Source organism: Balaenoptera acutorostrata, chromosome 2 (assembly GCF_949987535.1).
Source record: "Balaenoptera acutorostrata chromosome 2, mBalAcu1.1, whole genome shotgun sequence".
Taxonomy (NCBI): domain Eukaryota; kingdom Metazoa; phylum Chordata; class Mammalia; order Artiodactyla; family Balaenopteridae; genus Balaenoptera; species Balaenoptera acutorostrata.
The window spans coordinates 59117318-59238207 of NC_080065.1; the positions used below are offsets into that span (position 1 = coordinate 59117318).

General features: G+C 37.2%; 1 protein-coding gene and 1 non-coding gene across 6 annotated transcripts; one reads left to right on the top strand and one right to left on the bottom strand.

Moving 5' to 3' along the window:
* Nucleotides 1-16588: 16588 nt before the first annotated feature.
* On the bottom strand, nt 16589-20175 carry LOC102998513 (uncharacterized). Its single transcript, XR_009007101.1, has 3 exons — nt 19965-20175; nt 19070-19178; nt 16589-16854 (listed from the first exon to the last, which is right to left on the bottom strand). It is a non-coding gene; the product is annotated as an uncharacterized LOC102998513 (transcript).
* A 4636-nt stretch (nt 20176-24811) lies between these two features.
* Nucleotides 24812-113159, top strand: BDP1 (B double prime 1, subunit of RNA polymerase III transcription initiation factor IIIB). 5 transcript variants are annotated; one of them, XM_007175951.2, is made up of 39 exons: nt 24812-25262; nt 27511-27787; nt 29749-29858; nt 31397-31456; nt 33604-33732; nt 35432-35565; nt 36551-36645; nt 45103-45157; nt 47854-47997; nt 50164-50445; nt 51324-51471; nt 55600-55758; nt 58615-58774; nt 60431-60522; nt 61415-61610; nt 62539-62672; nt 64775-65984; nt 66693-66880; nt 67333-67555; nt 69996-70174; nt 71257-71461; nt 72773-72909; nt 74718-74919; nt 75177-75367; nt 76205-76592; nt 81120-81245; nt 85803-85839; nt 86323-86415; nt 87718-87943; nt 88295-88449; nt 93596-93746; nt 93955-94135; nt 96292-96346; nt 96742-96919; nt 97672-97876; nt 103036-103075; nt 104864-105128; nt 106762-107008; nt 110429-113159. In XM_007175951.2, exons 1-39 carry the CDS (start codon nt 25051-25053, stop codon nt 110558-110560), a joined length of 7401 nt encoding a protein of 2466 aa, XP_007176013.2. In that variant the 5' UTR covers nt 24812-25050; the 3' UTR covers nt 110561-113159. The 5 variants fall into 5 exon arrangements, with proteins under 5 accessions (XP_007176013.2, XP_057396083.1, XP_007176014.2 ...); XM_057540100.1 differs by having other exon boundaries at nt 87721-87943; XM_007175952.2 differs by having other exon boundaries at nt 87781-87943.
* Nucleotides 113160-120890: the final 7731 nt, after the last annotated feature.

Consider the following 120890-nt stretch of genomic DNA (forward strand, 5'->3'; position numbering starts at 1 on the left):
TTAAAATCAATTTTCCCAGGCAAATGCTCCAATAAAAGGCTACCTGTGATCTTTTGATGTGTATTAGCTAATTAGGGCTATCTAAAAGGTTTTTGTTTGGATTTAAGGAGCAAAAGGAAAAGCGTGTAGTAGGTTTTAAATCTTTCTGGAATTTATAGGGAAGTGCATTTGAGCAACTTATAGTCATTCTTCTTTTCTCAGTGATATTTTCATGACTTGGCCATCTGTAAAGACAATATATTCCAATATGTGATTACTATATAGCAAGTAGTACTTCAGTAGGTAAAGTTGTAAGAAGCAGTTTAATAAGTGTTTTTACTCAATTTGATCTAATAGAAAACCATGATTGACAATTCCATAGAAATAATTCAATTCTTCAATTGAATTTTTTTTAATAGGTCCTCATCACCAAAGGCAATTAAGAATTTACCTAAAGAATCACGTTGAAGTTAAAAATTAAATGCTTTATCTGAATAATGAGTTCATTTAAGTAAGTGCCATAAAATTTAATCAAGAACATTGAATTTTGGATTTAATTTTTTTTTTTTTTGGCCACGCTGTGTGGCATGTGGGATCTTAGTTCCCTGACCACGGATCAAACCTGCACCCCCTGCAGTGGAAGGGCGGAGTCCTAACCACTGGACTGCCAGGGAAGTCCCCTGCATTTAAATTTTAATGATTAATTACAACCTAGAGATCTTCCTTACCCTAATACATATGTTCTTTCGGACACCATAGTTTTTCCTAGATTTTTAAGAATTAAAATTTTAAAAGCCCAAAGACATTCCACTACACAGGATATTTTAAACATGGAAATTATTCATTTTTAAAAAAAGGAAATAAAGGATATGGCTTAAAGCATAACAAGCTCTTTGTACTCAAGGCTTACCATTCTGTATAGAAATTCTGAAGACAGAATTACAGAAATCAGACCCATAAAGAATCTTTGTGATACAAGCAGACTTCTTCATTATACCTTTTTTTAAATATTTTATTTTTTTAATTTATTATTTTATTTATTAATTTTTGTCTGTACTTGGTCTTTGTCACTGCACAGGCTTCTCTAGTTGCGGCGAGCGGAGGCTACTCTTCCTTGCGGTGTGCGGGTGTCTAATTGCAGTGGCTTCTCCCTGTGGAGCACAGGCTCTAGGTGCGGGCTTCAGTAGCTGTGGCATGTGGGCTCAGTAGTTGTGGCTCATGGGCTCTAGAGCACAGGCTCAGTACTTGTGGTGCACAGGCTTAGTTGCTCCACAGCATGTGGGATCTTCCTGGACCAGGGCTCGAACCGTGTCCCCTGAATTGGCAGGCGGATTCTTAACCACTGAGCCACCAGGGAAGCCCTATTATATCTTTTATTAGAATGTAACTTAAGCTGTTGTAATCCTTTTGCCCTCGTGATCACCCAAAAAATAGAACAAAGCTTTACTTTAACTGAATATCTGTGTTAATAGGAAGATAACTCAGGCTAAAAAACTTCACGTTTGCCTCATTCGTATTAGGCACATGCAGGATTCCATCCTATTTAAGGGCGGTACCATTGGTACATGATCTATCACAAGATCACCAGAACCATCATTAACTCATTATTGACCAGGGGATTTTTGCAGAAACTAATGCCTGTGTCCAGTAATTTGTTATATGAATGAATATTGAAACATCTCCCGTGACTTCCCTGGTGGTGCAGTGGTTAAGAATCCGCCTGCCAATGCAGGGGACGTGGGTTTGAGCCCCTGTCCAGGAAGATCCCACATGCCGTAGACCAACTAAGCCCGTACACCACAACTACTAAGACTGCGCTCTAGAGCACGCGAGCCACAACTCCTGAAGCCCGCAAGCCTAGAGCCCATGCTCCGCAACAAGAGAAGCCAATGCAATGAGAAGCCTGTGTACCAGAACAAAGAACAGCCCCCACTCTCTGCAACCAGAGAAAGGCCCAACGCAGCCAAAAATAAGTAAATTAATAAAAAAATAAAAATTAAAAAAAGAATCTGCCTGCCAATGCAGGGGACACGGGTTCGATCCCTGGTCCGGGAAGATCCCACATGTCGCAGAGCAACTAAGCCTGTGCACAACTGCTGAGCCTGCGCTCTAGAGCCCATGAGCCACAACTATTGAGCCCGCATGCCACAACTACTGAAGCCCGTGCACCTAGAGCCCACGCTCCACAAGAGAAGCCACCGCAATGAGAAGCCCGCACACCTCAATGAAGAGTATCCCCCACTCGTTGCAACTAGAGAAAGCCCACGCAGCAACAAAGACCCAAAGCAGCCAAAAATAAATAAATAAATAAATAAATAAATTTATGAAAAAAAAAAAGAAAGAAAGAAACGTCTCCAGTCAATAACGTTAGGGTAACAAAAGACGTATTACTACGTCTCTGGTCAATAATGTGTTAAGATATTATGTAACTCTTGAAGATATGTCCATTCATGTAGTGGCAGACATAATAGATGATCAGTAAAAACCTGTTGAATTGCATGATGTGAAAAATGAAGTATCTGAATACTTTAAAGTTATTTATTACTTCAATGGTATTTTTATTCTTTTTGTAATAATTATGCATATTTACTTCAGACAGAACAAGGTCTCAAACCTCAGTTTCTCTAAGTTAATGTATTTCCAAATTTAAAATCCTCAAGTCATAAATTTTTTTTTTAATTTTATTTATTTATTTTTGGCTGTGTTGGGTCTTCATTTCTGTGCGAGGGCTTTCTCTAGTTGCGGCAAGCGGGGGCCACTCTTCATCGCGGTGCGCGGGCCTTTCACTGTCGCAACCTCTCGTTGCGGGGCACAGGCTCCAGACGCGCAGGCTCAGTAGTTGTAGCTCACGGGCCTAGTTGCTCCGTGGCATGTGGGATCTTCCCAGACCAGGGCTGGAACCCGTATCCCCTGCATTGGCAGGCAGATTCTCAACCACTGCGCCACCAGGGAAGCCCAAGTCATAAATTTTTGAAGAGTCTCAGAACAGACTAAAATTGGCAAGTATATATAGTAAAGGCAGTGGATCAGCCAGTAAAAGCTAGTATGAAGATTAAAAGACAACAGTGGCAAAATAAACTATAACTACAATTAGTAGTTAAGTAATACACAAAATAAAAAGATGTAAAATATGATGTCAAAAACATAAAGTGTAGGATGTGGAGATTTGTGCACTGTTGGTGGGTATGTAAATTGGCGTAGCCACTGTGTAAAACACCATGGAAGGTGCTAAAAAACTAAAAATAGAAGTACCACATGATCCAGCAATTCCACTCCTGGGTATTTGAAGAAAATGAAAACACTAATTTGAAAAGATGCATGCAGTCCAATGTTCACAGCACCACTATTTACAATAGCTAAGATATGGACACAATCTAAGTGTTTATCAACAGATAAATGGGTAAAGAAGATGTGGTCTGTGTGTGTGTATACACACACACAATTAAATACTCAGCCATAAAAAAGAATGAAATTTTGCCATTTGCACCAAGTATGGACTTAGAGGGTATTTTGCTGAGTGAAATAACTCAGACAGAGAACGACAAATACTTATGTTATCACTTATATGTGGAATCTAAAAAATAAAGTAAATTAGTGAATATAACAAAAGAGAAACAGACTCACAGATATAGAGAACAAACTAGTGGTTACCAGTAGGGAGTGGGAAGGAGGGAGGGGCAAGATTGAGGTAGGGGATTAAGAGGTACAAACTACTAGGTATAAAAGGAATAAGCTATAAGGATATATCACAGGGGATATAGCCGATAATTTATAGTAACCAGTTTTTTTTTTTGGCTGCACTGCGCAGCAGGCGGAACTTCCCTGACCAGGGATCGAACCCTTGCCCCCTGCATTGGAAGCGCAGTCTTAACCACTGGACCACCAGGGAAGTCCTATAATAACTATTAATGGAATATAATCTTTAAAAATTGTGAATCACTATGTTGTACACCTCAAATTTATATAATATTGTAAATAAACTATATCACAATTAAAAAATAAAAACATAAAATGTGGGAGGGGGAGAAAAAATGTAATGTTTTTAGAATGCGTTCGAACTTAACCACAAACCAAAAACTTAAAATAGATACACAAGCTATAACACTAAAGAAATATAGTTTATATATAGTTATATAGAACATATATAACTCTATACAAAATCATCAAACTACAAGGGAAGAGACAAAAGAGAAAATAGGGAACAGAGAAGAACTACAAAAACAACCAGAACAATTAACAAAATGGCAATAAGCATATAACTATCATTTATCACTTTAAATGTAAATGGACTAAAGACACAGGGTGGCTGAATTGATTTAAAAAAAAAAAGACCAATCTATATGCTGCCAACAGGAGATTCACTTCAGATTTAAAGACACACCGACTGAAAGTGAAGGGACGGGAAAGGATATGCCATGCAAATAGAAACAAAAAGAAAGCTGTGGTAGCAATACACATATAAAACAAAACAGACTGTAAATAAAGATTGTAATAAGAGACTAAGAAGGGCCTTTCATAATGATAAAGGGGTCAATCCAAGAAGAGGATATAACATTCATAAATACCTATGCACTCAACATAGGAGCACCTAAATACATAAAGCAAATATTGACATAAAGGGAGAAATTAATAGCAATACAATAATAGCAGGGGACTTTCATATCCCACGTATATCAAATGGATAGATTATCTGGACAGACAAATCAATAAGCAAACACTGGCTTTAAACAACACATTAAGCCAGATGTACTTAATACATATATACCGGACATTCCATACAAAAACTGGAGAGGGGGCAGAGTCAAGATGGCGTACTAGGAGGACACGGAATCCGCATCTCCACACAACTAGGGCACCTAGCAGGCAGCAGTGGGGGACCACGGACACCAAAGGGGACGGGAGGAACCCCCACGTGGGGCGTGGGGGGAGTGAAGGAGGAGGAGAAGTGGAGGCAGGACGGGACTGGTACCCCTGAGGGGCGGCTGGGGGAGGGGAAGGGATCCCACGCCTGAAGGGGTATATTGGGGAACCATTGGGAGGGCAGAGGATCAAAAGGGAGTGTGGTCAGGTTTCCCCTGCCCACTTGGACCCCCAGGAACCTGTTCAGATCCTGGGCCTGACCCTCTGCCCACCTAGGTCCCCTCCAGCCATGCGGGTCCTGAGGGAGTGGGAGGGAGGGAAGGGGGAGCAAAAGTAAAGGCTGGACCTCCAGGACTGGCACCCCTGAGGGGTGGCTGGGGAGGGAAGGAGTTCCTACAACCAGTGGGACCCACCCATGGTTAGGGGTCCAGCAGCAACGGGGGAGACGTTAGGGGAGATGGTGGGGGAGGGGCACTAAGGAAAGGAAGGGAACGTGGCCAGTGCTTTCCCTGTCCATTTAGGTACTGCGGAGCCTGTTGGGCTCCCAGGCCTAATCCTCTGTCCTCGGAGCCTCCCTCCTGCCGTGCAGAACCCAAGCCCCACCCCTACACGCCCACCCAGGGCCCTACTTCTACACTTGGAGACCCCCTCCAACAAGCTGGGCCTAAACCCCACCCACACACCCTCACTCAGGGCCCTACCTCCAAACTCCAGAACTCAACATTCCAGAGACCTTCCTTTAGACATGCTGCCTCTCCCCTTCCGTGCAGGTCCTACGCAGAGGCACCGCCCCATGCCTGAACATTGCCCCGCCTAGGCCCTGCCACATGCTCAAACGTCACCCCCTCCTCCTGCCTAGGTCTTGCCCCACCTTAAACCCCACCCCTGCCTAAGTTCCACCCCTCGCCTAAACTCCACCACCAGAGCCAAGGCTTTTTCTTTTTCTTTCTTCCTTTCTTAGATTGGGGTTCTGTTTTGCCTTGTTGATTCATTGTTGTTGATTCTTTCATATTTTTAATTTTCCTAATAAATCTTTTATTTTTCTAATTTTATTTTATTCTTTATACTTTGTTAGTGATTTCTCCTTTTTGCTTGTTTCCATCCCCCCTTTTTTTTTTCTTTTTTCTGTTGTGGTTTTATTTTACCTTGTTGCAGTTGTTTCAATTATAATTTTTCCTAATATACTTTTTATTTTTCTAATTTTATTTTATTTTTTATTCTTTGATATTGTACTTTTTTTTTTTTTTTTTTTTAACCCCACCACAAAGCTTGCGTAATCTTGGTTCCCAGGCCGGAGGTCGGGCCCAGGCTCCTTTGGTGGGAGCTCCAAGTCCAAACTGCTGGACTAACGAAGAACCTCAGACCCCAGGGAATATCAATCAGAGTGAGGCCTCCCAGAGGTCCTCATCTCAGCACCAAGACCCAGCTCTATCCAACTGCCTGCAAACTCCAGTGCTGGACATCTCAAGCCAAACAACCAGTGAGACAGCAATACAGCACCACCCATCAAAAAAAAAAAAAAAAAAGAAATGACAAAAAAATATGTTACAGATGAAAAAGCAAGGTAAAAACCTACAAGACCAAATAAATGAAGACGAAATAGGCAATCTACCTGAAAAAGAATTCAGAGTAATGATAGTAAAGATGATCCAAAATCTCGGAAACAGAATGGAGAAAATACAAGAAACATTTAACAAGGATCTAGAAGAACTAAAGAGCAAACAAACAGTGATGAACAACACAATTACTGAAATTAAAAATATTCTAGAAGGAATCAATAACAGAATAACTGAGGCAGAAGAATGGATAAGTGAGCTGGAAGATAAAATGGTGGAAATAACTGCCAGGGAGAAGAATAAAGAAAAAAGAATGAAAAGTATTGAGGACAGTCTCAGAGACCTCTGGGACAATATTAAACACACCAACATTTGAATTATAGGGGTTGCAGAAGAAGAAGAGAAAAAGAAAGTGTCTGAGAAAATATTTGAAGAGATTATAGTCAAAAACTTCCCTAACATGGGAAGGGAAATAGTCAGTCAAGTCCAGGAAGCACAGAGAGTACCATACAGAATAAACCCAAAGAGAAACACGCTGAGACACTTATTAATCAAACTATCAAAAATTAAATACAAAGAAAAAATATTAAAAACAGCAAGGGAAAGGCAACAAATAACATATAAGGGAATCCCCATAAGGTTAACAGCTGATTTTTCAGCAGAAACTCTGCAAGCCAGAAGGGAGTGGCAGGACATATTTAAAGTGATGAAAGGAAAAAACCTACAACCAAGATTACTCTACCCAGCAAGGATCTCATTCACATTCGATGGAGAATTAAAACCTTTACAGATAAGCAAAAGTTAATAGAATTCAGCACCACCAAACCAGCTTTACAACAAATGCTAACAGAAAGTCTCTAGGTAGGAAACACAAGAGAAAGAAATGACTTACAAAAACAAACCCAAAACAATTAAGAAAATGGTAATAGGAACATACATATCAATAATTACCTTAAATGTAAATGGATTAAATGCTCCAACCTAAAGACACAGACTGGCTGAATGGATACAAAAACAAGATCCGTACATATGCTGTCCACAAGAGACGCACTTCAGACCTAGGGACACATACAGACTGAAAGTGAGGGAATGGAAAAAGATATTCCATGCAAATAGAAACCAAAAGAAAGCTGGAGTAGCAATTCTCATATCAGACAAAATAGACTTTAAAATAAAGACTATTACAATAGACAAAGAAGGACACTATGTAATGATAAAGGGATCAATCCAAGAAGAAGATATAACAATTGTAAATACTTATGCACCCAACATAGGAGCACCTCAATACATAAGGCAAATACTAACAGCCATAAAAGGGGAAATCGACAGTAACACAGAGTAGGGGACTTTAACACCCCACTTTCACCAATGGACAGATCATCCAAAATGAAAATAAATAGGAAACACAAGCTTTAAATGATACATTAAACAAGATGGACTTAATTGATATTTATAGGACATTCCATCCAAAAACAACAGAACACACTTTCTTCTCAAGTGCTCATGGAACATTCTCCAGAATAGACCATATCTTGGGTCACAAATCAAGCCTTGGTCAATTTAAGAAAATTGAAATCATGTCAAGTATCTTTTCCGACCACAATGCTATGAGACTAGATACCAATTACAGAAAAAAATCTGTAAAAAATACAAACACAGGGAGGCTAAACAATACACTACTAAATAAACAAGAGATCACTGAAGAAATCAAAGAAGAAATTTAAAAATACATAGAAACAATAACAATGAAAACACAACAACCCAAAAGCTATGGGATGCAGCAAAAGCAGTTCTAAGAGGGAAGTTTATAGCAATTCAATCTCAACTCAAGAAACAAGAAAAATATCAAACAAACAATCCAACCTTACACTTAAAACAACTAGAGAAAAAATAACAAAGAAAACCCAAAGTCAGTAGAAGGAAAGAAATCATAAAGATCAGAGCAGAACTAAATGAAATAGAAACGAAGAAAACAATAGCAAAGATCAATAAAACTAAAAGCTGGTTCTTTGAGAAGATAAACAAAATTGATAAACCATTAGCCAGACTCATCAAGAAAAAAGGGAAAAGACTCAAATCAACAGAATTAGAAATGAAAAAGGAGAAGTAACAACTGACACTGCAGAAATACCAAGGATCATGAGAGATTTCCATAAGCAACTATATGCCAATAAAATGGACAACGTGGAAGAAATGGACACATTCTTAGAAAAGCACAACCTTCTGAGACTGAACCAGGAAGAAACAGAAAATATAAACAGACCAATCATAAGCACTGAAATTGAGACTGTGATTAAAAATCTTCCAACAAACAAAAGCCCAGGACCAGATGGCTTCACAGGCAAATTCTATCAAACATTTAGAGAAGAGCTAACACCTATCCTTCTCAAACTCTTCCAATATATTTCAGAGTGAAGAACACTCCCAAACCCATTCTATGAGGCCACCATCACCCTGATACCAAAACCAGACAAAGATGTCACAAAGAAAGAAAACTACAGGCCAATATCTCTGATGAACACAGATGCAAAAATCCTCAACAAAATACTAGCAAACAGAATCCAATGGCACATTAAAAGGATCATACACCATGATCAAGTGGGGTTTATCCCAGGAATGTAAGGATTCTTCAATATATGCAAATCAATCAATGTGATACACCATATTAACAAATTGAAGGAGAAAAACCATATGATCATCTCAATAGATGCAGAAAAAGCTTTTGACAAAATTCAATACCCATTTATGATAAAAACTCTCCAGAAAGTAGGCATAGAGGGAACCTACCTCAACAAAATAAAGGCCATATATGACAAACCCACAGCCAACATTGTTCTCAATGGTGAAAAACTGAAACCATTTCCTCTAAGATCAGAAACAAGACAAGGTTGCCCACTCTTACCACTATTATTCAACATAGTTTTGGAAGTTTTAGCCACAGCAATCAGAGAAGAAAAAGAAATAAAAGGAATCCAAATCGGAAAAGCAGAAGTAAAACTGTCACTGTTTGCAGATGACATGATACTATACATAGAGAACCCTAAAGATGCTACCTGAAAACTACTAGAGCTAATCAATGAATTTGGTAGAGTAGCAGGATACAAAATTAATGCACAGAAATCTCTTGCATTCCTATACACTAATGATGAAAAATCTGAAAGAGAAATTAAGGAAAAACTCCCATTTACTACTACAACAAAAAGAATAAAATACCTAGGAATAAACCTACCTAAGGAGACAAAAGACCTGTATGCAGAAAACTATAAGACACTGATGAAAGAAATTAAAGATGATACAAACAGATGAAGAGATATACTATGTTCTTGGAGAGGAAGAATCAACATTGTGAAAATGACTCTACTACCCAAAGCAATCTACAGATTCAGTGCAATCCCTATCAGACTACCAATGGTGTTTTTCACAGAACCAGAACAAAAAATTGCACAGGGCTTCCCTGGTGGCGCAGTGGTTGAGAATCTGCCTGCTAATGCAGGGGACACGGGTTCGAGCCCTGGTCTGGGAAGATCCCACATGCCGCGGAGCAACTAGGCCCGTGAGCCACAACTACTGAGCCTGCGCGTCTGGAGCCTGTGCTCCGCAGCAAGAGAGGCCGTGATAGTGAAGAGGCCTGCGCACCGCGATGAAGAGTGGCCCCCGCTAGCCGCAACTAGAGGAAGCCCTAGCACAGAAACGAAGACCCAACACAGCCAAAAATAAATATAAAAATAAATAAATAAATAAAAGAGCCTTCCCTAAATTAAAAAAAAAAAAATTGCACAATTTGTATGGAAACACAAAAGACCCCGAACAGCCAAAACAATCTTGAGAAAGAAAAATGGAGCGGGAGGAATCAGGCTCCTGGACTTCAGACTATACTACAAGGCTACAGTAATGAAGACAATACGGTACTGGCACAAAAACAGAAATATAGATCAATGGAACAGGATAGAAAGCCCAGAGATAAACCCACGCACCTATGGTCATCTTATCTTTGATAAAGGAGGCAAGAATATACAATGGAGAAAAGACAGCCTCTTCAATAAGTGGTGCTGGGAAAACTGGACAGCTACATGTAAAAGAATGAAATTAGAACACTCCCTAACAGCAAACCCAAAAATAAACTCAAAATGGATTACAGACCTAAATGTATGGCCAGATATTATAAAACTCTTAGAGGAAAACATAGGCAGAACACTCTATGACATAAATCACAGCAAGATCCTTTTTGACCCACCTCCTAGAGAAATGGAAATAAAAACGAAAATAAACAAATGGGACCTAATGAAACTTAAAAGCTTTTGCACAGCAAAGGAAACCATGAACAAGACGAAAAGACAACCCTCAGAATGGGAGAAAATATTTCCAAATGAAGCAACAGACAAAGGATTAATCTCCAAAATATACAAGCAGCTCATGCAGCTCAATATCAAAAAAACAAACAACCCAACCCAAAAATAGGCAGAAGACCTAAATAGACATTTCTTCAAAGAAGATACATAGATTGCCAAGAAACACATGAAAAGATGTTCAATATCACTAACATTAGAGAAATGCAAATCAAAACTACAATGAGGTATCACCTCACACCAGTCAGAGTAGCCACTGTCAAAAAATCTACAAACAACAAATGCTGGAGAGGGTGTGGAGAAAAGGGAACCCTGTTGCACTGTTGGTGGGAATGTAAATTGATACAGCCACTATGGAGAACAGTATGGAGGTTCCTTAAAAAACTAAAAGTAGAACTACCAGATGACCCAACAATCCCACTACTGGGCATATACGCTGAGAAAACCATAATTCAAAAGGAGTCATGTACCACAATGTTCATTGCAGCACTATTTACAATAGCCAGGACATGGAAGCAACCTAAGTGTCCATTGACAGATGAATGGATAAAGAAGATGTGGCACATATATACAATGGAATATTACTCGGCCATAAAAAGAAACGAAATTCAGTTATTTGTAGTGAGGTGGATGGACCTAGAGTCTGTCATACAGAGTGAAGTAAGTCAGAAAGAGAAAAACAAATACCGTATGCTAACACATATAGATAGAATATTAAAAAAAAAAATGGTTCTGATGAACCTAGGGGCAGGACGGAAATAAAGACACAGACCTAGAGAATGGACTTGAGGACACGGGGAGGGGGAAGGGTAAGCTGGGACGAAGTGAGAGAGTAGCATTGATATGTATACACTACCAACTGTAAAATAGCTAGCTAGTGGGAAGCAGCTGCATGGCACAGGGAGATCAGCTTGGTGCTTTGCGACCACCTAGAGGGGTGGGATAAGGAGGGTGGGAGGGAGATGCAAGAGGGAGGGGATATGGGGATATACGTATACATATAGCTGATTCATTTTGTTATACAGGAGAAACTAACACAACACTGTAAAGCAATTATTATACTCCAATAAAGATGTTAAGAAAAAAAACAACAAAAAAGAAAAAAAAACCCCAAAACTGCAGGGCATGCATTCTTTTCAAGTGCACATGAAACACTGTCTAGGAGAGATCACGTTAGTCCACAAAACAAGTCTCAATAAATATAAGGAGACTGAAATCATATCACGCATCTTTTCTAACCACAACAGTATGAAACCAGTAATCAGTTATAAGAAGAAAACTGGAAGACACATAACATGTGGCGACTAAACAACTTTTTACTAAACCACCAATGGTTTAATGAAGAAATGAAAAAGGAAATAAAAAAAATACCTTGAGACAAATGAAAATGGAAACACAATTTTCCAAAATCTATGGGACACAGCAATAGCAATTCTAATTGGGTAGTTCATAGCAATACAGGCCTGCCTCAAGAACAAGAAAAATCTCAAATAAACAATCTAACTTTACATATAAAGGAACTAGAAAAAGAAGAACAAAGCCCAAAGTTAGTAGAAGTCAGGAAATAATAAAGATTAGAGCAGAAATAAATGAAATAGAGGCTAAAAAAAATCATTTAAAAAGATCCGTGAAACTAAGAGCTGGTTCTTTGAAAAGATAAACAAAATTTATAAACCTTTAGCAAGACTCATCAAGAGAAAGAGGGGCCCCAAATAAAATCAGAAATGAAAGGGCAGAAGTTACAATTAATACCACAGAAATATAAAGAATCATGAGACTACCACAATTACACCAACAAACTGGACAACATAGAAGAAATGGATAAATTCCTAGAAACGTACAATTTTCCAAGAATGAATCAGGAAGAACAGAAAATCTGAACAGACTGTTTACTAGTAATGAAATTGAATCAGTAACCAAAAACTGCCAACAAATAGAAGTCCAGGATCAGACAGCTTCACAGGTAAATTCTACCAAACATTTAAGTAACAGTTAATTAATACCTACCCTTCTCAAACTGTTTCAAAACACGGAAGAATAAGGAATGCTTCCAAATTCATTCCATGAGTCCAGCATTAACCGATCCAAACCAGACAAAGACACTATAAAAAAAGAAAATTATAGGCCAATATCACTGATGAGCAAAGATGCAAGAATCCTCAACAAAATATTAGCAAACTGAATTCAAAAATACATTAAAAGGATCATACACTATAACCAAGTGGGATTTATCCCAGGGATGCAAGGGTGGTTCAATATCTACAAATCCATCAATGTTATATACCGTATTAACAAACTGAAGAATAAAAATCATATAAGTAGATGCAGAAAAAGCTGCTGACGAAAATTCAACATCCATGTATGATAAAAGCTCTCAACAAAGTGGTTACAGAGGGAACATACCTCAACATAATTAAGGCCATATATGACAAACCCATAGCTAACTTCATACACAATACTGGAAAGCTGAAAGCTTTTCCTCTAAAACTGAGAACAAGACAAGGACACTCTTGCCACTGTTATTCAACATAGTTAGACATCCCAGTCAGAGCAGTCAGACAAGAAAATAAATAAAAGTCATCCAGGGACCTCCCTGGTGGTCCAGTGGTTAAGACTCTGTGCTTCCACTGCAGGGGGTGTGGGTTTGATCCCTGGTCGGGGAACTAGGATCCCACATGCTGTGCAGCACGGACAAAAAACAAACAAAAAGTCAACCAAATTGGACAGGAAGAAATAAAACTGTCACTATTTGCAGACAACATTATACTATATATAGAAAACCTTAAAGATGCCAGCAAAAAGACTATTAGAACTAAAAAAAAATTAGTATAGTTTCAGGATACAAAATGAATATACAGAAACCTGTTGCATTTTTATACCTTAATAATGAATTAGCAGACAGAGAAATTAAGAAAACAATCCATTTAGAACTGCATCAAAAAGAATAAAATACCTAGGAATTAATTTGCTCAAGGAGGTGAAAGACCTGTGCTCTGAAAACTGTAAAACACTGATGAATGAAATTGTAGGCAACTCAAATAAATAGAAAGTTATTCTGTGTTCATGGATTGGAAGAATTGTTATTGTCAAAATGTCCATAACACCGAAAGCAATCTACAGATTCAATGCAATCTCTATCAAAATACCCATTGCATTTTTCACAGAAAAAGAACAAATCTTAACCTCAAATAGCCAAAGCAATCTTAAGAAAGAAAAGTTGAAGGTATCATGGTCCCTGATTTCAAACTATACTACTAAGTTACAGTCATCAAAACAGTATGGTACTGGCACAAAAACAGACATATAGATCAACTGAACAGATTACAGAGCCCAGAAATGAACACACACTTAAATGTACCATTAATCTACAACAAAGGTGGCAAGAATACAAAATAGGGGAAAGACAGAGTCTTCAATAAGTGGTGGTGGCAAAACTGTAGAGTTACATGTAAAAGAATGAAATGAGACAACTTTTTTACACCATGTATGAAAATAAACTCAAAACAGATTAAAGACTTAAATGTAAGACATGAAACCACAAAGCTGTTAGAAGAAAATATAGGCACTATGTATGATATTTCACATCAGCATTAGCAGTATTTTTTTGGATCCATCTCCTCAGACAAGGGCAACAAAAGCAAAAATAAACAGGGAATTCCCTGGCGGTCCAGTGATTAGGACTCTGTGCTTTCTGTGTAGGTTCAATCCCTGGTCGGGGAACTAAGATCCCACAAGCCACATAGCACAGCCAAAAAAACCCCCCAAAAAACAAAAAACAAAAATAAACAAATGGGACTACACCAAACTAAAAAGCTTTTGCATGGCAAAGGAAACCATCAACAAAATGAAAAGGCAACATCCTGAATGGCTGAATGGGAGAAGATATTTGCAAATGATATGTCCAATAAGGGGTTAATATAAAAAATACAGAGAGAACTTATACAACTCAATATAAAAAAAAAAAAAGAAACAATCTGATTAAAAAATGGTCAGAGGATCTGAACAGACATTTTTCCAAAGACATACAGATGGCCAACCAGTCCATGAAAAGATGCCCACCACCACTAATCATCAGGGAAATGAAAATCAAAACCATAATGAGATATCACCTCACACTTGTCAGAATGACTTTTATCAAAAAGAAATAACGAGCGTTGGTGAGGATGTGGAGAAAAGGGAACCCTTGTGTACTGTTGGTGGGAATGTAAATTGGTATAGTCACAATGCAAAACAGTATGGAGGTTCCTCAAAAAATTAAAAATATCTGAAGAAAACAAACACACTAATTTGAAAAGATTTATCTGCCCCTACGTTCATTGCAGCACTTACAATGGCCAAGATATGGAAGCAACCTAACTGTCCCTTGAGAGATGAATGGATAAAGGAGCTATGGTGTATATGTACACATATACAACGGAATATTACTCAGCAATAAAAAAGAATGAAATCTTACCATTTGTGACAACATGAATGGACACAGAGAGTATTATGCTAAGTGAAATAAGCCAGACAGAGAAAGACAAATACCATATGGTTTCACTTACATGTGCAATCTAAAAAACAAAACAAATGAACAAATGTAACAAAACAGCAATTCACTCACAGGTACAGAGAACAAACTGGTGTCACCAGAGCGGAGGAAGGTGGGAAAACGCACAGTATAAGGGAAAAAGATTGAGATACAAACTTAGCTATAAAATAAAAAAGTCACAGGGACAATGTACAGCGTAGGGAATATAGTCAATAATATTATAGTAACTTTTTGTGGTGATGGTGACTAGACATTGTGGTGATCACTTTGTAATGTATAAAAACATTGAATCACTATGTTGCACACCTGAAACTAATATTCTAAGTCAATTATACTTCAACTAAAAACAATAAACATTAACATATCCACACACACAAAAAAGGCACTCTTAGAACGCAAAGAGTGAATCCTAATGTAAACTATGTACTCTGGGTGATAATGATGTGTCAATGTAGGTTCATCAGTTACAGCAAGGGTACCACTCTGGTAGGGGATGTTCATAACGGGGAGGCTATGTATGAGTAGGGCCAGGGGGTAGATGAGAAATCTAAATTTTTTTGCATCCCTAATTTTGCTCTGCAAAATAAACTCTATTAAGAAAAAAAAAAGGCAGGGGCTTCCCTGGTGGCGCAGTGGTTAAGAATCCACCTGCCAACTCAGGGGACATGGATTCGAGCCCTGGTCTGGGAAGATCCCACATGCTGTGGAGCAACTAAGCCTGTGTGCCACAACTACTGAGCCTGTGCTCTAGGGCCCGTGAGCCATAACTGCTGAGCCCGCATGCCACAACTACTGAAGCCGCATGCCTAGAGCTCATGCTCTGCAACAAGAGAAGCCACTGCAACAAGAAGCCGGCGCACCGCAACGAAGAGCAGCCCCCATTCGCCGCAACTAGAGAAAGCCCACATGCAGCAACGAAGACCCAACACAGCCAAAAATAAAATAAATTTCTTTAAAAAAAAAAAGAAAAAGAAATTCTTTAAAAAAAAAAAAGCACTTATTCCAGAAAATTTTAAAGCTGTAAGTAGAACTCTTACTGAGACCTCATTTAGTTTATGTTCATTTAGTTGCTATTCCAGGTGGTTTGTACTATTTTTTGTAAAATTTTCAAGCAAACTAGTTGATTACAAAGCAAAATTAGATAAATGTATCTCAAATTCTATTATACAATAAAGTTGACTTTAAAGATATACTTTAACAAAGTTTATGACAAAGTTTCTAGATTTATATATAATATCCTGTTACCTGATCATATTACCTCTTTAATAAATTGTACAAATGCTCACTGGTGATAAAAAACAATGTTCACCAATATGTCACATGCATGGTTAGTGCTTTATTCTTTGAAGAATGGTTCTGAAACATCACACTAAGTCAGGCTGAAAGGTAACGTGTAAAATAGTTGTATAAGGATATAACATATGTACTGACTGTTCACGCTACAAAATCTTGATCATAGAGCTTATGATACACTTAGTTAGCGGCAGCACCCAGGTTTTCCAATAGTCATCATTTTTCTCTTGTCTGCATAGACTTCTTCTCATTGGCTGCCTTCTGCTTTTGTTGCATGATCTCAGAGTCCCTATATAGGGGAAAAAGGCTGTAAGTTGTTACAGAAAAACTGATTTTATGTTCTCATTTGTTTTCTATAATAATCCATTCAGTATATTAGAAAACAATTTAAAAGAAGATATAAACTTTCATGTCTTTCCATTTGCATGGACGGAGATAAAATGGGAAGGTGAAGAATGGAAAGGCTTTGAAGTCAGATCTTATTTTGAATACAGTCTGTACTGTTGTCATGACCTTGGATAAATAACCTCCAAGTCTTTTCAAAATTAGAGTAATACATACCAAGTTGTTTTGAGGAACACATACACACACACACAAGCACACCATCTGACATGAGGCAGCTATATGTAGAAATAATGGCAATTAATCTTGGTTGTCAACAAAGTTAATTCACTATAAATTTTTTCGTGAATGAAGGGGCATTTCAGAAATCTTCTAGATATCCTAAGTGGTACCTAGGATTAGGACATAGATGTTATGAATCAATTCAGTTTCTTACAAGCCAAAAAGCAGGATATTCAGGGCATTTTCTTAACCCTTTGTGTCTCTGGCTGAACCTTCACATACTGTGAACTAAAACCAGATTACTTGGGCTGGATGGTCCATGAGCCCATATTAAAAAATATATTAAATGTCTATGTATTCAACACCTACTATGTGCTAGGCACTTTGCTGGCTCTGGATTAAGTCCCACAACAACCCTGAGTTATTGTCACTATGTTTCAGATTAAAAAAAAAAAGTTAAAGGCTTAGAGCTAAATAATTTGCCCCAAATCACATAAAAACTAAGGTCTGTTCAATTTCAAAGTCCAGGCTCTTTCCTATGTTGTTATTGCATATATTTAGTATTAGATTTTAATTCAGGATGAGTAGCTCTGTCCATGTTAGTAAGACATTTCTGAGAGGCCAATAGCAAAAACAAGGAATGAGAAGGAAGGAAAAACAAGACAGCTACAAAAAAAAATGAGGTGTCCTGAATAAAAACAGTAATAGTTATTTTTCTGTTTGTAACCAAACTCTGCTGTGCTTGCTGTATGATCTTAGTAATGTTATTGAAGTTCAGAGCCCCAGTCTCTCATTGCATGTATTGGGGCTAATAGCACTTTTCATGATTATGATGAATAGAGGTAATAAATATAGAGCATCTAGCACAGAGCTTTGTAAGCAGTGGGTAGTCATTGAGCAGTGACTATCCCTGAGCCAAGCTACACTAAGTTTCCCAATAAAAATATTATTTCAGGGTTACTGATCTGTACCATTCCACTGATTGGTTCACTTCTACTCCAATGTAAGTAAACAAATTTAAAGCAAAGCTTATCACTTTAACAATAAATGTCATAGAAAGACAGTGTGAAGTGATAATTAAGGGCTTCAACTTCATTAAACTCTGACTGCATATCAGAATCACCTGGGGAGCTTTTAAAGTCAGGTTTAACTTAAGTATAATAAAATTTACCTAGAGCACCTTTTAATGTCCAGCCCCACACCAATTAAATCAGGGCTGGGTGTGAGGCACAGGCTTGAGCAGACATCAAGTTTTCCCAGGTGGTTCTAATGTGCAGCCAGCCTTGAGAACCACAGAGAAGCCAGGATGGGGCCTGTGTAGTCAATTCTTCACCTCGCCTCCAAGTTTCACATGAACAACAAAATTTGATTTTAGAATAAAATGAAATTTGGCTAACTTGTTTTTAGAAAGATGAATGTTTTTTTTGAAAAAATCTTAAGCTGTAGTCTCAAAGTACTGATATTTCTGTAGCAGTTTTGTATTGTCACTTGTATGTCAAGACAGTGCACCTGCATTCTCTCCAATCCAATGGATCTTCATAAGTCAATATAACTACATATACTTTGTGTCTCTTTCACAAGTTATCAATATAATTGGTGACCTGTCATCCAGACTAGTATGAGTAGGATGTCTGCTTGGAAAATGTTCACCCTCAGCACCTAACAATGTCTTGCACATGGAAGCTAAATGAAATTCTTATGTTTGTGGTGGAGTTGCATGAGATTCTCTGCAAGACAAATTATAGCTTGAGAGCTTTAAATTCTTCATCCATGGGTTGGGATAATGACTACCGCTTATAATTTTAGTATGCCTGGCACACAACAGATATGCAGCTGTTACCCCTTCCTGCAGGCCTAGTTCTACTAAGGATTTAAAAACTGCTTTCCATTCTCCAAAATGAAAACTTCTGTGACTTGAGAATTCCTTTAGTATAACTCACCTCTGTTTCCTCTGAGAGGCACTCAAGCTATCCTCTTTTCTTTTTCCCTTACTAATTTCCTGGGATTTCTTCATGTTTTTCTGGCGGGCAAGTTCTCGTTGATTTCCGCCTACAAAGAGAAATAGTGATGTTATTTTTCCATCTCCAAAATTAATAATTCCATTCTAAGGGTCTTATTTAAATGCATCTGAAGTTTGCTTTTTAAGAGATAAGCCAGCAGAGTACTGCACTGAATGGTGTTCCGGGGATCTGACAAGGAGGAAGCTTAAAGGTAAACACTGAAGTTCCTGACAGTTTTATGATACCAGTTAAGATGTTCACTGGCTATAAACACCAGATCTCTTAAAAGAGGCGTTCCAATCGTCTGTCTCTATGGGCCAGTATTCCAAAATAAGTTCTGGCTTTTGAGAGGTGTGGGTGGAGAGAGAAAGATACACCACAGATTACACCTCGCACGCGTTGGCCCACCATAATTCAACTGTTAAGCGAGCATTACAGATGCCTGTAAAACATTACCTTCGAGGGCCAAACAAAAGAACTAGAGAGGAGACTTACAGCTCCCTGTCCTCGTTAGGCCTCACGACCTTAAGTATTAAGTACCAGCTATAAACCACCTCCAGACCAGGGTCCCTCCCGGGGCTCCACACACCTCGCCACCGGGGAGGGGTTCCTTGCCGTGTAAACTCGCACCCGAGGGGCAGGCACCTGCCCGACCTTTCAGGCCGGACCGGAGCCAACCGTCCCTCTCCCTCTGCTGACTAAAAACCGGGTCACCACCGCGCCGGACGGAAGGGGTTTCACCAGCTGGCCTCCGCCTGCCCGCCCGCCGCGCCTTGGAACTCGACTTGCTCGCCGGACGCTCCCCGCCGCTTCCCCTACCCGTCCGTATACTCACGGGCCATGCTGACCACCGGACCGAGCCTGGAAAAGAGCGACTCGGAAAAGCAACGACTTGCTCGCACGCTCAGCGGCCGTCCCCACCCGTCGATCTGGAAGCCTAAGCCCGCGCGGGCCCTCAGCAGGGATACGCCTGTGCTCGGTGGACGGCCCAGCCCGACGAGGCCAGACAACAGCAGTCGGCGTGGCCGGCGAGTGACTGCGCGTGCGTGGCCGGGAGGGCGGGGCGGTGCCCGACTAGGGCCCAGGAGCCGCGGCTCTGGGGTTAGTCATCCGACCCCGGCGCCTTTCGGCCGTGCAATTTTGCTAGAGTCGAGAAAGCAGGCTCTGTGTCTGAGCGAGGCATAGACGTGTGTGGATTTTCCCTCTGTGTACCGGTCACTGGGACTTAACCAGCCCCTATTTTTTGATAACGACGTTAAACAATACAATATCTAACTTTTCGAAAAGGAACGTTGCTTTTTTTCATCCCGTTGCAGAGGCGGGAAGGGGAGGAAGGGGACAGAACAGATTGAGGGTTAACTCTTTGAAAGCCAGTGTTGGCCCTTCATATTTTCCTTCTTTATTCACGCACCAAGCCTGCAAGGTAGACTTCATTGTTCTCATTTTATGAAACAGGCGGCTGAGACTCTGAGACCAGAAGCGCTGACCTAATAGGTAGGGACGGGTAGAAATAAGATTCAAATTTAAAACGGACTTCAAAGTCTGTTCATTTCCCGTTTGATCCCAGTGCCCTTGTCACTCGACAGTACTTTAGGAGTTCTGTGGCTCTGTGCCTGGGTTGTGTGATGGGGAGAGAATGCTAGGGAATGCAGTCTCACCACGAATTCAGAATAGCCCAGAATAACCTTAAACCTATGTGAAAGCTATGGAGCATCTGCCATTGCTAGAAACAGATGTGTAAAGATGCTTGATACTTATTTTCTTCGTCTATTCCGTTAATTATTACAAACTGAGAAATGTATAGAGTTAGTCTGGACACCCTGAAATAACCTTTTTTTAAAAAAAGTTTTTAATTTGGAAGATTTCAAACGTATACAAAAGTATAGAAAATACTATAATGGACCTCCAAGTATATAAGACCAAGCTTCAACAATTTTTATTTCATCTCATAAAAATTACCTGAGGGTTCTGGAGATGGAATGTCTGGGTTGAAAGCCCAGCTCTCCCAATGAGTAGTTATGTGAACTTGGGAATGTCATTTCATTGCATTAAAGCTTCCTTATTAGTAAAATGGGAAGGTAATTGTACCTCCTTCATTAATCAAGTTAATATATGTGAAGTAGTAAGTGCCCAGCACAGGATAGCACTCAACATATTAGCTATACTTGTCATCATTCTTTCAACCTCAGAGAGCCTTTCGTGCTTATCACTCTCCCTACGTCCCACCCCTCCTCCTCAATACTGCTTACAGGCCAGGTGTCTCCACTTAGGGACCTCTTCTGCAGTAACTTGAGCAGGGGAAAAGATTGACTTTCTGGCCAGGCTCTTTATAAAGAGACCATCTAAAGAGGAAGGGAGGGAAGGAGTTTGGGATTGAACTTAAGTAGAGTTGTTTCTGTGTGTGGTCTTAAGAGTCTAATTGAGCTTTTTCTTTGCAACTGAAAATATAGTTTTTGAGTTGTAGGGATACACATGATGTATCCCATGTATACAAGAAATGTTGGGTGTGTCTGCCAGAGAAAACTGGAGACTTTTAAAATTACTATGATGCCGTTAAGACTGTACAAACTAGGAGGAATTATGTGACCGCCCAAGGTCACACAGCTAGCCGTGAGCTGAGCCACGATCAAAACGTGAGTCTCAGAATTATTTTAAAATGATGAATTGGGCGATTGGGATTGACATGTATACATTGATGTGTAATAAGAACCTGCTGTATAAAAAAGTAAATAAAATAAAATTCAAAAATTCAAAAAAAAGACTGTACAAACTTGGGATGTGTAACAAATAGCTTATGATTTTATGTTAAATAGTAAAATTGAATCTGACTCTGTTCCCATCCCTTTACAAATGGGAAATTAAATCCTAGTCATTATTTACTTCTTTACCTGCAGAATTGTGGGAGTACCATAGACTCTTAGGTGAAACAGAGAGTTTGGGGAAAGGCCTTATGTCTTCAGTCTATACCGGAATATGTTGTTTAAAGCTGTATGGTTCTGGCAGTAGCTCCAAGATTCCTGAGATATCTGCAGCAGGGGTTATTTTTCTCAACTCCTTGGGCTTCCTTAGGTGTGTTTGAGGTCCTATTCCCTCTCCAGAGTACTGGAGGGAGCCCACAGACCTCCATTTCCTTCCCAGTCTTGAAAGAATCTTTTCTCTCTGTACTTTCAGCCTTGCTTTCCTACTCTTAAAAACACTTGTCTCTCTTCTTTCTCCTTCTGGATGACCTAGCAATCTCTTCAGTCAGTTCGGGATTTTATTTCTTTGACATTTTGTCATTAATGTAGCAGGATGTTCTTGTAGAATTTTCTTCTCCTTCCAAGAAGGAAGTCAGGCCTTTGTTTTCCATGAATCAGGGGAATTGTATTACTGGTTCAAACACCGGCCCATAATCTCTAGAGTCAGCCTCATCTCTGGACATTTTCCCTCTCATCATAGAGGACTTCCCTAACCACCCTACATAAAGTAAGCCAGCCTCCCATTAACCTCTGTCATATTACCCTCTAAATTTCTTTCATGGCATTTAATAATTCTTAAATTATCTTGTTCATTTGTTGAATTTTCCTTTCCCACACAGAATGTCTTGCTTATTGCTCTGTTGCTCCCTCCTGAAGCAGATTAAGAATGCTCACGTTAATTCACAAAGTTTTGGGACTAGCCTGGTGGTCCAGTGGGTAAGACTCTGAGCGCCCACTGGAGGGGGCCCGGGGTTCGATCCCTGGTCAGGGAACTAGATGCTGCATGCACGGCACCAGTTAAGATCCTGCATGCCGGGACTTCCCTGGTGGCGCAGTGGTTGAGAGTCTGCCTGCCAGTGCGGGGGACACGGGTTCGAGCCCTGGTCTGGGGGGATCCCACATGCCGCGGAGCGGCTGGGCCCGTGAGCCACAACTGCTGAGCCTGCATGTCTGGAGCCTGTGCTCCGCAACGGGAGAGGCCGCGATGGTGAGGGGCCCGCGCACCGCGGTGAGGAGTGGCCCCCACTTGCCGCGACTGGAGGAGGCCCTCGCGCGGAGACGAGGACCCAACACAGCCATAAAAAAATAAATAAGTAAATAAATTTAAAAAAAAGATCCTGCATGCCACAATGACGATCCCAAGCACAGCAACTAAGACCCGGTGCACCAAAATAAATTTTTAAAAAATAAATATTTTTAAAAAGTTCCATGTTTCTCCCCAAATGAGCCTAATAACATATTTTTTTTTAAAATATTTATTTATTTATTTATTTATGGCTGTGTTGGGTCTTCGTTTCTGTGCGAGGGCTTTCTCTAGTTGTGGCAAGCGGGGGCCACTCTTCATCGCGGTGCGCGGGCCTCTCACTATCGTGGCCTCTCTTGTTGCGGAGCACAGGCTCCAGATGCGCAGGCTCAGTAATTGTGGCTCACGGGCCTAGTTGCTCCGCGGCATGTGGGATCCTCCCAGACCAGGGCTCGAACCCGTGTCCCCTGCATTGGCAGGCGGATTCTCAAATACTGCGCCACCAGGGAAGCCCCTAATAACATATTTTTAAAAAATTTTACAAAGTTTTAACCATAATTTTTTCCTTTTTTTCTTCTTTTTAAACTTTTGGCTGTGCCGCGGGGCTTGCGGGACCTTAGTTCCCTGATCAGGGATGGAACCCATGCCCTCAGCAGTGAAAGTGCGGAGTCCTAACCACTGGACCGCCAGGGAATTCCCATTAACTATAATAATTTTTGAACAGGTATTACATTCACATTAAAAACTAAACAAGGATATACAGTGAATGTTCTTTTTTCCCACGTTGTGTTTCCCAGAAACGCAGTTCCCTTTCTAGGAGTTAACTATTATCACTTTCTTCACACTTTAATTTCTAATCTATGTTCTACTCATTTTAGAATTAAAAAAAAATAAATTTATTTATTTATTTATGGCTGTGTTGGGTCTTCGTTGCTATGCTTGGGCTTTCTCGAGTTGCGGTGAGCGGTGGCTACTCTGCGTTGTGGTGCGAGGGCTTCTCCTTGTCGTGGCTTCTCTTGTTGCGGAGCACGGGCTCTAGGTGCGCGGGCTTCAGTAGTTGTGGCACGTGGGCTCAGTAGTTGTGGCTCGCGGGCTCTAGAGCTCAGGCCCAGTAGTTGTGGCGCACGGGGATCTTCCCCCTCCAGGGCTCAGGGCTCGAACCCATGTCCCTTGCATTGGCAGGCAGATTCTTAACCACTGCGCCACCGAAGCCTCTCATTTTAGAATTTTTAAGCCTTAGGGATGTGCTGATGAACAGGCAGTGTTCTACAGGACCCTCTTAAAAAAAAAAAAGCCAGCAATTTGTTTTTGTTTGTTTTTTGGTTTTGCCAGCATTCTCCCCCCCACCCCCACCCCGCCTCGCCGCGCAGCTTGCGGGATCTTAGTTCCCAACCAGGGATGGAGTCCGCACCACCCCCAGTGGACGCGCGGAGTCTTAACCACTGGACAGCCAGGGAAGTCCTACGGCCAGGGATTTTAATAGTTCCTGTAAAAGTTTGGGCTGAAGGACTGATTACCTCCTTCCGCTCTTTTGAACAAATCCTGAGGAACCCTGGAGAGGTAAGAGTACACCGTCTGGCGTCTCAATTTCCGGTTCGCAGGTAACCCAGGCTCCATAACTTGACGGTTACCATGGCTCCGGTGCTGTGCGTCATTCCGCGGCGCTGGATGATGACGCAATCAGTTCCGGCGCCCTCTGAGGGCGGGGGAATAAGGTACCGGGGGAAACTTAGCTATTAGTGTAGCAGGGTCATGAAGAAGAGGCGGCGGCGGGAGATCGGAGGCGGCGGCGGGGGCGTGAAACTGCGGTAGCTGCCCGCTGGGCTGGTGGTGTGGCTTTGTGGGAAAGGCTTAGTTTCTAAAGCCCTCTCCGGGCAGCGGCCGGGGCTCGGGGTTGAGAGCGGCCGTGGGGTCGCCTCCCCGGGCCCCCTGGCTCCGCCATGTTCCGCAGGGCACGCCTTAGTGTGAAGCCCAATGTCAGGCCTGGAGCAGGCGCCAGGGGCTCCACCGCCCCCAATCCACAGCGTGAACGAGAGGCTCCCAGGCCGCCGGAGCCTGCAGCGGCCTCTGTCCCGAAGCCAGCGGAATCCACAGATGTGCCCCCAGTGGACTGCGGGGAAGCGGAGCCCCGAGAAAAGACTCCCAAGAGCAGGTAAGTACTTGCAGAGGGGAGCATTTTCATCTGCCCCGCCTCTCCGGGCGTGTCACCTGGAAGCTGAGCAAAGAAACTTTACCGTAGAAGTACCCCCTCGCTTGTACTAAGCCTGACAGTTGAGGCCGAAGAACACACTGCCAACTGTAGTTGGTCCCTCTAACTACGGTGTGGCAAGTGTGGATTTTGTTACAGCGTGTAGATTCTCGGGGAGGGGACCATGTCTTCAAGTGGTGGTGGGAGGAATCCAGGTCCAGCAGTCCAAGAAAATCCACACGTGGTACTATTCATTAGAGCATTTAGATTACTGCAGTTTTCATTCTTTTGGAGTACTTTACGGGAGTAAGTTGTCTTTTTTTAAATCTTGAAAACATTTATTTTTAAAAGAAGTGCAGTGTTACTTTGATTCTGCTGATTTATGTCAATGGAAAGGAAGTCTGGTTACTTATTTTGATTTGAGGGTGTGCCCCTTTAACTATGGTGACCATGTTTTCTGAACAGAAAAGCATGTGTCATGTACCACATTTAGATTCAGGATTCTTCTTCTTAACAATTTATGGACTTTGCCCAGGCAGAATGTACTCATCTGCAAAATGGGGATAATGTAACTCTTGCTTCGGAGAGTTATTGTGGAGATTAGAAATAACTGATATAAACTGTCTTGCACAGGACATGACAGAATAGTTGCCTACCTTTAGGTGTTTAAAGGTGATGGAGCAAAGTAGTTAAAGTTAAGACATGTTGAGCTAATAATGGCCTCTGTTTTTATACTATAAATGTGAGGAAACCAGTGAAAACCAACCCTATTAAATAACAGTGAGATGGTATAAATTTATACTGTGACAGGAAGGTGACAATTTTATTCTTTTCTCTTTTGGCTTGGCTTCTGTTGACCTCAGCTGGTGCTGAGTATAGAGTATTATTTTGATAGCTTAATGATGCTTAGTAATTTCCAAGTTTCTTACATGAATTTGTTTCAGAATTTCTTCCAACAGTGGAATAGAAATACCAGTTACTGTTAAATTAATAAAGTTCACAGAGATCCTGTTAACTACATGTGAGTGTATGATTATTGATAATTTAGTAAATTACTTATTCTGTAGTCTTGCGACATTTAAGCTCAAGGATATTGCTTTCTTAGACTTGACATTTAGGGACTATACTTGGTTTTTTATCATGTGTTTCCTTTTTTTTTTGGTGGGTCTTTGCTAATTGTAAAAATCCATAGGGTATATGTTCTGTCCTTATGCATTCATCTTGATTGGGTGAAATGCAAATGGCACATGTATCACATTATAAGGGCTGAGATAAGAATTTAAATTGGATACTTTTTGGAAAAATTATTCTGTAGGTTTAGGCATTTTTTCACTTTTATATACAACTAATCATAACATATGAAAAAAGTAGACTGCTTTTAATTCTTGACTTATACCCTCTTAATTTGCTTTCAGGCCATTCCTGAAATATTTATATCCAATCTGAATTTGGATATGTAATTTGAAGTGACTGAGTACTTATTTTGAGTGAAGAGTTTATTTTGATAGCTGAATAAGTAGAGTTATACCTGACAAAAGATAAATGATTTTTGCCTCAAACAGAATTTGGTTTGATTAATGTAGCTAAATGAATGTCTTCAAATACTGCAATACAAATATTTCAGAGGTTTGATATTTTGTTTGGTTTAACTGATCTCAAGTTGATAAAGTAAAATGCCAAAAATTTAGATCACTTTAGGAAGTGTCAATGTGGATTATAAACTTAATTTTATAAAACAACTCTCATTTAATGGTGTACAGTCTGTAAAAATACTGAATCACTATGCTGTACACCAGAAACTAATATAATATTGTAAATCAACTATATTTCAATTAAAAAAATTTTTTTAGAGCTATCAAAAGAAAAAAAACCTCTCAGTTATCGAGTAATTCAAATTAGGCAAATTAAGCTTTGTTTTGTAACTTAGGTTTTTTGTTTGTTTTTTGAGGTACCTAGCATGAGCATAAAATTATGTGCTATAATGTTCTTAGGGATTTGAAGTTTGAAAAGGATCATCAGTCTTCATTAGAATTCCATATCTGTTAAAAATATGTACTGAACAAAAATTTTATTGCAACCACTGTTTAAGTCATTGATTATTACTAATGAGATTTTGCTCTTTTGGATTTTTGTCAGACTAGTTGTTAAGCCTCAAATATTTAAAAGAAGATCCATGGTGCCCTTTTTTTTTTTTCTTTTTAAATTTCAACAGTGATGAAAAGACTGATGGTGGGAAGGATGTTGAAGAATCCAGTAAATCTTCCTCTACCGTTTCACAGAGAAGAAAGCGAGTATCAAGTACTTTTAGTCTGGTTAAACCTAGTGTCAGTGTTCCTTCAGAACCTCATCCTTTATCTACAGTTAATCAAGAAGCTTCACAGCCAAACCCTGTTCCAACAAAAGAGAAACAGCCATGCTCAGACAGATACCGGATATATAAAGCCCAGAAACTGAGAGAAATGTTAAAAGAAGAATTGAGGAAAGAGAAGGTATGGTAGAAAAATCAGAATTCTGATTGTTGCCTGCTAGATTTCTGTTTTTATGTTAGGCATCATTTGGAGGAAGAACAAGCATCTGTAGCATTTTGATGAGGGAAACAAAACCAAGTAACATCCCTTATGTTAATAGAATATCCCCTTTTGTTTGTTTGTTTGTTTTTTGCTGCCCAGATCTTTCCCAACCAGGGATTGGACCCGTGCCCCCTGCAGTGGAAGCGCAGAGTCTTAACCACTGGACTGCCAGGGAAGTCCCACAATATCCCCTTTTGTTAACAGAACGATTGAGAAGCACCATAGAGTTAATAAGCTATTTTTTCCACGATATTAATTTTTGCATATTTTTTTCATCTATATTTCATTGTTTTTGGCGGAGGCCACAAATAGAAGTTTTACATGTGTGCACACAGGTATACAGATACACGTACAGATGTATTTATAAACTAAACCTTCAGTGAGATTTTTCGTGAAAATGTTCAGTTGACGCGAGTTATATTCATTTGAATTAAGACAAGTGTAGTTGAACAAAATGAATTGGTGATGTTTTCTAAATTGACAAATTTAGACTAGTGTCTAGCAAATAGTAAGAGCCCGACAAATGTCAGCTCTTATTATTAATTTATAGAATGCCCCCCTTTTTTTAACTAAGAGGAAGGCACTTATCTTTTTTTGTTTTTAATTAATTTATTTATTTATTTTTGGCTGTGTTGGGTCTTCGTTTCTGTGCGGGGCTTTCTCTAGTTGTGGCAAGCGGGGGCCACTCTTCATCACGGTGCGCGGGCCTCTCACTATCGCGGCCTCTCTTGTTGCGGAGCACAGGCTCCAGACGCGCAGGCTCAGTAGTTGTGGCTCACGGGCCTAGTTGCTCTGCGGCATGTGGGATCTTCCCAGACCAGGGCTCGAGCCCATGTCCCCTGCATTGGCAGGCAGACTCTCAACCACTGCGCCACCAGGGAAGCCCGAAGGCACTTATCTTGGTGCTTTTTTTGTTTGGCTGTGCCACACAGCTTGCAGGATCTTAGTTTCTTGACCAGGGATTGAACCCACGCCCTTGGCAGTAAAGCATGGAGTCCTAAGCACTGGACCGCCAGGGAATTCCCCCTTGGTGCTTTATATTCATTATCTCATTTAAATATCTCAACTGTGTGAAGTGGCTATCACTATTTACACAGGAGGAGGAGGAAATAAGCTCAGAGAGGTTATTTGCTATGTATCCAACATCAGTGGAGGATATGGGATTTGAATTCATATCTTCTAAAATCTAAGCCTCTAAAAATGTTCTCTGTTTTATAGAATCTGCTTAATTAGATTTATTTGGGGGAATTAAAAATTAAACATTTGCTTCAAGAATTTTATAAAATATGCAGAACTCCAGTTCACTACAGGGCAAATAAAAGCTATGTATAAATTTTCAGTACACTATCGTAGTTAGTCAGCATCAGTAAGCATGATTTTATACATTGAGCTTTTATGTAGTCCCAGTCACTTTATTTATTTATTTATTGTTTTTTGGCTGTGCCACATGGCACGCGGGATCTTAGTTACCTGACCAGGGATTGAACCCTGGCCCCCTGCAGTGGAAACCTGGAGTCCTAACGACTGGACCGCCAGGGAAGTCCCAAGTCCCAGTCACTTTAGTGTTTTAAAATCCCTTTATGTACTACAACTTTTTAATATTCAGTTTATAAAATTTTTCCTCAAATTAGGCGTAATTGTGATAGGAATAGTGTTCAAGCGTTTGCAATGAATGCAACAATAGGCTGTATACTTAAATATATACATCTAAAATTCTTCGTTTTTAAAATTTTTTTAAATTTATTTTTATTTTTTTGGACTGCCAGGGAATTCCCCTAAAATTTATATATTTATAAAATAAAGTAAAATTTATATATTTATAAAATATATAAATAATATATTTATAAAATAAAAGTATCTCTGTGTGTTTGTGTATCTAGAAGCAGTGGAAAAACAAATATGCTGTAAATGAAAGTCAGAGGCCACCAGATCGTTCCAAAATGACTATGAGAGACTTCATATATTACCTGCCAGATAACAATCCAATGACGTAAGTAAACTTTATTTCTATTTTACTTTCTTTGAGTATATAGTGATTTAAGTAAGTATCACTTTTAGAGTACAGTTTCATGTTTTCCAACAACATGTTGACAAAATTTATAGCACATATGATGTTTTTTTGGATAAGAATTTTATAACAAAAATTAGTGGTATTTTGGACTTCCCTGGTGGCTCAGTGGTTAAGAATCCGCCTGCCAATGCAGGGGACACGGGTTCGATCCCTGGTCCAGGAAGATCCCACATGCCGCAGAGCAACTAAGCCCGTGTGCCACAAACGAGCCTGCACCCCAGAGCCTGTGAGCCTGCGCCTCAGAGCCCGTGAGCCACAACTACTGAAGCCCGTGTGCCTAGAGCCCGTGCTCCGCAACAAGAGAAGCCACTGCAGTGAGAAGCCCGCGCACCGCAACAAAGAGTAGCCCCCGCTTGCCGCAACTAGAGAAAGCCCGCATGCAGTGATGAAGACGCAACACAGCCAAAAAACAAAAAAAACAAATTAGTGCTATTTCAAGTAACTTTTCTTGGGATGGTAAAGATGCCCTTTACCTCTGAGATTAAAAAAAAATTTCTTTTGTTATATTACCGAGATGTAGTAAAACCAACTAAACAACTTTTCTCTAATCAAGTTTGCCATTTACATTTCTTACATACTATAAGGTGATCTAAAGGGGTGATCTAATTTTTTTTTTTTTAAGATTTATTGATTGATTGATTGATTGATTGATTGCTATGTTAGGTCTTTGTTTCTGTGCTAGGGCTTTCTCTAGTTGCGGCAAGTGGGGGCCACTCTTCATCGCGGTGCGCGGGCCTCTCACTATCGCGGCCTCTTGTTGCGGAGCACAGGCTCCAGACGCGCAGGCTCAGTAGTTGTGGCTCACGGGCCTAGTTGCTCCGCGGCATGTGGGATCTTCCCAGACCAGGGCTCGAACCCGTGTCCCCTGCATTAGCAGGCAGACTCTCAACCACTGCGCCACCAGGGAAGCCAGGGGTGATCTAATTTTTATATCCTACCTCCTCATTAAATACAGTGGCATTTGATTAACAAATCCTCCAAGAACAAAGCTTCTTTAATCAAAGTTAGCCTGGGGAGGCAGAGAGTTTATAATAAATCTCCTCACTGTGTTGTTGATGGTGTAGCAGGTGAATGTAGGAGTAATGGCATATTTTCAGTGTAGTCTTTTTCAGGCTCAGTACGTCTTTGGCTTAGTTAAGAGAAGAGCCAGAAACCTAGGTTTTGAGTTGTTTGACATCTAGGACTTGGAAACAAGCCACGTAGGTTGTTTCATGCCTTCACTGAGGAATTAGAGGGAAGAGTGTTCCCTACTTAGGGCCTAACAAATTGTTTATATTGATGACAAAAGTCTTTGACTGAAAAATTGAGTGTTGGACCACACCATCATTAATGGTAGTGTTATGGTATATCATAAAAAAAAATTGCAAGTTAAAATTATTTGCTTCTTCCTCAGATAGAATTGACAAAATGTAAATTGCTTATTTATTAAAAGGTATGTTTTGACTTGTGTTTAATAGTTCTTCACTGGAGCAAGAAAAGAAAACTGAAAAATCATTGACACCAGTCCAGACAAGAGAGTAAGCATCTCATCTGTTTTGAATATATTCTGTTATGGGTAAATTTTTAAGAAAAATGAAATCAAATGATGCCTCCTGTTTTAGTTAAATTACATGTGATAGGAATTTTTAAAGGGAATCACAAGAATAAAAGTTACTGCTTGATTTAAGTCAACATGAAAGCCTCACACTCCTTGTGTATTACATGTATAAATAGAGTTATGACTTTAAATTAAAGCTTTTAGAATTAAAAAGGGTTTTGTTTCAGAATAATAATATTCACATGGTACAAAATTCAAAAGGAACAAACGTGTACTGAGAAAAGTTTTCCAACTTTGTTTTTTTGCCGTCTAGTCCATCTTCCTGCAGGCCACAAATGTTACCACATTTTTAACGTATCTTTCTAGTTCTAGTCTATGTCTATCCAAGCAAACATAGTTTTTTTTCTATTTCCTTTTCTTTCCTTTCTCCTTTCCCCTTCCTTTTCTTTTCTTTTCTTTTTTTAAAAAAATTATTAGCACTTTTAATTATTATTTATTTATTTATTTTTTTGGCTGTGTTGGGTCTTCGTTTCTGTGTGAGGGCTTCCTCTAGTTGCGGCAAGCGGGGGCCGCTCTTCATCGCGGTGCGCGGGCCTCTTACTATCATGGCCTCTCTTGTTGCGGAGCACAGGCTCCAGACACGCAGGCTCAGTAGTTGTGGCTCACGGGCCTAGTTGTCCGGCAGCATGTGGGATCCTCCCAGACCAGGGCTCGAACCCGTGTCCCCTGCATTGGCAGGCAGATTCTCAACCACTGCGCCACCAGGGTTGGCCCCCTTTTTTTTTTTAAAGCATTTTGTATACACTGTCCTTCAGTAGGTATAGTTTTTTTTTTTTTTTTTTTTTAATTTTTATTTATTTATTTATTTATTTATTTTTGGCTGTGCTGGGTCTTTGGTTCGTGCGAGGGCTTTCTCCAGTTGCGGCAAGTGGGGGCCACTCTTCATCGCGGTGCGGGGACCGCTCTTCATCGCGGTGCGCGGGCCTTTCACTATCGCGGCCCCTCCCGTCGCGGGGCACAGGCTCCAGAAGCGCAGGCTCAGCAGCCGTGGCTCACGGGCCCAGCCGCTCCGCGGCATGTGGGATCCTCCCAGACCAGGGCTCGAACCCGTGTCTCCTGCATTAGCAGGCAGATTCTCAACCACTGCGCCACCAGGGAAGCCCAGTAGGTATAGTTTTGATGCCAGTTAGAGAGTCTCTTTTTGTGTACAAGCCTTCACTGTCATATATTAGTTTATTCCTAAGAAATCCCTCCAAGAGACCTCCTAGGAAGTTATTGTAGACTTGTAATTCAAGGTAGGGAATTGTGGAAAATTAGCAGAAACATTGGGATTTTCTGGTTGTTACTTCAAGTAACAATCATTAAGTAATGATTACTTTTTTTTTTTTTTTTTTGCCACACCATGTGGCTTTCCGGATCTTAGTTCCCCAATCAGGGATTGAACCCAGGCCACGGCAGTGAAAGCGCCAAGTCCTAACCACTGGACTGCCAGGGAATTCCCTGTAATGATTACTCTTTCTTAGAATCCACACTGTTTTAAAGCAGAACTCACAAGCTTCAGAAATAGGTTATGTTTTTACAGATTTATAGGTTATGTTTCTTTCAATAAGACCTTAAGGAGATAATGTAATTGAATGGAAAGTATATGGAATTTGGAGTCATTATTTGGAAAACTGTGTTTGGCTTCTTGGTCTGTTCTTATTGTTGTGTAATCTAGAGCAAAAGTAATTTATCTTCTCCAAGTTTCAAATGGGCGTGAAAAACTAACCCCCAAGGGTTGTTCTGAAGAGGTAATAACATGATCAGGAAACTAATACTGTAAGGGTTATTTTTGTTAATTCCATAATATCTGGATGGTTTACTCTTATACTCTATTGAGATAGAAAAGATGAACATTTATTTCTCTTTATTTCTCTTTAATAAAGACTCCTATTATATGCTACTAGATAAAATTTGAGAAAATCTTATAACCATGGCCTTAACAACACATAGTATTTTCAATTAGGTTACAGGGAAAGTGGGAAATAGCTAGAAGGTTGAAAGTGCAGTAATTTGTTTTAGAAGTTCATAATGTTCAGGGAATATTTCTCATAGCTGTATGAATTAACCTACCTTTACATTTGGTAGGCAAGAAGGTAAGAGTACCCCTGATGGTGAAGATAATGAAGAAATAGAAGAGGAGATGGATGATGGGCCATTGCTGGTTCCTCGAGTAAAAGTGGCAGAAGATGGTTCTATTATTTTGGATGAAGAAAGGTAAGTTAAAAAAGAGAGAGAGAGATAGATTGTGGTTTTATGAGAACAAATGAGCTTTGTCTAATGAGAGACATTGAGTTTCTGTATTTGTCACTGTCACTTAGACTCTAATGTTTATATTTGCATAATGGATGTTATAAATAGGAAGATGGATTACATTCATTTATAATTTTTAGAAATTTTTATAATGCTGTCCTTTATATGAGAAGGTGGTACTGCTGACCTGCCACCCACTAACCTACTACCATTGTTTTACTAATTTTACTGGTAATTGAGATGAGCTATTGAACTAATCACATGCTGTCCTCCACTGAGAATATATTTCGAAGATTGACTCAGCCTTGATGTCAATATTCAAGCTATGTATTATTATTATTTTTTTTTTTTTTTAAAGTTTTACTTGATTTTTATTTATTTATTTATTTATTTATTTATTTTTGGCTGTGTTGGGTCTTCGGTTCGTGCGAGGGCTTTCTCCAGTTGCGGCAAGCGGGGGCCACTCTTCATCGCGGTGCGGGGACCGCTCTTCATCGCGGTGCGCGGGCCTTTCTCTATCGCGGCCCCTCCCGTCGCGGGGCACAGGCTCCAGACGCGCAGGCTCAGCAATTGTGGCTCACGGGCCCAGCTGCTCCGTGGCATGTGGGATCTTCCCAGACCAGGGCTCGAACCCGTGTCCCCTGCATTAGCAGGCAGATTCTCAACCACTGCGCCACCAGGGAAGCCCCAAGCTATGTATTATTAACTAATACCATATTCTGGTGTGTGGTGTTAACTATTGAAAATACAATGAAACATAGGTTTAACATATTTTATGATTTTTAATTGACTTTCTGGCTTAATTTCTTAGTTACAACATTAAATTTCTCAAATTTGGCATTGTGGAATTTAGTTGTCTTTCCAATGTGTGTTTTTTAAAAAAAGAAGATAAGAGACTTCCCTGGTGGACCAGTGATTAAGACTCCGTGCTCCCAATGCAGGGGGCCCGGGTTCGATCCCTGGTCAGGGAACTAGATCCTGCATGCTGCAACTAAAAGATTCCTGCGTGCCGCAACTAAAGATCCCGCTCGAGGGTACGAAGATCCCGTGTGCTGCAACTAAGACCTGGTGCAGCCAAATAAATAAATATTTTAAAAAATAAAAAAAGAAATTAAATTAGTAAGGAAATAAAAAAGAGGGATGGAAAGTCTTCTGACAGTTTTATTAGTAATGAATTGTTTTATAGTATGTAAATTCTATGATAAACGTAAATGTAATACTATTAATGATAATTGTTTTTGTATATTGTTTCCACTATTTGGTGATGATGATTTTATTGGTAATTAAATTCTTAAAAGCATATTTAACTGCTTTGTGTGCAGGAATATAAAATGTAAATATAAAATGCTTATATTTTGCAATATCCCCTGTTGGGTATTGCATGATAAGATAATATATATTAAATATAGGGGACATGCAGAAGTCAGTAAAAAACAATTATTTAGGCGGCCCAAAGATATTTTGTAAATTTTATATTGCTGTTAAGGATTTTGAAAAAAAGTTGACATTTATTTTTGCTTCCTAGAGTGAAAATCTGCAGATTCTTGGAAAATATGCATACTTCAAATGTATATTATACTTCTGATATGACTTTGCCATGGTAAATTTCAAAACATAGCTATTAAAATCTCACTTACTATTTTTTTCCGTACTTGTTTTTCAGTTTAACTGTAGAAGTTTTAAGGACGAAAGGCCCCTGTGTTGTTGAGGAAAATGACCCCATATTTGAGCGTGGTTCTACAACTACATACTCCAGCTTTAGGAAAAACTATTACTCTAAACCATGGTCAAATAAAGGTAACTGATTTTCATTTTAAGTTGTGTAGATTATTTATTGGAAATAAGGTGAATTATTTTCTCGGTTTCTGAATTAAACCAGGTCTCCCCTAAGTAAAAAAAAAAAAGAAAAAATGTGAACTAGCAAATTTTTCTCTCTAGCTAATTTTATTGGCACCTTTCCCCTGCCCCCCACGATGGAACTGTATCTCTGACTTTATCTTAGAAATCTTTTGAGGAGTTAGCATTATGGTCATTTTGGCTGGAATATTCTTCTTTGTCAAATCCCTGTACAACAAATACCATTTTAATGAAAAATGAACAATATTTTTAATGCTCCTAATAAATGTTCTACCTCACTATTGTGTAATACAGTCTTAAATGATAAAAAGTACACAGAGAAGTATACATTACCTATTGCAAGCTGTTGCTTAGTACTTACTTTTATTATAAAAATAATACAGTTTGTTTTGGGAAAAAAATCAGACACAACAGAATAATACAGAATGAAAAGAAAGATTCCCTTCTTTGACTTCCCCAATCCTGTTCTCTTGAGGTTACTTCTATTAGCAGTTTCTTGTGTATTTTTCTAGCTACTTTCTTTCACATACTACTTAGAACGTCTTAGTTGCTTACGTAGCAGCAGTATTATACTGGTTATGACTGACAGTTTTCTTCAAGGCACTTGAGACCAGATAGGCAGAATGTCTTTTAAAAAGTCCAGCTGCTTTGGTTTGAACATGCAAATTTCTTAAACCATGTTTCTGTATAAAAGTTTAAAGGAGGTGTTTATAGATCCATGAGGTTCCTTGCAGTAAAATTGAGATATGTCTATGTACGTGTATGTAGAAATATTTCTATGATAAAAGATTTACTGGACATTAATAAAAAACTTAAGTACTGTCAAATTTATTTTTAACTCAAAATATATACTAAGGTAAGATTTTTTTCCTCTGAAATATTTAGAAGATTATTCTCAGTCTTTCTAAATCTTTTACTTTTACAGAAACAGATATGTTTTTTTTGGCCATCAGCATGGTAGGAACTGACTTTTCTATGATTGGACAGCTTTTTCCTCACAGAGCAAGGATAGAAATTAAGGTAAAGTAAACCCATTATGTTTGTTGATCGAAAAGAGACTAAAAATTACTATTTTTTTAACCTTTGGTTGAAATATCAGTCCATCCTTTTTCACTACTGTGTTTTTGGTACATCTGTCCTTCTTTATAGCTCAAAAAGTAATGTAGTATTTCTCAATTCTAAAATGAGTACAGGGCTTCCCTGGTGGCGCAGTGGTTAAGAATCCGCCTGCCAATGCAAGGGACACGGGTTCAAGCCCTGGCCTGGGAAGATCCCATATGCCGCGGAGCAGGTAAGCCCGTGTGCCACAACTACTGAGCCTGCGCTCTAGAGCCCACAAGCCACAACTACTGAGCCCACGTGCCTCAACTACTGAAGCCTGCATGCCTAGAGCCTGTGCTTCGCAACAAGAGAAGCCACTGCAATGAGAAGCTCGTGCACTGCAACGAAGAGTAGCCCCTGCTCACCACAACTAGAGAAAACCTGCATGCAGCAACGAAGACCCAACACAACCAAAAATAAAAGAAACAAATAAATAAATAAATTTTAAAAAATAATAAAATAAAATGAGTACAATCTCTTTAACCTCAGTATTATATTTTCTTATTTATATCTTCCTACTTCTAAAATGGATTTGAGGGAGTACCAATAAAGCCAGTGAAACTAAGATAAAAGAAGAGTTAGGTAATGAAAAGGGGAGATAAATGTACCAGAACTTTTGGGTTAAGGGTAGATTTTGAACACAAAATATATCTCTGAATTTCCTAGGAAGAGAACATGCTGAGTTATATAGTTCTCAATATCTGGTCTAACCATTGCTTTCCTAGGCCACCTTAACTTTGGGGGCAACCAGTGATACTATTTTTTTTTTTTTTCCAGTGATACTATTAACAACAGCAATGATGTTAATCAATTAGTGCTTTAATATGCCTAAAAGAATGATCTTTCTCTATCTTATAGTTCCTTTTGCTGAGAAATTTCATTACAAGTTTCCTGGGTTGGAGTGCATTTGAGTGCACACCATGTTGCTCTAGTGCATTTCTAATTCATAGTGAGATTTTTATCCAACCATGGGCTTTTTCTTTCATTAATTAAAGGGACCATTAAGAAAGATTTTTTTTTTTTTCTTGAACTAGACTAGGCATGGACTGATTTACTGGGAACCAGTGTACAGTGTAATAGTCATTCTATTTCTACAAAAGATGAGGCATTTTTTATATTCTTTATGTTCCTTTTCAAATGTTGATCTCTGATATAAGGAGAACAGAATGTTAAAGTTCTGTGAAGGCTAGAAGTTGATCGTATAGGGGAGCCCTCAGATGTGACTAACGATAAGTTTGTCAGTAGACTATTTCTTTTAGAAGCAGTTTAGACTCTTCCATTAAAAGTTTAGGGTGGTCCCAGCAGGTCTTTGGGCAAAGTATAGAAAAGTAAAAATGGTCTAGTGAATTACATCAATTTTCAGTTTTTTTAAAAAAAAATTATTTATTTTATGCATTTTATTTTTGGCTGTGTTGGGTCTTTGTTGCTGTGCGCGGGCTTTCTCTAGTTGCGGTGAGTGGGGGCTACTCTTCGTTGCGGTGCACAGGCTTCTCATTGTGGTGGCTTCTCTTGTTGTGGAGCACGGGCTCTAGGCGTGTGGGCTTCAGTAGTTGTGGAACGTGGGCTCAGTAGTTGTGGCTCACGGGTTTAGTTGCTCCGTGGCATTTGGGATCTTCCCGGACCAGGGCTCGAACCCATGTCCCCTGCGTTGGCAGGTGGATTCTTAACCACTGCACCACCAGGGAAGTCCTTGATTTTCAAATTTTGAACCAACCTTGTATTCCTGTGATAAATCCCAATTAGTTATACTGTATTCTTCTTTTTATATGTTGCTGATTTTTGTTATATTTTCTTGAGGACTTTTTGCATCTTTGTTCATGAGAGTATTGGTTCATAATTTTCTTTTAGTGTCTTTGTGTTTTTGGTACCAAGGTTATGGTGGTCATAGAAAATGAGTTGGAAAGTGTTCCCTCTTGTTATCTGAGAAAATTTGTTTAAGATTAGTATTATTCCTGCTTTTAATGTTTGATAGAATTTAGCAGTGAAACCATCTGGGCCTATGGTTTCCTTTGGAGGAAAGGTTTTGATTGTAAATGCAATTTCTTTAATACATATAGGGGTATTTATAGTTTCAGTTTCTTCTTGTGTCAGTTTAGATGCTAAGTTGTTGAATTTATGGGCATAAAAATTCATACTATTCACTTACCATTTTAACGTTTGTAGGATTTATAGTGATATATCTCACTGATTAATGATTTTTCTTTCTCTTTTTTTTTCCTTGTTTTGCTAAAGGTTTTTGACTTCCAAAACTCTTTTAATGAGCCAACTTTTAGCTATGTTAAGTTTTCAGTTGTTTGTGTGTTTTCATTGGTTTTTAAAAAACTCTTTAGCATTTCTTTCCTTCTTCAGGCATACCTCGTTTTATTGCATGTCACAGATACTGCGTTTTTTTTTACAAATTGAAGGTTTGTGGCAAACCATCTGCATTGTCAGATGATGGTTAGCATTTTTTAACAATAAAGTATTTTTTAATTAAGTATGTACATTGTTTTTTTTAGACATAATGCTACTGTACACTTAATAGACTACTTCACTGTAATGTAAACATAACTCTTGTGTGCACTGGGAAACCAAAAAAAAAAAAAAAACCTGTGTGACTTACTTTATTGCGATATTCACTTTATTGCAGTGGTCTGGAACTGAACCTGCAATATCCTCAAGGTATGCCTGTATTTACTTTGGGTTTAATTTTCTCTGTTCTTTTCTAGCTTCCTTAGATGAAAACTTAGAACATAGATTTTAAACCCTTCTTTTTTAATGTAGACATTTAAAGCTATACATTTTCATCTAAGCTATAGATGTATCCCATAATATTGATAGTGTTTTCATTATCATTCAGTTAAAAATATTTTCTAGTTGCCCTTATGATTTCTTTTTTTTTTTAATTTTTATTTATTTATTTATTTATTTTTGGCTTCATTGGGTCTTCGTTGCTGCATGTGGGCTTTCTCGAGTTGTGGTGAGCGGGGGCTACTCTTTGTTGCGGTGCGCCTGCTTCTCATTGCGGTGGCTTCTCTTGTTGCAGGGCACGGGCTCCAGACACGTGGGCTCAGTAGTTGTGGCGCATGGGCTTAGTTGCTCCACGGCATGTGGGATCTTCCCAGACCAGGGCTTGAACCCGTGTCCCCTGCATTGGCAGGTGGATTCTTAACCACTGAGCCACCAGGGAAGTCCTTCCCTTGTGATTTCTTCCTTGACATGTCAATTGTTTAGAAGTGTGTTTAATTTCCAACATTGGGACATTTCTAAATATCTTACTGTTATTGTTTTCTTTGACATTCTGAATGTCAAAGGACATAATCTGTAAGATTTCAATCTTTTTGAAATTTGTTGAGATTTATTTTAAAACCTATCATACTTGTGGGACTTCTCTGGCAGTCCAGTGGTTAAGATTCTGCACTTCCACTGCAGGGGGTGTGGGTTCGATCCCTGGTCGGGTTATAAGATCCCACGTGACGCACTGCATGGCCAAAAAAAAAAAAAAAGCCTATCATACTCTCACCTTGGTCAGTGTGCACTTGAAATGAATGTGTGTTCTGCAGTTGTTGGGTGTGGGATCATCTAGTTCTGTCAGTTACTGAGAGAAGAGTTGACACGTCTAACCACAATTGCAGATTTGTGTTTCTCTCTTTAGATTGATCCATTTTTTTTCCTTTCCTTTTCTTTTTTTTTTTTGGCACAGATCATTTATTTTTATTTATTTATTTTTTAAATTGAAGTATAGTTGATTTACAATGCTGTGCCAATCTTTGCTGTACAGCAGTGACTCAGTTATACACATAGAGACATTCTTTTTTTATATTCTTTTCCATTATGGTTTATTATCACAGGATATTGAATATAGATCCCTGTGCTATACAGTAGGACCTTGTTGTTTATCCATTCTAAATGTAATAGTTTGGATCTACCAACCCCAGACTCCTAGTCCATCCCTCTCCCCACCCTCCAACCCCCCAGGCAACCACAAGTCTGTTCTCTATGTCTATGAGTCTGTTTCTGTTTTGTAGATAGGTTCATTGTATCTACAGGAAATGTTCTTTGTATTCTTATGTTGCCCCTGATAAAAATAAAACAAAATGTCTGTTTTACATTTCTGTTAATAGCTTAGTTCATTTATGTTTAATGTGATAATTGATATGGCTGTGTTTAAGTCTACCATCTCACTATTTCCCATTCATTCCATCTGTTTTTTACTCATCTTTTCCTGCTTTATTTGGGGTTAATCAAATTTCTTTAGTATTATATTTTATTTCTATTGTACCTTTTTACCCTTTACATAATATCCTCTTAGAAGAAGAATTCTATTTACCTTCCATCCTTCATTCTATTACATGTTTTACTTCTACTTATAAACCCCACTACACATGAACTTATTTTAGCTTAGAGAATCTTTTGTTTTTAACAGAAATTTAGTAGATTAAAGAAACTACAGTTAACCCTTGAATAATGCAGGGATTAGGAGTGTCGATCCTCCTTGCAGTCAAAAATCTGAGTATAACTTACAGTTGGCCTTTCATATCTGTGATTCCTCTGTATCTGCAGTTATGTATCCATGGATTCACCCAAACTCGGATTGTGTAGTACTGTAGTATTTACTATTGAAAAAAATTCACGTATTTAAGTGAACCCACACAGTTCAAAGTTAGGTTGTTCAAGAGTCAACTGTAGTCTTTAATATTTAGCCACATGTTTACCATTTCTGATGCTTTTCACTCCTTGTAGTTCTGAATACCCTATCTGCTGTTGAAAAATTCTTTCAGCTTTCATTTTTCTGAAAGACTTTTTTTAGTCTCATTTTTGCTAGGTATACAAGTATGGTTGGATAGTTTTTCCTTTCAGTGCTTTTAAAATGTCATTCCATTGTCCACTGGCCTCCAGTGTTTCTGATGAAAATTCAGCCATCACTCATGTCATTCATGTCATGAATTGCTTTTCTTTTCTGTTTTTAAGGTTTTCTTTTTTTAAAATTTATTTTATTCAAGTATAGTTGATTTGCAATGTTGTGTTAATTTCTGCTGTACAGCAGAGTGATTCAGTTATACACATATATGAATTGCTTTTCTATGACTGCTTTCAAGATTTTTTCTTTAACTTTGGTGTTCAGCAGTTTGTTTATGATTTGCCCAAGAGTTGTTTTTTAAAAATGTTTTTTCTGCTTTGTTCCCTACTTCTGGTACTCCGCTTACCTGTGTTAGTTTGCATGACATTGTACTACAGATTACTAAAGCTCTGTCCATTTTTTTTCCCAGTCTTTTTTCTATATTTCAGTTTGGTTAGTTTCTGGTATCATGTTTATAAGTTCACTGATCCTGTCTTCTGCTATCTTCAGTCTGCTGTTAAGGCCATTCAGTGAATGTTTCATTTCTGATATTATACCTTTCATTTCTGTGATTTCACCTTGGTTATTTTTCTTAGTTTCCATTCCTCTGCTAAGATTTCTGTATCTGTTCATTCCATATTTTCCTTTAAATCCTTGAACATATAACAGGTGCTTTAACTTTCTCATCTGCTAATTTCAACATCTGGGTCATATTGGGATCTGTTTCTGTTGACTCTTTTTATTTCCTTGACTGTGCATCACATTTTCCTGTCTTTTCTCATGTCTTGTGGATTTTTTTTTTTTTTCAGTTGCATGCTGGACATTGTGGATATGTTGCACAGTGTCTGGATTATGTTTGTTTTTATTTTATATTTTTTTCCTTTAAAGAGTGTTTAGTTCTAGAAGGCGGTTAATATATTGCCAACTCTCCTTATTCTTCCCAAGGCTTGGTTTTAGGCTTTATTAAGACTGGTCCTTACTCTAGGTTTCTCATCTGAACTACAGAAAATAATTTGTGTTACTGTTTTCTAATTTTTTCTAAGGATGGTCATATTACACCATTCTAGGTGTACAGGAAAGAAGGTGATTCATTACATGTCGTATATCCCTTAGGACATTAGGGCTTAATTCTCATGCTAGAACCTCAGTTGAGAAAGGCTGCTCTAGGGTGTGATCCCTGTCTCTAAGTGGTGGTTGTTCTGGTGTCTGAGGTGAATGTTTGGATGTTAACAAAATCTTTCCATTCACGTGGGAAGAACCCTGTCATCTCACTATGTTACGTGACCTCTAGCATCTTCTTTTTGCTCCCATCCCTGTAGTAGCTGTTCTCCACTAGATCTTATGCTCTGGGCATATGGAACCCAGACCAACAGCCTATGGGATACTTCTACCAGGCTTGTGAGACTCCTCTTTAAATAGCTGTCTTCTCTGTAGAACCCTGCCCCTAAAGATTATCTACTTCCTCAGCTCAGTAGGATCTCTGTGCTGTTTGGCCGGCCTTTTTCTCTCTTTCATTGGTTAGGAAATTTAGCCCAGGCAGACAGCCAGGGTGAACGTTGGTATATCTTTTGTGTTTCCCTTCTCTCTGGGATTGTGGGATTGTAGTCTTGCTCTGCCTATTGTCCAGTGCTTGAAAATAGTTGATGCACTTATTTTGTTTGGTGTTAAAGTTATTTATTTTGGGTTGGATATGTGGAACAAGCTCGTTACCAGTTTTTGTCAGGGCCAGAGATGGAAATTATGGGATTTATTTTATAACTGTGGAATTTGGCCTACAATGGTTCCTGCCTATGAATTTTATGACTAATATCAGGGAATTCCCTGGTGGTCCAGTGGTTAGAACTCTGCGCTTTCACTGCTAGGGCCTGGATTTGATCCCTGGTCCGGGAACTAAGATCTCACAAGCTGTGTGGGGTGGCCAGAAAAAAAAAAAGACTAACATCAATACATTCTTCAAAAAAGTTTTAAATTGTTCTGGATTATATTCTCAATTAAGTAAAACATGATGTAGCAGTGTTTTAGAATTGAATAATGCCTAAAGCCTACTGGTATTTCTCTCAGGATGTTTAATTTAGTGATTGTAGTCTGTCACTTTTTATGTGACTTTAGTTATATGTGGACCTGACTTTTGTTAACTTTTGAGGAAATGTTTAAAGAATAATATGATCTTTTAAGGGAGAAAGATGATCTTCCTTGAAAACTTCTATATTACTTGGTAATAAGTTTTATGAAGAAAAATAAAGAATGGAATAGAGGGATAATCTGTAGATTGAAAGATGTTAGTCACATGAAGTTTTAAAAAAATAGGAAAGGCTAAACTATAGAGCTTAAGGATGTATGCTTGGATGATAAACAGTGAGTTAATGTAAGAAAGTGATCGCTTTAAGGTCAGGTTAGGACTTCCCTGGTGGCGCAGTGGTTAAGAATCCACCTGCCAATGCAGGGGACACAGGTTCGATCCCTGGTCTGGGAAGATGCCACATGCCGTGGAGCAAGTAAGCTTGTGTGCCACAACTACTGAGCCTGTGCTCTAGAGCCTGTGAGCCACAACTACTGAGCCCACGTGCCGCAACTACTGAAGCTGGAGTGCCTAGAGCCTGTGCTCCACAACAAGAGAAGCCACCACAAGGAGAAGCCTGTACACCGCAGCGAAGAGTAGCCCCTGCTCGCCGCAACTAGAGAAAGCCTGCGTGCAGCAACAAAGACCCAACACAGCCAATAAATAAATAAATTAATAAAAAAAAAGAAAAGGTTAGCGGGTAGTTTCTTTTGGAGGGAAGAAGGGGGCCGTGAAGAGGTTCTTTATTTTGTGTGATTTTTCTCTCTTTTTTTTCAATAAAACGATTTTTGTATTTTTAATAAAAGCTTTTAGACCACTGATCTATAGAAGGGAGAGATTGGCTGATCGTTCCCTCCTGCAGGGTGTGTTTGTGTATGTGTATGCCCTCAGACTTTCTAATGACCTTAGGATGCATTGAACCCTAAACCTTAGCCATCTCCATCTTAAAGGAGGTAATCTGGAGTGGAATTGGGAATGGGGCTCTTTGGTGCTCAGAAAAGCATGAGGAAATGTTCCTTAATATAAAGAAGTTTCTGAACATAAACTTGGCCTGCTTCAAAATTTTGCTTAGTTGTTTCTTTACAGTTTCCCCTCCATGCCATTAAAAACATATTAGAATAATAATGTAAGAGGTTTAACTTGATATGAATATACTAGTTTTTAAAGAGTTAATACTGGTTAGCTTAATTGATTACAGTTTGATCTGTTTCCATGCTAGTTGACTTTATTTTTTTTCTATCCTCTGTAAATCCAGTTTCCATTGCTAATTCATGTTATTGATCATAAGGAGGAGCACAGAGCTCAGTATAAATCTTTCATTTCTATTTTTTAAAAGCTAAGGGTTTAAGTAACTTGCCTATTAGCAAAGACGTGTTATTTATTAGAGAATCATATGTTATTATAAGAATTTTATTTTGATGCTTTTGATGCAGACATAATCTGCACTTGTTTAATGGGAGAAAATTACCAAAGGGTTTTTGTTTTGTTTTGTTAACAGAATAAATTTAAACGTGAAGAGAAAACAAATGGATGGAGAATAGACAAAGCATTCCGTAAGTATTAAGACCTCTTTCACAAAGGAATCATTTGGAGATTCTAAAAAATGACCAATGTTTTGTCTTTGGTTCCAGTGTGTTTTAGATTTGTTTTATCCCTATATTGTCACAGGAAGAGTAAGACTGGAAATTTTTCTCTTTAGCAGTTCAGGTCTGGCGGTTGATACAGATCTATAGGCAAGGGAATAGCTAAAACATCAAGAAGCAAGTAAGCAGAGTTCTGAGTCCAAGAAATTAGGGGGACTGAAGATAATATTTCTAAGTGCTCTTTATTCTGTGGGGAACTGTATTGAAGAAGAAGTTAATTGTTTCTGGAAGATATTACACTATAGATCATTCCTTACCTACTATGGTTAAGTCTGTCATTCAGTCAGTAATACAGACAACCTGCTGTGTGCTAGTCACTGTTGTAGGCATTGAGGATATCATGGTGAACAGGGCAGATGAGAATCCTGCTTTTAGAGCCTTAAGTCTAATTGGGTGGGGGAGGAATATAATTGGTAAGCAGGATAATTTCAGATAGTGATTAATTTCTAAGAAGAAAAAAGAGGGAGTTAGGGGGTGGGTGTTTAGATTGGGTATTAAGGGAAGTTCTGTCTGAAGAGGTGACTTTTTTAAAAAATAAATTTATTTATTTTATTTATTTTTGGCTGCATTGGGTCTTCGATGCTGCGCACGGGCTTTTCTCTAGTTGCGGCGAGCGGGGGCTACTCTTTGTTGCGGTGCGCGGGCATCTCACTGCGGTGGCTTCTCTTGTTGCGGAGCACGGGCTCTAGGCGCACGGGCTTCAGTAGTTGTGGCTTGCAGGCTCAGTAGTTGTGGCTCGTGGGCTCTAGAGCACAGGCTCAGTAGTTGTGGTGCACGGGCTTAGCTGCTCCGCAGCATGTGGGATCTTCCCAGGCCAGGGCTCGAACCCGTGTCCCCTGCATTGGCAGGCAGATTCTTAACCACTGTGCCACCAGGGAAGCCCCTGAAGAGGTGACGTTTGAATTTAGACCTGATTTGAAGAAATGATGTATACCTTTCAGCTTTTAACTAATAGCCTCATTAAAATGAACATTGTTTCTTTTTAAGTCCAGAGAACTACATCAAGGGATCTGTAAAGAAAAACAGAATTAAATGTACTATTTAAAGTAGTTCCTTTATTCTTTGTTTGGAACATAATTACCAACATTTCATGATTAATAAGTATATTCAATGTTCATTTGCCATAGTGCTAATCTTAGAAAAAAATTCTAAAGAGAGGTACTTAGATTGTATAGCATGTACATTTATTTTATGAGTAGACACAAAGGTAGATGAGTGGACCCTATACCTTACCAATGTGGTATTGAGTCCTCAGGAAAACCACTTCCAGGTATGGCTCCTGGAAGATCTGGAATATTTTAGTCCTCAACCCTCTCCGTTTTAGAGAAGTGGTCTTGAAACTTTTCGTTATGTTTAATGCATTATAATCAGAAGAGAGTCCATAAATCTATAAACAGTCTTTATGGGGTGTGGAACCATTGTTAAAACCATTATAATAGAACCTTTAAAATTCACTGTTTGCTGCTTTGTAGTGGAAATTGTTAAAACAAACAAACAAAAAAACCCAAATGGTGTTTTTTAGAACTTATATTTTTAATTCCTCTGAGAACTTTATGGATTATTTTAGTGCTGTGTTTTTCAGAATCACTTGTGTGGAAGGTCAGAACAGATAAAAAGCTGGGCCCACAATAAAATAGGGCTTTCAAGCATCTCAGGTTTGGGCTTAGTTTCCTGAGGCTAATTTATTTTGTTTTGGTATATACCTCTTTTTCTGAGGCCATCTTGTAATCATCTTGTAATCAAAACAATCTTGGAGCTTATGTATATAGAGCACCATTTTCCCTGTATTCATTTCTCTGTATTCACTGTATTTGTAGACATAGAGCTGAGGCAAGGATTGACTCCTGGAGTGGATTCATTCTGGTTTGTTCATAGATTACTCTTTCTGATACAATACTGTTAATAGGTATTTAGTGAGAGTCGTCCTGATCAATATTCATTTACTCTCCTCTTTGCTGATATTTGGAAGAGTAAGAGTTAATAGTGAAAGAGTTGTAATAAAGTGAGGACATAAAGTGGTGGATAGGCTTTTGAGGACTTCTTAATCATCCTAGCCTTTTAAAAAAGTATATTTATAATTATGGACAGTGCAATTTATAGTTTGAGTTTTGACAAAGAGTACACCTGTGTAACCACCACATAAAACAAGCCATGGAACATTTTCATCATTCCAGCGAGGCCACTTCTTTCCCTTTCTAGTCAATCTCCACTCCTAATCCTGACCCAGGCAACTACTATTTTCATTTGAATCATCATAGGTTAGTTTATCTTGTTCTAGAATGTCTTATTCATAGAATCATACAGTATATACTCTTTTGTGTTTGGCTTCTTTCACTCAGCATGTTTTTGAGATTCACCTATATTATTGCTTGTATCAGTAGTTCCTTCTTTTTATTTTTATTTTTTAAACTAATATAGTTTGTTCCTTTTTATTGCTCAGTGGTGTTCTGTTGTGTGACTGTACTATAGTGATTAGAGTTTTTTGTCCGTTCTGCTGCTAAGCCCATTCGCTTTTGATGTTATACTTAAGAAAAATTAAAACTTGAAAGTTCTTTTCCTTTTTTTAAAATAAAAACTTGAAGTTTCTTTTTTTTTTTTTTAAACAGAGGAAAAGCGCCCTTTTGACTTCGATTTTTTTGCTCATTTGCTTCAGAAAGTTCTTGCTGAAGAAGAGAAAAGAAAACAAAAATCTGTTAAAAATCAGACTTTAAAGGAGAAGAAGTCCTCTAAATCACGGAAAAATGTAAAAGGTATTTATTTAAAAGAAAGTGTGTTATTTTACTTAATAATAAAAGACTTGCAATATTGTCCCTCAAGTCTTAGGGTGTTCATATGTAGTTCAGGTAGTTGAGATCATCAGGACATCCGATTGGAGGGAATTGATTTTTCTTCAGTCTTCTAGTTATCTGCCCCCAAACAGCAGCTCCCTTTTAAATTTTATAATTGGATGGCTGGGCTATTTGACATCTTTCTTGCATCGAGGGTATAGTTGTAGCTAATTAAGGAGCATCAGAATATTGGGGTGTCATGTTTGGTTACTTATTATCATTTTTCTTTGTAAAACAAATCTGGCACAAAAGTCTAAAAAAAAAAAATGGAACTCTAATACTTTGGGCTTGTGACTCAACTGTATTGTTTGAGCACACCTTATTTCTGAGGGTTAACGTTGACTTGTACCAGGTAGGAAATTGTTTATATGTGGGTATTTCTATTTTTAGGCTTATATTTTCTTAACTATTTGAATTCTGATCTGAGGACAATGTTTAGCTATAATCACATAATTTAAAGAATCTTTGAACTACAGGGAACCTTATATATTAGTTATACATTCCAGCCCCTTTCCTTTTGTTTTAATAACCCAGAAATAACCTCAGAGATCCTAAGTCATTTTTTCCTAAGATCTCACAGTGTTAGTAGTGGTAGAGGCAGGACTCAAGCTAGGACTGTGAGAGCCTGTGTAAGGGGGACCCCAAGAGCACCCCCAGGTTCAATTATTTGCTAGGACTCACAGGATTCAGCATATAGTTGTACAGACAGCTGAGATTTATTACAATGAAAGTATACAGAGCAAAATTGGCAAAGGGAAAGGCACATAGGTCAAAGTCTAGGGAAAAGAAGTAAAGCTTCCAAGAGTCCTCTTCCAGTAGAGTCACACAGGATGTGCTTAATTCCCCAACAACAAGTAGGAATGAGGTATGTAAAAAGCTGTCTACCAGGGAAGCTTGTTAGAAAGTCAGCACCCAAGATTTTTATTAGAGGTTGGTCATGTAGACACCTTCTTCCTGGCATGTACCAGAATTCAAAACTCCCAAAAGGAAAGCATTTGTTCAGCATAAACCACATTGTTTGTTTAAACAATTTAGGTGTAGCGAGCCATTTTTGTCAGTTAGGCTGGTGGGAACTCTCCCCAAACCCACGTTTCCAGACACAGCCCAAGGGCCAACCTTTTAAGCAGGCCTTTCAAAGGAGAGCAGTGAGGCCTGCTTTGTTAACTCCTTCTGCACAGAGCCAATATAGAACTTCTTTTTCTAGAGCATAGTGCCCCTATCTTTTTAAAAGTAGTATTGATAACTGCAAAGTTATTTCATTCTTTAGTCATTTTTTTTACTTACATAGCCCTGGGAAATTAAAATAGATATATTAATCTATCACTAATCTTGTGGTTATTATGTTACAGTGATAGCATAAGTAACTCACTGTATCTTATTTAATGTGAGAACTTTTCAGGTACTTTGTTACAAGTCTCAGAATTTAAAAATTGCTGATTATTATTTTGATAAAGAATAAATCCAGCATATTTTCTTAGTTTTAAAATCTTGTTTTGACTTTTTTTGAATAAAAATAAATAACATTTTATTATTTTTGTTTTTTAAAATGTAATTCATTATTTTCATCTTTTGATACAGTTAACTATTAATATGCCTTCAAAAAAGACACTAGAAATTGTTTAAAAATACTTGTTAATAAGGTTGTTCATTGAAAAACAAAGGATACAGAAAATAAAGTACTTGAACTCTCTCTTGTACCCTGCCCTCAAAGTCTTTAGCTTTCTTAGGGATGATTGTTAGTAAACTCTTTTCTATGCTTATATATGTGTATGTGTCTTAGAGTATATGTAATTGTTTTTCTTAAAATAAAAGTGTGGTGATACTGTGTATTGTTCTGCAACTTGATTTTTTTTTAAGGCAACAATATTTTTTGAAATCTTTTACATGACTACATACAAACCTACCTCATTGTTATTTGCTGCATGGATTTCTATAGCATAAATGTATTATAACTTAGTCATTCTCTATTGGACAGTTTAGGTTGTCTTTAAATTTTCACTCAGACATCCTTAAGTATTTATCTTCTCCACCTTTAAGAATTTTTCTGTAGGTTGTTTTTATATTTATAACAATTTCTCTTACTTTAAGTGAAAAAAGTTGCCAGTGAAAGAGTGAATGATAATCCAGATGAGTCTGTGAGCACTAGAATTTCAGACACAGAAGGATCTCAAAAGGATGCTCAGACAGTTGAAGAAGAACAACAGTCTCTGACTTTATCAGGACAGGATTCAGAACAGAATGTATTAGAACAAGATATAAATCAAAAGAAAAGGAGAAGAAAGAATCAGGATGAAGGTAGTGAACAAGAGGTAAATCTTTCAGGAAATGCCACTGTTCAGCCAGGCTCTTCTAAAGGAGAAAAACACAAAAGTAAGTGTATTACGTATTTTAGTAGCCCCTATATTACTTGTGAAGACATGTACACTAATATGATGTATAACTTAACTACTTTTCTTCTGGATAGTAGCAACTAATAATGCTTGTTAATTGGTTCTGTATTCTCGGTACTGTGTTAAACCCTTTTACTTTTAATTTAAAGAAAAAACGTTTATTAAAAAAAGAGTGAAGTGGGGAGATTTTTCTCTCAAGTTTGTCTCTGAGATGTGTTACCTCCTATGTACTCACATTAACAATTATTCTAAGTCACGTGCATATAATTAAATGTGTATTGTGTCTGTTAATAAATCACAAGTTTTCATGTTCTGCCTCTACAGAGCACCTCTATGAACCCAAAATAAGTTGTTTAATTTGTATAAAAGGTACTAGAATAAGTATTCCTCTCATTTTTCTTTTTTAAAACTCCCTGGAATACAGACATTTTGACACTTGTGAGTCACTAGGGAATGAGAGCTAAGAGTTTAGGGAAGTCTCGGTCTCTTTCTTTAAGAGTTCACATATAGATTACTTAAAGCAGATAACCAAGTAAAGAGAGGAGAAAAAGATAGTAGCAGACCAGAACAACCTTTCTGTAGAATTTAAGTTTTATGTGGTTCAACTTCACCAATAAGATTTTAATAAGTGAATCCTGATAGATAGCATAGTGTGATTTATAAGCATCATAATACGCTCTTTGTGGCTTACTAGTAAAGACATTACATATAAAGCAGAAAAGCTCAACTTTTAAGAAATTGGACTTTGGGATAATTTCTTAATCATTACATTACAGTGTTATATGTAAATTCCTTTGTGCTTTAAATATATATGTTTTTGCTATCATTTTTATAATAATATGCATTTTGTATTAATAGATAAATGCCTGTCTTTAAGTCCTGAGATAAATGAAGATGAAAGCAATAAGGAACAAAAGCTTCCCTGTGTACAGAACACAGATGACATTGTGGGTCTATCCTCTAATGAAAAGGCTGAGAAAAGAACTGACCCTGCTCTTTCACCAAGGTATTTTATGTATCTTTACTCACTTTGTCTACATCTTCTATCAGTTACCAAAGGAGTGGGAAATCTCCACCTGTAATTGTGAATTTGCTTATTTCTCTTTTCAGTTCTATTTGTTTTTCTTCGTGTCTTTTGAAGCTCTTTTGTTAGGTGTGTACATATCTAGGATTGTTGTATCTTCTTGGTGAAATCACCCTTTTATCATTTGTGTGATATCATTCTGGTATTGCTCTCTGTTCTGATGATTGCTATGCCACTACAGCTTTCTTGTGGTTCATGTTTGCATGGGTTTATCATTTTCTGTAAAGAGATTCTCTTGATTTTTGGTTTTCAGCAATTTGAATGTGATGTATCCTGCTGAGGTTTTTTTGTTTGTTTGTTTGATTTTACTTGTGGTAAAAAACACATAACATGAGATCTGCTCTTCTTACGAGGTTTTAAAATGTACAGCATTGTTAACTATGGGCACATTGTTGTACAGCAAATCTCTAGAACGTTTTCATCTTGCATGACTGAAACTCTATATCTGTTGAACAGTAACTCTTTATTTCCTCCTTACCCCAGCCCCTGGTAACCACCCTTCTACTTTCTATGAGTTTGGTTACTTTAGATACTTCATGTAAGTGGAATCATAAATATTTATCCTTCTATGAGTGGCTTATTTCACCTAGCATGATGTTTTCAAAGTTCATCCATGTTGTAGCATATGAAGGATTTCCATTTTTATGGTCGAATAATATTCCATTGTAAATATATAGCACATTTTGTTTATTCATTTATCTGTCAATGGACATTTAGGTTGTTTCCATCTCTTGGCTATTATGAATAATGCTGCAATAAACATGGAACTGAAGATATTTCTTTGAGATCCTGTTTTCAGTTCTTCTGGATAAATACCCAGAAGGGAAATTGCTGGATCATATGATAATTCTGTTTTAAATTTTTTGGGGCTTCCCTGGTGGAGCAGTGGTTGAGAATCTGCCTGCCAATGCAGGGGACACGGGTTCAAGCCCTGGTCTGGGAAGATCCCACATGCCGCGGAGCAACTGTGCCCGTGAGCCACAACTACTGAGCCTGCGCGTCTGGAGCCTGTGCTCCGCAACAAGAGAGGCTGCGACAGTGAGAGGCCCGCGCACCGCGATGAAGAGTGGCCCCCGCTTGCCACAACTAGAGAAAGCCCTCGCACAGAAATGAAGACCCAACACAGCCAAAAAATAATAATAATAATAAATAAATAAATAAATAAAATAAAATTTAAAAAAACAGCAACATTGCTCTGAAAAAAAAAAAAAATTTTTTTTGAAGAGCCTCCATACTGTTTTTCATTGTGGCCGCATTTTACATTCCCACCCACAGTTCATAAGAATTCCAGTTTTTCCATACTCTTGCCAGCATTTATTATTTTCTGTTTTTCTAAAAAGTTAATATATATATTTTAATTAATACATATTTTTAATTACATATATATTTTTAAAAATTAATGTTAGTATAATATAACAGTTCCTAACAGGTGTGAGGTGATACCTCACTGTGGTTTTGATTTGCATTTCCCTGATGATTGTGATGTTGAGCATCTTCATTTTATTTTATTATTTATTTATTTATTTATTTATTTTTGGCTACGTTGGGTCTTCGTTGCTGCACGCGGGCTTTTTTTAGTTGCGGCGAGTGGGAGCTACTCTTCGTTGTGGTGCGCGGGCTTCTCATTGCAGTGGCTTCTTTTGTTGTAGAGCATGGGCCCTAGGCGCGTGGGCTTCAGTAGGTGCGGCACGCGGGCTCAGTAGTTGTGGCTCGCGGGCTCTAGAGCGCAGGCTCAGTAGTTGTGGCGCACGGGCTTAGTTGCTCCACGGCATGTGGGATCTTCCCAGACCAGGGCTCAAACTCGTGCCCCCTGCATTGGCAGGCAGATTCTTAACCACTGCGCCACCAGGGAAGTCCCTTGAGCATCTTTAAATGTTACTTGTTGGCCATTTGTATGTCTTCTGTGGAGAAATGTCTATTCAGTTCCTTTTCCAGTTTTTTAATTGAGTTATTTGTTTTTCTGTTACTGAGTTCTAGGAGTTCCTTTTATATTTTGGATATTAAGCCCTTATCCAGTATATGGTTTACAAATCTTTTCTCCCATTCCATAGGTTGCCTTTTGACTCTTGATTGTTTCCTTTGCTGTACAGAAGGTTTTTGGTTTGATATAGACCCACTTGTCTATTTTTACTTTTCCTGCCTGTGCCTTTTGTGTCATGTCCAAGAAATTATTACCAATACCAATCTTATGAAGCTTTCCCCCATGTTTTCCTTTAGGAATTTTATACTTTAAGGCGTTACCTTTAATGCGGTGGGCCTGGGTTCAATCCCTGGTTGGGGAACTAAGATCCTGCAAGCCACGTGGCATAGCTGAAAAAGAAAAAAATAAAAGGTGTTACCTTTAAATCTTTATTCCATTTTGAGTTGATTTTTGTGTATGGTATAAGATAAAGGTCCAGTTTCTCTTTTTTCGCATATGGATATCTAGCTTTCCCAACATCATTTGCTGAAGAGACTATCCTTTTCATACTGTGTAATTTTGGCACCCTGTCAAAGATCATTTGACTGTGTATGCATGGGTCTTTTCTGTTCCATTGGTCAGCATGTACCCTCTTCTGAAAATTTTGATGAAAGCCATTTATTCTCATGCAGAAAAATACCTATATGTACCTGTGCCAGTTTATTCATAAAATTCAGAAGATTAATAATTTCTTTGAAGCCAAGCCATAGACCTCAGGCCCTTAACTTGCTGGGTGACAGACATCTAAATTCTGATCTCAGAGACACAACTACTTTCATAGACTATGCACAAAACAATACTGATGACTTTTTTTAGGGGGGAAAACTACCCTTTAATGAATGTTAAAATACCAGTTGGTTTTGTAAAACAGTGAGCTGATTCTAAAATTGTTATATACATAAAAGCAAAGGGTCATGAATGGTAAAGACAATTTTGAAAAACAGCTCTAGAGAGGAAATGTATTAAGACTTATTCTAAAGCTAGAGTAATTAAAATAGTGTGGTACTAAAAAAAAAAAAATAGTGTGGTACTGGAAAAGGACAAACAAATTGATTGAGAGGATAATTGGATGTAGAATCTAGGAAGAGAAATTTAGGCATCATTTAGATGGCAGTGGTAGCATTAGAAATTAGTGGGAAAGATTGAATTAACCATTCATTAAATGGTGCTTAGATATGAAAAAGATAATAGTAGATCCCTATTTTACCCTATGCACTAACTTCCTCATAGATTAAAGACTACATATATAAAGTAAATCTTTATAACTTTTAGGAGAAAATGTAGAAAAATATTTTTGTGATGTTAAGGATTTCTTAAGACATAAAAAGCACAAACTTTAAAGGATGAAATTGATAAATTCAACTGCAGTAAAATTAAATACTTCTGTTGACAAAAGGCTCCATGAAGAAAGTAAAAGGCAAGCTATTGATTGGGAGGTTTTATATGTAACATCTAACCAAAAAAGAATATAAAAAGAGCTCTGGGAAAAGACAAACACCCAGTAGAAAAAAAGAACAAAAAAACAAAGCATGGCTAAATGTGAATTTGTGTTGAAACTGAATGCTCGTTAGTACATGGTCATCATTTATATTATTGTTAGTTGAAGTATTTCCTAATACAGCAGTCCTCTCCTTGCATGCTACAGCATTAACTGCAACTTGTGCATGTTGCAGCTGTGTCTTCGATTTCCATGGCTCTTGGGTAAGTAACACAGTACCATGCAAAGCAAAGACTGCCAATACAAAATTTTAATGAAAGATAATTCCTAAACATTGATTCCTAAACTATGATTTTACACATACATTTGATTTGTGAACCCCATGTAGTTATGAGTTTTTCATTTTGTGACTTCTTGAGCACTTTCCCTGTTCATTTGTGACTGTTACTATCTCCTAAGATACAGTGTTTTAATAACATGGTGCAAGGAGGCTCATAGAGAAACCAAAATATCCATTTTGATTATTCCGTGATATGAAGGATCATCTTCCAGAGTTTTGGCTTTGTATATTTTTTAAAAATCTTTTAAATAATTTGTATAAAATGTGCATTACTAAGGGTTCTTTTCCCCTGATATATTTTCATTTCCGTAGTAGTCAACAAGATGCCGTATCAGTAGCAACTGAGACTTCAGAATCAAGGACTTCAGATTTGCCTTCATCAGAAGGTGGGATTAGAGCATTGTGTGAGGTGAATAATGCTGAGAGTAGTTGTACAGAAGAAGGAAATGGTGACCTAAAAGATAAAGCACTGTAAGTATTTTACATGGTAGGATTTTAAAATTTGTTTTCAAAATTTTGATAATTTATTACCATTTAAAAAATGATAATAATGTTGCTTCCTTTAGGGATTAGGAGAGGACTGTAGACCATTTAATATGTAATTGTACTGTGGTCTTAGTGACATTAAGGTTTTTCACTTTATATTTCATTATAGAAAGATTATCTTAGTGATACGAGTTATAGCAAACTGGTAACTTACGATGAAATTCTAAAATAATTTGGAAGCCTAAATATTTGCTATGAGATTTAACTTTTACTTGGTTTGAGTTATTTTTCATACCTGTTGTCAAAGTAGTAGATTTTGATATTGATGACTTTAAAGAGATTATGTATTATATTTTCTAGTATGAAAATACTGGTTAAATTAATATCTTCACTAAAAACAATAAAAGCACCACAAGAATCTCCCTTTGAAAAGATATCTCAAAAGTTCAGACTTCCTTTTTATCTCCTTCATAGCTCCTCATATGGGCTTAAAAGTTGTTTAGTTTATGAATTCTTATTTTCAGTAAAGCATAGTCACATTGAGAATCGAACTTTTTTTTTTTAAAGATGATTCTTAAATTTATTTTTATTTATTTATTTTTGGCTGCCTTGGGTCTTCGTTGATGCGCACAGGCTTTCTCTAGTTGCAGCGAGCGGGGGCTACTCTTTCTTATGGCACACGGGCTCTAGGTGCGTGGGCTTCAGTAGTTGTGGCACGCGGGCTCAGTAGCTGTTTCTCGCAGGCTCTAGAGCGCAGGCTCAGTAGTTGTGGTGCACGGGCTTAGTTTCTCTGCGGCATGTGGGATCTTCCCAGACCAGGGCTCGGACCCTGTGTCCCCTGCATTGGCAGGTGGATTCTTAACCACTGCGCTACCAGGGAAGTCCCAGAGAATCAAACTTATTTTTTTAAATAAAAATTTAAACTAGTCTTTGGAATAGGCAATATATTCCTGTGGTTCAAATGTCCAAAAGTGTGAGAAGGTATAGAGTGAAGTATCCCTCCTGTCATGTCCCCATTTACCCTAACAAGTAACCAGTGTTATTTATTTCTTAGTCTTTAAGAGATTTAAAAGAAAAAAAAACATTAAAGCTAATACAAATACATAAAGTTTATATATATTTTACTCTTTTTAAAACCCTAATGGTAGCATAGTATAATACCATTTTGTAATTTTTTTATCTTATATCTTCATATCTTTACTTAAAGACCTTTATTCTTTTTATAGTTGCATAGTGTTCTGTTGTATGGATGAATCACAGTTTATATTATCGGTGCCCTGTTGATGGCTATATATGTTGTTTTTACAAACAATGCTTGGAAACTTATACCTCTATCCTTTCATCTTTGTGCCAGTGTATTTGTAGGGAAAGTTCCTAAAATGAAATTGCTAGCCCAAAGGACACATTTGTATGTGAGTGTGTGTACATATATACATTTATGATTTTGATAGATACTTCCAAAATGCTCTCCATAGGAGTTATTCTAGTTTATATTCCCACTAACAATGTAAGAAATGGCTCCCTACCAACAGTGTTATCAAACTTGGATTTTTGCTGGTCTTGATAGATTATAAAATAAAATAATATCACAGTATGGTATATATACCCCACTCCTCCTTTTTTGACAGGGGTATGTAATTCTATTTTTTTTTTTTTCCCTTCAGTTGCTTACTTAAAAATTTTCTAACCTAAGGAAAAGTCAAAAGAACAATGAACATCTGTATATAATTCCCCATAGAGTCTCCGATTCTTAATATCTTTTCACATTTGTGCTTGCTCACTCTACTTTTTTTTTTTTTCAATCTTTTTTTTCTTTTTTCTTTTTTGGCCGTGCTGCACGGCATGTGGGATCTTAGTTCCCTGACCAGGGATCGAACCTGCACCCACTGCGTTGGAAACGTGGCGTCTTAACCACTGGACTGCCAGGGAAGTCCAGCTCGCTCCACTTTTAATTTGTACATTTCTTATTGGGAGTGAAGCTGAGCATCTATTCACATTTAAAACCTATTTTTATTTTGTTTTTTTGTGAGTTCATATCCTTTTTCCAGTTTTCTAATGAGTTACTGGTATTGTTCTGTAGGAGGTCTTTACATTTTAGAGAGGTTAGCCTTGTGATATGAGTTGTAAAACATGTTTTCTTGGTTTGTAGTTTGACTTCTGACATATGTTTTGGCCATGTAAAAGTTTTTGATTTTTTTGTTGTCAGGTCTCTCTCCTTTTTTTTTTTTTTTCTTTTATGGCTCCTGATCTTTTTTTTTTTTTTTTTTTAAATTGGCTCCTGATCTTTTAATCAAGTTTTAGAAAGGCTTACTCCACCTCAAAGTTACAAAAGAATTCATTCATGTTTTCTGTATGGTTTCACTTAAATCTTTGATCCATTTAGAATACACTGTGAGTACAGTGCAAGGAATGGAGCTAATTTTATTTTATTCCCCAGTATTACTAGTTTTCCCATCACTGTTAATTTAACATTTATTTAAAAAAATATATTATTTTTGTGGTCATCTTATTCTATTTTGAAATGCCAACTTTATTATATACTAAAATCATGTATTTTGGAGTCATCATCTCAGTTTTCTTTTGTGTTTCATTTATCTGTTATTCGTGTGTTAGTACCACAATATTTTAATTATTGATGCTAAGTAGTATATTTTTAACATCTGATAAAACAAGTTAGTTACCCTTCATTGCTCTTCTTGTTCTGTCTTCTTTGCTACGTTTATTGTAAGTAAGCTTAAAGGAGTTCTTTTCTAGCTGTGAATGGATCTTTAAAGAATTTTCCAGAATTTCTTTTGAATATGCCTGCATGTTGGTACAATTTAAATAATGTTAATTTTCTAGGGAAACTGATCAAACAGAAAGTATTAAACCGATGACAAGAGGACGACTCCAGAGACCTAAACCCAATTTATCAAGGGCAGTTGGGAAGAAATCAGTTCTTTCACAAGGGAAAACAGATGCAGAGAACAAGAGTTTACATACAGAAACTTCGGTTGAAAAGGTATGGAGTAAGAGACTTAATGGAAATTAAAATTATAAAGTATTTTTTCTAAATAGTTGGGAATAAAAATGTTTAACTTGTAATTACAAAGTAATGTTACCAATAGTAAAGCCAAGATATGAGAACTTCACACATTAATATTAAATTTGTCTTACTAGTCTCATGTTGTATACATTTTCTTTAGAATATAGGATATATCATTTCGAACATCCTTAGTAGTAACAAATATGTCTTTTGTTTACTTATATAAAGTATTTATTCAAAATATTTTTTAAACCAGCTATAATAAAATTATAACCACAACCCTCTTATCTATACACAGAATATTCCTCTGTTTGTCCTTCATAAACTTTATTTCTCTTTTTATGGAAGTAAACATTTTTGTAGTTTTTAGCCATATATAGCATTTAAAACTTTTTTCTCTGAAACTATCCATTTACACTTTCTTGGAGTTAATTGATCTTTTTAATAGCTGCATCAGGTTAACATTATTATTAATTTACCTAACCATTTCTCTAATGTTTAGGTTGTTTCCATTTTTTTAACCCTTGTAAATAAAAGCAAACAATTTTGTAAATAGGCAAAGAATAAATTTCCAGAGGTGGTGGGATTAATGCGCCAAAGTATTTTAAATATTTTTTGGCTCTTGTTAGGCATTGTCAAACTGACAGTCAAAAAAAGGAATCTTGGGAATTCCCTGGAGGTCCAGTTGTTAGGACGCTTTTACTGCCTGGGCCCGGATTCGATCCCTGGTTGGGGAACTAAGATCCCACAAGCCCCGTGACCAAAAAGAATCTATTTACATTGCTTTAAGCATTAAATGAATGTTCCTGTTTCCTTATATCCTTGCCAGCATTATATTATTAAAAATGTTTTATTTTTGCTAAAATAATTTTTTAAATTTTAGTCTTTTTTCCTCTTATGTGAAATCTTTTTTATCTTAATAATATAACTGTAACTATATTATTATAATCTTATGAGATGTTTTTAAATTCTAGAAGATTGGGAAAATACAGATTCATGTAAAAATTAAAACAAAAGTTAATTTTATTATCTACATGCAACCAACCTTTTAGACTATATCCTTCCAGCTTTTCTTTTACATTCTTGAGTAGTAGTATTAATTCACTTTTGTATCCTCTGGTATTTTAACATTTCATAAATATTTTTCTATATTATTAAATATCTTTTGAAAACATGGTTTTTAGTGACTTCATAATATTCTATCAATGGGTGTAACTGAATTTATTTAACCGTTTATTCATTATTGGATATTTTGTCAGTTTACAGTGTTTGCTGTTTTGCATAATGTTCCAGTGAACATCCTTGTACTTAAATCTTTGTCTAGATATTTTTTTAGAGTAGAGTCTTAGAAATGATATTACTGGGTCAAAGAGTATGAACATTATTAAAGTTCTTGATTCATGTTGGCAAAAGGCTTTCCAGAAAGGATATACCAATTTGTGCTTCTATCAGTGATGTATGAGATTATATGTTTAAAAGGTTCTCATCTGCCTTTATGATTTTAACAACTCTCTTTTAATAATTAGGAGTACAAAAAAGTGAAACTTTATTGTTTTAATTTCCATTTATTTATTTATTACAAAGTTTGAACTTTATGTTAAGTAGATTAAATATAAAAAATTAAATTCGTAGAATCATATGGAAAAGGATAAAATGAATACACTTGGTATTTCTGGAATGGAGAATAAAGAGAAAGAGAATCCAGAAGCTGACACTGCATCTAAGTAAGTATTTAGGAAATAGAATAAAAATAGTAACTCTTAGGAATGATTGTAATGACTTATTTTCTACTTAATAATGTCTGCATTTTATTTTCAGCTAGTGTCCATTTTTAACTGTAGGGATTGTTGAAACATTTTAATAATGCTCTTTATGCTTGGTATTGTAGAAATAAATTATAGTATGGATCCACTGGTGAGCAATTACGTTTCTCCCTCAACTTACTAACAAGATTTTAACAAAGTCTTGTTAGATAAATTAATGGTTAAGATATATGTTTCTGGATAATTTTATTTACAGCAAGGGGTTTCCAAAGGGAATATTTAGGGGAATTCCCTAGTGGTCCAGTGGTTAGTGCTCCGTGCTGCTACTGCTGGGGCACAAGTTTGATCCCTGGTTGGGGAACTAAGATCTCGCGTGCCGTGCGGCGTGACCAGAAAAAAAGGGCGGTGGGGAATCTTTAACTTGGAGTAGAGATCTAGAATAGGCCTTGCTCCAATATAAATCTGAACCAGTGGATTCTGGACTGTATGTTTATTCCATATTCTGTGTCCAGTGCCCTGGAGGTGTATGTACACAATGGTGTCCTGAGTGGGGAATAGTATTCCATGCTTGTCAGGTATAGATTTTTCCAATTTTGTGGTAACAATTTGATTTTAAAATGCTTCTTTATAGTCATGCTTTTAGGACTATGTCTGTTCTAGAGGGTTAAGGTATAGAGAGGTGTGTATCTTTGAGGGTGTTCTTAAGGATACTTGTGAATTATTTTGTATTCCAAATGGTTTACTTATTTATACCTGGGAGAAGAGAATACTGAAAACAAGCATGTATGTGATATACAAGTAATTATGTGACTTCAGAATAACCATTGATTTTATTTCTTTGTAATTACTCTAGTTTGAGTGAAAAAATTTGTCTGCAGGAAGATGATCAACTAAAGGCTTTCAGACCTGCACGCCTAATGAGGGGCTTATTGCAAAGGCCAAAGCCAAATGTAGGTAAAGCTGCTGAAAGAAAAGAAACTGTTACATCACAGGAAAAAATTGGGGCCAGTGTAGAAAAGAATGAAAATGAGTCCTGTATTGATAGAGATGTAAGTACTCTGATGCCCTCCAGTTTTTTGTTAAACAAATACATAAGCCTCCTTTCATCCCCCTTTTTAAACAGCAATACTGTATACAATTATGTATATTGTTCTTTAAATTTAATGCCCAAATCTCATAGCCAGCAGCTTTGCTAATTGTGAAGGCACTTAGCTCTCAGCTCTGTGGATTTTAAGCATTTATATGATGAATCATCTGCTTTCACCTTACTCATGTTTGGACTTGCCTTCCCCCATCACTCAGCAGGTGTTTGAATTATACTTCCCTTCTGAAAATATAGCTAGGTATATGAATTTTAATACTGACTTAAACAGAATAAAATGTTAAAAGCTCCCTCCTAAAATATTCCAACAGCAAAGATGATAAATTTTAGATTATTTACATAATAGCTGGTCTTTGTGATAAGAGTAAGAGTTGGCATGATTTGAGATTTGAATTTCTTCTGTTATGATTCCCAGGGTCTATAATGTGATTATAATAATCAAAAAGATTTAGAAAGATAGACCCCAAGGGATAATTTTAACAGATCAGACTGAAGCAGTTACTTGCTTTCTGATTAGGAGGAAAAGAATGGGGGCTTTGAGATGAGGTAAAAGGTGTGGCTTGTGAAATTTCCTATATCTAAAGAACAAACATTAAAAAGTGCCGCCTAGGGAATTCCCTGGTGGTCCAGTGGTGAGGACTCCCTCCGTGCTTCCACTGCAGGGGGCCCGGGTAAGATTCCGCAAGCTGCACAGCGTGGCATCACCCCACACCCCCGCCAAAAAAAAGAGTGCCCCTTGAATATCATTTTATAATTTTGAAATGTTTACCATTTTCCTTATACTCAAGTTATACATAATTTTCAATGAAGTCTTTTATAAATGTGTGTTACATTGTGAGACCTAAAACTTTTTAAAAAATATGTTTGTTTTTAAGACTCCTGAACAAATAGAAGATGAGTCATGTAAAAATTTTGATTGTGAAGACATCACATCACAATCTGAAAAAAAAGATACTTCTTTTCAAAATGTGCAGTCAGATGAGCCCAAGGCTCTTAATGAATGTCTAAGGTAAGCATCATCTTATTAATGACATAATGTTTGAATTATGTGTAAAGTTTTAGAAATTCTTAATCATTTTTTAAAAATAGCAAATCAGACTGATTTTGTTATCTGTATATCAAGTTACATAATATTTACAAGTGTAAATTCACCTTTCAAGGCAGTTTATGTCATTGCCTTCATGTTGATTTCTCACTTATTGGTATTTTGATGAATTGATTTACCCATCGCAAATTAGACCTTGAGTTAACATGGATAGTATTATCACTTCACATGCATAGTAAATTACATGTTTATATCCAGATGTGAAAATGCTACTTACTTTCTTAATATTTGTTTCTTTGGGATTAGATTGATCACATATTACCTTTATTTAAGGTTTATGTAAATTTTAAGTAAAACTCATACTTCCCATAGCCAAAGCTCTCTGAATTTGTTGTTTCCCCTCTGCAGGATATTAAACCAGATCAACGGAATTATTAGTGTGCTTTAAAAACTTTTTTCCTTTTGGGAATATTCAATGCACAAAAGTACTGAGAACAGAATAACAGACTCCCATGTACCTACTATCTAGTTTCAACAATTATTTATAGTTTACCAATCTTTACATTTAAAGTCTGGCCTATTGTATACTTTATTACAGCTGTATGAGCCTGTTTAAATACTACCTAACCTGAGAGTGAAAGCTAGGTTTCCTGAACTACTCAAAAGATCTTTATTAGAAGACAGAAAAATTCCTTTATTCCTCTCTTCTTTCTCTATTCCTTTGTACCCCTTCCCTACACCCCCAACCTATTTTACTTCTCTGCCACACAAACTCTGGGTAGAAGCCTGTACAACTGCATTACTTGTTGCATATCTCTGATACAAATATTAATTACAGATATCTGACAATTTGGATATTTTGTTTGTATTTTTTTAGTTTAAGCCAGACTCCATTTTCATGTGGCTTAGTAGAAAACCAAGTTTTCCCTGGGTGGCCTTTGGGTTTTAGAACCGTGCTGGATTGTTCATAACTAATATCCAGTCTGATATCAACAACTTTCCTCTCCAAAGGCAGTGGCCTTTCTGGCCTTTGAATCTCCAGTATTCATAAAAACAATTCTAAGATTCTGTGTTTTATCAAATCATATGCCTGTTTATATCCGATAGGCAGTTTCCCTCCTCCCCAGTCTCAAACACTTTGAACTGTTCAAGATGCTATGTAAGAAACTGAAAGAAGAGAAATATCTACACAAGAAAAGGGCCTCAGAGGTCAAAATCTTAACCAGTCACTAAGTGCTCTTTCATTCATTTGTATATTTTTATTGGTTTTACTCTCTATTATTATGATAAAGCACAAAGCAGAGCATGCTGCTGCTTTTTTGAAGAACAAGGTGCTTATACAAGATAGTGATTGTTGTGTGCCCAGTAGCATTCAACAGACTGCGAAACGTTGTTGTTTATTTACTCTTTTTCTTTCATTCCCACATTGTATTATGAAATCACAAGCTTTTAGAGAAGTGACTGTACAGGAAATCTCATTTTTAATTGTTTTTAAAAAGTGAGGAGGGGCAGACCTAGTTTTTAGTCATAAGACTGTACCTTATTCAAATTATACCTCCACCCAGCTATTTGAGATCCTGGTTAGTTCTGGCCATATAAATGAGTTCTTTAACTCTTATAGCAAGACATATGTCTGGCTAAAGGAGAGTAGGGGCGAAAAGGTAGGAATAGCAGACACAAATTGGTCTAGCTCCAATGTAGAGGACTCGGAGAGTCTTTCTCAGCCAGTATTTGCCGAGGTTGATGTGGATGACAATTAGAAAGAGACTATTTAAGCCCGATTAGCTGCTACTCTAATTGACCTTATTGACAGATTTCTCTGCATATATGTCTCTATATAATAAATATATTTAATTATTTCAAAAATTTACTGTAATTTCCAAGGATGGAATTTCTTCTCTACTTTAATTTTTAAATTTTGCCCAGAGATTCCTGGTGCTTCGTTATTTTTTTTTTTTTTTTTAATTTGAGAGTTCCTGGTTTTTCAGTAGTGATTTCTCAACCATATCTCTTCAGTTGGCAGTCTAGTTTACAATTTGATTGTGTGTCTTTTTTTTTTTTAATAGTATTCAAGAGGATAATAAAGCAAATAAACAAGTTCAAATTCTAAAGACTCGATTTCAGAAACCAAAGCCAAATATAGGAAGAAGAACTGGAAGAAGAGAAATTTTCTCAAAGGAAGAAGAGGTACCAAAGGAAGTTCTTGCCTCCGAGGAGACGACAGCAACTTTGAGAGAAACTGCAAGATTGGAAACCTCACCAAGGGAAAAGGTGCCTGTGGAGGCTAATACTGCTAAGGAAATGGAGCCAGATTTAAAAGAAACTGAAAGAAAAGATATCTCTCCCAGGGAGAAAATACCAGAAATGATTGATGTCACTGTGGAAATGGAGACAGATTTGAGAGAGACTGGAAGAGAGATTTTCCCAAGGGAGAAGATAACAAAGGTGACTGATGCCACTGAGGAAAGAGAGACAGATTTGGAAGAGACTGAAGGAAGAGAAATATCCCTACAGGAAAATGCCCCGGAGGAGGTCGATACTATTGGTGAAGTGAAGACAGGTTTGAAAGAAACTGGAAGAGAGATTTCTCCGAGGGAGAAGATACCAGAGATGATTGATACTGCTGAGGAAGTAGAGACAGATTTAGAAGAAACTGAAAGAAGAGAAATATCCCTACAGGAAAATGCCCCGGAGGAGGTCGATACTATTGGTGAAGTGAAGACAGGTTTGAAAGAAACTGGAAGAGAGATTTCCCCGAGGGAGAAGATACCAGAGGTGATTGATGCCACTGAGGAAGTAGAGACAGATTTAGAAGAAACTGAAAGAAGAGAAATACCTACACAAGAAAAGACCTCAGGGCTCAAAACTATAGATGATGAAATGGAGACAGATTTGAACAAAATTGGAATAGAAATTTCCCCAAGGGAAAATGTACTAGTGGGGACCAGTGCCACAGGGGAAAGGGAGATTGATTTGGAAGAAACTGGAAAAAGAGACATTTCCCTGATGGAGAAGGTATCAGGAAAGATGACTGCCATTGAGGAAACAGAGGCAGATTTGAAAGAAACTGGAAGAGAAATTTCCTTGAGGAAAAGCGGATCAGAAGAGATCAGTGCTTCTGAGGAAAAGGTGGCAGATTTGGAAAAAACTGGAAAAATAGACATTTCTCTAAGGGAAAATGAACCAGAGGAGACTGGGACCTCAAGACAAACTGAGACAGATTCATTGCAGAGGGGTAGTGGTGACTGCAGTGCTGTGCCTTCACTAAATATTAAAGTATGTATTTTTCTGTCCTTTAAAAAATATTTTTTTGAATACTTTTTCAGAGAAAAACAAATCAAAATAATTCCAGGGTTATTGCCCTTAAGTCCAACAACATTTAATGTCTCTAAAAGCATAATGTCTTTCCCAGTCCTAAATTCTGTGTTTCAGGACCTTAAAGAAATTATATATTCTTTTTTTTTTTTAATAATTGAAAAAATTTTATAATTGTGGAAAAGTTACTGTTCTTAATGTCAGTTTAAAGTTGCTCTTAGATAAAAGGAATATAAGAGATTGGACTGAATTTGTGCTAATTCTAGTATGAACATACACTGGAATTATTTCTTTTGACCATATCTGTATCAGTTTTTCTCTTTATTTCCTGTCCCACCCCGCTTCACTCCACTTTTAAAAGTTCATCTTATTAAAAGTTTCCAGTTAATTGAAGTTGAAGCTATTCTAACATTTTCCAGTTTTCTAACTTTTTTTTGGATAGGTAATGGCATTTGTAGTTTGGAAAAAACATATAATAATATGCAATATAGAAAGAAGAGTTTTCCAAATTCTGTGTTTTAGCATTTGTAAATTAAATTTTATTTTACTTACAAATTAAAAACCCCCAAACTTCTGCATTTTTAAAAACAGTGTGAAGAATATAGGCTTTTGTTTGAAATGTATGACATGCTTAAGGAATATTTTATATGTGTGCTGATTTATTTCCAGGACATTAGCAGTGAAGTACAATCCGTGGTGCATGTATCTGTAGAAGAAAAAAGAAATTCTGAAAAGGAAATATCAAGTCAGTTGAGTCACTTGAACATTTCTTCACAGACTTCTGAGCTTGATAAAATAGAAGACCAGAGGATGCGATCTCCAGATGTTCCAGAGCAGTTTTCAGATATTAATTTAAGGTACAAGTATATAGGTCTGTGTGCTTGTAAAGAGAAAGCATATAAAGTTATATTTGCAGATTATGTTAAACTAAATAAGGTTTTAAGACATATCATCTATAGCATAGTGTTGAAAATTTTAAGCTGGTTTGGGGAAGACAAGGAGAGATTTGAGGTCCTTCTGACAGTAGATTGTAAGAATTACTAACATACAAAATTGTGTACAACACATACTTTTAAGTCAGTACAGGTGTGACAAACCTGTATTTTCTTTGTGCGAAGATGATATAATTCCTAGGCTTATACCTGGATTGTACCACTCATGTTTTTCAGGATCTACCAAATAGTCCGATTTGTTTTCCTGTTAAGAATTAGAATTAAGTATTTACTGCCAGTCTCTAAGGTTGTGCTAAGACTCTGCTCCCACTGCCCCTTCATTTCATCCTAAAGCTTGATAATCCTTGTTCCAAAAGCAAATCTCTTCCTCAAGAACAGAAGCCATTTGAAGTGAAACCAGCACCTTTTGTGAGAAGTAGATTCAAAAGACCAAAACCAAACTTAGCAAGAGCAGCTTCAAAAAGAGAGACTATAGAAGCAGAAAAACACACACCTGGGAAGAAAGTGGAAGCTGATAAAAAAGGGACTGTTGTGATACAGCAGAATGGAGAACAAACGAGAAGTCTCCCTTCTCAACGTGTGAGTGTTATTTAAGATGGAGGTTTTCTGGTTTAGTTATTATAATTACTGAAGTAAAACACTTGGAATTAAAAATTCGCAAATATTTCCTTATGTAATTTTTGCTGTGTGTGATATTGGTGCTGTACTTAATGTACCTCATTGTTCCATGTGGTTTGTGTAAGAATCTTGAATCTCTGATGGTGGGCAAATGTGTCATGGGAAGGATTTTAAGAGGCCCAGGCTCCAGTTCAAGTTCTGACCTTTATTCATTATGTGACCATAGCCAAATGATGCAACTAGTTTCTTCACAGGAAAAATGAGAATGAGAGTCCATCTTTATTTCCCTCTGTTGTGAAGGTGAAATAAAAAGTTAAAAGCTTGATATGAGTTAAAGGAGATTATTTTATTTACTTGATTAACTTGGTCTATAAGAGATTAAGATGTGTGATACAGCATCAAAAACCTTGAAATGAAACGTTAACACTCATAAGTTGAGCGTTCTAAACATATGAAGTACTTTTTTGAATTAAAATTCTTCTTTTACATGTTAGCTCAGTTCTTACTGTGCTTGAACATTTGTACTTTTTCCTCCTAATCGTATGTTTAAAAAGGATAAATCATGGGAATTCCCTGGTGGTCCAGTGGTTAGGACTCTGCACTTTCACTGCCGAGGGCCCGGGTTCAATCCTGGTTGGGGAACTAAAATCCCACAAGCTGTGAGGCATGGCCAAAAGAAACAAAAACAAAAACAAAAACAAAAAAACCACCACTTTCATTTATTTATTTATTTTAATTTAATTTAATTTAATTAATTTATTTTTTGGCCATGCCATGTGGCATGTGGGATCTTAGTTCCCTGACCAGGGATTGAACTTGTGCCCCCTGTGGTGGAAGCACAGAGTCTTTTTTTTTTTTTTTTAATTTTATTTATTTTTTGGCTGTGTTGGGTCTTCGTTGCTGCGTGTGAGCTTTCTCTAGTTGCGGTGAGCAGGGGCTACTCTTCGTTGCGGTGCATGGGCTTCTCACTGCGGTGGCTTCTCTTGTTGCGGAGCACGGGCTCTAGGTGCACGGGCTTCAGTAGTTGTGGCATGCGGGCTCAGTAGTTGTGGTGCACGGGCTTAGTTGCTCTGCGGCATGTGGGATTTTCCTGGACCAGGGATTGAACCCGTGTCCCCTGCATTGGCAGGCAGATTCTTAACCACTGTGCCCACAGGTAAGGCCCAAGCGCAGAGTCTTAACCACTGGACCGCCAGGGAAGTACCCAAAATCACTTTTTATTGATTATTTTAAATGATTATAAAAATTGCAAGCCTTCCCTGGTGGCGCATGAGCCACAATTACTGAGCCTGCGCGTCTGGAGCCTGTGCTCCGCAACAAGAGAGGCCGCGATAGTGAGAGGCCAGCGCACCGTGATGAAGAGTGGCCCCCGCTTGCCACAACTAGAGAAAGCCCTCGCACAGAAACGAAGACCCAACACAGCCATAAATTAAAAAAAAAAAAAAAAATTGCAAATTGGGAAAAATATATCATCTAAAAAGTTAGAGTCCTTTATAATGTTCCATCTTTCTCTCCCAAGTTAGTCCATCTCTCCCTCCCAAGTTAGCAATTTTAAATATGTCTACCTAAACTTTTCTGTATAGATACTTATTTATATAAATAATAAAATGTGCGGGTATTTATTTTCATTGTTTTACAAAAATGGCATCATATCCTGCCTTCTGATTTTTTTTCACTTAACACAGTATTGTGAACATCTTTTTTTTTTTTTTAAATAATTTATTTATGGCTGTGCTGGGTGTTCGTTGATGCACACGGGCTTTCTCTAGTCGTGGCGAGCGGAGGCTACTCTTCGTTGCGGTGCACGGGCTTATTGCGGTGGCTTCTCTTGTTGCAGAGCATGGGCTCTAGGCGCATGGGCTTCAGTAGTTGTGGGCTCAGTAGTTGTGGCGCACAAGCTTAGTTGCTCCGCAGCATGTGGGATCTTCCCGGACTAGGGCTCGAACCTGTGTCCCCTGCATTGGCAGGCGGATTCTTAACCACTGCACCACCAGGGAAGTCCATGAACATCTTTTTGGATCAGTATATAGAAATTAAACTTCTTTTAAATGACTCTGTACTGTTTCATTGTAAAGAAATTATAATTTATTTAGTTCCCTACTGATTTGTCTTGTTTCCAATTTTTTGTTTTTCCTTTTCTTTTTCTTTCCTTTTTTGGGGGGGCTATTATATTGCTGTAATAAATATCCTTGTGTATAATTTTCTAGATAGTTATTTGAGTGTTTTTATAAGATATATTTCTAGAAGTAGAATTGCTGGAAATAAAAATTCTTGATAGATATTGACCTGTTGTCTACAAAGACTGTATCAGTTTATTTTTCTAACAGTTTTTTAAAGTTTCTATTTCCCTATACTTTTACCAACCCTCGATGAAATTTTTTTTTTTTAATCTACCTTCTAGGATGTGGCTTCCCTAATGACATCAACAGAAAAAGACAAATCAGATCACAGTCAAGAGGAGGCTGTGATATTACCATGTGTACAGACTGAAAAGGACCTTTCCCCTTCGAGTTCTTGTGAACCTATAAAGGAGTCTCAGTCTACACAAGCCCAGGAAAAGGAATTAGTTGTCTCTATGGGGTAAGCAGTGATAGTTTTATTAAAAATCTAAAATAGGAGAATTATTTCAAATAGTTCTTCATTTCTTTTTTTAAGAAATGTGTTAATGTATTTTGAAAGTGAGTATCAAGAATACTTGGTTTATTTTTATTCATATGGCCTAAAATACAAAATCAGGTTGAGTTCAACACCTTTTAACACTTGCCTGCTTATATTCACTGTTAGCTGCTTAAGATCTTATACAAAGCAATGCATTTAAAAGTATATGTAGGGCTTCCCTGGTGGCGCAGTGGTTGAGAATCTGCCTGCTAATGCAGGGGACACGGGTTCGAGCCCTGGTCTGGGAAGATCCCACATGCCACGGAGCAACTGGGCCCGTGAGCCACAATTGCTGAGCCTGCGCGTCTGGAGCCTGTGCCCCGCAACGGGAGGGGCCGCGATAGAGAAAGGCCCGCGCACCGCGATGAAGAGCGGTCCCCGCACCGCGATGAAGAGTGGCCCCCGCTTGCCGCAACTGGAGAAAGCCCTCGCACGAACCGAAGACCCAATACAGACAAAAATAATAAACAAATAAATAAATAAATAAATAAATAAAAGAAAATCCTTTAAAAAAAAAAAAAAAGTATATGTATATAGGGTATGTATTCATTACCTTTTTAAAAATTGTAGTAAGATACATATAACATAAAATTTACTATTTTAACCATTTTTAAGTGTACAGTCCAATGGCATTAAGTACATTCACATCGTTGGACACCATTACCACCATTCATCTCCAGAACATTCTTCTTCCCAAACTGAAACTCTGTCCCCATTAAACAATAACTTCCCATTCCCCTACCTCCAGTCCCTGGCAGCCACCATTGTGCTTTCTATTACCATGAATTTGAATATTGTAGGTACCTCATATAAGTTCAGTACCTTTTGAGAATTGAAATAACTATTTTTTTGTAAAATGAGATATAATGAGAATGTAATTTAATTTTCCTTTAATGTACAAAACAGTTTTACAGAGTTTATTAGATTCAAATTTTATATTTTTATAGTAGTTTTCATCTTTTTACAATCAAGCTTTCTCTCTTTTCTCCTGTCCCCTTTTCTAGGACTTATCATATAAACACTTGCGAACAAGAAATGAAGGAAAGCGTTATCCAAACTGCTCCACCAGGAAGGGGCCGACTTCAGAGACCCAGTCCAAACTTAAGAAAGGTTGGACAGAGGCAAGTAATAGAAAAAAGTGAAGCCAAAGAAACAGTTAAGGAAGAAAGGACACTACAAAAAGATGAAACTAAGAAATTCCTGACTGTGGTGAGTTATTGCTATGTAATTAAATCAAGCCTTTTAATGCATATTAAAATATCAAATGGTAGCTCAGACTTGGCTTAGAATATAGGCATCTGATATTCTACTTCATACATAACGTGTCTAGTTTTGTTTCAGATTTACCATTGTGGATTTTTTTTTTTAATGAAAATAAATTTTTTTTTCCTAACTAATGAACCTATTCATTGTGAAAATGTTCAATCAATACAAAATAATATAATAATTACCCCTAGTCTCACCACTCTGAGGTAACCACTGAAAACCTTTTGACATATCTTACCGGATATATCTCCATGCATGCATGTGTGCATACTCATGTAAATTTAAATAATAAAATCATTGTAATCATGTTATTTTGTGACTTACTGTTTTTCACTTACTATATTAAGTGGCTTTCCATGTCATGAAATATGGAGATACATCATTTTTAACTGCAGTGTAACATTCTGCTATTTGGAATGACAGTTTAACCAATCTCTTACTGATGGATCTTTTGATATTAGAAACAAATCTAAGTAGTTTTATGCCCATTTCAACAGATCTTGTTTTTCTGTCCTTTTCTCTACCAAGGGAAAAAATCTACATTTAAAATAAAGTGATTATAATCCTTATTTGAACCCCCCCCCCAAATTAAAAAAAAACACATTGAACTTTTTGGGAGGGAGGTTCACAACAGATGGTTATTGTAGTTTTTAAAGCATTATGTGAACATATTACTGCAGTAATCTTTGAAACTTTCTCTGTACATAGGCAATTTTGTTTTGGGCAGCAAAACATGAACATTGCATACTCAAGTTTGAGACTTCATTTTAAAAAACTAAATACGTTTCTTTTTTACTATTATTAATTAATTAATTTATTTATCGCTGCATTGGGTCTTCGTTGTTGCACACGGACTTTCTTTAGTTGCGCGAGCAGGGGCTACTCTTTGTTGTTGTGGGCGGGCTTCTCATTGCGGTTGCTTCTCTTGTTGTGGGGCATGGGCTCTAGGTGCATGGGCTTCAGTAGTTGTGGCACACGGGCTCAGTAGTTGTGGCTTGCGGGCTCAGTAGTTGTGGCTTGCAGGCTGTAGAGCGCAGACTCAGTAGTTGTGGCACATGGGCTTAGTTGCTCCGCGGCATGTGGGATCTTCCTGGACCAGGGATCGAACCCATGTCTCCTTCATTGGCAGGCAGATTCTTAACTACTGTGCCACCAGGGAAGTCCCTAAATACCTTTCTTAATGATTACAATATTTTAGGAGGTGTGTTCTGTTGTTAAAAAAAAAAAAAAAACTAATATAGTTTTGCATTTCAGCCAAATTCTCAAATTGCAACGGAAATTGAAGTTGTATCCTCCAAAGTTTCAGAAGGCAGAATGTATGAAAACCAGAGTCACGTTCTTTTAGAAAACCTTCATGTTAACAAAGTAAATGTTTCAGATGAAAAGACGAGGTAAGTTTGCTTTTAATCAGAAAAGCATAAAACTTTTCAAAGATAAAGGTTGGATATTTGAATAATCGATTTTATGTAATTTCACATTTAGTAAGTTTTATGAAAGAAAAAAGTAATTATGAAGCTAGAATAGTTTAAATCTGCTGAACAGCAGAGGGGGCCAGTGTGAAACAGGGGAAGAGGGGAAGAGTAGTAGATATATGAAAGGTAAAGCCTGAGTGGGGAGAAGCGCAGATTATGTAGGACCATTGTAAGGATTTTGAGTTTTACTCTAAATGAGCCTTTAAAGACCAGTGACCTTTGAGGTCAGCCTTTCCTAATGCCTTCATTTATAATTGACTGTATGGATCTAGAGGATTTAAATGGCTTGCTCAAAGTAACATTGGCAGTTTAGTTTTTAAACTTAAGTTTTCAGGATTTATGACTTTAAGACTAGCAAATTCCTATAGTTTATAGGCAGAGCTTCCTGAAAGAAACTTCACATGTTTCAAGAGATTTTATGCTCAGCCTTTGCATTTTTAATGAGCAAGATCTAACTTTCAAATTTCCTGTATAGAAACCCATTACCCACCCACCCCTCTTTTTAAAATCTTTTCTGTTTATGAAGTTTGTTCAAGCTTTTAGCTTTATCATGACTGATACTTTCTTCAGAGTATATATTCTGTATAATTTTAAGTTAGCTTATTCAGTTTCTTACCCGCTTTTAACCCCAGTAGCACATTGAGCTTATATATATATATATATATATATATATATATATATATATATATATATATATATATACTTTATTCTTAAGTACCTTTGTAGAATCACACTTGATTGTAAGTAGCTTATACTTAAGTTAAATATAACACGTTTTCCCAAATACATTAGCCTACGCTGGAATGTATTAACCAGCATCATTACTTTGTTAGAACTTCCTGTGAACTTCCTTGGTATTTCACTGCTGGAAGAACTTAGCAGGATTGGAACATTTAGAAATGTAACTAACTACTTTCTCTTGTAGGTAATTTATTACAAATATTACTTAAGATTAGTCTTTAATACAGATCTTTCAGAGAACTTATGATCGATACTTACAGACCTAGTTTTTCTTTATAAGTATCCAAATTTATATTAGTTTTAAACTAGCTAATTCAGATCCTTGCCAGTTATTAAATATTTTCCAGGAAACCTTAAGGAAGCTGTTTGTGTTGCCTTGGGATCTATGGCTACTGTATTGAATGTTAAAACCTTGTCTTTCTCTGATTTGGCAGATACAAATGGGTTATATTGAGATCCTTATGACACTGGCTGTCAATAAACCCTTTTCTATGAAGTGACAGGCATGTGGTAGGAGAACAGACTCTAGCTTTCAAGCCTGCTCTTGAACCAGAAGGACCAGGGTTGTTGTGATCATTGTATATTTGTTCATGCTTCAGAGCCCAGTTGAAGCATTTGTTTAAAAGTGTCATTATGAAGTCCATCTTCAACTACTGGCATTTTTGTTTTGTATCTAGTTATTTCTCTGAAAATTGCTTAAAGTAGCATACAACGACACACCAGAATCAATGAATGAAAGTAAAAAAAAGATTAAATATTATTGTGAAAGTATTCCCCAGGCTATATAGAAAATGGAAGTTATAAAAGCTTCTATGTTCTTTCTTTCATATCAGCATGTGTGGTTTCATTTTATATGTTTAGTTTTATAGACTATTTATATATAGTCCTTCGGACATAGGATTGGTTTGTGCCCCAAAATTGTTTAACAGCAGATACTTCAAGAATTCTGATTTTTGTTCTTCAACATGATTTGTTTTTCATTCTAGACATGAACATAAAACGTATGTTCCTAGTCCACCACAAATGTTAAGAAGGCAATTCCAAAAGGCTAAGCCAAATTTGGGAAGAGCACAAGGTAAGAAAGAGGAATCAGACATAGAAAAAGACAGAGCAGATCAGAGTAAGGCAAGGAAGCCAGAAGATAACTTGCTGCAGCATGGAGATTCTGACACCCAGCTTCTTCAAAAAGTAAGTGTGAAAAAAATAATTTATTAGTGGGCTCTATTTTATCAATATCATGAAGGAGAACATTAAAAAAATAGTTTTGCCTTTTGTACTATAACTATTTTCATGAAAATTTGTTGACTTTCCAATATTATGAAAGTTTAGAGACCAATCACTTGTGTATATGTGTGTAAGCTTAGCGCTTTAGGCCAAACTACCAAACCAAATTACCATACAGATTGTTTCCATGGTAATATTAGTTGTTTCTTCTTAAATTTAAGGGAAAAGCTGAGTTTCTGACATCTCTGGAGATTTCAGCAAGAAAAGGTTCTCTAGGTTCCAAGGAGATTGGTTTGGCAAAAAAAGATGCTCAATCAGAAGTTGGACCATCAGGAAGTGTTGGAGAGAAAACCGTAGGCGATAATTCTATGTGTTCAGTTGTCGAAGAGCAGTATGTCAGTAAACCAGCAAGGTAAAGTTTTATTTAACAAGTATTTTCAGAATAGTAAATACAAGTAACTTATTCTTAATGGATGTCCTACTCTAACTTATTGATAGAGTAAAAAGATGGTTTGTTAACAGAAGTATTGGTTGTTTTTTATTGGCAGGTCTGTTTCTTTCCCACTTTTGATTTTTATTTACTAAAATTTCCTTTTTTTATGATCTTCTCAGAAAGATTTTTCTTTCCTACATTTAAAATTTCTGGTTGTTGAGTTTGAGTATATTAGACATGAGCAGAAGCCTGACGAAAGAGTAGTACATATTACCTAAATAACTAGGGTGCTGATTCGAATTGGAGTCACAAACACAAGTGAAGGGTACCTTTCTTCCACAGTTTTCAAGGAAAGTGGAAGGGACCCTAAGTTCTAAAAAATGTTGTTCTGTTGGATTTCCTCATTCTGCTTTTTTCTTTTGACCTAATCTGTTTACCCAATAGGATAAACCGTATCATTTTTTGGTCTCATATTCTGTATTTATTGGTCCAGTGTTCTTGATCCCATTTTCTTCTAATAATTTCCAGTGTTGTATTTCATCACCACTTAAATAGCAAGGGGGAAAAATGGCTCAGATTTAAAAACTTACTGTGAAAAATTTGTAGGTAGATAACTAATATTTAACTTTGAGTGAGAAACTAAATCCTAACAGTAAATTCCGTTCATTCTCGTCATAGCATTAGTGTTTGATAGAATGGGTGGTGGGCATTTTATATTAATGGCTTGAATTGAGATTTCACTTTATAAGTTGGGTTTTCATTAAAATTATCCTTGTGCATGTAATGACTATGTTGCTGTTTTGATTAAACCTCCAGCTCTCCACAGCTGTTAAAAGAATCACATTATTCTAAAATTGCTGTGGATCGAAGAACAGCTCTCTCTTCTGCCTCTGAATGTAAGATAGATCGTAGTGAAAGGAGAATGCGTCGAAAGATTAAACCAAACGTCCCCAAAGGGCGTGGATCAAAACGAATTCGGAGTAAGACCTCTAAGAAGGAACCTAGAGCTTCTAAGCCTGTGCTGGTGACTCTTCGAGCTTCCCAGGAAGAAGACGAAGATGATGCGGAAGACTTTGAGTCTGACTATGAAGAAGAAAGCTATCATCTTGCTCCTGAAGAAGTAAACAAAGCTCCAGTGTTTGTACCTGTTGGTCTCAGATCTCCTGAACCGGTTTCTGCTCAGATTGAGGAAACCATGGAAGAGGTAGTTTGAATTTTGAATCCTTGGAACTTTATCTTACTTGTTTTTTGCTTTTAGTGGATCATTATCTCTTCTCTTAGTGATTATTAGGATTTGAAGATTATTAGAGTAATTTGTTTGGGGCCTGCTGCATAGCCTAGGAAATCAGTAGAAATAGGCTTGTGTGATCTCCTGTGTTTACTCAGCCCCTGCAACCCAGGCCCAGCACAAGGTAATCAGTATAACAATACTGAGAGAAATCTAATTTCACTTGTATCTGGGGGCTACTTAATCTCCTTTCTGGTTAATTAAAAAAAAAAAACAAAAAACTTGGCAGATGTTTTCTATTAACTCTTTGTGGTAAGCTCAAGTTAAGCTCTGGTTGGTAGAGAAGGTAGAAGGGTCATATTTCTTTCTCTTTCTCTCTCTCTCTTTTTTTTTTTTTTTTTAAGGATTTTCTTTTTAATTAATTAATTTATTTATTTTTGTCTGTATTGGGTCTTCGGTTCGTGCGAGGGCTTTCTCCAGTTGCGGCAAGCGGGGGCCACTCTTCATCGCGGTGCGGGGACCGCTCTTCATCGCGGTGCGCGGGCCTTTCTCCATCGCGGCCCCTCCCGTTGCGGGGCACAGGCTCCAGACGCGCAGGCTCAGCAATTGTGGCTCACGGGCCCAGCTGCTCCGTGGCATGTGGGATCTTCCCAGACCAGGGCTCGAACCCGTGTCCCCTGCACTAGCAGGCAGATTCTCAACCACTGCGCCACCAGGGAAGCCCTCTCTCTTTTTTTTTAATGAATTTATTTATTTTGTTTATTTTTGGCTGCGTTGGGTCTTCATTGCAGTGCGTGGGTTTCTCATTGCGGTGGCTTCTCTTGTTGTGGAGCACGGGCTCTAGGTGCGCAGGCTCAGTAGTTGTTGCACACAGGCCCAGTTGCTCCTCGGCATGTGGAATCTTCCTGGATCAGGTCTTGAACCTGCGTCCCCTGCACTGGCAGGTGGATTCTTAACCACTGTGCCACCAGGGAAGCCCTCTCTCTTTTTTTAATTGTGGTAAATTACAGGTAACATAAAATTTACCGTCTTAGCCATTTTAAAGCCTACAGTTCAGTGGCATTAAGTGCATCCATCCACAGAACTTTTTTTCATCTTGAAAAACTACAACTCTGTACCTATTAAACAATAATTCTGATTATTCCCTCCTCTCTAGCCTGTGGCAACCACTTACTCTAGGTCCCTCATGTAAGTGGAATCATACAGTGTTTGTCCTTTTTGTGACTGGTTTATTTCACTTAGCATAATGCTTTCAAGGTTCATCTATACTGTAGCATATGTCAGGATGTCCTTTTTTTTTTTTTTTTTTGGCTGCATTGGGTCTTCGTTACTGCACACGGGCTTTCTCTAGTTGCAGTGAGCAGGGGGCTACTCTTGTTGCAGTGCACGGGCTTCTCATTGTGGTGGCTTCTCTCGTTGTGGAGCATGGGCTCTAGGTGTGCAGGCTTCAATAGTTGCAGCACATGTGCTCAGTTGTGGTGCGTGGACTCTAGGCGCGCGGGCTTCAGTAGTTGTAGTGCACGGGCTCAGTAGTTGTGGTGCGCGGGCTCTAGAGCGCAGGCTCAGTAGTTGTGGTGCATGGGCTTAGTTGCTCTGCGGCATGTGGAATCTTCCCAGACCAGGGATTGAACCCGTGTCCCCTGCATTGGGAGGCAGATTCTTAACCACTGTGCCACCAGGGAAGTCCAGGATGTCCTTTTTAAGGGCTAAATAATATTCCATTCAGTATATACAGTACCCCATTTTGTTTATTCTTCTGTCAGTGGACAGTTGGGTTGCTTCCACCTTTTGGCTATTATGAAGAACACTGCTATGTACATGGGTATAAAAATATCTCTTCTAATCCCTGCTGTCAATTCTGCAAGTGGAAATGCTGGATAATATGGTAAATTGTAAATCGATGTTTAATTTTTTGAGCCACCCCCATACTGTTTTCCATAGCAGCTGCCTCATTCTACCATCCTATCAATAGTGTACAAGGGTTCCAATGTCTCCACATCCTTACCAACACTTGTTTTTTCTGTTTTTTGTTTTTTTTTTGATAGTAGCCATCCTAATGGATGTGAGGTAGAGGAACATATTACTTCAACTTACTTTATTATGAAAGCTCCTTACTCTTTTGCCTCTTGGTCTAACTTTGTAACTTCAAAGTTTTCTGTTCTGCCTCCATTTTTAGTAACTTATTTTGCTTATAGAGCATCATATCTGAATCAGTTTTGTATTCATGGTAGATTCAAAAGCCATTTGAATTACAAATGAAATTCCAAACTCACCTTTTTTTATTCATTGTTAATAATACCATGCTAAATGTTATAAAGTTAGTTGGAATGGTTGAAGCTAAATAAAAATGATGTAAAGTGGTTTCTTGTAATTAAAGTTCAAAGTAAAAATAATGAATTTAAATTTTGGTTGAAACCAAGAAAAGGTAAAAGGAAAGTTAATTTTGTGCAAGGATGGCTGGTTACCACTGCATGAAAATTCATTTAGCTATATGTTTTGTATTTTACAATTTCTTTGGGTGAAAGGCAAATTGCTCGTGAAAACTAATATTAGAAATTAACTTCTGAAAATCAGGTTCTAGGATATATCCCTGAATTAATACAGAATGCCTTTTTTTTTAAAATTTATTTTATTTATTTATTTAGGCTGCGTTGGGTCTTCGTTGCTGCACGCGGGTTTCTCTAGTTGCGGCGAGCGGGAGCTAGTCTTTGTTGCGGTGCGCAGGCTTCTCATTGCGGTGGCTTCTCTTGTTGTGGAGCATGGGCTCTAGGCACAGGGGCTTCAGTAGCTGTGGCACATGGCCTCAGTAGTTGTGGCACACGGACCCTAGAGCACAGGCTCAGTAGTTGTGGCGCACGGGCTTAGTGGCTCCGCGGCATGTGGGATCTTCCTGGACCAGGGCTTGAACCAGTATCCCCTGCATTGGCAAGCGGATTCTTAACCACTGTGCCACCAGGGAAGCCCCACAGAATGCCTTCTTAAATAGCATTGATTATAATAATAGAGCAAGGAAAGCTTAAATTGTATTCTTAATGGCCAGTTTACGAAGGCAGGGAAATTTGTTTATATGTTAGAAAAAGTCCCCTTTAAAAAGCGTTGAAATGCAATGGCATATTATTAAATCATAAAGGGATCTAAAATATTGATATATACTTCAGCATGAACCTTGAAACCTTGAAAACATTATGCTAAGTGAAAGAAACCAGTTATCAAAAAATCACATATTATATGATTCCATTCATGTGAAATGTCCAAAATAAGAAAATCTATAGAGACAGCAAGTAGATCAATGGTTGCTTAGGGATTTGGAGATGAGGAGTTAAAGGAGTCGGTATAGGGTTTCTTTTTTGAAGTGATGAAAATGTTCTAAAAGTAACTATGTTGATGGTTGCACATATCTGTGCTTCCATCACCAAAAAAACATTGAATTATACAATTTAAATGGGTGAATTGTATGGAATGTAAATTATATCTAGATAAAGCTGTTAAAAAAATAAAGCTTTGAAACTGTGTAGTGCTTACAGAACCAACTTTCAGTTACCTAGAATATTCCCATTATCCCCCCAATCCCAGCTTTTCAGAAAATATTTTGTCTTTTCAAATCACTTGAACTTTTAAAATTCATCCCAGGCCTATAGGATATTAGCAAAGATTTTTCTCTAATTGCATCTGAGCAGACAGACACAGAACACATAGGTGTTACCATAATAAATGTCTCAAAGGTAGATTTTCAAACTTGACTGCTCAGTTTCTACTGAATCACAGTCTTTTATACTCATCTCTCTGTTAATAAGGGAATAGGAACCAGACTCCCTTCTTTATAGTCTAGGAGATAAATCTTAGTCTTTTTAACCCCCAGACTGTAAGGATCTTTGAAATAAGCCTGCTAAATGAAGAGTAAATGTTAGTGGACTCGTTATTTTACATGGCCATTCATCGCCATCAAGAATCATACAGGTTTTGGGGTTGTGGGAGAGGGTAATTGCCTTGGTGGGTCATGTGTGTGATAAATCTTTTTAAGTGCTTTCAACTCATCTGTATGATAGCACTTGGAACAGTGTATAGTTGATTACATGTCTGTTTTTCTTAGATTGTGTGTTCCTTGTGGGCAGGGACCGACTTGTCTTACTGAGCTTTGTATTCTTGTACCTGTAGCCCTCTAGTTTTTAGGAAGCATTTCATAAATGTTGACAGACTGATGAGAGAAACTGTGGGAAAGTAGGGACAAATTGGGGATAATGGAAAATGAAATGCTAGGTACTAAGTAGTTTAGCTCTGGAAGTTTTGCTTACTGTTTGTAAGAATCACAGACCCCTCAAAAACATTAAGTGTTTCACTTTTGCCAAGTTGATGTCAATCAGTTTAAGAATTACTATATTTCAGTTTTTTAAATCATGTATAAATGTGAATTATTTCTTCAGTTTAATATTTTATTTTATGATTCATTTTGTTTTTCTGTGATAGTATGCAAAAATGAATTAATGAAACTTTTCATTTTGACAGCTTGAAATACCCATGAATATCCCAGATGTAGGATGCATAGCTGTTGTTGAACATCAGCTCTCATCAAACATAGATTTGACTACTCAGGAAATGAAACAAGAAGAAAATTTGAATGCATTATCAATTGTAAGCATCCATTTTAATGTTTTGTCTTTAATTCTTTGTTTACTTTCAAAAGACTAAGTTTATTTTGAAAGCTTTAGGTTTACAGATGGTTCTTAACTAGTATGATAGAAATTATTCTATTATTTCTAGGAGCTGTTAAGTATGAATGGTAGAAACTAGTGAATAATTCATAGATTTTATATTTAACTTGAAAAGCATAGATTCCTGTGTGTGGGAATAGCTCAGTATCTTCATAGACTTATGTTAAAATTCTGATGCAGTAAATATATACTAAATGTAAATTATTGAAAACATATTTAGTTGCCTTTTGCTTGGCACTCTTCCTTATTTAGTTGGTATTTATCTTGTTTTTGTAAATGAAGACTTACAACTTTTTCAAAAACAGTTTTATTAAGATACAATTCATACACTATACAATTCATCCATTTAAAGTATATAATTCAGTGGCTTTTAGTGTATTTACAGCTATATGCACAGTCAAATTTAGAACATTTTCATCACCTCAGAAAGAAGTCTTATGCCCAGTGGCAGTTGTTCCCCCATTTCCTTCCAGCCTTCCCCAGGCCTAGGCAACCAGTGATCTACTTTTTGTCTCTATAGATTTCTCTATTCTGGAGATATACACACAGTATGGTCCTTTGTGCCTGGTTTCTTTCACTTAGCCTAGTGTTTTCAAGGTTCATTCATGTTGTAGCATGTATCAGTACTTCATTCCTCTTTGTGGTCAAATCATATTCCATATGAATATACTACATTTCCTTTATTCATTCATCTGTTCATGGACATATAGGTTGTTTCCATCTTTTGGCCATTATAAATAATGCTGCTATAAACATTTGTGTACAAGTTTCTGTATGGACATATGTTTTCATTTCTTTTGGGTACATTCCTAGAAGTATAATTGCTGTGTCGTATGGTAACTTTGTTTAATCGTTTCAGGAACTAGCAAACTGCTTTCCAAAGCTGCTGGACCATTTTATATTCCCACCAGCAGTGTATGAGGGTTCCAATTTCTTCACATCCTGACAATATTTGTTGTTTGATTTTTTGGATCTAACCATCCTAGTAGGTTTGAAATGGTACCTCATTATGGTTTTGATTTGCATTCCCTAATGATTAATGATGTTGAGCATCTTTTCATGTGCTATTATTGGCCATTTTTGTATCTTCTTTGGAGAAATGTCTATTTGGAGTCTTTGCCCATTTAAAAATTTTTTTGGTCTATTTGTCTTTTTTTTATTGAGTTGTAAGAATTTTTTTATATTCTGGGTACAAGTTCCTAATCGTATACATGATTTTCAGATATTTTTTCTCATTCTGTGGGTTGTCTTTTCATTTTCTTGATGGTTTCCTTTAGAGCAGGGGTCCCCAACCCCTGGGCCGTGGACCGGTACAGGTCTGAGGCCTGTTTGGAACCGGGCCACACAGCAGGAGGTGAGCAGCGGGTGAGCGAGTGAAGCTTCACCTGCCGCTCCCCATTGCTCCCCATCACTTTCATTACCATCTGAACCATCTGCTCTCCTCCCCCATCTGTGGAAAAATTGTCTTCCACGAAACTGGTCCCTGGTGCCAAAAAAGGTTGCAGACCACTGTTTTAGAGTACTTGGACTTCATTTATCTATTTTTTTCTTTTGTTGCTCATGCTTTTGTTGTCATATCTAAGAATCCTTTCCCAAAGCCAAGGTCCTGAAGATTTACTCCTGTTTTAGATTTAAGTCTTTAATCCATTTTGAGTTTTTTTTTTTTTGGCCATGCCACACGGCTTGTGGGATCTTAGTTCTCCGACCAGGGATTGAACCCGGGCCCCCAGCAGTGGAAGCACCAAGTGCTAACTGTTGGACTGCCAGGGAATTCTCCCCATTTTGAGTTAATTTTTTATATGGTATGAGATTAGAGTCCCACTTCATTCTTTTGCGTATGACTATCTAGTTGTTGCACCATTTCTTTGAAAAAACTGTTCTTTCCCTATTGAATTGTCTTTTATTTTTGTCAAAAATTCATTGGCTGCAGATAGGTGGATGCTCAATTCTATTCCATTGATTTATTTGTCTGTCTCTATGCTGGTGAGGCTCTATTGGTAATAAGTTTTGGAATTAAAAAGTGTAAGTCATCCTATTTTATTCTCTTTTTAGGATTGTTTTGGCTATCATGGGTCCCTTGCAATTCCATATGAATTTTGAAATCAACTTGTCAGTTTCTACAAAGACGTCAGCTGAGATTCTGGTTGGGATTGCACTGAATCTGTAGATCAGTTGGGGGAGCAGGTGTTGCCCTCTTAACAATGTTTGAGTCTTTCAGTCAATGAACATGGGATATTTTCCCATTTACTTAGCTCTTCTTTGGTTTCTTTCAACAATGTTTGTAGTTTTCAGAGTATGAGCTTTGCATTTCCTTAACTTCATTTTCAAGTATATTGTTATTTTTGATGCTATTGTGAATGGAATTGTTTCCTTAATTTCATTTTTGGTTTGTTTATTGCAAGTTTATAGGAATACTTTTGATTTTGTATATTGGTCTTGTATCCTGCAACTTTGCTGGACTCATTTATTAGTTCTAATAGTTTTTTAGTGGATTCCTTAGGATTTTCTACATATAAGATCATGGCATATGTGAATAGAGATAGTTTTACTTCTGTCTTTCTGTATTACTTTTGTAGGGCTGCTGTAACAAAGTACCACGAACTGGGTGGCTTAAAACCACAGAAATTTATTCTGTCATAGTTCTAGAGGCTAGAATTCCAAAATCAAGATGCCCCTGGTGATGGGTCCTTCTGGTGGCTCTGAGGTAGAAATCATCTTGGGCCTTTCTCTTACCTTCTGGCAGTTGCTGGCATTCCTTGTCATTCCTTGGCTTGTGGCGACACAAGTCCAACCTTTGCCTCCATTGCCACATGGTGTTGTCCCTGTATGCGTGTCTGTGTTTCTTTTCTTATAAGGACACCAGTCTTATTGGATTAAGGCTAACCCTAATCCACTATAACCTCATCTTCACTTGATTACATCTAGGAAGACCCTATTTCCAAATAAGGTCACCTTCACAGTACTGGGGGTTAAGACTTCAACATATCTTTCTGAAAGACATAATTCAGTTTATAACACATTCCAGTCTGGATGTCTTTTATTTCTTTTCTTGCCTAATTACCCTGTCTAGAACTCCAGTACAATGTTGAATAAAAGTAGGGGAAAGCATCCAGTCTTTCACCATTAAGTTTGATGTTAGATGTGATTTTTTTCATAGATACCCTTTTTCAAATTGAAAAAGTTCCATTCTATTCCTAGTTTGTGTGAGTGTTTTATCATGAAAGAGTGTTGGAATTTGTCATATGCTTTTTCTGCATCTCTTGAGATGATCATGTAATTGTCTTTTATTGTATTGATATGATGTATTACATTGATTGAATTTTGGATGTTAAACCAAAAGTTGTATCCCTGGGATAAGTTCTACTTAGTCATGGCATATAATTTTTTTTTTGATATTTATTTATTTTCTTTATTTTTTTGGCTGCGTCAGGTCTTCGTTGTGGCACATGGGCTCCAGGGCGCGTGGGCTCCGTAGTTTGTGGCTCTCTTGTTCAGGCACGTGAGCCCAGTAGTTGTGGCACACGGGCTTAGTTGCCCCGCGAAATGTGGGATCTTAGTTCCCTGACCAGGGATCGAACCCCCGTCCCCTGCATTGGAAGGTGGATTCTTTACCACTGGACCACCAGGGAAGTCCCCATGGCATATAATTTTTATATGTTGTTGGATTCAGTTTGCTAGTATTTTAGTGAGGATTTTTTTGGCCATATTCATAATAGATACTGGCCTATTATCTCTGATGAATCTGACACCAGGTTCTTGTGGTATTAGGAGCTGAAAGCCCTCCAAGTGGGGCCTGCAGGGAGAAGGGACCCTGTTTTCCTGGCCGCAGCAGTCTGAGGTGGAGTCTGCCTCACTGAGCTGGAAGGAGGGAGAGAGCAGTCTTAGCTCAAATACCACAGACTTTCACCTTTGTTACTGAATTTTCAACAATTTTATTGAATATATTTGCATCTTACGCCCTTAGGACCATTTCCAGAGGCTTTAAATGGTGGTTCTTTAATAAATTTTACCAGTTTCATTGGGGAGAGGGTCAGCAGAGCTCCTCATGCTGTCATGCTGGACATAGATCCTATAACTTCTTAATTTATTAATATTCATTTAATTTTTAAGCTACCTAGTAGTGTAAAAAATTTGTGATATTGTTCAGACCTTGGTTTCCATTGAGTCAAAACTAGCAGCAGATGTGACTAAAGTTGGATTATGAAATTGAAGAAGTAAGAAGGGCAGATGCTTGTTGCATATGATCAGAATTAAAATTTGCATATAATACAAGCAAAAGGTAAAAGAAGGAGCAAGAGATGAAAATATTTGGCTTTTAAATGATTTCTGTTCTTGTTTATGAAATTTTATGAATAATTATAAATTTCCACTCCATTGTAACCAAAAGCATAGAAAGACCTGTAAAATGTAGTGCTTTGAGATATAGAACATGTGTTTGGGAAAATACCTAAGCTATTATTTTCTTTTCCTCTTTTAGGAAATGACCACAGGTGAACATTCCCAAGCAGAAACAGGTAACTGTTAATAAGGAAACAGCTAAAAATACTTGGTTAACACCAACGAACAGAGTGATTTAATAGTGGTGGTAATTAGTAAATGAGTCAGTTTGCTGGAGAATTGAATGAAAAGATCCAGCAGTTTGAATATGTTATCTCTAGGAGAAACTTGGATTCTTGGAATGCTACTTTAGAGAGTGATTAGATGTTTGATAAAGAAGTATTTATTTTCTCTGATTTGCACAGATGTATTTCCGTTGAAGGTATTAAGTTATTTAACGAGGAGGAGGCATTTTCAGTGAGTAAAAGTCAGCAGTTGATGCTCTATTTACAGTATATAAGCTGAATGAAATACTACCCTAGTAAGGGGTTAGTGGTATGGAGGGTTTTGAAACTTGTTACTAGAGGATAAACACCTAAATTAAAACTCTTTTCTAAGCAACCAAACATAAATTTCCCGATTCATTCTTCTATTTTAATGTTGATCTGGTTTTTCACAAGGTACCAACGATGGAAGCACTGAAGCTGCCATAACTTTACTTACAATGGGAGGTCTGGTGTTGCAGTCAGAGATCAGTACAGAACAGAGTGACGGTAAGAATAAAAGATAAGTCCTACCAAAAAAAGAAACCTTTAAAATCCAACTTTTAAGAAATATACCCATATTTGAATATTAAGTGAATATCTGCCTTTTACATTTGAAGTTGGCATCACTGTGTTATTTTTCCAGAAAAGGTAATATGTGTGCATTGATCCATCCTACTTACTTAGCCCTCTAATGGCCTCCATTTCCATATAGTGCACTGGGTTTATTAAGGATAATTTGTATTTGTAGAATAGTTAATCTAGTGAATCCTCTGCCTTTATCATCATAAACATCATTGGTTAACTGAACTCCTTGATCACTGATCTCTTCATACATGTTTCTTTAGCGAAGGAGCCGCTGCTTTAGATAGTCTTCACAATTACATGACAGTCAAATACAGTATGAAGGGGCAATAGTAGTCATTGAGATAATTTAGTTTAGACTATTCTGTTAGTTTGGACTGAGCCAAAAAATATGTCAACCCAGACTCTTAGTATTTTATTTTAGGCTATGGTCTTTACTATCAAAGTACCTTCTACTTTACATTAAATGGATAATCATGTTACTTATAATCCTGTTAATCATTTTAACTGCTGATGAGTGACCTGCCATTTGTTTTAAGTGTCAGATTTCTTGGCTCATAACTATATATTTATCAGGAAAGTCTCTGATTTGTGTTCCCTATAGAGCTCCTTTTTCAATGGCAGAGTATTGCATTGTAGCCTGTCACAAATGTCTAGAACGTAAAATACAGGTTTTAAAAAATATAAATGAAGATAATCCTATCTGGAAATTCATCTGAGGTTATATAGTTACTGAAAGTAACAAAAAGATTTATTTTTAATTGTAATAACAGAAAAGTTTCAGTCTATAAGAATTATTAAACTTAGAACATGTCAAATCTCTGGCATGAAATATGAGGTCATAAATTTCAAGTTGGAGCCAAAAAGAGCAGACTTTAAAAAAACATAGTCAGTTTCTCAAATGTGTTTTACCCATTTTATCATTCTGCTAGTCCTCTCCTAATGAATTGAATAAATCTTTAACACATTGCTTACTTAAAAAAAAAAAAAAAAAAATCAGGGAATTCCCTGGCGGTCCAGTGGTTAAGACTCCCTGCTTCCACTGAAGTGGGCACAGGTTCAATCCCTGGTCGGGGAACTAAGATCCTGCATGCTGCGTGGTGCGGCCAGAAAAAAAAAAAAATTAAAAATAAAAATAACAGAATTCTACCGTTGCTGCATGTTAAAGGATTTATTTGGACATCTATTTGTATTTGGCCAATTTTAATTTTCTGGTTTTTTCTGCAGTAGGAGTATGTGTACTTCCTGATGTTCATTCAAACGATAAAAGCCATATTCCGTTTTGCCCAGATAATACAAATCTCAAAATTGTTCATGAATGTCAGGAACCTTCTTCACCTATCCGTAGTACATCTCCATCAGTAGAAGAAAACAAGATTATATTGGATGAACAAAGTACTAAAGAAGAAATTGGTTTAATGGAAGAAGTAAAGGAAAACTCCATATCATCCAGGTTTATTTTGCTTTATTAAACTGTTATTGTTTTTTGAGTTTTACAAAATAAATTAGTGTTCAATTAATAAATATATATAAACCAACCATCAATTTGGCCAATAGCTTTGAGTAACAAATGTAAGGTGGGCAGTGCTAATTTTTCACCCTTTAAAGTAAGATTTAGCAGATTTTGATTTTAGTTTAATGGTTTGCATATTAAAATTACCACAATGGGTGTTTTAAGCTTTAATGAAACAGTTTTATGTAAATATAGTCCCAGTTTTACAGACATGGTCCAGATTCTTACACAGAATCCTGAGAGAATTCTTACACAGTTGATCAATTTCTCTTTCTTCCCATCTGTTTCTAGGACAACTTCAGAAGTGACCAATAATATGAGAATGAGAAGTAGATTTGCCAAGCCTAAGCCAAATCTTAAGAAAATGTTAGGGACCAGCAGGTTTGGTGCTCATCAGGAAGTTCCCAGTTTGTTTGTAACTAAAGGAGAAGTGGAAATTCAAAGAGGTAAACTTTATTGTTCCCTTGAAAGTTACAAAATTACTTTGACCCAAGAAATTTCATTAGCATTTCAAATGGAATATTCAGTTGTTACAATTATTTTAACTGTTAAAAAGTTAAAACATACAGAAAGTAGAATGAGCTATAAAATAAATACCCATAAATCCACCAACTAGCTTCAGTAATTATTACTCTTTCACTATATTTACTTGATCAAACTTTCTCTTCATATATATTTTTTTCTGTGTGTGTTTATACATGAATACTCAAGCAAACATTTCTTAGGCATACATGCATGTGGCAAAAAATAAGACAGTACCCAAAAGTCAAAAATTTTAAAACCTCCCTCTTTCTTGGTTCCCAGCCCCTAATCCCATTTCCAGTATCAGTTTTTATTGTAGACGTCTAAAAATGTTTTTTACACATAAGCATCTAAATAAGGGTGTGTGTATATACAGACAAGCACCCATATATATACATACACACATACATATATATGTATACACATGTATATTCCTTTCAGCAAGAACAAAAATATATGTATACTATATCATATATACTATTCAGCACTTCTTAAAAATAACAATTTTATTGAGATAATTCACATACCATAGAATTCACCCATTTGAAGTGTACAAGTCGGGATTTCCCTGGTGGTCCGGTGGTTAGGACTCCACGCTTCCACTGCAGGGGCACGGGTTCGATCCCTGGTCAGGGAACTAAGATCCCATAAACTGTGCTGAGTGGCCAAAAAGTAAAGAAAAAAAAAAGTACAATTCAATGGTTAGTATATTCAACTTTTGCGTATTATAAATAATGCTGCTAAGAACAGTCATTTATAAGTTTTTGTGTGGACATATACTTTTATTTCTCTTGGGTTTATACCTACAAGTAGAATTGTTGGGTCATGTGGTAATTCTGTGTTTAACCTTTTGAGGAACTGCCAAACTGTTAGAAAAGTGGCTGCACCATTTTATATTTTTACCAATATTCGGTGAGGGTTTCAGTTTCTCTGCATCCTCCCATACACTTGTTATTATTTGTCTCTTTGAGTATAGCTATCCTATGGGTGTGAAGTGCTATCTCATTGTGTGTGTGTGTGTGTGTGTGTGTGCGTGTGTGTGTGTTTTAATTGGGGTATAATTGCTTTACAATGTTGTGTTTTTGCTGTACAACGAAGTGAATCAGCTATATGTATACATATATCCCCTTGCTCTTGGACCTCCCTCCCACCCACTGCCCCCATCCCACCCATCTAGGTCACCACAGAGCAACGAGCTGAGCTCCCTGCACTATACAGCAGGTTCCCACTAGCTATCTGTTTTACACATGGTAGTGTATATATGTCAGTCCCAATCTTCCAATTCATCCTACCCCCCCCTTCCCCCCTGCTCATGTCCACACGTCTGTCCGTTCTCTACGTCTACGTCTCTATTCCTGCCCTGCAAATAGGTTCATCTGTAACATTTTTCTAGATTCCACGTATATGCATTAAAATATACAATATTTTTCTCTTTCTGACTTACTTCACTCTGTATGACAGATTCTAGGTCCACCCACGTCTCTACAAATGACCCAATTTCATTCCTTTTTATGGCTGAGTAATATTCCATTGTATATATGTACCACATCTTCTTTATCCATGCATCTGTTCATGGACATTTATGTTGCTTCCATGTCCTGGCTATTGTAAATAGTGCTGCAATGAACATTGGGGTGCATGTGTCTTTTTGAATTATAGTTTTCTCAGGGTATATGCCTAGTAGTGGGATTGTTGGGTCGTATGGTAGTTCTATTTTTAGTTTTTTAGGGAACCTCCATACTGTTCTTCATAGTGGCTGTATCAATTTACATTCCCACCAACAGAGCAAGAGAGTTCCCTTTTCTCCACACCCTCTCTAGCATTTACTGTTTGTGGATTTTTTGATAATGGCCATTCTGACCGGTGTGAGGTGATACCCCATTGTAGTTTTGATCTGCATTTCTCTAATAATTAGTGATGTTGAGCATCTTTTTATGTGCCTCTTGGCCATCTGTATGTCTTCTTTGGAGAAAAGTCTATTTAGGTCTTCTGCCCATTTTTTGATTGGGTTTGTTTTTTTTTGATACTGAGCTTCATGAGCTGTTAGTATATTTTGGAGATTAATCCCTTGTCAGTTGCTTCGTTTGCAAATATTTTCTCCCTTTCTGAGGGTTGTCTTTTTGTCTTGTTTATGGGTTCCTTTTGGTCAAAATCTTTTAAGTTTTATTAGGTTCCATTTGTTTATTTTTGTTTTTATAGTCATTACTCTAGGAGGTGGGTCAAAAAAGATCTTGCTGTGATTTATGTCAAAGAGTGTTCTTCCTGTGTTTTCCTCTAAGAGTTTTATAGTGTCTGGTTTTACATTTAGGACTTTAATCCATTTTGAGTTTATTTTTGTGTATGGTGTTAGGGAGTATTCTAATTTCATTCTTTTACATGTAGCTGTCCAGTTTTCCCAGCACCACTTATTAACGAGACTGTCTTTTCTCCATTGTATAGTCTTGCCTACTTTGTCATAGATTAGGTAACCATAGGTGTGTTGGTTCATCTCTGGGCTTTCTATCCTGTACCATTGATCTATATTTCTGTTTTTGTGCCAGTACCATACTGTCTTGATTATTGTAGCTCTGTAGTATAGTCAGAGGTCAGGGAGCCTGATTCTTCCAGCTCCGTTTTTCTTTTTCAAGATTGCTTTGGCTATTCAGGGTCTTTTGTGTTTCCATATAAATTGTAAAATGTTTTGTTCTAATTCTCTGAAAAATGCCATTGGTAATTTGATAGAGATTGCATTGAATCTGTAGATTGCTTTGGGTAGTATAGTTATTTTGACAATATTTATTCTTCCAATCCAAGAACATGGTATATCTCTCTGTTTGTGTCATTTTTGATTTCTTTCATCAGTGTCTTATAGTTTTCTGAGTACAGGTCTTTACCTCCTTAGGTAGGCTTATTCCTAGGTATTTTATTCTTTTTGTTGCAGTGGTAAATGGGATTGTTTCCTTAATTTCTCTTTCTGATCTTTTGTTGTTAGTGTATAGGAATGCAAGAGATTTCTGTGCATTAATTTTGTGTCCTGCAGCTTTACCACATTCACTGATTAGCTCTCGTAGTTTTCTGGTAGCATCTTTAGGATTCTCTATGTATAGTATCATGTCATCTGCAAACAGTGACAGTTTTACTTCTTCTTTTCCAATTTGGATTCCTTCTCTTTCTTTTTCTTCTCTGATTTCCGTGGCTAGGACTTCCAAAACTATGTTGATTAATAGTGGTGAGAGTGGACATCCTTGTCTTGTTCCTGATCTTAGAGGAAATGCTTTCAGTTTTTCACCACTGAGAATGATGTTTGCTGTGGGTTTGTCATATACGGCCTTTATTATGTTGAGGTAGGTTCCCTCTATGCCCACTTTCTGTAGAGTTTTTATCATAAATGGGTGTTGAATTTTGTCAAAAGCTTTTTCTGCATCTAATGAGATGATCATATGGTTTTTATTCTTTAATTTGTTAATATGGTGTATCACATTGATTGATTTGTCTTGTTGGATTCTGTTTGCTAGTATTCTGTTGAGGATTTTTGTGTCTATGTTCATCAGTGATATTGGCCTGTAATTTTCTTTCTTTGTGATATCTTTGTCTGGTTTTGGTATCAGGGTGATGGTGGCTTCGTAGAATGATCTTGGGAGTGTTCCTTCCTCTGCAATTTTTTGGAAGAGTTTGAGAAGGATGGGTGTTAGCTCTTCTCCAGATGTTTGATAGAATTTGCCTGTGAAGCCATCTGGTCCTGGACTTTTGTTTGTTGGAAGATTTTTAATTGAAGTTTCAATTTCATTACTTGTGATTGGTCTGTTTATATTTTCTGTTTCTTCCTGGTTCAGTCTTGGAAGGTTGACCTTTCTAAGAATTTGTCCATTTCTTCCAAGTTGTCCATTTTATTGGCATATAGTTGTTTGTAGTAGTCTCTTATGATCCTTTGTATTTCTGTGGTGTCTCATTGTGGTTTTGATTTGCATTTCCCTGTTCACTAATGATGTTGAGTATCTTTTTATGTGCTTATTTGCATATCTTTAGAGAAATGTCTCTCAAGATCTATGCTCATTTTATTTTATTTTTTAAGATTTTTTTTTTTTGATGTGGATCATTTTTAAAGTCTTTATTGAATTTGTTACAGTATTGCTTCTGTTTTGGTTTTTTTTTTTTTGGCTGTGAGGCATGTGGGATCTTAGCTCCCTGACCAGGGATCAAACCTGCGCTCCCTATATTGGAAGGCAGAGTCTTAACCACTGATCCGCAAGGGAAGTCCCTATGCTCATTTTAGAATTGAGTTATTTGTCTTTTTATTATTGAGTTCTTTGTATGTTAGTGCTGTTTTTAAAGATTAATATATTGACAAAAAGTCTTTCTGTATGATTGCATAGTGCTCTTATTTCATTCTTTCAATAGCCTCACTATACTTTCCATGTCCCGTCCCTGCCAAGGTCCCAATCCCTTAGGGTACTAGTGGGAGCAGGAAAAGCAGTGTAAGTAGTGGGCTGCCTAGATTGTATTCAACCCCACACGTGGAAGATCTGCATAGTTAGCATCATCTTTTCCCTGTTTTGGGGGTCTTGATCTCTGGGATTTTCTTTTCGCCAACAATTCCTGTGGTTCAATTAGTTAATTCCTTACTTTGGCTTGAGCGGTACCCGGAAGGTCTCTCAGTGTGCAGACCCCAGTTACCTCTTTTATTCAGACGTCATTTTCTTCCGCTTTATGACATTATTCATCACAGAACAGCTCCTTCCCCAACACTTCCCCCAAGGTGGAACCAGCCAGGCCTGATGTGTACCCACCTCTAAACCTCTTCTGTATGTGGGTTTCTGATTATACCTGCTATTACAGTAAAGTAGAGATACAATAACTGCGGCTGCCAGGAGTGAAATGTGTGCAGTGCAGACTCATTAATTATCTCATTTATGTTAAAAAGTGTAATTGACCCAGACCACCTTTTTGCCATGTGAATAAGCTTGCTTTTTGGATTAAGAGAAGTTTGGAAGAGCCACTATGTAGTGATCTTTGAAAAAAGAATATGTTTCTAATATGGAGATTTTGACTTTACTATTTTGGGCTATATTTTAAATGTGTTTTTTATTTAAGAAACTGAGAAAAATGCTTCTAAAGGAAGAGAATTAGAAGATAAAAACCTTGAATCAGTTACAACAGCAGAGAGTAAGGAGCAGAGCAAATTGGCATCTGTACACGGTATTGAAGAAACCAGTATTTCACAAGAAGCACGCCTAACTGGAAGGTAAAAGAGGAAAGATATTCTGGTATTTGATTTATATTCTGTGTCAACTATAGGCATAAGCAGTAGCTGTAAGAATTTGTTCTGTTGCATTAAATCTATCTTAAAAGTTTGAAAACCGTTAAATTAGATGAACTTTGACATACCTAGCTCTAAACATAGTTCTGTGGTTGTCTCCTTGATTTCAGATACATACTAATCTGTCTTTCAGAGATGAAGATGAAGAAGGGAGGTCTGCAGAGGTTCAGCTGTCTTCAGTTGCCCCTGTTGTTTCGTCTGAGTCAAGGCCCCACACACTTGGTTTGGGTATGGGTCTTGGTGAGAGTTCTGTCGAAGAGCCCCTGGGAAAGGACTCTAACGGAGACAGTGTGCTTATACTTCATGTGCCAGAGGTAAAAGAATGTAAAATATAACGGGGTGGCTAGCTGTTTATCCCTTATTTAAAATGTTAAGTTCTAATTTACACACAATAAACTTTGACCTTTTTAGTGTTCAGTTCTACAGATTTTCATAAACGTATATAATCGTATAACCAATACATGAACAATTCCATCACTCCCCAACTTTTCCAGGGTCCTTTTTTAATTACTCCTTCTCTCCACCCCCCACCTCTGACAACCACTGATCTTTTTTTTTTCCCTATAATTTTACCTTTGCGAGAATGTACTGAATATGTTTTTAGTCTCTGGAACATAGAGATAAAATAACCAATACCTAGCTTTGTTGTAAAAGCTTTGAAAAAGGAAGTGTTTTGTACAGAGAGAACTCTTGCTTCTTAGCCCCTGGATCTGAGAAGTTCATTCTCAGAGCAAGTGTTTATTGAGATGTTGTGTGTGCAATACTGTGTGAGATACTTGGAATACAACCTTGTGAGGAACAGATGAGTAAATGAATGGTTAAACTCAGTCTGATAGGTGTTATGAAAGAGAGTTGTGTGAGACTCAGTTGGAGTGGCCCTCAACCCAATCCAGCAAAACTAATCTGGTGGGAGCAGTGGGCGGAGCCCAGGCATTAGCTTTTTTTTTTTTTTTTAAAGTTCCCCAGGTTATTCTAATGTGCATCTAGCACTGAGCAAACCCTTGATCTGGAAGAACAAGTATGAATTAGCCAGTTACAGGGAGAGGAACATGTACAAAGAACAAGTGTGAAACAGTATGACATGCTCAGGGACTGTATAAGTAGCTGTGAGTGGAATATAAATGAAGAAAGTGCTTAGAGGTGAAGTTAGGTAGCCTGGGGACAGATCATAAAATGAATTTTTATGGCTTGCTAAGGAGTTTGGGTTACGTCCAAAGTTATGGGATTTTCCCCTACCCCCCAACTTTTTAATTTTTACTTTTTATTTTGAAATAATTTCAAATTTAGAGAAAAGTTGCAAGAATCTTACATAGAAATCTGTGAACATTTTGCCTCATTTGCGTGCATACCTAGCTCTAAACATTATTCTCTCTCTGTGTTGCTCTCCATCTTGGTAGGTACTTTAAAACAACTAAACCATCTGAAAGTAAGTTGTAGACATGAGCCTTCACTCACAAATACTCCAGCTTGTATCTAAGACCAAGGACATTCTCTTACAGAAAAATGACAATACTATTACCACACTCAATATTACCCTACTACCTAGAATTGATTTAATAATAATGTGTAATATACAGTTGAAGCCAAACCTCTTACAGTGCATTTAGCTGTCATTTCTTCTTACTTTTTTAATCTAGAGTAGTCCTCTTGCCCTTTTTCCTCTTTTGTGTACTTGACATTTTAGAAGAGTCCAAGCTAGTCTATAATCTGGATTTCTTTTACTGCTTCGTCATTATTAGATTCAGGTTAAACGTTTTTTTGCAAGAGTACTACATAGGTGATGTTTTGCTCCTCTTTTGCATCATATCAGGACACACATAATGTTGGTTTGTCCCCATTATTGGTGTTGCTGACTGATCACTTGGGTAGAATGGTACCTACCAGTTTTCTCCATTATAATTGCATCTTTTCCACTTAGTAAGTAATTTAGTATGCATTGATGATTCTTGCCTGAATCAATTACTGACATTGTTGGTTGCAAAATGAAGGTTTTAAGATCTTAAGCAGTAGAGAATTACAATTGGAATTTCATTTTAGAGAAAACAGTGTTTACAGTTTTGTGGAAAACAGATTGGAGGGAGCCATGCTGGGGGCAAGGAGACCAGTTTGCTTCCATATACATGTCACCTACTCATGGTACAATGGCTGCTGTGATGGGGATAGAGAGAAGGTTGAAGGGTTTGGATCTCCCTTTTCTGTTACTTCAAAAATCATTTCATAGCCTACACGTATTTAACAATTTAGTCATAATTCCCTTGTGTATATATATATATATGTGTGTTTATTTAAATGAATCAAAATTTTATTGGTACAACTAAAAGTTTCAAAACACTTGAAAAATTCTATATATAGGTTAGATAAGTTGTTGAGTTTTGAAACAATAACTGTTCACAATATCACATTGTCAGGAAAACTTTTTAAAACTGAGATTTGGTCAACCTCACTCTTTCATTTTAATTTTTTATGGCAGTGTAGTATTCCAGAAGTCCAACAAGAGAATATAAACAATCCTCAAGACCTAACAGGTATGATAATCTGCTTCAGTAGAGTCTTAGAACCTAATAGTATGTTTTTTTACTGCCCATTTGACTATGGAAAAACAAAGCAGTTTTTGTTGGTCTATGATGGCCTTAAATTAAAAAAACAAACAAAAAACTTGAAGTATTTTGTATATAAGTTTTGTTATTCAGAATTATAAATCTTAAAAAAAAAAAGGAATTATGAATCTTCTCCATAGTGAATCATCTTTATCCTTTACGAAATTTTTATTTATTTGTTTCTTGAGGGGTATAATTTAGTTTTTTATTCTTCGGGATAAGTTGTCATGAGACTTTTTAGAAGTGAAATAAATTAATGATTTTCTGTCATTTCATGGTTCAACTTTTCATTACTAACTTTTAAACTTTGATAATGAATCTAGTTGCTAATGTACATCAAGAAGGTGAGGATGAACAAGCATTCATTTTAACTCTGGTGGAAATCCCAACCAGTGCAGTAGAAGAATTTGCTGATACTACTATGCAGTTAATGCCAAACCCTTTACTGCCAGCCCCCATATTGGTCAAATCAGTGAATACAGAAGAAAGGGGGGACATGAGGTAATGAATCAACTAAATTGTTTTTGCTAGGGGGAAGGGGTGCTTTATGAATTGAATAGTATCGATTGAACAAGCCATTCACCAACATTATTTGTAATTGTCGTGGAGATCTTATTTAGTAATTATGTGGTAAATTAGAGAAGAAATTACTGATTTTATATCTGATAAGGATGCCATTTAAATGTATAATATAATACTTTTGTATGAAACTTTGTTGGTATATTAAGTATTTTGAAAGCTAAAAAAATTTAGCAATCTGGATGATAAAATAGCATCTGTTAAAGGTTACTTTGTATACATTTATATATTTTTTAAATTCTGAAATAAATATACATTCACAGAAAGTTGCAAAAATAGTACAAAGGATACATTTAAAAATATTTTTGATATTCATTTTAATTCTTTGCTGTAGAATTCTTAAGTTGTATTTTAATAGTCATTGGTTAAGATGCTTAATTGTCTATCAAGTAACATTAGAAATTGAAGCCTTTTATATTAGGAAGAGGCATTTTAGACTAAAATTTAACTTTACTGGCAAAGAAAACATTATTTTTATGCCTCAGATTTAATTCAATACTATGGAACTTAAGTTGTGAGCTTTTAAGTATGAATGGAGCTCAAAACTAACATTTTTGTGGCCATGGCCATGTATATAATAGTTACTTTGAAGTTTTTTGGCAGTTTTCATTGGAATAGCTCAGGCTTTAACCTCATGAAATAACTAATTTAATGTGTGTGTGTTTTCTATGCAGTATCAGTTTTCCAGTAACTTCAGCTGGTCAGGATGACATGTGTTTATCTAATTCTGGAAGAGATGATTCCGAAAAGCCTCCTGCTAATTTGGATCTTGTATCTAGGAAGAGATTTCATTGTAGGCTTGACGAAAGTGACCATGTTCCTCCTGCCAAAAAAAGTTCACTCACTTTAAGAGACGATTGTCAAAAATATACCTCTGAGGTAAGATGGTATCATTAAGCAGGTAAGATGGTATCATTAAGCAAGTAAGACGGCCGTATTGCAACGGATCTATTTTTCTTTTTCCTTTAGACTCTTTGTATAAAGATAGCTCTAATACTTTTTGCCATAAATAATCCAGATAAAACCAGTTTTGGATTTTTACTTTCAGCCAGTTCTAGGTGAAAATTGATGGATATTAATCAGAAAACCCATTCCCAGCTCAGTGTCATTGGCTAAAAATTAAGCTGAAAGCATCATACAGATGTGGATCTTGGCTGTACCACTTAACAGCTGTGGGATCTTAGGCAAGATTCTTCACTTCTCTGAATGAGTTCCCTACTGTGTAAAATGGTAATAGTGATATCATCACTACCATTATCATAATGCTTAAAGCTTCCCGTTGCTCTTAGGAATAAAACCAGAACCTCTAAGGCACTGTTTTTGTTTGGCTGTTTTCTGTGTCTAATCTCATCTTGTGCTGGTCTCTGCCTCGCTAGCCATATTGACCATCTTTCAGTTTCTCAAATGCACCATACTCCTCATGTCCCAGGGCTTTTCTTTTGCTGTCTCTTCATTTATGAAACATTCCCTTGCAAAACACAGACTTCTTTAGCTCAGTCATCACTACCTTAGGGACGCCTGACAATACAGTGCAGATTCAGTTACCAGCCACTGTGTTGTAAGTTTCTTAAGCACCCTCTTGTTTTTGTTTCTGGTAATCATAAGTTACTACACTATAGAACAACACTATGGAAAAATTAGAATCTATATTCTCAAAGGGACAGTTGAAGACCAATAGTCCTTAGATGATAGTAGACAACAGAGGCGGTGTATTCTGCCATATCTGATAGGTTAAAAAATGGTATCCTGGAATAGTTTTTAATTTCTCTTACTATGAGTAAGGTTGAACATCTTTTCATATGCTTAAGAACCAGTTGTATTTCCTTTCCTTTGACGTGACTCTATACTCTTTACCCATTTTTCAATTGGGTTTGTTGATCTTTGTCTTGTAGATTTGGAGGAACTCTGTTTTTTATGTCTGTGATATGAGTTGCAATTTTTTTTTTCTCAGATTGTTGTCTTTTTAAAATTAATAGCTACTTTATTTATTTTTGGCTGTGTTGGGTCTTCGTTTCGTGCGAGGGCTTTCTCTAATTGCGGCAAGTGGGGGCCACTCTTCATCGCGGTGCGCGGGCCTCTCACTATCGCGGCCTCTCTTGTTGCGGAGCACAGGCTCCAGACGTGCAGGCTCAGTAGTTGTGGCTCACGGGCCCAGTTGCTCCGCGGCATGTGGGATCCTCCCAGACCAGGGCTCGAACCCATGTCCCCCGCATTAGCAGGCAGACCCTCAACCACTGCACCACCAGGGAAGCCCAGATTGTTGTCTTTTAACTCTACTTTTTGTGATTTTCTCATACAGACTTTTTTTGCTTAACTTTTTTTAAAATTTATTTATTTATTTACTTTTATTTTTGGCTGTGTTGGGTCTTCGTTTCTGTGCGAGGGCTTTCTCTAGTTGCGGCGAGCAGGGGCCACTCTTCATTGCGATGTGCGGGCCTCTCACTGTCGTGGCCTCTCTTGTTGCGGAGCACAGGCTCCAGACGCGCATGCTCAGTAGTTGTGGCTCACGGGCTCAGTTGCTCCGCGGCATGTGGGATCCTCCCAGACCAGGGCTCGAACCCGTGTCCCCTGCATTGGCAGGCAGACTCTCAACCACTGCGCCACCAGGGAAACCCCTGCTTAACTTTTTAATGAGAAAGTTTTCAAACATTTAAAAAGGTAGACTGGCTAGTATAATGTATCCCTATGTATCAGTCATCCTGTTTCAACATTTTGTCAGCATTCCATGCAGACATTGTTTCATTTTATTTTAAAAGTATATTTAGTGACATGGAAAAAAGATCACAGTACATCACTACATGCAAAACTAGGTCACTAGTTTAAAATAGGCCATTTAAAAAATGATAGATATACATTGGTGTGACTCAATATATAAGAAAAGTATGTCTAGTGTCTCTTGGGCCTGTTTGTGGCTTTTATTTTCTAAACTGTTTTCAGCATTTTAATGATAAAAAGTTGCTTATAAATAGCCGAAGTTATAATTTTAAATTCTAGAATGTATATACACCACACTCAGATAGACATGCAAATACTTTTTATTTTTCTGTAATCAGATATATCAGTCTTTTGGGGAATTCCCTGGCATTCCAGTGGTTAGGACTCGGTGCTGTCACTGCTGGGACCTGGGTTCGATCCCTGGTAGGGGAACTAAGATCTCGCAAGCCATGGAGCATGGCCAAAAAAAAAAAAAAATTTTTTTTATTAGTCTTTTTTTTTTTAATTTATTTATTTACTTATTTATTTTTGGCTGCATTGGGTCTTCATTGCTGCGTGTGGGCTTTTTCTAGTTGCAGTGAGCGGGGGCTACTCCTCCTTGTGGTGCATGGGCCTCTCATTGCAGTGGCCTCTCCTGCCGTGGCGCACGGGCTCTAGGCACGCGGGCTTCAGCAGTTGTGGCACATGGACTCAGTAGTTGTGGCGCACGGACTTAGTTGCTCTGCGGCATGTGGGATCTTCCTGGACCAGGGCTTGAACCCGTGTCCCCTGCATTGGCAGGTGGTTTCTTAACCACTGTTCCACCAGGGAAGTCCCTATTATCTTTTTATGTATAGCTTATGGAGTATGTTATATATTGAAGGTCTACCTTGAATTTAATATAAATTCTTTTAATTAATATTGATTTCTATAGAATTTATTTTGGTTTTAAGAACAGTGGAACCAACTTAATTTTCCCCAGATGCCTATCCGTTTGTCCCAGCACCATTTATTGAATAATTCATCTTTTGTCCGCTGATTTAAAATTCTACTTTTGGGGACTTCCCTGGCGGTCCAGTGGTTAAGGCTCTGAGCTTCCACCACAGGGGGCACGGGTTCAATCCCTGGTCAGGGAACTAAGATCCTGCATGCTGCATGGTGTGGCCAAAAAATAAAATAAAGGTGTATTTTTTAAAAAATAAAATAAAATTCCACTTTTGTCAGATATTAAATTCCCATACATATTTGGGCATATTCCTGAACTTTCCTTTCTTCTTCATTGATTTACGTATTTGTTCTGGAGCTAGTATCACACTGTTTTAATTATTGTAGCTTTTAAGTGCTTTACTATCTTAAAAAGGGATAGTCTGGGGGCTTCCCTGGTGGCGCAGTGGTTAATGCAGGGGACACGGGTGCCAATTGGCGCAGTGCCAATGCAGGGGACACGGGTTCGAGCCCTGGTCCAAGAAGATCCCACATGCCGTGGAGCAACTGAGCCTGTGCGCCACAACTACTGAGCCTGCGTTCTAGAGCCCGTGAGCCACAACTACTGAAGCCCTCGTGCCTAGAGCCCATGCTCCGCAACAAGAGTAGCCCCCACTCTCCACAACTAGAGAAAGACCGCACACAGCAACTAAGACCCAACGCAGCCAAAAATAAATAAATAAAATAAATTAAGAAGAAAAAAAAAAAGGGATAGTCTGTCCCTCTCCCCAACCACCAATACAATTTTCTTCTTTTTCCAAGTTTTTCCTAGTCGCTTATGTTTTTTTTTTTCTTGGCTGTGTTGGGTCTTCATTGCTGCACGCGGACTTTCTCTAGTTGCATCGAGCGGGGGCTACTCTTCATTGCGGTGCACGGGCTTCTCACTGCGGTGGCTTCTCTTGTTGTGGAGCACGGGCTCTAGGCACACGGGCTTCAGTAACTGTGGCTCACAGGCTCTAGAGCGCAGGCTCAGTAGTTGTGGTGCATGGGCTTAGTTGCTCAGCAGCATGTGGGATCTTCCTGGACCAGGGCTTGAACCTGTGTCCCCTGCATTGGCAGGCGGATGTCTTAACCACTGTGCCGCCAGGGAAGTCTGCTTATATGTTTTAAAGTTTATATTAATTTCAGAATTAGCTTATTCAGAGCTTAAAAAAAAAACAAAACCCTATTGGTACTTGTGTTAGGATCATACTAAGTTGACAGATGAACATAGAGAAAATTGACATCATAAATGTGATGTTGAATCTTCCTGTCCAGAAACACAGTGTGTCTTTCCAATTGTTTAAGACTTCTTTTGTGTCTGTCTCTCAGGGGTATTTTAAGTTCTTCTTCATATAAATCTGGTACATTTCTTATTGGATTATATCTAAGAATTTTATCTTTTTTGTTGCTATTATCATTGAATTCTTTTTAATCTAGAGAGCTTTACTGAATTACCCTCATTTTGTGTAGTAATTTTTCACTTGGTCTCTTGAGTTTTCTTAGTAAACAGTCATATCATCTGCAAATATAATTTTAATTCTTCTCTTCTACTTTTTAGACCTTTAATTTCTTTTTTTCTAATTATATTGGCTAATACAACTTAAAAAAAATCAGAAAATAGTCCTAATAGTGGACAACTTTTTCTTATTCCTGATTTTAATGGGAATACTTTCAGTGTTTATGAAGCGGGATGCTGCCTTTCGGATTGCAATAGTTGTATTTTACGGTGTTAAGAAAATTCCTGTCTGTTCAATTTTATGTTTTTTCAAAGAATGATATTATTGGACACTTTTCCTACAAATAGAGAGATGATATTATTTTTCTCCTCAGATCTGTTGATTTTTATTAATATGTTTTATAATATTAAATCATCTTTGTATTCCTGAAACAAACTTTTTTTTTTTCTTTTGGCTGTGCCTCGAAGCTTGTGGGATCTTAGTTCCCTGACCAGGGATTGAACCCGCACCCTCAGCAGTGGAAGTGTGGAGTCCTAACCACTGGACCGCCAGGGAATTCCCAAACAAACTCTATTTGATCGTGATGTTTTAGTCTTTTGATGTGCTGCTAAATTATGCTTGTCATATTTCATTTGATATTTTTGCACTGATTTGAGACTGGTTAGTTGGTATCATTATTATGCTTGATTTATAAAAGGCATTTGGAAGCTTTCCCTCTTCTGCTATGCTGTGGAATAATTTAAATAATAGTTGCAGTGTGTTTTTCATAAATGTTTGGTAGAATTCCCATAAAACATGTCTGACCCTAGTGCTTTCTGGGAAGTACAGGTTTTCTTTACTTAAGAAAGAAAGAAGGAAATAAAATTAATTTTATTTGACAAATAGATTTCTAATTTTTTTTTGTAAATTTTCTTAAAACAGGTGTGTTCAAAGGAATTAATAAATGTTTTGGAGAAAACAGGTGAGTAAATAAATTTTAATGTGATTGCATTTTGCTGAGTACCCCTGATTATTTTTGATATATCTTGTTTAAATTTGGGATTGAAGCAGAGTTTTGCTCATTTTTCTCTAAGAATCACTGCTTTATTATTAGAAGTTTTTCTTCCCTTCTGAGATCTTAGATTTGGCACTTTGGTGGCCATGAAAAACTACTTTCATCCTGTATTTAATAGAAAACGATATGGCTCCAGGATTTCCTGTAAAAGCTCAACAACTACATTTGAGGAATTAGAAAGCTGGGTATTAAGGAGTTTTTATAGGTCCTTAGCTTTACCCTTTTTTGTTTTTAATTAATTTTTATTGGAGTATAGTTGATTTACAATGTTGTGTTAGTTTCTGCTGTACAGCAAAGTGAATCAGTTATATATATGTATAACTGATACATACGTATATGTATAACTCCACTCTTTTTTAGATTTTATTCCCATATAGGTCATTACAGAGTATTGAGTAGAGCTCCCTGTGCTATACAGTAGGTTCTTATTAGTTACCTATTTTATATATAGTAGTGTGTATATGTCAATCCCAATCTCCTAATTTATCCCTCTCCCCACCCTCCGCCCTTTCCCCCTTGGTAACCATAAGTTTGTTTTCTATATCTGTGACTCTATTTCTGTTTTGTAAATAGGTTCATTTGTACCATCTTTTTAGATTCCACATATAAGCGATATCATGTGATATTTGTCTTTCTCTGTCTGACTTAACTTCACTCAGTATGACAATCTCTAGGTCCATCCATGTTGCTACAAATGGCATTTTTCGTTCTTTCTTATGGCTGAGTAATATTTCATTGTATATATGTACCACATCTTCTTTTTTTTTTTTTAATAAATTTATTTATCTATTTATTTATTTTTGGCTGTGTTGGGTCTTCATTTCTGTGCGAGGGCTTTCTCTAGTTGCGGCGAGCGGGGGCCACTCTTCATCGCGGTGCGCGGGCCTCTCACTATCGCAGCCTCTCTTGTTGCGGAGCACAGGCTCCAGACGCGCAGGCTCAGTAGTTGTGGCTCACGGGCCCAGTTGCTCCGCGGCATGTGGGATCTTCCCAGACCAGGGCTCGAACCTGTGTCCCCTGCATTGGCAGGCAGATTCTCAACCACTGTGCCACCAGGGAAGCCCCATGTACCACATCTTCTTTATCCATTCCTCCGTTGATGGATATTGAGGTTGCTTCCATGTCATGGCTACTGTAAATAGTGCTGCAATGAACATTGGGGTACATGTATCTTTTCGAATTATTGTTTTCTCCAGTTATGTGCCCAGGAGTGGTATTGCTGGATCATATGGTAGCTCTATTTTTAGTTTTTTTAAGGAAACTCCATACTGTTCTCCATAGTGACTGTACCAATTTATATTCCCACCAGCAGTGTAGGAGGGTTCCCTTTTCTCCACACCCTCTCCAGCATTTATTGACTGTAGATTTTGTGATGATGGTCATTCTGACCTTAGCTTTACCCTTAATTAGAAAGTGATCACTTTTTCATTTTGCTAGTTTAGGAAATATTTATGGAGAAAGCTTTTCTAAGTCAAAATATATTGATATGACTATTTTACATCTGAAGGTAGAAGCTGTTGCCATAGCTTTTAACCATTATAATATTCCTAATAGTCCACTAATTTTTAATTTAGCTTACTCTTGTTAGGGTAGGTTCATGATAGAATATCATGAGTTTTCTTCTTCAAATATTGCAATTTAATTGGATGTATTAATTTCAATATGTGTGCTTACCATTTATTTTCTTTTTTGAAGGAGAGTCTTACAAGGGACAAGGTATCTTCCCTACCTCAGGAAACACACATACAATTCCAGAACCTCAGAAAGAGCAACTTGAACCAACTTTTCAGAGTATCAGATCTAAACCTCTTGATAAAATAACAGATACACAAGAAAAGAATACATCTCAGTTACCTCAGGATGAGATAGTGGTGTCTGATAAGGAAAAAAGAACTTGTGCTGCTTCTAAGTCTGAACAAATGGATAGCATCACATCGTCTTCAAAAACCCCACTATCCAGGTATCATGAGAAAATCTTTAATAAATGTTTCTCTCTCTCCATTTTTCTCTCTCAGTGGATAAATATTACCTATATGGAATAGGAGTAACATGTATAACGACTAAGTCCAGTACTAAGGATGGTGTTTTGTAATCATACCCCTCTGTTAGAAATGTAAAGGGAAGGGGTGTCACCAAAGGAAATACAGTAAGGTCAAACACTTTCGGAGGACATTGCATATGACAAGAGCTTAACTTTAAGTGCTGAAACTTTGATTTTAGATAGAAAATCTTTAGAATTTAGTATTGCACGCTTTCTTTTCCAGATTGTTCATGGTTATTATTTTAATAATTATTTATTCTACCGTACAGTAGCTGCCAGTGCAGATGTAGATGGTCTGAGACATAAGGCTAATATCAGAAGTAGCTCTGGGGGTTGTTTTATTGAAGTCCCAAATACTGTGTGCGTTTTTCTCTCTTGTGGCATACCGAAAAGGTAAACCCTGGCTTTCTCCCTATAAGACTAAGTGTGGAATTTAAGCCCAAAGCCAGCCTCTCCCACATTATTTCCTCATACTCTAGAAGTGAGTCTTCTGGGTTATGGATAACTATTGGCTTGTCAGCAGCATTCAAGTCATTAACGTGGAGTTGGTGAGTTGGAGAGGGAAGACATGTACTAGCCTCCACTAAAGGAAAGTGGGGGAAAGGACATGTATAACTTGAAAAGGCATATTTAACGAACCTGTTATTTTTGTTATATAAACTACATCTTTTCTGGCGTAGAGATGTGCTGAAAATAGAATGAGGGTAGCATCATGGGGGTTTGGGTTAAAACAGTTGAGAAGCAGTATTCTAGAACAAGGGTCAGCAAATTTTTGGGGTAAAAGATCATGTAGTATATATTTTAGGCTTTGTGGGCCATATATCTCTGTCGCAACTACTCAGCTACTCAACAGATATGTAATCACATCTTTTTACATATATGGTTACATATTACATATGTGGTGTGTGTATATATAATATACCACATATGTGATATGTAACCATATATGTAAACAGATGAGCATGCTGTGTTCCAGTAAACTTATTTATAGAATCAGGTGGTGGACTTCACTTGGCCTGTGGATCATAGCTTGCTGACCCCTGCTCTAGAGCCCTTCTACTCAAAGTGTGGTCCTGGCACCAGCAGCAGGGACATCATTTGAGAACTCAGTAGAAATACAGGACTCAGGCCCCACTTCCCCACCAACTCAGTCAGAATCTTCATTTTGATAAGATCCCCACGTGATTTGTATGCCCTTCAAGCTTGAGAAGTACTGCTCTAGAGTAAGCTTTGACCTTTGTCACAAATATACATCATGGCAGAGTGATATCAGTACTTAGTGTATCAGTATTTAGTAGGTGTGCCCCTCCTGTGGTATCACATGTGCCATTTTAGCATTCATGGAAAGAAGTTGGCATTAAGAATGTGTCTTCCTGGACTTCCCTGGTGGCCCAGTGGTTAAGACTGTGTGCTTCCAATGCAGGGAGCATGGGTTCGATCCCTGGTCGGGGAACTAAGATCCCACATGCTGGGCGGCATGGCCAAAAAAAAAAAAAAAAAAAGAATGTGTCTTCCTGGATATTCTTGAATATCTTTACATTTGCATTTCTAGACCTGGCAGAAGACCCCTGGGATTTTTGTCTTTAATATGTTCAAAGAATAGTTTGGAGTCTGATGAACCTACTCAGGTTCATAGCAAGAAACGCCTGAAACCTCTTATACCTGTATCAAGACAGAATCTGAAAAGATCTAATCCGCTCAATACAAGCCAGGAAAAAACTCAAGAGTCCTCTGATCTTCCATCTCCAAGTGTTGTTGTTAATACTCAACCTAAAAATATTGATAGTTCAGCAACTCAGGTATGTGATAACTACTCTTTGTTTGTTTATTTGTATAGAATGGGTTGGATATCAGACTCAACTAGGAAAAACATGGCAATTGTTATTTTCATCTGAATATCAGAAATAATTGCAGAGCAACTCCACTCCATCTCCTCCCTATCCTACCCTACTGTACTGGAAGAAGATAAGGTGTTGAATTAGAAAGTTACAGCTAGTTTAATATAGAGCCATTGAACTAACCATAAATAGACACTTAATTGCCATTCCTTTACTGCAAAGACCCTTCTGACCTGTGGAAGCAAAACAAAGCAGTGCTTGCATTTTATTTCCTTTGGGGCAAATGTCATGACACCTACAAAAATTCAAGGAACAGTAAAATTAGAATTCGTTTGCATGTTTCATTTCTGTGCACTCTGAAGCTGTGATAGCAAGTACTGGGGCAGAAAATTTTGTGAACTTGTATCAAAGACTTTGGAAGAATATTGGGGTGACTTCAGATCTCAACAAAGAAAAGGCTGGTGACCATCTATTGGACAGCATGAGCCTCAAAGGAAGGAGTCCTTTTGTAAAGAACATTTTTAACGTTTTAAAAATATTTTAAATTATTTCTTACAACTATATTCTGAGACCAGGATTGTATGAGTCTTTATTATTACTGCCAAATTACTCTGGAGAATAGTTGTAATTACCAGCAGTGTAACAGTGCCAGTTTAATCACATTCTTGCCAGCCAGAGATATTACTCTTCAAAATACATTTGTTTTTCTTATTTAATACAATGGTGGGGGGGTGGTGGAAATGTCATTTCATTTTTAAAATTTGCATTTCTTCAGTTATTAGTAAGTTGTGTTCTTTCCCATATATTTACTAGATTTTCTGATTTTTTTTTTTTTCTTTTTTGTTCCTATCTTCTGCTGATTTATAGGTTTTGGGATCTTACTGGTTTTCTTACCAATTTGTATGAGATCCTTATGTATGTAAATAAGCCATGTACCTTTTAGCTCTTTACTGCAAGTATTTTTTCCAAGTTTATTTACTTTTTTTAAATTTGGAGGAATTTTTATTATACATAACTTTTCAATGTTTAGTCAAATCCATTACTTGTTTCTTTGCAATTTGTTAAATTGCTTTTATAATGAAAAGTTTTTCTCCAGAGGTATAAAATTTTAAAACTTTAACTCTGTTCATGGTTATTGACTTTGGTATGTAGTGTGAGGGAAGAATTTAAACTAAATGTTATTCTCAAATTGCTACTTCATTTTTTTGAGTAAGCAATATATTCCACATGTCTTAAAATTCATAACCTACAAAAGAGAGTTTATAGTAAAAAGTTTCCCACATCTGTCCTTTAGCTTCCTAGTTCCTCCTTTCCACAGGTATTTGGTATTATCAGATTTTGGTTTACTTTTCCAGAGACATTTTAATATACACAAATATAAACATTTTTCTTCTTTTTTACATAAATAATAGCATATCGGTCTCTGCTTTGCTTTTTTCACCTAATAGTATGTCTTGGAGACCTTGCAAAACAGTAGATAAAGGGCTTCCTCCTCTCTCTTGCTCTCTTTAAAAAATTTAAATTATTAACTTCTTATTTTGAGATAACTGTAGATTCACATGCCGTTGTAAACAACTATACAGAGACATCCCATCTGCCCTTCACCCAGTTTTCCCCAGTGGTAACATCTTACAAAACTCTCCTATAATATCATAACCACTATATTGCACTGCTACAGTCAACATACAGAACAGTTCCATCACCACAGAGATCCTTTGTGTTGCCCTTTTATAGACACACCTACTTCCTTCCCGCTCCCCACTCTCTCTTTATCTTCCGGCAAGCTGGTTGCCATTAAATTCATCATTGCAAGAATGTTATACGAATGGAATCATATATTTGGGATTGGCGTCTTTTCACTCAATGGTAGTTCCCTAGAGAGTCATCCAGATGATTTTATGTATCAAATAGTTTGTTTCTTTTTATTGCTGAATAGTATTCCATAGTATGGATGTACCAGTTTTGTTTATTCATTTACCCACCAAAGGACATCTAGCGCTTGCTTTTATGAATAAAGCTGTGAACTTTTGTACACAGCTTTTTGCGTGGACATAAATTTTCCTATTTTCAGGACTAAGTGCCCTCATTATTTTTAATGACTACATAATATTCCATTGTTTGGATGTACCATAGAGTGATACTGGCCTCACACTGGTAGGCATTTAGGTTATTCCTACTTACTTGCTATTTCAAACAATGTGGTAACAGCTAACTTATAAATGGACGGTTTTTCACATTTATAGGTTAAATTCCTGGAAATAGAATTGCTGGTCTAAAGGAATGATTATTCTTTTGCCAGACACTGCCTGATTGTCCTGCATAGGGATTATATAAGTTTCTGTTCTTATCAGCAGTGTATGAGAGGGCCTTTTTTCCTTACATTAGCGTATTATCAATGTTGTTCATTTTTGACATTCTTCATAGACTTAATGAACACATATGTCTGTGATACAGGTTGTAAATTTTTTTCCCTCTATGGCATTTATCTTTTGATTTTGTGTATGGTGGTTTGTGCCATGCAGACATTTTTTATTTTTACGTATGTGAATTTATCGATCTTTTATGGCTTCTGGCTTTCATGTCATTGCTTCACACTCTCCCCAACTCTAGGATTATAAAAACATTTTCCCATGGTATTTTATAGTAGATTTTTAAAAAATGTTTTTACATTTAAGTTTATTGATTCATCTAGAATTTATTATATATTGGTGAAGTATAGGTTTGACTTTTCCTTTTTGTGAGATAGTTATACAGTTGTCCAACATTATTTATTGGATCATCCAACTTTTCTCAAATTTTTTTGGAGATATCACTTTTATCAGATACTAAATTTCCATCCATATGTGTTAGGGATATTTCTAGTCTTCTATTTCATTGATATGTATGTCTGTTCCTTTGCCAATACCATGCTGTCTTCATTTTTTCTAGATTTATAAGTATGCTAATTTTTGATAGGATTGCTTTAATTTCTTATATTTCCTTACGTACTGTTCTGTTTCATGGGTCCTTCTATTCTGGTCATTAAAATGTTTTCATTATCGATTTAATAATGTTATGTTTTTCAATATTATTTTTTTCACAGAAGTTAGGGTAAAGTAATCATGTGTAAACTACAGTTAACCTAATCATGTTTAGTGTTGTATATTTGTTGATTTTAATTTTATTATTATAACGAATGCTACAAAGGTTATCTCTTACTATGTTTAGGATTATTTCCTTAATATAACAGCATAGAAATGAAATTATTGGGTCAGTGAGTATAAACATATTTAAAACTCATAATATTTATTGCTATATTGCTTTTCAAACAGATATCGATTTAGAATACCACTATCAATATATAAATGTTATACTGCATACTTATTTTTATTATCTTTTTAGGTTTCTTGTAATCATCCCTTACCGAAAGGAGAATGTAAAGATGTCCAAAACCGGCAACCGGAAGAGGAACCAATGACAGTCTCTGAATATTTCTTTAGTGATATCTTTATTGAAGTGGATGAAACAGAATAAAAGTCTTCTTTTTTTTTCTTTTTTTTTTTCTAAGGCTAGGATTTCCACAGTCAGTTATATCAACAAAGCAGTATCTAGCAAAAAGCCTCACTGGCAATTTTTCTTTAGGTTGATTTTGAATATTTAATAGGCTTGATTTGAAGCTTTTATAATCAGTGAAAAACATTGCTGAGGTTCCTTTCGTTCTGATTGATTCAGCATTTTGGAAATATCAAGCAATTAAGACTGCTTTCTCAGACAGAAATAACAGCTCTTGTTTACATTTTGACTCTTCCTGTGTTGAACACACATGGACATCTTGGAATGTTGTGGATAAATGTCTCTGTATAAATCACAGTGCCGACGTATTTGGAGATGGATTGTAGTTAACATTTAGCAAACCTTTTGTGAAGGTTTTTTTCTGTTTGTTTAGGGTTTTTTTGTTTTTTTGGATGGTGAAGGCCTTTTCAGTTGCCTCTAAGTGTGTGAAAGGAAATTGTGAAACTCCACTTTAGTATGGTAAATGTTAAAAACTTTTCTATTATCAGCTATTTGACTGAAAAATGTGTATTTTTCTAATTCGTGTTGATGTAACATTAGTCCTAATTGAAGAACTAGTATTTAAACTTACTATTTATAAAGATAAAACATCAAAAAGCTTATTTATTTTTAAATTTTTTATTTAAAAGAATATTCAGTTTTAATTATTTTTACCCCTGAGATTATGGGTAAAGAAATCATTAACAAATTTATGTTTGTCTCCTTTCCCTCTTTAATTTTAAAGGTATTTAAAGTGATAAAACTAAATTGTTTGGCTAGTATATACATTTTGAATACATTTTTTTCTCATAGTTTAGTATATTGACTTTGTACTGTGAATTTTTTGTTTTTCTTATTTCTTGGATAATCTCAGGATTTGTATGGGGAAAAAAACCCTTAACTTTATTTATGAGGCAAATTTCCATACAAAACTCTGTCTCCATTACACACACATATGCTCACATACACACATTCCTTCTTTAAAAAACAATTTCTTGGTAGTTTTTTTTCCCCCATTAAATTCTCCATAAGGAACTAAGTACTTAGACCTTTATGCACAGAACATAATTGTGATGTTAAAAACAGAAAATAAGATAAGACTTTATTAAGTCAGTGATTATCTTCAATATGAATTTAAGGGTTGGTTTCAATTTTGAGATTTTGTGATTTACATAGGTAATTCTGTTACCCACCCAAGCAAATCTTTGGTGGTTCAAATTAAACTTCTGAAAGAACAGATTTATTCTTTTATTTGAAAAGCCTTCTGGGTTGATAATACATTAGATCAGGAGTCAGAAACATTTTCTGGAAAATATTTTCGAGTTTGTGGGCCAGATGCCCTCTGTGGTAACTACTCAACTCTGCCATTTCAGTATGAAAACAGCTACAGGCAATACTTAAATGATGGACATGGATGGGTTGGGTTTTTAGTTTGACCCATACATTAGACAGTAGTTTTCTTACCTTAAGGTGCTGATGTCATTACCTATGAGATATTTGTCACTGGAGTTATGAGTTGTGCCTGACACTTAAACCCTTGATTGCATTATGAAATCAGTATTTCAGTTGGGAAGATATTTTAATGTCTAATTATGTTTGTAATTTGAAAAAAATGGTGGCTAGTTTTCAAGTTCATTAGTAAAGTTGGATTTGGCTTGGCAAGTATAACAGTAATCCTAATTTATGAAAACAATTGATATTAGAGCATTTCTTATTCATTGCTTTACAGTGAAATTTGCAGTTTAAACTTTTTTGTCATAAAGGAGGATCTATAAGGAAATTCTCTATAGATATGCAGTTATTTATTTCATGGGATTAATATGTCATAGAAATCATGGTAGCAAATCACATTGCTATTTTAATGCCCTGTTTTTATAAATTTTAAAAATCTCATATTCTGAAAAGGCTTCTTTCATTTAGTTCATGTTAGTTTGGGTGTTAGGTTGTCATAGCTAAACTATTATTTTATCCCTTGTTCAATGTTACATTTTAACTTTGTTAACATCTGTCTCTTGTTCATCTACAATGAGTTAATTTTATGGAAGATGTAACTTCTTACTGTATAAAGGATAATTTTATCTTTGGGCATTCATTGTGTTAGAGAATCAAGTCAGACAACTAAATTATCCTACTATTATATCCTTAAAACTACTCTTGGAAAAAAAAACTTAGTCAGTGTATTTACCTTACAAGGTGGAAAGACTTGTTCACACCTGTGTTTAATGTGACTCATGTAAAGATGATGTTGTGAAGAATTTGTATTTTATAAATCTTAAAAGAGATATGTTTAAAGGTCTTTATTTTTTTCTTGACTTTTCCTCCTGAACACTTACGTCTTAGCAAGTGATCAACATGATGGCTTCAAAGCCTAATTGTTGGTAAATGATTGAGGCACAGATAAAAATATGAATATCCACTGTTTACCACCATGTTTTTTGAAATAGAAGTGACCATGTATACTATCTTGCTTGAAGAAGTCTTTGACAAAAAGCAATATCTGTCATTGTAAATTTTCTTGTTCTAAAGAAAGCAGTTATATTCTATAGATGTAAATTATGTAAATAAAAGTTATTTTATATTATTTCTGTTGTGTCCTCTTTTTTCAAATGACTTAATAAAGATATTAATGTGTTAATGAGCAAAAAATAGTTTTGTAAGTACAGCTTACCCTTCCTTCCTTCCCTCCTTCCATGAGAGTATAGTATATTTGGGAGAATTAATTTTTTCTTATGTGCATGCTCTGAAGGATATTATTTTGATTTTGTAAGAATAAAAATAGACTTTCCCCCACATTTGGGACATATGAAGAGTTGCTTACTTTTTTGTTTATTTGCTCCTTTTGCAATGAATTTTTGGATAAAAGAACTCAATCTCTTTTACTCTTTTTTTTCTTCCCACTTTTTTTTCTCTGTAGAGAAAGACAAATGGGAAAGTTTAGTTATGGATATACTGTAAACCTGGACTTTTTACATGGTCAGTTGACCTTTTATTATGGTATATAAGGATTTTACTTTCTTACAATTCTCACTCTTTTCCTGCTTTCTCCCAATGTTAATCACAATTTGGGGTTAATCCATATTCAGTATTTGTACTGTTTTAATTGTAATTTTTCACTGCTGTACCACCTAATGAACTAAGATGACATTTCCTTTCTGGTACGACTTTTTGTTTTTCTTGGAGTTAAGAATTGTTTCACTTTTTCATTTGCTTTGGGTTTGTTTTTGAACCTGTGGCTTAACTTTCAACACCCTCTGGCAAGTCTGTTTATACTTAGTTATAAATGCTCTGCTTATACTTTTCACATGGTCAAGCTGTCAGATGAACTGTTTCCTTCTCTCTTTTTTTTCCTGGAAAACTTTATGGAGCTCTTCCTTCCTGTTTTAATCTGGACTGAGGCTTCACAGGTCTCCATGTGCAGTGCAGCTGCCATACTGGGACTTCTCTGTGAATTCCCTACCCATCTTTTCTGGTTTGGATTCTCTATTCTGGAGCCAATGTCATTGTCTTTCTTGAGGAGAAGCACATCTTCCACTGTTTACTGCAAAAGGGTGCATGGATGATAACATAACTTGAGACTTTACATGTCTGAGAGTTCTTTATTCTACTCTCTCAGTTGGGCTCTGAATAGAATTCTTGAATAATTTGAAAATAATTTCCACTTCATTTCAAAGTCATGCTCTGGTTATATTCTGGTTTTCAGTGTTTAAAAATCTTTTGCCATTCTGATTCTCTATCCTTCGAATGTGGCCTTCTATTTACATATTCTTTGACACTGGTATTCTGCTCAGTAATGTGCACCCACCCTTTCCTGCCCCTACATTCATGCTCCTGGGCATGTCATGGGCCTTTTAAAATATGGAAACTCATTTCCTTCCCTTCTGGGAAATGTTCTTGCATTATTCCTTTGATAATTTCTCTCTTTCATTTTCACTGTTCTGATACCTGGAATTCCTATTAATCAGATTTTTTAATCTCTACTTGTTCCCTAAGTTATCTTTTCTCTGCTATTTTCCGTTTCTCCATCCCCTTCTCTCTCTCTCCTTATTTTTTTGTTCCCCCCTTTTTTTGCAGGGGGAGATTTTCTCAATTTTTACTTCTACAACTGGAGGAAAATCAAGTGTCAATTCCTTTTTAGAAGTAACTTTGTTAGTCACAAAAGCTGTAGAGAGAAGGCTAAGAATCTTGATACTGCTGATTAACAAATGTGTAGAATCAAAGTCACAGAATGTGAATCATCCTTTGACTTAGTTCATAATTTTGAATCAGCACAGTTTTCTGCAATGAACGTTTTTAAGGCATAATTTACATTTAAAAAAGTACACAGATCTTAAGCTTTTAGTTTGATTACTGACAACGTATACACCTGTGTACCACCCCACAAGACAAATAGACAACATTTCCATCATCCCAGAAAGTTCCTTTAAGCCCTTTCCCCACTGCCACCCACAGGTTAGTTTTGCCTGATCTTGAGCTTTATATATATATATGCAGTATATGAACTTCATATTATGTATACTTTTGTATCTGTTTACTTTTGCTCAACACATTTTTGGGATTCATCCATTTTTGTAGCGTGTTAGTAGTTCCTTGTTGCTAAGTTGTATTCCATTTTATCCGTATACCACATATGAATATACCATAATTGCTATCTATTTTCCTACTGATTGTTTCCGAATTTTGGCTCTTTTGAATAAAGATACTATAAATATTGTTGTACAAATCTTTTTGAAGACATGTTTTTATTTCTCTTGTGTAAATGCCTAGGAGAGGCACATCTTTTCTTAGATTTATTTTTTAAGTACTTGATGTTCTCTGATGCCTTTATAAATGGTGGTTTTTAAATGCTTGTTTTCATTTGTATGTTTATTGCTGGAACATAGAAAAACAGTTGATTTTTTTTTTTTTTTATAAATTTATTTATTTATTTTTGGCTGTGTTGGGTCTTCGTTTCTGTGCAAGGGCTTTCACTAGTTGTGGCAAGTGGGGGCCACTCTTCATCGCTGTGCGCGGGCCTCTCACTATCGCGGCCTCTCTTATTGCGGAGCACAGGCTCCAGACGCGCAGGCTCAGCAGTTGTGGCCCACGGGCCCAGCCGCTCCGCGGCATGTGGGATCCTCCCAGACCAGGGCTCGAACCCGTGTCCCCTGCATTGGCAGGCAGACTCTCAACCACTGCGCCACCTGGGAAGCCAAAACAGTTGATTTTTGTATTGCAGTTAAGATTTTAACAAATGGGGAATTCCCTGGCAGTCCAGTGGTTAGGACTCCACACGCTTTCACTGCCGAGGTCGTGCGGCATGGCCAAAAAAAAAAAAAAAAAAAAAAAAAGATTTTAACAAATGTACTTTCTTTTTTTAAAAAATTAATTTATTTTTGGCTGCATTGGGTCTTCGTTGCTGCACGCAGCTTTCTGTAGTTGCAGCGAGCGGGGGCTACTCTTTGTTGTGGTGTGCGTGCTTCTCATTGTGGCAGGTTCTCTTATTGTGGAGCACGGGCTTCAGTAGTTGTGGCCTGCGGGCTTAGTTGCTCCGCGGCATGTACCATCTTCCCGGACCAGGGCTCAAACCTGCGTTCCCCGCATTGGCAGGCGGATTCTTAACCACCGTGCCACCAGGGAAGTCCGCAAATGTACTTTCTCTAACATCCTCTCACAGTCTAGCCCTTGGAGCTATTAAGGCAAGACTTTTTTTTTTAAGTATTATAGGAATGCTCTTTGTTCTTAGCACACAGACTTAGAAACTGAATTATAATGATAAGATAAACAGGATAAATATAAACAAGTAAAATTTTAAGTAACTATAACATTAAATAAGTATAAAATGTAATGCCAATGGGAAATATTTGCTAACCTCTCATTTATTTAATAAATTTAAAGGCTAGTAGGGTATCTTATCTCCTTAGAACATCTGTTTTCCCATCCTTTTAATAATTTCTCGCTAGGAAATTCCCTGGCAGTCCAGTGGTTAGGACTCCCTGCTTCCACTGCAAGGGGCACGGGTTCAATCCTTGGTTGGGAAACTAAGATTCTGCATGCCGGGTGGCACAGCCAAAAAAAGAAAAAGAACTTTCTCATTAAATGGCTAATTAAACTCTGTAACCTCTAGCTTTTGTTATATTTTCTAGACAAGGAACCCTTATTTATTTATTTATTTATTTGGCTGTGTTGGGTCTTAGTTGCAGCACATGTGATTTTTGTTGCGGCACATGGGGTTCTTTGTTGCAGCACATGGTCTTCTCTCTAGTTGTGGCATGCGGGCTCTAGAGCGCACAGTCTCCGTAGTTGTGGCGCACAAGCTCCTTAGTTGCGGCACACGGGCTTAGTTGCCCCGTGGCATGTGGGATCTTAGTTCCCCAACCAGGGATCGAACCTGTGTCCCCTGCATTGGATGGCACTTTCTTTTTTTTTTTTTTCTTTTTTTAATATTTACGCTATGGTTTCTTCTGTTGCTCTTTTCTTTTTTTTAAAAAAAATATTTTATTTATTTATTTATTTATGGCTGTGTTGGGTCTTCGTTTCTGTGCGAGGGCTTTCTCCAGTTGCGGCAAGTGGTGGCCACTCTTCATCGCGGTGCGCGGGCCTCTCACCATCGCGGCCTCTCCCGTTGCCGAGCACAGGCTCCGGACGCGCAGGCCCAGCAATTGTGGCCCACGGGCCCAGCCGCTCCGCGGCATGTGGGATCCTCCCAGACCAGGGCGTGAACCCGTGTCCCCTGCACTGGCAGGCAGACTCACAACCACTGCGCCACCAGGGAAGCCCTGGATGGCTCTTTCTTAACCACTGGACCACCAGGGAAGTCCCCTAGCCAAGGAATTCTTGATTTTATATATTTTTTTCAAAAGCTTTTAAAAATTTTTTTCATAATCCTGGTCTTTGATGGATGCAATATATTTTCATTTCTCCAAGGATGTTATATTTTCTTCTGTTCCTTGCACTGATGGTTTCTTTGGAGTTTTGTTTTTGTTTTTGTTTTCTTGGTGGTAGTGGGTGTCTTTTTCTTTTCCTTTTCCTTTTTAAAATTTCATTGTTTTTTTTTTTTTTTTTTTCATATTGAAAGCTTTCTTCAGAGTCCAGAGTGTTAACCATTATGGAACTGCAACAGAAAGCTTTCTTCAAATGCCCATTGATCCTTGGCTATCCATGCATATGTTAGAGAAAGTGTCTAAAAAAGCTGATTAGGAGCTTTTACAAGCTTATTGGAGGGTAGGTAGGATATGTCTATTTGTAGGTTACACTGTAGGTCAATTTTCTTTTTTTTTTTTTATAATGTTGCTTTTTTTTTTTTTTTTTAATTGGCTGCACTGGATCTTAGTTGCAGCATGCGGGATCTATTTCCCTGACCTGGGATTTAACCTGGGCCCCCTGCATTGGGAGCAGGGAGTCTTTTTTTTTTTTTTTTTTTTAATTGAGGATCTTGAATCAAATGCGTATGTTTGATTGATTGATTGATTGATTGATTTTGGCTGTGTTGGGTCTTCGTTTCTGTGCGAGGGCTTTCTCCAGTTGTGGCAAGCGGGGGCCACTCTTCATCGCGATGCGCGGGCCTCTCACCGTCGCGGCCTCTCTCGCTGCGGAGCACAGGCCCCAGACGCGCAGGCTCAGCAGTTGTGGCTCACGGGCCCAGCCGCTCCGCGGCACGTGGGATCCTCCCAGGCCAGGGCTCGAACCCGCGTCCCCTGCATTAGCAGGCAGACTCTCAACCACTGCGCCACCTGGGAAGCCCGGGAGCAGGGAGTCTTAACCACTGGACCCCCAGGGAAATCCCTGTAGATCAATCTTCCAGGGAGCTTTTTCACTGGAGAACCTCAAATGTCACTTTGTAGATCTTTTCTGTAAAATGGTAAGGTTTCTCTAGACTCCCTTCTATATAAACCTGGTAGCCAGCATTTTGGAACTGGGTGGGAAAAGAGACTTGGGGGGAGGGGGCTCTCTTGATTTGGCCTCCAGACTGTCACTTAACCTCTCTGGTCTCAATTTGGCACTTCACTAGTGCCTAGTGTCCCTAAATTTGGAACATTTCAGATTCAGTTTCTCCAGGGAATAGATATCTCCTGGACAGACTGGGGGGTGGAAACCTGGGGTTTTAACTACTTCTTATGCAAATTTTCAAGTAGTTCCACCATTTCTTGGTCTCTACCACCTTTCTCCACTTCCATGCACATATTTCTCTGTACCTGGTACCACCAATTCCTGGTACCACCAATTCTGAGAGGCAAATTGACTTGTTACTTGTTTGTATTTTCCACTGCAAGCCCTTAGATTTCAACTTCCTTTATTTTGCTAAATTTATTATTCCAATTTTTGCCTATAGTCTTCATATATCCCCTAGTTTAATTGAAGGCGGGATATGAATTATTTTTTGTATTCCTTTGTTGCTCTGGGATCATTTCTGAGAGAAGGAGGTAAAAAATATCTTTATTTTCATGATAAAAGTTGAATTATTGTATTCCCTTAAAAATGAAAATTAATAAAGAAAAATGTAAAAAGTAAATCTGAATACTATGAACAACTGAACACCAACAAATTGGATTATCTAGATGAAATGGACAAATTCTTAGAAACAAAACCTACCAAGACTACATCACGAAGAAATAGATAACCTGAATAGACCTATAGCTAGTAAGAAGACTAAACAGTAACCAAAAAATCTCCCCACAAAGAAAAGCACGGAATATGATGGCTTCACTGGTGAATTCTACCAAACATTTGAAGAAGAACAAATACCAATCTTTCTCAAACTTTTCCAAAAACTTGGAGAGGAGGGAACACTCCCTAACTCATTCTATAAGGCCAACGTTATCCTGACATGAAAGGACAAAGACGCTACAAACAAAACAAAACAAAACAAAACTATAGACCAATATCACTTATGAACATTGATGCAAATATCCTTAATAAAATACTGGCAACTGAATTCAGCAGCACACTAAAAGGATTATACATCATGACCAAGTGAGGTTTATTCCTGAAATGCAAGGATGGTACAACATAGAAAAAATTGATCAATGTAGTTCACAACATTAACAGAATGAAGGAACAAACTTCACATGATCATCTCAATTGATGCAGAAAAAGTAGATGACAAAATTCAACACTTTTTCATGATAAAAATATTCAACAAACTAGGAATAGAAGGAAACCTCCTTAACATCATAAAAGCCACATGTGAGGGACTTCCCTGGTGGCACAGTGGTTAAGAATCCACCTGCCAACACAGGCGACATGGGTTCAAGCCCTGGTCCGGGAAGATCCCACAAGCCACGGAGCAACTAAGCCTGTACGCCACAACTACTGAGCCTGTGCTCTAGAGCCCACAAGCCACAACTACTGAAACCAGCTCTCCACAACTACTGAAGCCCACGCACCTAGAGCCCGTGCTCCGTAACAAGAGAAGCCACCACAATGAGAAGCCTGTGCACCGCAACGAAGAGTAGACCCCGCTCACTACAACTAGAGAAAGCCCGTGCGCAGCAATGAAGACCCAATGCAGCCAAAAAAAAAAAAAAAAAAAAAAAAAAGCCACATGTGAAAAACTCACAGCAAACATTACACTCAATGGTGAAAAGCTTAAAAGTTTTCCTCTAAGACCAGGAACAAGGCAAGGATGTTCACTTTCACCACTTCAATTCAACATAGTACTATAAGTTTTAGCTGGAGCAATTAGGTAAGAATGAGAAATAAAAGACATTTAAATTGGAAAGGAAAAAGTAAAATTATCTCTATTCACAGATGACTTATTACAAAGCCCTAAAGATTACACAACACACACACACACACACACACACACACAACCTGTTAGAATTAATAAATGAATTCAGCAAAGTGGCAGTATACTAACTTAGCACACAAAAGTCAGTTGCATTTCTATACACTAATAATGAACAAACTGAAAAGGAAATTACGAAAACAATTCCATTTACAATAGCATCAAAAAGAATAAAATAGGAATTAACCAAGGAGGTGAAGACTTGCACAATGAAAACGAAAAAACACTGCTGAAAGAAATTAAAGAAGACATAAATAAATGGAAACACATCCCATGTTCATGGATTGGAAAACTTAATATTGTTAAGATGTCAATGCTACCCAACATTATCAACAGATTCAATGCAGTCCCTATCAAAATCCTGGCATTTTTTGCAGAAATAGAAAAACCCACCCTAAAATTAATATGGAATCTCAAGGGATCCTGGATAGCCAAAAAATCTTGGAAAAGAACAAAGCTGGAAGACTCACACTTAATGATTTCAAAACTTACTACAAACCTACAGTAATCAAAAAACTGTGTGGTACTGGCATAAAGACAGACATACAG

Excerpts from the sequence above, each read along its gene's own strand:
- BDP1 (XM_007175951.2), top strand. The coding sequence starts at position 25,051 with ATGTTCCGCAGGGCACGCCTTAGTGTGAAGCCCAATGTCAGGCCTGGA. Across the intron at positions 62,673-64,774 it reads GCTCTTAATGAATGTCTAAG|TATTCAAGAGGATAATAAAG; the intron begins GTAAGCATCATC and ends TTTTTTTAATAG. Across the intron at positions 66,881-67,332 it reads TTTTCAGATATTAATTTAAG|CAAATCTCTTCCTCAAGAAC; the intron begins GTACAAGTATAT and ends TTGTTCCAAAAG.